The sequence below is a fragment of the Oncorhynchus gorbuscha genome, linkage group LG08, assembly GCF_021184085.1.
Source record: "Oncorhynchus gorbuscha isolate QuinsamMale2020 ecotype Even-year linkage group LG08, OgorEven_v1.0, whole genome shotgun sequence".
In the NCBI taxonomy this organism is placed as follows: Eukaryota; Metazoa; Chordata; class Actinopteri; order Salmoniformes; family Salmonidae; genus Oncorhynchus; species Oncorhynchus gorbuscha.
In genome coordinates, this window is record NC_060180.1 from 2,924,049 (window position 1) to 3,054,594 (window position 130,546).

The following is a 130,546-nucleotide window of genomic DNA, read 5'->3' on the forward strand; positions in this document are numbered from 1 at the left end:
TATTATCCCACATATCTAGAGTAGAGTCTTTATTATCCCACATATCTAGAGTAGAGTCTTTATTAACCCATATATCTAGAGTAGAGTAGAGTCTTTATTATCCCATATATCTAGAGTAGAGGAGAGTCTTTATTATCCCACATATCTAGAGTAGAGTAGTCTTTATTATCCCACATATCTAGAGTAGAGTAGAGTCTTTATTATCCCACATATCTAGAGTAGTGTCTTTATTATCCCACATATCTAGAGTAGAGTCTTTATTAACCCATATATCTAGAGTAGAGTCTTTATTAACCCACATATCTAGAGTAGAGTCTTTATTATCCCACATATCTAGAGTAGAGTCTTTATTAACCCACATATCTAGAGTAGAGTAGAGTCTTTATTAACCCACATATCTAGAGTAGAGTCTTTATTATCCCACATATCTAGAGTAGTGTCACACCCTGACCTTAGTCATCTTTGTTTTCTTTATTATTTAGTTAGGTCAGGGTGTGACAAGGGTGGTTTGTTTAATTTTTGTATTGTCTATGGGTTTTTGGATGTCTCAAGGTTTTTTCTAGTCTAGGTGTTTATATGTCTATGGTTGCCTAGATTGGTTCTCAATCAGAGGCAGCTGTTTCTCATTGTCTCTGATTGGGAACCATATTTAGGTAGCCATATTCCTTGGTTATTTTGTGGGTTGTTATTCTTTGTTTAGTTGCCTGTTCTGCACTAGCCATATTGCTTCACGGTTCGTTTTCTTGTTTTGTTTAGTTCTGTTCAGTGTTCTCTCTTTTATTAAAGAGTTATGTTCACTTACCACCCTGCACCTTGGTCTCCTCTTTATGACGACCGTGACAGAACAACCCACCAAGAAAGGACCAACCAGCGTGCTAAAAAGGAGTGGACATCTTGGTCCCGGGAGACAGAGGAGTGGAGGACATCCTGGACCTGGGAGGAGGTAATGGCAGGGGACAAGACCCTGCCATGGGGACAAGACCCTGCCATGGGGACAAGACCCTGCCATGGAAGCAGGTGGAGATAGCACAGGAGGAATGGTGTCGATATGAGGGTACACGACTGGCACAGAAGCCCGAGAGGCAGCCCCAAGATTTTTGGGGGGGCGGCAGACGAGGAGATTGCATGAGTCAGGTCGGAGACTCCTCGTGCTTGCTGTGGGTAGCGTGTTACTGGTCACGCACCGTGTTATGCGGTGGAGCGCATTCTAGCCCGGTGTGCTCTATTCCAGCTCCCCGCATTTGCTGGGCTAGAATGGGCATCCAGCCAGGATGGATGGTGCCGGCTCAGCGCTCCTGGTCTCCAGTACACCTCCTTGGACCAGGATATCCTGCGCCGGCTCTGCGTACTGTGTCTCCGGTGCATCTGCACAGCCCAGTGTGTCCTGTGCCAGTGCCCTGCATTTGCAGGGCGAAAATAAACATCCAGCCAGGACGGGTTGTGCCAGCTCTACGCTCCAGACCTCCAGTGCGCCTCCACAGTCCAGTACATCCTGTGCCTCATCCCCACACTCGCCCTGAGGTGCGTGTCTTCAGCCCGGTGCCACCTGTACCGGTCCCACGTATCAGGCCTCCAGTGCGCCTCCACAGGCCAGAGCTTCCGGCAACAGTTCCCAGTCCAGAGCTTCTGGTGACAGTTCCCAGTCCAGAGCTTCCATTGACGTTTCACAGTCCGGAACCTCCAACAACGGGCCACTGTCCAGAACCTCCAGCGGTGGTCCTCAGTCCGGAGTCGGTCCCCAGTCCGGGGCCTTCAGCGACGGTCCCCAGTCCGGGGCCTGCAGCGACGGTCCCCAGTCCGGGTCCTCCGTCGATGATCGGTGGTCTGGTTCCTCCAGTGAAGGTCCATGCACCAGGGCCGCCACCAAAGCGGAGGGATCTGCGGGCGGAGGGGGGTCTATGTCCCGCACCAGAGCTACCGCCGTGAAGGGATGCCCACCCGGAGCTTCCCTTTTGTGGCCCGAGTCCGCACCTTTGGGGGGGGGGGGTGTACTGTCACGCCCTGGCCATAGAGAGGTTTTTATTCTCTATTTTGGTTAGGCCAGGGTGTGACTAGGGTGGGCATTCTAGTTTCTTTATTTCTATGTTGATGTGGTTCCCAATCAGAGGCGTTGTCTCTGATTCGGGATCATATATAAGTTGTCCTTTTTCGTTTGGGTTTTGTTGGTAGTTGTTTTCTGTTTAGTGTCTGTACCTGACAGGACTATTTCAGTTTTCCCTTTTTGTTATTTTGTTCGAGTGTTTTGAGGATTAAATTTATCATGAGCTCTTACCACGCTACGTTTTGTTCCACTCCTTCATACGAGGATAGTTACACCTGCTGTATGTGATGTCACGAGGATGTTTTGATATAGAATAATGACCTGTTAGTTTTAGTCCTGCTGTATGTGATGTCACGGGGATGTTTTAATATAGAATAATGACCTATTAGTTTTAGTGCTGCTGTATGTGATGTCACGGGGATGTTTTAATATAGAATAATGACCTGTTAGTTTTAGTCCTGCTGTATGTGATGTCACGGGGATGTTTTAATATAGAATAATGACCTATTAGTTTTAGTCCTGCTGTATGTGATGTCACGGGGATGTTTTAATATAGAATAATGACCTATTAGTTTTAGTCCTGCTGTATGTGATGTCACGGGGATGTTTTAATATAGAATAATGACCTATTAGTTTTAGTCCTGCTGTATGTGATGTCACGAGGATGTTTTAATATAGAATAATGACCTATTAGTTTTAGTCCTGCTGTATGTGATGTCACGAGGATGTTTTAATATAGAATAATGACCTATTAGTTTTAGTCCTGCTGTATGTGATGTTACGAGGATGTTTTAATATAGAATAATGACCTATTAGTTTTAGTCCTGCTGTATGTGATGTCACGAGGATGTTTTAATATAGAATAATGACCTGTTCGTTTTAGTCCTGCTGTATGTGATGTCACGGGATGTTTAATATAGAATAATGACCTATTAGTTTTAGTCCTGCTGTATGTGATGTCACGGGGATGTTTTAATATAGAATAATGACCTATTAGTTTTAGTCCTGCTGTATGTGATGTCACGAGGATGTTTTAATATAGAATAATGACCCATTAGTTTTAGTCCTGCTGTATGTGATGTCACGGGGATGTTTTAATATAGAATAATGACCCATTAGTTTTAGTCATGCTGTATGTAATGTTACAGGGATATTTTTTAATATAAATAATGACCTTTGATTTCATTCAAGTCATGAATAATTTTATAATGATGTTTTAATTTAGAATATTGACCTATTAGTTTTAGTCCTGCTGTATGTGATGTCACGGGGATGTTTTAATATAGAATAATGACCCCCTTAGTTTTAGTCATGCTGCAGTCTCCTGGACCTGTTCGTTTTAGTCCTGCTGTATGGATGTTGTTCATATAGAATAATGACACCACTAGTTTTAGTCATGCTGTATGTAAAACAGGGATGTTTAATATAATGTTGTTTGATTTCATTCAAGTCAAGAATAATTTTATAATGTTTTTTGTTTTCAGATACCAATATTCATCCCCTCTTTCAACGGCACGTCGTACCTGGAGCTGCCTCCAACATGGCGCTCTGCTGCAAAACTCCTGAAACACAATGCATCCCTCTGCACCCTGCAAAGACACCACTGTTACCCTGTATCTGACAATGTTTTCCAGAGCTACTACAGGGCACCATTTCTGGAGCTACTACAAGATGTTTTCTGGATTCTACTTTTTTTTCCTTTGTTTAATCAGGAGCTTACGTTGAGATTTGAGATGTTTTCTGGAGAACTGAAAACAGATGATTTCTGGAGCAAAACCCAGAAACACAATGTTTTCAATGGAGCTACTAAGGGGATAGTTTTCTGGAGCTACTAGAGGAATGTTTTCTGGAGCTACTAGAGGGGATGTTTTCTGGAGCTACTAGAGGAGATGTTTTCTGGAGCTACTAGAGGAAATGTTTTCTGGAGCTACTAGAGGAGATGTTTTCTGGAGCTACTAGAGGAGATGTTTTCTGGAGCTACTAGAGGAGATGTTTTCTGGAGCTACTAGAGGAGATGTTTTCTGGAGCTACTAGAGGAGATGTTTTCTGGAGCTACTAGAGGAGATGTTTTCTGGAGCTACTAGAGGAGATGTTTTCTGGAGCTACTAGAGGAGATTAAGGTGCAACAAAGTAGCAAGGTGATGAAGCCTTTAGTCTTTCAGTGTATATGATTTTGAATGGTTCATTTGTCTTATCGTTTTCTCTAAATGAAGCTGCAAATCTGTTATGAACATTCATAATGTTAAATAAGCTATGTTCATGAGTTCCATTATCAGATAACATTGTTGTGAGAATACGGTTAAACTATATTAATTATTCAACAATGAGGCGATGAGAAGAATTAGGCTGACACAAGGAATATAAATAAAAGATTAATTGTTTGCAGCAACGTACTGGAGGAAAGACCAGAATGATCTTTCTTGGTTGCACTTTACTTGACACCCAGTGTCATAACATGTTATGACACGGTCCTAACCATGTCATAATATGTCATAACAGCTGACATAACCTGTCATAATATAGTCATAACAGCTGACATAACCTGTCATAATATGGTCATAACACTGTCATGACCCATATACTTACATCTGTTGTGACATATTGCGTTATTTTATGGCTGGTTAATGACACCTATAAGAGTGTCAAAACCCACATTTATTCACATGTATTTTTCCCTGCCAAGAAGTTCTCTTTCCTTTGAAAGTTTCCTAAGTCCTTTGTTGATGCTGTAAATAATTTTTTACAGACATTTTTTTTTCAACATATTTTAAATAAAATGAAGAAAATACACTTTGACACTGTCAAGAAGCATTATGACCCTCATAATCATATAATCCAGATAGGCCTGTCACGTACATGTCCTTATGTCTGTCATCAGTCTAAAAGAGGGTGTCTTGTCCTGCTCCTGAAATCTGTTCCTACATTCATCCCAGTCACCAGAAACAGAGAACTGGGATAGGTGCAATCTGTACGTAATTACAGTACAATTGTAATTTAATATGGGCAATTAAATATATAATATAAACATACTGTTGACACGTAGGCTATGGTGTAATGGAATGTTTTGTTTTGTGGGTTTTAACACTCTTATGTAGGTGTCATAACCAGCCATAAAATAACTCAATATATGTCGTAACAGGTCTAAATATATGTGTCATGACAGTGTTATGACCATATTATGACAGGTTATTACCAGTTATGTCAGCTGTTATGACATGTTATGACGCTGGCTGTCAAGTAAAGTGTTAGCTCTTTTTGAGTATCAAACTAAGGTCATGCTGTTTACAGTAAACAGTTAACACCAATTATTACTCTGAGATGTAGCTTTCAATGTATTTATTTTTCTGGAAAACACTTTGTTTGAAATATACATCCTATATTTAAACAGTTCAAATGAAGTGTTACCAATTCATCAAAGAAAAACAGTGTTTTAACGTGATTGTTGTATGTGGACAAAAGTATTTTTAGGTGGACCGTAAATGCAGCATAGTGGGTTTGATTCCCGTGACCACCCCTTTGTAAAATGTATTCATGCACGATGCACTATATACCATGTTCACAAAGATGTATTCATGCACGATGCACTATATACCATGTTCACAAAGATGTATTCATGCACTATGCACTATATACCATGTTCACAAAGATGTATTCATGCACGATGCACTATATACCATGTTCACAAAGATGTATTCATGCACTATGCACTATATACCATGTTCACAAAGATGTATTCATGCACTATGCACTATATACCATGTTCACAAAGATGTATTCATGCACTATGCACTATATACCATGTTCACAAAGATGTATTCATGCACTTTACTGTGAGTCGCTATGGAAACTTCAGAAGACAAGGAGAAGCTGCCGACTCCAAGAGCTCTGACGCAATCATGTATTATTCACCAACGTTTCAACAGCAAGCTGTCTTCAGGATTTCATTGGACTTGTGCAGGTGTTTGTAATCATGATATCATGGCATGTGGCATGCCATGTGGCATGATATCATTGGTCAATTTAGAAATATCCATAATACATATTAAAAAAAGCTTGAATGGATATCAGACGATCATAGATACATTTTCATCATAATTAAACACAATATTATTTACAAAAACACAATAATCCCAGGAATCGTTTCAGATCAAAGTCAATGTGTGGTTGTTTCTTGCAGGTTCTTTGATTCAACAGAATTGGTTATAACGGTGTTTCAAGGGAGGCGTGTGACAGCTATCAGTCCTCAACAAACTATTGCGATCAGTTGGTTTCCTGTAAAGATCTGTGCATAGGTCATAGTCCTCACAAATATCAAAAGATCAAGGAAACTGATTTGACGTGTGTCAGATTGCATCGTGAATCTCAGGTGCTCAGAACAAGAGTTAAGAAATGCATGAAACTCCTGGTCGCTTTGGATAAAAATGCTAAATGGCATTTGTTATATTATTATAATGATTGTATTCAGGAATTGCATTGGTTGGAAAGATGTAGAGTAGAGTTACCCCTCAGTGAAGTTGTAGCAACTTTTTAATATATACTGAGTTGTAGTCCTGAGCATATCAAACAATAGGAACACCTTCCTAATATTGAGTTGCAACCCCCCCCTTTTCCCCTCAGAACAGCCTCAATTCGTCAGGGCATGGACCCTCCAAGGTGTCAAAACCATTCCACAGGGATGCTGGCCCATGGTGACTCCAATGCTTCCCACAGTTGTGTCAAGTTGAATGGATGTCCTTTGGGTGGTGAACCATTCCTGATACAAACAGGAAACTGTTGAGCATGAAAAACCCAGCAGCATTGCATTTCTTGACACAAACCGTTGTGCTTGGCACCTACTACCATACCCCTTTCAAAGACCCAAACCGTTGTGCTTGGCACCTACTACCATACCCCTTTCAAAGACCCAAACCGTTGTGCTTGGCACCTACTACCATACCCCTTTCAAAGACCCAAACCGTTGTGCTTGGCACCTACTACCATACCCCTTTCAAAGACCCAAACCGTTGTGCTTGGCACCTACTACCATACCCCTTTCAAAGACCCAAACCGTTGTGCTTGGCACCTACTACCATACCCCTTACCATACCCCTTTCAAAGACCCAAACCGTTGTGCTTGGCACCTACTACCATACCCCTTTCAAAGACCCAAACTGTTGTGCTTGGCACCTACTACCATACCCCTTTCAAAGGCACTTAAACCTTTTGCCTTGCTGTAACGGCGTTCGTCTGTTGAAAGAAGAGAGTCGGACCGAAATGCAGCGTGTAGGTTACTCATGACTTTAATGAACTGAATCGCGGTACATGAAATAACTGAAATACTAAATACAAAAACAACAGAACGGAACGTGAAACTAATTACAGCCTATCTGGTGACTACAACACAGAGACAGGTACAAACACCCACGAAATACAAAGCGAACTCAGGCTACCTAAATACGGTTCCCAATCAGAGACAACGATAAGCACCTGACTCTAATTGAGAATCGCCTCAGGCAGCCAAGCCTATACCACACCCCTAATCAGCCGCGATCCCAAATACTACAAACCCCAATACGAAACACAACATATAAACCCATGTCACACCCTGGCCTACCCAAACATATAACAAAAACACAAAATACAATGACCAAGGCGTGACACTTGCCCATTCACCGTCTGAATGGCACACATATACCATCCGTTTCTCAATTGACTCATGGCTTAAAAATCCTTCTTTGTATTTGTATTTATTATGGATCCCCATGCAGCAGCTACTCTTCCTGGGGTCCACCAAAATTATAGCAGGTTATACCATTTTAAAAACATTACAATACATTCACAGATTTCACAACACACTGACTGTGTGTCCTCAGGCCCCTACTCCACCACTACCACATATCTACAGTACTAAATCCATGTGTGTGTATATAAATCAAATCAAATCAAATCAATTGTATTTGTCACATACACATGGTTAGCAGATGTTAAATGCGAGTGTAGCGAAATGCTTGTGCTTCTAGTTCCGACAATGCAGTGATAACCAACAAGTAATCTAACTAACAATTCCAAAACTACTGTCTTATACACAGTGTAAGGGGATAAGGAACATGTACATAAGGATATATGAATGAGTGATGGTACAGAGCAGCATACAGTAGATGGTATCGAGTACAGTATATACATATGAGATGAGTGTGTAGACAAAGTAAACAAAGTGGCATAGTTAAAGTTGCTAGTGATACATGTGTTACATAAGGATGCAGTCGATGATGTAGAGTACAGTATATACATATGCATATGAGATGAATAATGTAGGGTAAGTAACATTATATAAGGTAGCATTGTTTAAAGTGGCTAGTGATATATTTACATCATTTCCCATCAATTCCCATTATTAAAATGGCTGGAGTTGGGTCAGTGTCAATGACAGTGTGTTGGCAGCAGCCACTCAATGTTAGTGGTGGCTGTTTAACAGTCTGATGGCCTTGAGATAGAAGCTGTTTTTCAGTCTCTCGGTCCCAGCTTTGATGCACCTGTACTGACCTCGCCTTCTGGATGATAGCGGGGTGAACAGGCAGTGGTTCGGGTGGTTGATGTCCTTGATGATCTTTATGGCCTTCCTGTAACAACGGGTGGTGTAGGTGTCCTGGAGAGCAGGTAGTTTGCCCCCGGTGATGCGTTGTGCAGTCCTCACTACCCTCTGGAGAGCCTTACGGTTGAGGGCGGAGCAGTTGCCGTACCAGGCGGTGATACAGCCCGCCAGGATGCTCTCGAATGTGCATCTGTAGAAGTTTGTGAGTGCTTTTGGTGACAAGCCGAATTTCTTCAGCCTCCTGAGGTTGAATAGGCGCTGCTGCGCCTTCTTCACGACGCTGTCAGTGTGAGTGGACCAATTCAGTTTGTCTGTGATGTGTATGCCGAGGAACTTAAAACTAGCTACCCTCTCCACTACTGTTCCATCGATGTGGATAGGGGGGTGATCCCTCTGCTGTTTCCTGAAGTCCACAATCATCTCCTTAGTTTTGTTGACGTTGAGTGTGAGGTTATTTTCCTGACACCACACTCCGAGGGCCCTCACCTCCTCCCTGTAGGCCGTCTCGTCATTGTTGGTAATCAAGCCTACCACTGTTGTGTCGTCCGCAAACTTGATGATTGAGTTGGAGGCGTGCGTGGCCACGCAGTCGTGGGTGAACAGGGAGTACAGGAGAGGGCTCAGAACGCACCCTTGTGGGGCCCCCGTGTTGAGGATCAGCGGGGAGGAGATGTTGTTGCCTACCCTCACCACCTGGGGGCGGCCCGTCAGGAAGTCCAGTACCCAGTTGCACAGGGCGGGGTCGAGACCCAGGGTCTCGAGCTTGATGACGAGCTTGGAGGGTACTATGGTGTTGAATGCCGAGCTGTAGTCGATGAACAGCATTCTCACATAGGTATTCCTCTTGTCCAGGTGGGTTAGGGCAGTGTGCAGTGTGGTTGAGATTGCATCGTCTGTGGACCTATTTGGGCGGTAAGCAAATTGGAGTGGGTCTAGGGTGTCAGGTAGGGTGGAGGTGATATGGTCCTTGACTAGTCTCTCAAAGCACTTCATGATGACGGAAGTGAGTGCTACGGGGCGGTAGTCGTTTAACTCAGTTACCTTAGCTTTCTTGGGAACAGGAACAATGGTGGCCCTCTTGAAGCATGTGGGAACAGCAGACTGGTATAGGGATTGATTGAATATGTCCGTAAACACACCGGCCAGCTGGTCTGCGCATGCTCTGAGGGCGCGGCTGGGGATGCCGTCTGGGCCTGCAGCCTTGCGAGGGTTAACACGTTTAAATGTCTTACTCACCTCGGCTGCAGTGAAGGAGAGACCGCATGTTTCCGTTGCAGGCCGTGTCAGTGGCACTGTATTGTCCTCAAAGCGGGCAAAAAAGTTATTTAGTCTGCCTGGGAGCAAGACATCCTGGTCCACTTTTTTGTGGCACCTGACCACATGACTAAACAGTAGTCAAGGTGCGACAAAACTAGGGCCTGCAGGACCTGCCTTGTTGATAGTGTTGTTAAGAATGCAGAGCAACGCTTTATTATGGACAGACTTCTCCCCATCATAGATACTGTTGTATCAACATGTTTTGACCATGACAGTTTACAATCCAGGGTTACTCCAAGCAGTGTGTTACTTTAACCTGTCTCCTCCCCTTCATCTACATTGATTGAAGTGGATTTAACAAGGGATCATACAGTTGAAGTCGGAAGTTTGCATATATCACTAGCCACTTTAAACAATGCTACCTTATATAATGTTACTTACCCTACATTATTCATCTCATATGCATATGTATATACTGTACTCTACATCATCGACTGCATCCTTATGTAACACATGTATCACTAGCCACTTTAACTATGCCACTTTGTTTACTTTGTCTACACACTCATCTCATATGTATATACTGTACTCGATACCATCTACTGTATGCTGCTCTGTACCATCACTCATTCATATATCCTTATGTACATGTTCCTTATCCCCTTACACTGTGTATAAGACAGTAGTTTTGGAATTGTTAGTTAGATTACTTGTTGGTTATCACTGCATTGTCGGAACTAGAAGCACAAGCATTTCGCTACACTCGCATTAACATCTGCTAACCATGTGTATGTGACAAATCAAATTTGATTTGATTTGATTTGACCTTAGCCAAATACATTTAAACTCAGTTTTCCACAATTCCTGACATTTAATCCTTGTAAAAATTCCCTGTTTTAGGATCACCATTTTATTTTAAGAATGTGAAATGTCAGAATAATAGTAGAGCAAATGTTTTCTTTCAGGGTTTATTTCTTTCATCCATTCCCAGTGGGTCAGAAGTTTACATACACTCAATTATTATTTGGTAGCAATGCCTTTAAATTGTTTAACTTTGGTCAAACGTTTCAGGTAGCCTTCCACAAGCTTCCCACAATAAGTTGGGTGAATTTTGGCACATTCCTCCTGACAGAGCTGGTGTAACTGAGTCAGGTTTGTAGGCCTCCTTGCTCGCTTTGTGATGGCCACTACAATATAAGCCATTTTGTCACAACTTTGGAAGTATGCTTGGGGTCATTGTCCATTTGGAAGACCCATTTGCGACCAAGCTTTAACTTCCTGACTGATGTCTTGAGATGTTGCTTCAATATAATTTTCCTCCCTCATGAAGCCATCTATTTTGTGAAGTGCACCAGTCCCTCCTGCAGTAAAGCACCCCCACAACATGATGCTGCCACCCCAGTGCTTCACGGTTGGGATGGTGTTCCTCGGCTTACAAGCCTCCCCCATTTTCCTCCAAACATAAGAATGGTCATTATGGCCAAACAGTTCTATTTTTGTTTCATCAGACCAGAGAACATTTCTCCAAAAAGTATGATCTTGTCACGCCCTGACCTTAGTTATCTTTGTTTTCTTTATTATTTTGGTTGGGTCAGGGTGTGACAAGGGTGGTATGTGTATTTTTGACTTGTCTAGGGTTTTTTGTATATTTATGGGGTTTTGGTTTGTCTAGGTATATGTAGGTCTATGGTGGCTTGAATTGGTTCCCAATCAGAGGCAGTTGTTTATCGTTGTCTCTGATTGGGGATCCTATTTAGGTTGCCATTTTGGTTTTGTGGGTTGTTGTCTATGTGTAGTTGCATGTCAGCACTAGTTGTTTATAGAGGCACGTTTTGTTTGTTTAAGTGTTCTTCGTTAAATAAAGAAGAATGTATTCCAATCACGCTGCGCCTTGGTCTCCTCGTTATGACGAACGTGACAGATCTTTGTCCCCATGTGCAGTTGCAAACCGTAGTCTGGCTTTTTCATGAAGGTTTTGGAGCAGTTGGCACATTGTGCAGGAGGTATGCTGTCAACAATGCTTGACTCAAGGAGGATCGGTTGGTTTCCTGTAAAGATCTGTGCATAGGTCATAGTCCTCGCAAATATCAAAAGATCAGTTGTAAACCGTAGTCTGGATTTTTTTATGAAGGTTTTGGAGCAGTTGCTACTTCCTTGCTGAGCGCCCTTTCAGGTTATTGTCACGCCTTGGTCATTGTATTTTGTGTTTTTGTTATATGTTTGGGTAGGCCAGGGTGTGACATGGGTTTATATGTTGTATTCGTATTGGGGTTTGTAGTAATTGGGATTGTGTATGATTAGGGGTGTGTCTAGTTAGGCTTGGCTGCCTGAGGCGATTCTCAATCAGAGTCAGGTGCTTGTCGTTGTCTCTGATTGAGAACCGTATTTAGACAGCCTGACTTTCGCTTTGTATTTTGTGGGTGTTTGTTTCTGTCTCTGTGTTGTAGTCACCAGATAGGCTGTAATTAGTTTCACGTTTCGTTTGTTGTTTTCTTATATCAGTTATTTCATGTACCGTTTTCATTTATTAAAGTCATGAGTAACCTACACGCTGCATTTCGGTCTGACTCTCTTCTTACAACAGACGAACGTCGTTACAGTTATGTCGATATAGGACTCGTTTTACTGTGGATATAGATACTTTTGTACCTGTTTCCTCCAGCATCTTCATAAGGTCATTTGCTGTTGTTCTGGGATTGATTTGCACTTTTCTAGGAGACAGAAAGCGTCTCCTTCCTGAGAGGTATGACGGCTGCGTGGTCACATGGTGTTTATACTTGCGTACTATTGTTTGTACAGATGAACGTGGTACCTTCAGGTGTTTGGAAATTGCTCCCAAGGATGAACCAGACTTGTGGAGGTTTACAAATATTTTTCTGAGGTCTTGGCTGATTTCTTCTGATTTTCCCATGATGTCAAGTAAAGAGGCACTGAGTTTGAAGGTAGGCCTTGAAAAACATCCACAGGTACACCTCCAATTGACTCAAATGATGTCAATTAGCCTATCAGAAGCTTCTAAAGCCATGACATCATTTTCTGGAATTTACCAAGCTGTTTAAATGCACAGTCAACTTAGTGTATATAAACTTCTGACCCACTGGAATTGTGCTACAGTGAAATAATCTGCCTGTAAACAATTGTTGGAAAAATTACTTGTGTCAAACACAAAGTAGATGTCCTAACCGCCTTGCCAAAACTATAGTTTGTTAACAATAATTTTGTGGACTGGTTGAAAATTTAGTTTTAATGACTCTAACCTAAGTGTATGTAAACTTCCGATTTCATCTGGTCAGTCTGTCATGGAAAGAGCAGATGTTCTTAATGTTTTGTATACTCGCTGTAAATTTTATCAGATGCTTTTATACAAAGTGTCTCACAGTACAGTGAGTGCATACATTTGAGTGTAGCCTTTATGACCGCCAGCAGGAATCAAACCCGTGACCTTGGCGTTTCAAGCTTCACGCTCTTACCAGCTGAGCCACACTGGAGTTAATGGAACAGCTATTCTCAGCTGCAGATGAATCCCTTTGAAGCTGCACAACGCATCCATTCCAGTCATGACTTCTCAGAGAGATTGTATGAGTCCCAAATATAACACCCTATTCCCTATATAGTCCACCACTCTTGACCAGGCCCCATAGTGCACTACGTAGGGAATAGGGTGCCATTTGTGACATACAAAAAGCCACCTGTTGCTGTGAGTCAGCTTTCAGTTGGTCACAAATCTATTCTGTCTTTTCCATGGAAACCAATGAGGTTGTGTTTAAAAATGTCCTCTTGTTAAGGTTAACACGTTAGAGATATGCCATTCACTATCCACATCTGTCCCTGATATAAAGTCATACTTGGTATATACTGTTGGTCACCATGGTTTCCCAGGACCTTTTAATGATACATTCATTTGTATTTATTTTTAACTCTTTTATCCTTATGAGTTGTTAAGTCTTAAGAAACAAGATATTGTACCTTTCAAAACTTTTAGGAATATTTCAGTCATTTGTTAAAGTACAAAGAAGTGTCTTAACTCTGCAGCAATAAGAATACATCGTATTCCTCCTAGGAACAGTTAACCCACTGTTCCTAGGCTATCATTGAAAATAAGAATTTGTTCTTAACTGACTTGCCTAGTTAAATAAAGGTAAAATAAAATTGCTGCTGCTGTTATTGGATGGGTAGATTGTTTTAATTATCCCCATCCCATATATCTTCATGCATTGACTGTGTCCCAAATGGTACCCTATTCCCTATAGTGCACTACGTTCAACCAGAGACATGCAATATGGGCCCTGGTAAAACAAAGTACAGTAGTGCACTAGAAAGGAAGTGGGTGCCATTTGGACGCACTTTGTTTAGCGAGGGACGGATTTCTCACTTTATTTCTTAACCAATGCTGTTCTGACAGTGTTTTAGGTGAGTCTTAAATTACTATAGTCAGTGATAATGTATATCCATTAAATATATATCCACAATACATTATGCGATCAGTCACTTTACCAACTGGGTGGTTTGTCATATACCGTCATCACTGCATGGTTCACAATGTAAGCTGGGAGTTTATCAACAAACAGTCATTTGAAAAGTTCCAACAATTGAGTTGGAGTTGGGAGAGAAACACTGCAGGATATCGAGGCCTGACTTTCACTAATGGTTCCAGCAGTAGGGTTGGAGTTGGGAGAGAAACACTGCAGGATATCGAGGCCTGACTTTCACTAATGGTTCCAGCAGTAGGGTTGGAGTTGGGAGAGAAACACTGCAGGATATCGAGGCCTGACTTTCACTAATGGTTCCAGCAGTAGGGTTGGAGTTGGGAGAGAAACACTGCAGGATATCGAGGCCTGACTTTCACTAATGGTTCCAGCAGTAGGTTTGGAGTTGGGAGAGAAACACTGCAGGATATCGAGGCCTGACTTTCACTAATGGTTCCAGCAGTAGGTTTGGAGTTGGGAGAGAAACACTGCAGGATATCGAGGCCTGACTTTCACTAATGGTTCCAGCAGTAGGTTTGGAGTTGGGAGAGAAACACTGCAGGATATCGAGGCCTGACTTTCACTAATGGTTCCAGCAGTAGGGTTGGAGTTGTGAGAGAAACACTGCAGGATATCGAGGCCTGACTTTCACTAATGGTTCCAGCAGTAGGTTTGGAGTTGGGAGAGAAACACTGCAGGATATCGAGGCCTGACTTTCACTAATGGTTCCAGCAGTAGGGTTGGAGTTGTGAGAGAAACACTGCAGGATATCGAGGCCTGACTTTCACTAATGGTTCCAGCAGTAGGTTTGGAGTTGGGAGAGAAACACTGCAGGATATCGAGGCCTGACTTTCACTAATGGTTCCAGCAGTAGGTTTGGAGTTGGGAGAGAAACACTGCAGGATATCGAGGCCTGACTTTCACTAATGGTTCCAGCAGTAGGTTTGGAGTTGGGAGAGAAACACTGCAGGATATCGAGGCCTGACTTTCACTAATGGTTCCAACAGTAGAGTTGGAGTTGGGAGAGAAACACTGCAGGATATCGAGGCCTGACTTTCATGAATGGTTCCTTTGTCCCTATAGGAGCTGTGCGATATGGTCTCAGAGTCTCCTGCCTCTACAATTCACACACAAAATAAAGCTAAACCATTCTGTGCTCAGTAGTGATGTTTTCCAACCTCATTATTTGTTAGATTGGCTTTTTCCTTCCCAATCGTACACATTGTGTAGAATAGCACTAAGGAGACAGGCTTTATAAATCCTCCACATCCTTTAGGTATTGACAATAACAATGTGCTCTCCCTTTAGTAGATGTATAAACATGAAATACATTGCATTTCTTGTATTTTTACTGCAGGTTCATTCTCTTTTCTAATTATATTTCAGGAAAAATACTTTAGAGAAAACAACCAGACTAAATAATGCATTTTTGTTGTTCCATTTGTTCCATGAATGAGGAACTTTAATCACTAATAACATTGATCATTTCTAACTCACTGAGCAAGACAAAATCACCCTTTTGAGGATAAATATTTAGATATTGGAGGATAAATTATATACATATATTGGAGGATAAATTATATATGTATTGGAGGATAAATTATATAAATATATTGGAGGATAAATTATATATGTATTGGAGGATAAATTATATATATATATTGGAGGATAAATTATATATGTATTGGAGGATAAATTATATACATATATTGGAGGATAAATTATATATATTGGAGGATAAATTATATATGTATTGGAGGATAAATTATATATGTATTGGAGGATAAATTATATATGTATTGGAGGATAAATTATATATATATTGGAGGATAAATTATATAAATATATTTGTGGATAAATTATATAAATATATTGGAGGATAAAGTATATATGTATTGGAGGATAAAGTATATATGTATTGGAGGATAAAGTATATATGTATTGGAGGATAAAGTATATATGTATTGGAGGATAAAGTATATATGTATTGGAGGATAAAGATAAATTAGGATAAATTATATATGTATTGGAGGATAAATTATATATATATTGGAGGATAAATTATATATTTAGGATAAATTATATATGTATTGGAGGATAAATTATATATGTATTGGAGGATAAATTATATATGTATTGGAGGATAAATTATATATGTATTGGAGGATAAATTATATATGTATTGGAGGATAAATTATATATGTATTGGAGGATAAATTATATACATATATTGGAGGATAAATTATATATGTATTGGAGGATAAATTATATACATATATTGGAGGATAAATTATATATATCGTGGAGGATAAATTATATAAATATATTTGAGGATAAAGTATATATGTATTGGAGGATAAAGTATATATGTATTGGAGGATAAAGTATATATGTATTGGAGGATAAATTATATATGTATTGGAGGATAAATTATATATGTATTGGAGGATAAATTATATAAATATATTGGAGGATAAATTATATATGTATTGGAGGATAAATTATATATGTATTGGAGGATAAATTATATACATATATTGGAGGATAAATTATATATGTATTGGAGGATAAATTATATACATATATTGGAGGATAAATTATATATGTATTGGAGGATAAATTATATACATATATTGGAGGATAAATTATATATATCGTGGAGGATAAATTATATAAATATATTTGAGGATAAAGTATATATGTATTGGAGGATAAAGTATATATGTATTGGAGGATAAAGTATATATGTATTGGAGGATAAATTATATATATATTGGAGGATAAATTATATAAATATATTGGAGGATAAATTATAAATATATTGGAGGATAAAGTATATATTTACATTTACATTACATTTAAGTTATTTAGCAGACGCTCTTATCCAGAGCGACTTACAAATTGGTGCATTCACCTTATGACATCCAGTGGAACAGTCACTTTACAATAGTGCATCTAAATCTTAAAGGGGGGGGTGAGAGGGATTACTTATCCTATCCTAGGTATTCCTTAAAGAGGTGGGGTTTCAGGTGTCTCCGGAAGGTGGTGATTGACTCCGCTGTCCTGGCGTCCAATATATGTATTGGAGGATAAATTATATAAATATATTGGAGGATAAATTATATAAATATATTGGAGGATAAATTATAAATATATTGGAGGATAAATTATATAAATATATTGGAGGATAAATTATATATGTATTGGAGGATAAATTATATATGTATCGGAGGATAAATTATATAAATATATTGGAGGATAAATTATATATGTATTGGAGGATAAATTATATAAATATATTGGAGGATAAATTATATATGTATTGGAGAATAAATTATATATGTATTGGAGGATAAATTATATAAATATATTGGAGGATAAATTATATAAATATATTGGAGGATAAATTATATATGTATTGGAGGATAAATTATATATGTATCGGAGGATTTTAAAATAATGAGGAATAAATTATATAAATATATTGGAGGATAAATTATATATGTATTGGAGGATAAATTATATAAATATATTGGAGGATAAATTATATATGTATTGGAGAATAAATTATATATGTATTGGAGGATAAATTATATAAATATATTGGAGGATAAATTATATATGTATATATGTATAATATATACATATTTTGGGATAAATTATATAGATATTGGACAATAAATTATATAAATATGTTCATCTTCATACACATATTGGAGGGATGCCACAAGGACAGGAAGTTATCAGAGGTGAAAAGTTGATGGGATTGCTCTTGATTTCAAGTTAGCAAAGCCTTTTTACTTCTAACCTTGTCACGCACCAGTACACACACACACACACACACACACACACACACATACAGTACATGACATGATAACACACACACACACACACACACACACACACACACACACACATACATACAACTACAGTACAGTCATGATAACATGTCACACACACACACACACACACACACACACACACACCCTTCCCTGTCACATTATCTGCTTATGTATGGTTCACCTGCCACCGGCTTTCTGACAGCGTTTATCTCCTGTTGCTTCCCATCAAACGCCTCATAAATTCCCTCTATAGATTAGAACAGGATGACAACATCAGGTTTTCCCTGTCATCGTCTCCTTTCTCTTCTCTTTGCACACACACACACACACACACACACACACACACACACACACACACACACACACACACACACACACACACACACACATAACACACACACACACAGAGACACACACACACACACACACACACACACACACACACACACACACACACACAGAGACAGACACACACACACACACAGAGAGACACAGACACACACAACCCACCACAGTTTTAACTAATGAGGAATGTACATTAAACAGGTTGTGTTCACTGTTAAGTCTATAGCAAGAAGAAGGAACAAGTCAATGGACACATTTAAGTACATGTTATTTGTCACATGCTTTGTAAACAACAGGTGGACTAACAGTAAAATACATACAGGCCCTTCCCCACAATACAGAGATAAAGACAGGAGAGAAATAATAGAAAAGTTAAACACTTAATAATAAAAGTAATAATTGATACAGAATGAGTCATGATAACATGTCTATACTGTCTGCATGGGGTACCAGTACTGAGTCATGATAACATGTCTATACTGTCTGCAAGGGCTACCAGTACTGAGTCATGATAACGTGTCTATACTGTCTGCATGGGGTACCAGTACTGAGTCATGATAACATGTCTATACTGTCTGCAAGGGCTACCAGTACTGAGTCATGATAACATGTCTATACTGTCTGCAAGGGGTACTAGTACTGAGTCATGATAACATGTCTATACTGTCTGCAAGGGCTACCAGTACTGAGTCATGATAACATGGTTATATACAAGGGGTACCAGTACTGAGTCATGATAACATGGTTATATACAAGGGGTACCAGTACTGAGTCATGATAACATGTCTATACTGTCTGCAAGGGGTACCAGTACTGAGTCATGACAACATGTCTATACTGTCTGCAAGGGTACCAGTACTGAGTCATGATAACTTGGTTATATACAAGGGGTACCAGTACTGAGTCATGATAACATGTCTATACTGTCTGCAAGGGGTACCAGTACTGAGTCATGATAACATGTCTATACTGTCTGCAAGGGGTACCAGTACTGAGTCATGATAACATGTCTATACTGTCTGCAAGGGGTACCAGTACTGAGTCATGATAACGTGTCTATACTGTCTGCAAGGGGTACCAGTACTGAGTCATGATAACGTGGTTATATACAAGGGGTACCAGTACTGAGTCATGATAACGTGGTTATATACAAGGGGTACCAGTACTGAGTCATGATAACGTGGTTATATACAAGGGGTACCAGTAATGAGTCATGATAACGTGGTTATATACAAGGGGTACCAGTACTGAGTAATGATAACTTGGCTATATACACGGGGTACCAGTACTGAGTAATGATAACAACTTTTAACAACTTTTTCTTGGGTTATATACAAGGGGTACCAGTACTGAGTAATGATAACTTGGTTATATACAAGGGGTACCGGTACTGAGTAATGATAAATTGTCTATATACAAGTTGTACCAGTAATGAGTCATGATAACGTGGTTATATACAAGGGGTACCAGTACTGAGTCATGATAACTTGGCTATAAACAAGGGGTACCAGTAATGAGTCATGATAACGTGGTTATATACAAGGGGTACCAGTACTGAGTAATGATAACTTGGTTATATACAAGGGGTACCAGTACTGAGTCATGATAACATGGTTATATACACGGGGTACCAGTACTGAGTAATGCTAACGTGGTTATATACAAGGGGTACTAGTACTGAGTAATGATAATATGTCTACCAGTACTGTCATGATAACATAGGGGTACCATAACTGGTTATATACAAGGGGTACCAGTACTGAGTAATGATAATATGTCTATACTGTCTGCAAGGGGTACCAGTACTGAGTCATGATAACTTGGTTATATACAAGGGGTACTAGTACTGAATAATGATAATATGTCTATACTGTCTGCAAGGGGTACCAGTACTGAGTCATGATAACTTGGCTATATACACGGGGTACCAGTACTGAGTAATGATAACAAATTTTAACAACTTTTTCTTGGGTTATATACAAGGGGTACCGGTCTCTCCTGAGTCCGTACGGGAGTTGTAGCGATGAGACAAGATAGTAACTACTAAAAACAATTGCATACCACTAAAATTGGGGTGAAAAAAGGGGGTAAAATTAAAAAATATATATTTAAAAAACAAATTTTAAAAGTTTGTGCAACAAGGCTCACTGCATATAGTCCAGGTAACTATTTAACAAACTATTTAGCAGTCTCATGGTTTGGAGGTAGAAGCTGTTCATGGTCCTGTTGGTTCTAGACTTGGCGCTCCGCTGTTGGTTCTAGACTTGGTGCTCCGGTACCGCTGGCTGTGAGGTAGCAGAAAGAACTAGGGTGGCTGGAGTCTTTAACCATTTTTAGGACCTTCCTCTGACACCGTCTGGTATAGAGGTCCTGGATGACAGGGAGCTCGGCCTCAGTGATGTACGCAATACGCCCTGTATTGCCTTGCCAATCAGTTGCCATACCAAGCGGTGATGCAGCCAGTCAATATGCTCTTCATGGGGCAGCTGTAGAACTTTTTGTAGATCCTAGGGCCTGGATCCAGTTACAGAGGGAGGTGTTCAGTCCCAGGGTCCTGAATTTAGTGAAGAGCTTGGAGGGGACTATGGTGTTGAATGCTGAGCTGTAGTCTATGAACAGCATTCTCACATAGGTGTTCCTGTTATCCAGGTGGGAAAGGGCAGTGAGGACTGCGATAGAGATTGAACAAAGATAAGGAAGTGCCGATGGACTCTGCTGTTTAGAGGAATTAAACACAGATTTGTGTCCTAATATATTTATCACAATGTCAATACACAGGGTTTATGTCTGTGCGTACGTTCACTCTGATCTGCTCATTATCAAAGATGCTCTTGCAGCAGTCAAATGCACTAACCAGAATGCAGTGCAGGGTGCAAACCGGGGGTTAAAAAGACTGAATGTTCATGAAGCACAGGAAAGAACACAGCATCCCCTTTCATCTGTCTGGGTTTGTGCAGCCCACAGACAGAGAGGAGGCAGCCCTGCTCACATACATTAGAGGACAGGAACTGAAAGAGAAAACTCCTGAGATCAAACCGTTAATCAGAGGAGGAGAACCAGGAAGACGTAGCAGCATGCTACATCAAGATGCAGAGAATATTTCTTAGCCCAAATCCGCTTCTTTCCTTTCACTCATCCCCCTCTCCTCTCCTCCACGCCTCCCTCCCTCCCTGAAGCGCCGAGTGAGACTCCCTTTGGGCTTAACTTGTCAGCCAGAAGGAGAATGAGAGAGGGGAGGGGGACAAAGAGAGAGGGGAGGGGGATAGAGAAGGGGGGGACAGAAGGAGGTAAATGGAGGGAGAGCGAGGGGTGGGGGGGGAGTTAGAGAAGGGAGGGAGAGAGAGACAGCGAACAGGTGACAGGCAAGTGTTGACTAAAGGACAAACGCTCTGTTCCGCCTAGCGCAGAGTAACAGGGCCATGGGGACAGTAGAACAGTCATTTGTCATGTCCTCGACAATAGAAGAAAATAAAAACTACAGAAGAAAAAATGTAAGACTCTAATAGTGAACATAAACATCTATCCTATAGAAAGGCTGAAGGACCAACATAAACATCTATACTATAGAAAGGCTGAAGGGGTCAACATAAACATCTATCCTATAGAAAGGCTGAAGGCCCAACATAAACATCTATCCTATAGAAAGGCTGAAGGGGTCAACATAAACATCTATCCTATAGAAAGGCTGAAGGGGTCAACATAAACATCTATACTATAGAAAGGCTGAAGGCCCAACATAAACATCTATCCTATAGAAAGGCTGAAGGGGTCAACATAAACATCTATCCTATAAACATCTAAACATCTATACTATAGAAAGGCTGAAGGCCCAACATAAACATCTATACTATAGAAAGGCTGAAGGCCCAACATAAACATCTATACTATAGAAAGGCTGAAGGCCCCAACATAAACATCTATACTATAGAAAGGCTGAAGGCCCAACATAAACATCTATACTATAGAAAGGCTGAAGGCCCAACATAAACATCTATACTATAGAAAGACTGAAGGCCCAACATAAACATCTATACTATAGAAAGGCTGAAGGGGTCAACATAAACATCTATACTATAGATAGGCTGAAGGCCCAACATAAACATCTATACTATAGAAAGGCTGAAGGCCCAACATAAACATCTATACTATAGAAAGGCTGAAGGGGTCAACATAAACATCTATACTATAGAAAGGCTGAAGGGGTCAACATAAACATCTATACTATAGAAAGGCTGAAGGACCAACATAAACATCTATACTATAGAAAGGCTGAAGGGGTCAACATAAACATCTATACTATAGATAGGCTGAAGGCCCAACATAAACATCTATACTATAGATAGGCTGAAGGCCCAACATAAACATCTATACTATAGAAAGGCTGAAGGGGTCAACATAAACATCTATACTATAGAAAGGCTGAAGGGGTCAACATAAACATCTATACTATAGAAAGGCTGAAGGGGTCAACATAAACATCTATACATAAAAGGCTGAAGGCTGAAGGGGTCAACATAAACATCTATACTATAGAAAGGCTGAAGGGGTCAACATAAACATCTATACTATAGAAAGGCTGAAGGCCCAACATAAACATCTATACTATAGAAAGGCTGAAGGCCCAACATAAACATCTATACTATAGAAAGGCTGAAGGCCCAACATAAACATCTATACTATAGAAAGACTGAAGGGGTCAACATAAACATCTATACTATAGAAAGGCTGAAGGACCAACATAAACATCTATACTATAGAAAGACTGAAGGCCCAACATAAACATCTATACTATAGAAAGACTGAAGGCCCAACATAAACATCTATACTATAGAAAGGCTGAAGGCCCAACATAAACATCTATACTATAGAAAGGCTGAAGGCCCAACATAAACATCTATACTATAGAAAGACTGAAGGGGTCAACATAAACATCTATACTATAGAAAGGCTGAAGGACCAACATAAACATCTATACTATAGAAAGGCTGAAGGGGTCAACATAAACATCTATACTATAGAAAGGCTGAAGGCCCAACATAAACATCTATACTATAGAAAGGCTGAAGGGGTCAACATAAACATCTATACTATAGAAAGACTGAAGGGGTCAACATAAACATCTATACTATAGAAAGGCTGAAGGCCCAACATAAACATCTATACTATAGAAAGGCTGAAGGGGTCAACATAAACATCTATACTATAGATAGGCTGAAGGACCAACATAAACATCTATACTATAGAAAGACTGAAGGACCAACATAAACATCTATACTATAGAAAGGCTGAAGGGGTCAACATAAACATCTATACTATAGAAAGGCTGAAGGACCAACATAAACATCTATACTATAGAAAGACTGAAGGACCAACATAAACATCTATCCTATAGAAAGGCTGAAGGCCCAACATAAACATCTATACTATAGAAAGGCTGAAGGGGTCAACATAAACATCTATACTATAGATAGGCTGAAGGACCAACATAAACATCTATACTATAGAACTGATAAACATCTATACTATAGAAAGGCTGAAGGCAACATAAACATCTATACTATAGAAGGGGTCAAGGCCCAACATAAACATCTATACTATAGAAAGGCTGAAGGCCCAACATAAACATCTATCATAGGAGCGTCAAGCAGCATAATTCTTCCCCACATATATCACAGCACAATAGAAGACAGTTTTCTCTGGAATTAGAAAGGGAGTTTTAAATAGCTGAGCCAGTTTTATTCTGTGTGATGGTGCGTTCTCCCCCTGTCTCTTTTGTTGTTTAATAGAAAGGGAACCCACAGCAAAACAATGCTCCTCTAAAGTACTGGCATTAATTTGGTTTCAGTACTGAGAGGGGCTCTATCATTGAACTGGCCAGGATACAGTTTCATTCTGGCACTAGGCTAAATGAGACAGCTGTTACTTATGCTGTTATAGAAGATGTGGAGCTTATTCTTAGTGGGGCCACAGAATTCAATTGGTGTAAATGTTTTACACACAAGAATATACTCTAGGCCGGGGGTTGATTTCCTGGACACAGATTAAGACTAGGCCTGAACTAAAAAGCTCTAACTAGAATCTCTACTGAAATATATAATATATTGTTAGTCCAGGGCTGAATATAACCCTCCTACTCCAACCACTCCAGTCTGTGAGTGTTTGTGCTTATTTCGGGTGGGGTTGGAATCAAAGCAGAAGACACATTTCTGTGGACTGAAAGGAAAATGAATAGATTAAGTGTCTTATTCTCCCTATTGTAACGTTTGATAGAATGATTGAGATCATTTAACTTCCCTTGAAGTTCCCCTGCACTTCCCTTGAAGTTCCCCTGCACTTCCCTTGAAGTTCCCCTGCACTTCCCTTGAAGTTCCCTTGACGTTCCCCTGCACTTCCCTTGAAGTTCCCTTGAAGTTCCCCTGCACTTCCCTTGAAGTTCCCCTGCACTTCCCTTGAAGTTCCCTTGAAGTTCCCCTGCACTTCCCTTGAAGTTCCCTTGAAGTTCCCCTGCACTTCCCTTGAAGTTCCCCTGCACTTCCCTTGAAGTTCCCCTGCACTTCCCTTGAAGTTCCCTTGAAGTTCCCCTGCACTTCCCTTGAAGTTCCCCTGCACTTCCCTTGAAGTTCCCCTGCACTTCCCTTGAAGTTCCCCTGCACTTCCCTTGAAGTTCCCCTGCACTTCCCTTGAAGTTCCCCTGCACTTCCCTTGAAGTTCCCCCCCTGCACTTCCCTTGAAGTTCCCCTGCGCTTCCCTTGAAGTTCCCTTGAAGTTCCCCTGCACTTCCCTTGAAGTTCCCCTGCACTTCCCTTGAAGTTCCCCTGCATTCCTCCCAAGTTTGGCAGCACTTTACGTGAACTGAACATACGTCATAGCAGAATTATAACATCGAGATAACTTACTTTTTTTCTCAGATTAAATGAAGATATGCTCATTCATGTAAAAAAACTGCCACCCAATTAACATCCCTTACAAGAAAAGCACAACCACTTGCACCACTCAAGTCAAAACAGCTTCCAGTTGAAACAGCTTCCAGTTGAAACAGCTTCCAGTTGAAACATCTTCCAGTTGAAACATCTTCCAGTTGAAACAGCTTCCAGTTGAAACAGCTTCCAGTTGAAACATCCTCCAGTTTAAACATCGTCCAGTTGAAACAGCTTCCAGTTGAAACAGCTTCCAGTTGAAACATCCTCCAGTTGAAACAGCTTCCAGTTGAAACATCCTCCAGTTGAAACAGCTTCCAGTTGAAACATCTTCCAGTTGAAACAGCTTCCAGTTGAAACATCCTCCAGTTGAAACAGCTTCCAGTTGAAACATCTTCCAGTTGAAACAGCTTCCAGTTGAAACATCATCCAGTTTAAACATCGTCCAGTTGAAACATTCATTATCCACTCAGTCACAAGTTTCCAGATGATCATGGCTCATAACGTCTGATCAGTCAGTCATAGCGGCTGTTGTGTTCAACATGCTGACACTAGATTCCCCCCTCTGTATCATGTGTGGACTTGTATCTGTCAGACATAATTTATCTTAACGACATACAAGGGCCAGACTACTTGTCTGTGTTTAGACAGGAAGCTATTTTTTTCACTAGTTGATCTTTTGACCAATCAGATCAGCTCTGAAAAGGATCTGGTGTGAAAAGATCTGATCTGATGAGTCAAAAGACAAATTAGTGTGGGGAAAAAAATGTGAATTGTGCTGCTACCTGTCTAAATGCAGGCTTAGGCATGCACATAGCCCCCTGGCCTCATAGACATCATGCCTCAGCCTCCCTTTCAACATGTCCTCATGGTTTTCCTCATCAGAGTACTTTTCATTCTCTTTTATTCATATACATTAATGAACCCTAGATCATTTGATCATTTATCTGATCTGCACATACTGTGGAGTATACCTCATTTATATATGGTGCATTTGCAGACTTATACATTATCGTACTTGGTGTTTCGGTACGATAGTGTTGAAAATAATAGGCAATTAAGTGAGCTATTATGCTCCCGAAGACCTCTCATGCGTATACCAATTTATTCAATGTATTCATGGGTCATTCTAATGGGGAGAGTACATAGACAGCCATTAGTTAAGACACAGTGTGTACTGTCACACAGTGATGGCTAATCAGCCACATGCTTGGGGGGGCACAGCCACACAGCTTAAAACTACATGTCTTGTGTATTTCTACATGACATCTTTGTTTGGCGCTCCAAAGATGTTTTTAGCATCTCGATTGGGTAAGGTGATATACACTACCGTTCAAAGGTTTGGGGTCACTTAGAAATGTCCTTGTTTTTGAAAGAAAAACACATTTTTGGTCCGTTTAAAATAACATCAAATTGATCAGAAATACAGTGTAGACATTGTTAATGTTGTAAATTACCATTGTAGCTGGAAACGGCAGATTTTTTGTGGAACATCTACATTTATCAGCAACCATCACTCCTGTGTTCCAATGGCACGTTGTATTAGCTAATCCAAGTTTATCATTTTAAAAGACTAATTGATCATTAGAAACCCTTTTGCAATTATGTTAGCGCAGCTGAAAATAACTTTCTTCTGAAACTCGTCAGTCTATTCTTATTCTGAGAAATGAAGGCTATTCCATGCGAGAAATTGCCAATAAATTGAAATCTCGTACATTGCTGTTGACTACTCCCTTTGCAGAACAGCACAAACTGTCGCTAACCAGAATAGAAAGAGGAATGGGAGGCTTCGGTGCACAACTGAGCAAGAGGACAAGTGCATTATAGTGTCCTCAACTGGCAGCTTCATTAAACCTACCTACAAAACACCAGTCTCTTTTTTGTAAATGTATTGTCATTTTAATTTTACCCCTTTTTCTACCCATTTTCGTGGTATCCAATTGTTTTAGTAGCTACTATCTTGTCTCATCGCTACAACTCCCGTACGGGCTCGGGAGAGACAAAGGTTGATACACAACCCAACCAAGCCGCACGGCTTCTTAACACAGCGCCATCCAACCCGGAATACTTTGTAACAGGTTTCCAAAATTAAAATAACTTGGAGCTGATTTGCTCTTGTTTTTACAGTCTTGTATGTCCCTAACAATTTTGATGGGCCAAAAATAATAGCCCACGAGCCACCAACTGGGGAACCCTGCCCTCGGGGTTGGTTTCCCAGAGGCAGATGAAGCCCAGTTGGCCCCTCTGGGTTGGTTTCCCAGAGTCAGATTAAGCCAGTTGGTCCCTTGAGGTTGGTTTGAAGCTCAGTTGGTCCCTTGAGGTTGGTTTGAAGCCCAGTTGGTCCCTTGAGGTTGGTTTAAAGCCCAGTTGGTCCCTTGAGGTTGGTCTGAAGCCCAGTTGGTCCCTTGAGGTTGGTTTAAAGCCCAGTTGGTCCCTTGAGGTTGGTTTGAAGCCCAGTTGGTCCCTTGAGATTGGTTTGAAGCCCAGTTGGTCCCTTGAGGTTGGTTTGAAGCCCAGTTGATCCCTTGAGGTTGGTTTAAAGCCCAGTTGGTCCCTTGAGGTTGGTTTGAAGCCCAGTTGGTCCCTTGAGGTTGGTTTGAAGCCCAGTTGATCTCTGGTGATAAAAAGACCCAAAATATAGTGTGTCTGGATATTAGTACAATATTCAGAAATATTGACTCATTCTTTTAAGATACAAATAATGCATCTCTTTTCAATAGCGTGCATGTCAGGTACTGCTGTGAAAGAAATTCAGATTTGAACGTACTGGAAAATTGTTTTGTTATTTTCATTCAATCCAACATAATTTTTCTGTTTAATAGAAATGCATTGTTGGTGCTGAAAGGATGGAAATTGGTTTTAAATTAAATTCCAAACAATTCCTATTCACATATTGTATCTCCGTCAAATTGGTAGTTGAAGTCGGAGATTTCTTTGAGAAGATCAGAATTGTTAAAGAATAGCCTGAATAGACTACCCAAATATAGGCCACAAAATCCAAACCAAAATAGGCCACTTTTGAAATTATTTTGAACTGATCGTATTATCTCTGCTCTTTTCAGCTCGGGAAGAGAATTTAGGAGATCGGTTTCTCCACGTGTTTCTCCAGGATGGGATCCCTGTGGTAAAACTGGGATGTAGTGGTGTCCAGGTGTTGAATGCAAACGCAGGCCAAACCATCAACACTAACAGGCAGACATCCATCAGAATACGGTAAGAAGTGCTTATTTTATTTCTGTTTTGGATAAATACAGAGGTCAGTTGAAGAAGGAAGACAAATGTGGGAAGCATGGAAGGTCGCAGGGCGGTTTTAGAACCCATGACCAGAGAGGCCATGTGTTGTCCAGTTAGCAGGCCTTTCGCTGACCGGACTCTTTTACTTCATATACCTATGCCACTGAGCAGACTATTTTACCAAAGCTACTTACAGGACAGTAAGTCATACATTTTTCATACAGTATGTGATGATCCCTGCGGGAATTGAACCGATGACCTTGGTGCAGCTAGAGTCACAATCTCTAACTATTCCCTACTGTATCTTACCTCATCCTATTCCCCACTGTATTTTACCTCATCCTATTCCCCACTGTATCTTACCTCATCCTGTTCCCCACTGTATCTTACCTCATCCTATTCCCCACTGTATCTTACCTCATCCTATTCCCCACTGTATTTTACCTCATCCTACTCCCCACTGTATTTTACCTCATCCTATTCCCCACTGTATCTTACCTCATCCTATTCCCCACTGTATCTTACCTCATCCTACTCCCTACTGTATCTTACCTCATCCTATTCCCTACTGTATCTTACCTCATCCTATTCGCCACTGTATCTTACCTCATCCTATTCCCCACTGTATCTTACCTCATCCTATTCCCCACTGTATCTTACCTCATCCTATTCCCCACTGTATCTTACCTCATCCTATTCCCCACTGTATCTTACCTCATCCTATTCCCCACTGTATCTTACCTCATCCTATTCCCCACTGTATCTTACCTCATCCTATTCCCCACTGTATCTTACCTCATCCTATTCCCTACTGTATCTTACCTCATCCTATTCCCCACTGTATCTTACCTCATCCTATTCCCCACTGTATCTTACCTCATCCTACTCCCTACTGTATCTTACCTCATCCTATTCCCCACTGTATCTTACCTCATCCTATTCGCCACTGTATCTTACCTCATCCTATTCCCCACTGTATCTTACCTCATCCTATTCCCCACTGTATCTTACCTCATCCTATTCCCCACTGTATCTTACCTCATCCTATTCCCCACTGTATCTTACCTCATCCTATTCCCCACTGTATCTTACCTCATCCTATTCCCCACTGTATCTTACCTCATCCTATTCCCCACTGTATCTTACCTCATCCTATTCCCTACTGTATCTTACCTCATCCTATTCCCCACTGTATCTTACCTCATCCTATTCCCCACTGTATCTTACCTCATCCTATTCCCTACTGTATCTTACCTCATCCTATTCCCCACTGTATCTTACCTCATCCTATTCCCCACTGTATCTTACCTCATCCTATTCCCCACTGTATCTTACCTCATCCTATTCCCCACTGTATCTTACCTCATCCTATTCCCTACTGTATCTTACCTCATCCTATTCCCTACTGTATCTTACCTCATCCTATTCCCCACTGTATCTTACCTCATCCTATTCCCTACTGTATCTTACCTCATCCTATTCCCCACTGTATCTTACCTCATCCTATTCCCCACTGTATCTTACCTCATCCTATTCCCTACTGTATCTTACCTCATCCTATTCCCTACTGTATCTTACCTCATCCTATTCGCCACTGTATCTTACCTCATCCTATTCCCCACTGTATCTTACCTCATCCTATTCCCCACTGTATCTTACCTCATCCTATTCCCTACTGTATCTTACCTCATCCTATTCCCCACTGTATCTTACCTCATCCTATTCCCCACTGTATCTTACCTCATCCTATTCCCCACTGTATCTTACCTCATCCTATTCCCCACTGTATCTTACCTCATCCTATTCCCCACTGTATCTTACCTCATCCTATTCCCCACTGTATCTTACCTCATCCTATTCCCTACTGTATCTTACCTCATCCTATTCCCCACTGTATCTTACCTCATCCTATTCCCCACTGTATCTTACCTCATCCTATTCCCCACTGTATCTTACCTCATCCTATTCCCCACTGTATCTTACCTCATCCTAACGATGTCATAATATGTCATAACAGCTGACGTAACCTGTCATAACATGGTCATAACACTGTCGTGACCCATGTATTTACAGTTGTTGTGACATATATTGTGTTATTTTATCTCTGATTATGACACCTACATAGGCGTGTCAAAAGACACAAAACCAACCACACAAGGAAAAACATTCCATAGCCTACTTGTCAATAGCATGTTTATGTTACATGACATTTTCTGAACGTGACAGTGTCATAAAGTGTATTTTCTGCAAGTTATTTAAAATGTAATGAAAATTTAACATGACTGTAAAGAATTAATTACAAACTTTCAAAATGAAAGGAAACTTTTTTTGCTGGGGAAAAAAATCATTTGAAGAAATGTGGATTTTGACACTCTTATGTAGGTGTCATAGCCAGCCTTTAAAATAACACAATATATGTCACAACAGATGTAACTATATGGGTCATGACAGTGTTATGACCATATTATGACAAGTAATGACACATTATGACAGCTGTTGTGACATATTACGACATGGTTATGACTGTGTCATTACGTGTTATGACGCTGGGTGTCAAGTAGAGTGTTACCCCTCATCCTATTCCCCACTGCCTGCCAATTCACCATTATCTTGAGATCCTTTCATCATATACCCTATGTTCAACCGTGAAATCACTCCAATGGAAAGGGGATTGGAGAGCCCGTATTCACTAAGCTTCTCATAGTAAGACTGCTGATCTAGGACCAGTTTAGCCTTTTAGATCACAATGAATAAGATTACATGGACAGGAGGAACCTGATCCTAGACCAGCACTCCTATCATTCCCTTAGAGAGATGATACAACCTGAGGTGTTCCCTTAGAGATGATAATAAAACCTGAGGTGTTCCCTTAGAGAGATGATAAAACCTGAGGTGTTCCTTAGAGAGATGATAAAACCTGTGTTCCCTTAGAGAGATGATAAAACCTGAGGTGTTCCCTTAGAGAGATAAAACCTGATGATAAAACCTGAGGTGTTCTCTTAGTGATAAAACCTGAGGTGTTCTTAGAGAGATGATAAAACCTGAGGTGTTCCCTTAGAGAGATGATAAATTCTCTTAGGAGATGATGATAAAACCTGAGGTGTTCCTGAGGTGTTCCCTTAGAGAGATGATAAAACCTGAGGTGTTCTCTTAGAGAGATGATAAAACCTGAGGTGTTCCCTTAGAGAGATGATAAAACCTGAGGTGATGATAAACCTGAGGTGTTCTCTTAGAGAGATGATAAAACCTGAGGTGTTCCCTTAGAGAGAGATGATAAAACCTGAGGTGTTCCCTTAGAGAGAGATGATAAAACCTGAGGTGTTCCTGAGAGATGATAAAACCTGAGGTGTTCCCTTAGAAACCTGAGGTGTTCCCTTAGAGAGATGATAAAACCTGAGGTGATTCCCTTAGAGAGATGATAAAACCTGAGGTGTTCCCTTAGAGAGTGATAAAACCTGAGGTGTTCCCTTAGAGAGATGATAAAACCTGAGGTGTTCTCTTAGAAGATGATAAAACCTGAGGTGTTCCTTAAAGAGATGATAAAACCTGAGGTGTTCCCTTAGAGAGAGATGATAAAACCTGAGGTGTTCCCTTAGAGAGATAAAACCTGAGATGATAAACCTGAGGTGTTCCCCTGAGGTGTTCCTTAGAGAGATGATAAAACCTGAGGTGTTCCCTTAGAGAGATGATAAAACCTGAGGTGTTCCCTTAGTTCCTGAGGTGTTCCCTTAGAGAGATGATAAAAGGTGTTCCTGAGGTGTTCTCTTAGAGAGATGATAAAACCTGAGGTGTTCCCTTAGAGAGATGATAAAACCTGAGGTGTTCCCTTAGAGAGATGATAAAACCTGAGGTGTTCCCTTAGAGAGATGATAAACCTGAGAGGTGTTCCTTAGAGAGAGATGATAAAACCTGAGGTGTTCTCTTAGATGATAAAACCTGAGGTGTTCTCTTAGGTGTTCTCTTAGAGAGAGATGATAAAACCTGAGGATGTTCCCTTAGAGAGATGATAAAACCTGAGGTGTTCCCTGAGAGAGAGATGATAAAACCTGAGGTGTTCCCTTAGAGAGATAAAACCTGATGATAAAACCTGAGGTGTTCCCTTAGAGAGATGATAAAACCTGAGGTGTTCCCTTAGAGAGATGATAAAACCTGAGGTGTTCCTTAGAGAGATGATGATAAAACCTGAGGTGTTCTCTTAGAGAGAGATGATAAAACCTGAGGTGTTCCCTTAGAGAGATGATAAAACCTGAGGTGTTCTGAGATGATAAAACCTGAGGTGTTCCCTTAGAGAGATGATAAAACCTGAGGTTCCCTTAGAGAGAGATGATAAAACCTGATGTTCCCTTATGATAAACCTGAGGTGTTCCCTTAGAGAGATGATAAAACCTGAGGTGTTCCCTTAGAGAGATGATAAAACCTGAGGTGTTCCCTTAAAACCTGAGGTGTTCCCTTAGAGATGATGATAAAACCTGAGGTGTTCCCTTAGAGAGATAAAACCTGAGGTGTTCCTTTAGAGAGATGATAAAACCTGAGGTGTTCCTGAGGTGTTCTTATAAAACCTGAGGTGTTCCCTTAGAGAGATGATAAAACCTGAGGTGTTCCTTTAGAGAGATGATAAAACCTGATAAAACCTGAGGTGTGTTCTCTTAGAGAGAGATGATAAAACCTGAGGTGTTCTCTTAGAGAGATGATAAAACCTGAGGTGTTCCCTTAGAGAGATAAAACCTGAGGTGATAAAACCTGAGGTGTTCCCTTAGAGAGATGATGATAAAACCTGAGGTGTTCCCTTAGAGAGATGAGGTGTTCCCTTAGAGAGAGATGATAAAACCTGAGGTGTTCCCTTAGATGATAAAACCTGAGGTGTTCCCTTAGAGAGATGATAAAACCTGAGGTGTTCCCTTAGAGAGATGATAAAACCTGAGGTGTTCTCTTAGAGATGATAAAACCTGAGGTGTTCCCTTAGAGAGATGATAAAACCTGAGGTGTTCCCTTAGAGAGATGATAAAACCTGAGGTGTTCCCTTAGAGAGATGATAAAACCTGAGGTGTTCCCTTAGAGAGATGATAAAACCTGAGGTGTTCCCTTAGAGAGAGATGATAAAACCTGAGGTGTTCCCTTAGAGATGATAAAACCTGAGGTGTTCCCTTAGAGAGATGATAAAACCTGAGGTGTTCCCTTAGATAAAACCTGAGGTGTTCCCTTAGAGAGATGATGTTCCCTTAGAAGAGATGATAAAACCTGAGGTGTTCCTTAGAGAGATGATAAAACCTGAGGTGTTCTCTTAGAGAGATGATAAAACCTGAGGTGATGAAAACCTGAGGTGTTCTCCTTAGAGAGATGATAAAACCTGAGGTGTTCCCTTAGAGAGAGATGATAAAACCTGAGGTGTTCTCTTAGAGAGAGATGATAAAACCTGAGGTGTTCTCTTAGAGATGATAAAACCTGAGTTCTCTTAGAGATGATAAAACCTGAGGTGTTCTTAGAGAGATGATAAAAAAACCTGAGGTGTTCTCTTAGAGAGATGATAAAACCTGAGGTGTTCCCTTAGAGAGATGATAAAACCTGAGGTGTTCCCTTAGAGAGAGATGATAAAACCTGAGGTGTTCTCTTAGAGAGAGATGATAAAACCTGAGGTGTTCTCTTAGAGATGATAAAACCTGAGAGAGAGATGATAAAACCTGAGGTGTTCCCTCCTTGTTCCCTTAGAGAGATGATAAAACCTGAGGTTCTCTTAGTTCCTGAGGTGTTCTTTAGAGAGAGATAAAACCTGAGGTGTTCTCTTAGAGAGATGATAAAACCTGAGGTGATAAAACCTCTCTTAGAGAGATGATAAAACCTGATGTTCTCTTAAAACCTGAGGTGTTCCTTAGAGAGAGATGATAAAACCTGAGGTGTTCTCTTAGAGAGAGATGATAAAACCTGAGGTGTTCTCTTAGAGAGAGATGATAAAATAAAACCTGAGGTGTTCCCTTAGAGAGATGATAAAACCTGAGGTGTTCTCTTAGAGATGATAAAACCTGAGGTGTTCCTTAGAGAGATGATAAAACCTGAGGTGTTCCTGAGATGATAAAACCTGTGTTCCTTAGAGAGAGATGATAAAACCTGAGGTGTTCCCTTAGAGAGAGATGTTCCCTTAGAGAGATAAAAACCTGAGGTGTTCCCTTAGAGAGGTGTTCTCTTAGAGATGATAAAACCTGAGGTGTTCCCTTAGAGAGAGATGATAAAACCTGAGGTGTTCTCTTAGAGAGATGATAAAACCTGAGGTGTTCCCTTAGAGATGATAAAACCTGAGGTGTTCCCTTAGAGAGAGATGATAAAACCTGAGGTGTTCTCTTAGAGATGACGAAGGTGCAAACTGGCATGTTGGGGATAGCATCACACCTTCACTTAGCTTTGATTTGTTATATTTTTCTCCTTCATGTCATTTTTCATTTATGTGCAGTAATTACATAGAAAAGACAAGACCAAAAACATGGCTTCAAAACTATCTGTGTGTGTGTGTGTGTGTGTGTGTGTGTGTGTGTGTGTGTGTGTGTGTGTGTGTGTGTGTGTGTGTGTGTGTGTGTGTGTGTGTGTGTGTGTGTGTGTGTGTGTGTGTGTGTGTGTTCAATTTGTTACTGTACAGTAGCTGATCAGTAGCAGAATATGAGTCAGCATGATTGTGTTGAGAACATTGGGTAGAGAAATTTCAGTCATGAAAAGATGTAATAATACCAGCAACAATGACATCAGTCATCTCAGATCATCTGGGAATCTACAGCAGTGAAAGCACCACGGGAGTGAAACATATTGTCATTTTATTTTATTCAAGTTTGAGTCAGCACTGTTTTCTCTTCCTCTCCTTCCTTCTATCTTCCTCTCTCTCTCTACCTATCTCTCTACCTCTCTCTCTACCTATCTCTCTTCCTCTCTCTCTACCTATCTCTCTACCTATCTCTCTCTCTACCTCTCTCTCTACCTCTCTCTCTACCTCTCTCTCTTCCTCTCTCTCTACCTATCTCTCTTCTTCTCTCTCTACCTATCTCTCTTCTTCTCTCTCTACCTATCTCTCTTCTTCTCTCTCTACCTATCTCTCTTCTTCTCTCTCTACCTATCTCTCTCGCCATCTCTCTCAAGCCTTTAATAAATTACTTCAAAAGGCTTTTTGCACCATTTTACAACAAAATAACAGGGAGGGTTAAAAAACATGTGGTCTGCCTAGTCTACAGTGGCAGTCACTTTGAGCTAGAGCTATGTGGTCAGCCTATCTACAGTGGCAGTCACTTTGAGCTAGCATATTACATGTGGTCTACAGTGGCAGTCACTTTGAGCTACATGTGGTCTGCCTAGTCTACAGTGGCAGTCACTTTGAGCTAGCATATTACATGTGGTCTACAGTGGCAGTCACTTTGAGCTTGCATATTGCATGTGGTCTGCCACCTAGTCTACAGTGGCAGTCACCTTGAGCTAGCATATTGCATGTGGTCTACAGTGGCAGTCACCTTGAGCTAGCATATTGCATGTCTCTCAGTGGCAGTCACCTTGAGCTAGCATATTGCATGTTGTCTACAGTGGCAGTCACCTTGAGCTAGCATATTGCATGTTGTCTACAGTGGCAGTCACCTTGAGCTAGCATATTGCATGTTGTCTACAGTGGCAGTCACCTTGAGCTAGCATATTGCATGTTGTCTACAGTGGCAGTCACCTTGAGCTAGCATTTGCATGTTGTCTACAGTGGCAGTCACCTTGAGCTAGCATATTGCATGTTGTCTACAGTGGCAGTCACCTTGAGCTAGCATATTGCATGTGGTCTACAGTGGCAGTCACTTTGAGCTAGCATATTGCATCTACAGTGGCAGTCACTGAGCTAGCATATTGCATGTGGTCTGCCTAGTCAGTGGCAGTCACTTTGAGCTAGCATATTGCATGTGGTCTGCCTAGTCTACAGTGGCAGTCACTTTGAGCTAGCATATTGCATGTGGTCTGCCTAGTGTGGTCTACAGTGGCAGTCACTTTGAGCTAGCATATTGCATGTTGTCTACAGTGGCAGTCACCTTGAGCTAGCATATTGCATGTTGTCTACAGTGGCAGTCACCTTGAGCTAGCATATTGCATGTGGTCTACAGTGGCAGTCACCTTGAGCTAGCATATTGCATGTTGTCTACAGTGGCAGTCACCTTGAGCTCAGCATATTGCATGTTGTCTACAGTGGCAGTCACCTTGAGCTAGCATATTGCATGTTGTCTACAGTGGCAGTCACCTTGAGCTAGCATATTGCATGTTGTCTACAGTGGCAGTCACCTTGAGCTAGCATATTGCATGTTGTCTACAGTGGCAGTCACCTTGAGCTAGCATATTGCATGTGGTCTACAGTGGCAGTCACCTTGAGCTAGCATATTGCATGTGGTCTACAGTGGCAGTCACCTTGAGCTAGCATATTGCATGTTGTCTACAGTGGCAGTCACTTTGAGCTAGCATATTGCATGTGGTCTGTCTACAGTGGCAGTCACTTTGAGCTAGCATATTGCATGTCACTTGGCAGCATATTGCATGTGGTCTAGTGGCAGTCACTTTGAGCTAGCATATTGCATGTTGTCTACAGTGGCAGTCACTTTGAGCTAGCATATTGCATGTTGTCTACAGTGGCAGTCACCTTGAGCTAGCATATTGCATGTTGTCTACAGTGGCAGTCACTTTGAGCTAGCATATTGCATGTGGTCTACAGTGGCAGTCACCTTGAGCTAGCATATTGCATGTGGTCTACAGTGGCAGTCACCTTGAGCTAGCATATTGCATGTTGTCTACAGTGGCAGTCACCTTGAGCTAGCATATTGCATGTGGTCTACAGTGGCAGTCACTTTGAGCTAGCATATTGCATGTTGTCTACAGTGGCAGTCACCTTGAGCTAGCATATTGCATGTGGTCTACAGTGGCAGTCACCTTGAGCTAGCATATTGCATGTGGTCTACAGTGGCAGTCACTTTGAGCTAGCATATTGCATGTGGTCTACAGTGGCAGTCACTTTGAGCTAGCATATTGCATGTTGTCTACAGTGGCAGTCACTTTGAGCTAGCATATTGCATGTTGTCTACAGTGGCAGTCACTTTGAGCTAGCATATTGCATGTTGTCTACAGTGGCAGTCACCTTGAGCTAGCATATTGCATGTGGTCTACAGTGGCAGTCACCTTGAGCTAGCATATTGCATGTTGTCTACAGTGGCAGTCACCTTGAGCTAGCATATTGCATGTGGTCTACAGTGGCAGTCACTTTGAGCTAGCATATTGCATGTTGTCTATTGCATGTTGTCAGTGGCAGTCACTTTGAGCTAGCATATTGCATGTTGTCTACAGTGGCAGTCACCTTGAGCTAGCATATTGCATGTGGTCTACAGTGGCAGTCACTTTGAGCTAGCATATTGCATGTTGTCTACAGTGGCAGTCACCTTGAGCTAGCATATTGCATGTTGTCTACAGTGGCAGTCACCTTGAGCTAGCATATTACATGTGCATCCAAGACTGCTTTGTACATAAAAGCTCTGTATCTGTGTGATTCATCGGCACAATTGCCTGTTGTGTAGCTTTTTCTTTTTCTTCACATTGTTGAAGGTGCACACTCCAAATATATGATCAAACGTGCTTGATATGCTATTGTCCCCTATGCCTATAAAACACACCTCAGTGATGGGAAATCTGTGCATTTGAAAGCCTTGACTCTTCTGACTGGCATGCTGAGGGAGGGAGGGAGGGAGGGAGGGAGGGGGAGGGAGGGAGGGAGGGAGGGAGGGAGGGAGGAAGAGGGAGGGAGGGAGGGAGGGACGGGAGGGAGGGGGAGGCAGGGAGGGACGGGAGGGAGGGAGGGAGGGAGGAGGGAGGGAGGGAGGGAGGGGGAGGGAGGGGGAGGGAGGGAGGGAGGGAGGGAGGGAGGGAGGGAGGGAGGGAGGGAGGGAGGGGAGGGAGGGAGGGATATCAAACGGACATCTGTTCAGTCTTTTGTCTGAGTTGACCTACTCTTCCTATTCACATGTTGCTTACATTTGAATTCAAAGGGCTTTATTGGCATGGGTAACATATGTTTATATTGTCAAAACAAGTGAAATAGACAATAAGAAATAAACAGTAAGAAACAATAAGAAATAAGAAATAAACAGTAAGCATTACACTCACAAAACTAACTCTCTATTTCTCTCTCACTCCCATCACTCTCACTCAAATTGAAATAAAACATGTAAATTATATAAATGATGAAAGTACATTATATGGTCATTTATAAGGAACAGGTCACCATTTGTGATGCACTGTCAGTTTACTATTGAAAATATCAAATTGGATTCTCGTGGACTGAAAGTAAGAAAATAATTATATCAGAAAAATGTACATTGTTATTTTAGTGGCCATTTTATTTGAATAATGTGAAATGTCAGAATAATAGTAGAGCGAATGATTTCTTTCAGCTTTTATTTCTTTCATCACATTCAGAAGTGGGTCAGAAGTTATCATATACTCACTTAGTTTTTGGAAGCATTGCCTTTAAATTGTTTAACTTGGGTCAAACGTTTCAGGTAGCCTTCCACAAGCTTCCCACAAGAAGTTGGATGAATTTTGGCCTATTCCTCCTGACAGAGCTGGTGTAACTGAGTCAGGCTTGTAGGCCTCCTTGCTCACACAAGCTTTTTCAGTTCTGCCTACACATTTTTCATAGAATTGAGCTCATGGCTTTGTGATGGCCACTCTAATACCTTGCCTTTGTTGTCCTTAAGCCATTTTGCCACAACTTTGAAAGTATGCTTGGGGTCATTGTCCATTTGGAAGACCCATTTGCGACCAAGCTTTAACTTCCTGACTGATATTGAGATGTTGCTTCAATATATCCACATAATTATCTATCCTCATGATGCCCTCTATTTTGTGAAGTGCACCAGTCCCTCCTGCAGCAAAGCACCCCCACAACATGATGCTGCCACCCCCATGCTTCACGGTTGGGATGGTTTTCTTCGGCTTGCAAGCCTCCCCCTTTTTCCTCCAAACATAATGATGGTCATTATGGCCAAACGGTTCTATTTTTGTTTCATCGGACCAGAGGACATTTCTCCACTTTGTTCCAATGTGCAGTTGCAAACCGTAGTATGGCTTTTTTGGAGCAGTGGCTTCTTCCTTGCTCAGCGGCCTTTCAGGTTATGTCGATATAGGACTCGTTTTACTGTGGCTATAGATACTTTTGTGCCTCTTTCCTCCAGCATCTTCACAAGGTCCTTTGCTGTTGTTCTGGGATTGATTTGCACTTTTTGCACCAAAGTATGTTCATCTCTAGGAGACAGAATGCGTCTCTTTCCTGAGCTGTATGACGGCTGCGTGGTCCCATGGTGTTTATACTTGCGTGCTATTGTTTGTACAGATGAACATGGTACCTTCATCCTTGTTCCCAAGGATGATCCAGACTTGTGGAGGTCTACAAAAAAAATGTGGAGGTCTTGACTGGTGTCTTCTGATTTTCATATGATGTCAAGTAAAGAAGCACTGAGTTTGAAGGTCGGCCTTGAAATACATCCACAGGTACACCTCCAATTGACTCCAATGATGTCAATTAGCCTATCAGAAGCTTCTAAAGCCATGGGATTACATTCTGGAATTTTCCAAGCTGTTTAAAGGCACAGTCAACTTATTGTATGTACACTTCTGACCCACTGGAATTGGGATACAGTGAAATAATCTGTCTGTAAACAATTGTTGTAAAAATGACTTGGTGTCATACACAAAGTAGATGTCCTAACCAACTTGCCAAAACTATAATTTGTTAACAAGTGGAGTGTTGAGAAATGAGTTCTAATGACTCCAACCTAAGTGTATGTAAACCTCCGACTTCAACTGTATATATATTTTGTATTAGTATATTTTTTTATTCAGATTTTTCAGGGAGTTCTGCAGTACCCTCAGCACCCCTACTTCTAGTGGTTAGAGCGTAGGGCCAATAACCGAAAGGTTGCTCAATCAAATCCCAGAGCTGAGGTAAAAAGATAAACATCTCTCATTCTGCCCCTGAACAAGACAGTTAACCTACCGATCCCTGGGCGCCGAAGTTGAATACATTCAGTTGTACAACTAGCTAGGTATCCCCCTTTCCCTCTACCACGGCAATGCCCATGTACAGTATTGAAGACCAGACCCCCACACATTCATTTTGTGCAGTTGCAATGTTAATGATTACTTCCTTAATAACCTGGCCATTTGACATTGAAGATGATTGACTGAGAATCATTGTGACATAGTGCCATGTTGGTTACATATTTAGACTATGGCATCGTTTTACTGCACATTTTATACAGTAGTGCTGCCATATGGTGTTTTACTTAAACATGAGGCTGCCAGCTACAGAGGAGCTAATGTACAGTATATGAAATCAACTGTCTTCAACATGAGGCTGCCATCTACAGAGGAGCTAATGTACAGTATATGAAATCAACTGTTTTCAACATGAGGCTGCCAGCTACAGAGGAGCTAATGTACAGTATATGAAATCAACTGTTTTCAACATGAGGCTGCCATCTACAGAGGAGCTAATGTACAGTATATGAAATCAACTGTTTTCAACATGAGGCTGCCAGCTACAGAGGAGCTAATGTACAGTATATTAAATCAACTGTCTTCAACATGAGGCTGCCAGCTACAGAGGAGCTAATGTATCTGAATGTAGTACTGTAGTGCTTATTTAGAATCAGTTTTGTATTTTAGATCATAATGAATCATAGTGATTATTATGGACAGAGAGGACCTGATCCTAGATCAGCACTCCTACTCTGAAATGCTTGATAAATTGGGGCCCAGTTCAGTAGTGACAAGTCATCTGTCTCATCTGATTCCACTCCTCAACCTTGCTGATCACACACAAATCGAGGGAACATGGAGCATTGTGAATATTTAATCAAGAATATACTTTAGCTGACGTCTCGTGATAGTTAAGACACAGTGGATTATATTTGTATGTTAAACAGTGCTTGTAGTGGTGTGAAACATGGCTGATGTCAAAAACGATGTCTAATGGTTAATAATATAGACTAGAGGTCATCTGATAGAAAATACGTTTGAGATTCTAAAGTATAATTTTGTGATGTGAAATGGTCGATTAAAGGAGAGAGACCTGTGAACATCACTTCTCTTTAAAGCTGTTCCACAGGAACATAGCGAGATAGCATGGCTGTGTCCCAAATGCCACCCTATGCAGTGGACTCCTTCTGGCCCATAGGAAATATAGGAAATAGTGTGTTGTTTGGGACGCAACCCAGATCACCATTTTCTTTCAACTCTGATGTCTCATCAGTATTATCCAAACTCTGACTCATCATCATGTGTTTGAGTTCTAAACTCTGACTCATTGTTAGATGTTGGAGAACTAAACTCTGACTCATCGTTAGGTGTGGATGTCTAGACTGACTCACATCGTTAGGTGTTGGATGTCTAGACTCTGACTCTCATCAGTAGGTGTTGGATGTCTAGACTCTGACTCATCAGTAGGTGTTGGATGTCTAGACTCTGACTCATCAGTAGGTGTTAGATGTCTAGACTCTGACTCATCAGTAGGTGTTGGATCTCTAGACTCTGACTCATCAGTAGGTGTTGGATGTCTAGACTCTGACTCATCAGTAGGTGTTGGATGTCTAGACTCTGACTCTCATCAGTAGGTGTTGGATGTCTAGACTCTGACTCATCAGTAGGTGTTGGATGTCTAGACTCTGACTCTCATCAGTAGGTGTTGGATGTCTAGACTCTGACTCATCAGTAGGTGTTGGATGTCTAGACTCTGACTCTCATCAGTAGATGTTGGATGTCTAGACTCTGACTCTCATCAGTAGGTGTTGGATGTCTAGACTCATCAGAGGTGTTGGATCAGTAGGTGTTGGATGTCTAGACTCTGACTCATCAGTAGGTGTTGGATGTCTAGACTCTGACTCTCATCAGTAGGTGTTGGATGTCTAGACTCTGACTCTCATCAGTAGGTGTTGGATGTCTAGACTCTGACTCATCAGTAGGTGTTGGATGTCTAGACTCTGACTCTCATCAGTAGGTGTTGGATGTCTAGACTCTGACTCATCAGTAGGTGTTGGATGTCTAGACTCTGACTCTCATCAGTAGGTGTTGGATGTCTAGACTCTGACTCTCATCAGTAGGTGTTGGATGTCTAGACTCTGACTCATCAGTAGGTGTTGGATGTCTAGACTCTGACTCATCAGTAGGTGTTGGATGTCTAGACTCTGACTCATCAGTAGGTGTTGGATGTCTAGACTCTGACTCTCATCAGTAGGTGTTGGATGTCTAGACTCTGACTCATCAGTAGGTGTTGGATGTCTAGACTCTGACTCATCAGTAGGTGTTGGATGTCTAGACTCTGACTCATCAGTAGGTGTTGGATGTCTAGACTCTGACTCTCATCAGTAGGTGTTGGATGTCTAGACTCTGACTCTCATCAGTAGGTGTTGGATGTCTAGACTCTGACTCATCAGTAGGTGTTGGATGTCTAGACTCTGACTCTCATCAGTAGGTGTTGGATGTCTAGACTCTGACTCATCAGTAGGTGTTGGATGTCTAGACTCTGACTCTCATCAGTAGGTGTTGGATGTCTAGACTCTGACTCATCAGTAGGTGTTGGATGTCTAGACTCTGACTCATCAGTAGGTGTTGGATGTCTAGACTCTGACTCTCATCAGTAGGTGTTGGATGTCTAGACTCTGACTCTCATCAGTAGGTGTTGGATGTCTAGACTCTGACTCTCATCAGTAGGTGTTGGATGTCTAGACTCTGACTCTCATCAGTAGGTGTTGGATGTCTAGACTCTGACTCTCATCAGTAGGTGTTGGATGTCTAGACTCTGACTCATCAGTAGGTGTTGGATGTCTAGACTCTGACTCTCATCAGTAGGTGTTGGATGTCTAGACTCTGACTCATCAGTAGGTGTTGGATGTCTAGACTCTGACTCTCATCAGTAGGTGTTGGATGTCTAGACTCTGACTCTCATCAGTAGGTGTTGGATGTCTAGACTCTGACTCTCATCAGTAGGTGTTGGATGTCTAGACTCTGACTCTCATCAGTAGGTGTTGGATGTCTAGACTCTGACTCTCATCAGTAGGTGTTGGATGTCTATTCCATGGCATGACGGTTTGTGCTGTTTTTTCCATCATTCTGTGACCAAACTTTGTATCTGCACTGCTCTTCAAATAAATGTGTCTATGTAAAACTTTCAGTGGAAATTGTTAAAAGTAGTCCTTGTGCATAACGGTGATGATGCAATCTCTATTGCGCTTCACACGGCCCTTTCTCAACTGGATAAAAGGAACACCTATGTGAGAATGCTGTTCAACTAATAATACATGTACATATTACCTCAAATAGCCCAACTAACCGGTGCACCCGCACATTGACTCTGTACCGGTACATCCTCTATATAGCCTTGCTACTGTTTCTTTTATTTCTTTTCTCATCTATTGTTTACCTAATACCTATTTTTTTAAACTTAAAAATGGGTTAAGGACTTGTAAGTAAGCATTTCACTGTAAGGTGAATGTGACAAATAAACTTTGATTAGACTTAACTTTGTAATCATTGTTTGTTTTTTTACATACATTTTAAAGTGAAAATTCTGAGTCTCAGTGTCGCTCTGTTACTGTGGAATTGCCCATGTTGGACCAAACTGCTGTTTCATAGAGCTCTGTTTCTCCTGGCTGGCAGACAGAACAGTAACAGTTCATGTGGAATGGAATGCTGGACTCTTCTCTCTGTGTTTTTAGAACCCTCAGAGTTCTAAAGAGCTGGGCTCTTTCCTTCGTGTCATTTATGGATTCCATTTGGACTCTCGGCCATTTCCTGTTTTCTGTGGGGGGTTGAGATGAGCGGCCGCTGGGTCATGATATGTTTCAGTGGCTGCTCTCCTCTACTCTACTCTAATCTGCTTCACTCGGCTCTAATCTGCTCTACTCGCTGCGCTGCTCTACTCTGCTCTAATCTACTCTGATCCACTCTATTCTGCTCTGCTCTATTCTGCTCTGCTCTATTCTGCTCTGCTCTGCTCTATTCTACTCTGCTCTATTCTACTATGCTCTATTCTATTCTGCTCTATTCTACTCTGCTATATTCTACTCTGCTCTGTTCTACTCTGCTCTAATCTACTCTGCTCTATTCTACTATGCTCTATTCTATTCTGCTCTATTCTACTCTGTTCTATTCTACTATACTCTATTCTATTCTGCTCTATTCTACTCTGCTCTACTCTACTCTGCTCTATTCTACTATGCTCTATTCTATTCTGCTCTATTCTACTCTGCTCTATTCTACTCTGCTCTAATCTACTCTGCTCTAATCTACTCTGCTCTAATCTACTCTGCTCTATTCTATTCTGATCTATTCTACTCTGCTCTATTCTACTCTGCTCTAATCTACTCTGCTCTAAACTACTCTGCTCTACTCTACTCTGCTCTATTCTACTCTGCTCTAATCTACTCTGCTCTATTCTACTCTGCTCTATTCTACTATGCTCTATTCTATTCTGCTCTATTCTACTCTACTCTGCCCTAATCTACTCTGCCCTAATCTACTCTGCTCTAATCTAGTCTGCTCTAATCTACTCTGCTCTAATCTACTCTAATCTACTCTACTTACATTAGGGCATGAGTCCTAGTGGTGAAAAGATGTAGGAAGTCTTTTTTTACTCCTTTATTAAGCGTTGGGTAAGTGTTATGTTGTAGAGTGTGTATTGTAGGAAGTAAATAAATGTTTACTTCCAAGGTCTTAATGAAGTGTGTAGGTAATTCAGATACAATTTCAACATTTACTTTTGAAACGCAAGCAGAATAAAATATGGATGAAACAGTTGGTAAAACAGTCATTGGTCAACGGAAAAATATGGGGTCTTCGGTCATACTCTATTGGCCAACTGAGAGGTGGGCCATAATGAAACACACACACACACACACACACACACACACACACACACACACACACACACACACACACACACACACACACACACACACACACACACACACACACACACACACACACACACACACACACACACACACAGAAAGAAACACACATGTGCCCCTTTCAGACCCGTCCACACACACTGTTAGACACACTACCGTACGACAGCTGTGACAGAAACAAGAAGTTCTAGTACTATTTTATAAATGCCGACAGATCATTTGTCTGCCAACATGGTAGGATTTCTTTTGTGTCTATGAAATGGTGAAACACCTTAATGCGCAAATATTGATATAATAACCAGTCATATCGAAGTCAACTTGGAGTCACGCGATGTTGTGTTGTCCTCCCACTACGACTCAGGAAACCATGCAGTTTATTAGACTACAGATGAAATAAGTTATGATGATCTTCACAGGGTGGTGAAAGAGCACAGTGATGAGCTTGATGCTCCTTTCCAATCAATATCCAGGGTCTTATTCTGGTGACATGATGATCAATGATTATCCATAATAATCTCATCATGTAGACTAGCCTACCCACACCGCCTACCCACACAGCCTACCCACACAGCCTACTCACACAGCCTACTCACACAGCCTACCCACAGCCTACTCACACAGCCTACTCACACAGCCTGCTCACACAGCCTACTCACACAGCCTACCTCCCACACAGCCTACCCACACAGCCTACTCACACAGCCTACTCCACACAGCCTACCCACACAGCCTACCCACACAGCAGCCTACTCACACAGCCTACTCCCACACAGCCTACCACACACAGCCTACTCACACAGCCTATCCCACACAGCCTACTCCACAGCCTAGCCTATCCACACAGCCTACTCACACAGCCTACTCACACAGCCTACTCACACAGCCTACTTACACAGCCTACTCACACAGCCTGCTCACACAGCCTACCCACACAGCCTATACACACAGCCTACCCACACAGCCTACTCACACAGCCTACCCACACAGCCTACCCACACAGCCTACTCACACAGCCTGCTCACACAGCCTACCCACACAGCCTACACACACAGCCTACCCACACAGCCTACTCACACAGCCTACCCACACTGCCTACCCACACTGCCTACCCACACAGCCTACCCACACCGCCTACCCACACCGCCTACCCACACTGCCTACCCACACAGCCTACCCACACAGCCTACTCACACAGCCTACTCACACCGCCTACCCACACAGCCTACCCACACAGCCTACACACACAGCCTACCCACACAGCCTACACACACAGCCTACCCACACAGCCTACACACACAGCCTACCCACACCGCCTACCCACACAGCCTACTCACACCGCCTACCCACACAGCCTACCCACACAGCCTACTCACACAGCCTACCCACACAGCCTACCCACACAGCCTACTCACACAGCCTACTCACACAGCCTACTCACACAGCCTACCCACACAGCCTACCCACACAGCCTACTCCACACAGCCTAGCCTCACACTGTATCTGTGAGCTGTTGGCTAGAGCACAGGTGCCAAGACCAGATTAGACACATTTGCTATTCAATGCAGTAGTTTTTGTGACAAAACATTCGGCAGAGTTGAAAATACGATGGAAACACATTGAATATTATATTTTTTTAATTCGTTACATGAAAACCTAAGCGAGAAAGTACATTTTGTGTGCACTACGCATCAAACACAACTGGTGGGAAAATGCACATGTTTTATAATGCAGATTTTAGAATATTCACATGAAAATCTGTTGCCAAATGAGCTGATTTGTTGGAGCTGATTTCTTATCAGAAAGATTCCAGATTCTTCTCTTTAAGATGAAGACCTGTAGAACCTTTCCCACTGCATTAGGATTCCACTAAAGTGTCTCCTGTCTGACCTTGAGTTCCAACACACTGTGATGCCCATAGAAACACACACACACACACACACACACACACACACACACACACACACACACACACACACACACACACACACACACACACACACACACACACACACACACACACACACACACACACACACACACACACACACACACACACACACACACACATACACACACACACACACACACACCAAACACATACACACACACACCAAACACATACGCACACACACCAAACACACACACACACACACACACACACACACACACACACACACACACACACACACACACACACACACACACACACACACACACACACACACACACACACACACACACACACACACACACACTGCTCAATAGACACAGGGAGGTGACGTCTCCACTCTCCCTATGAAATCAACTGGCAGAATTATTGATATGTTTCCACTACAATGCAGGGTTTATTTATCCCTTCAACCAGACAGGAGAGAGAGATTAAAAGGCAAAGGAACATGTCAATGTTATAGGGGTCAGAGACAGATTTACAGCCTGCATCCCAAATGACACCCTGTCTACTCCCTATAAAGTGGACTACTTTTGACCAGGGCCAATAGGTTATAGCTCTGACTGAGTCATTTCCATTTGACAAGAAACAAAAGATCCCTGCTGGTCAAAAGTAGTGTACTATATAGGGAATAGGGTGCCATTTGGGACACTAGAGACTGCATATTCCATTTTTTTATTTTATTTTACCTTTATTTAACTAGGCAAGTCAGTTAAGAACAAATTATTATTTTCAATGACGGCCTAGGAACAGTGGGTGAACTGCCTGTTCAGGAGCAGAACGACAGATTTGTACCTTGTCAGCTCGGGGATTTCAACTTGCAACCTTCCGGTTACTAGTCCAACGCTCTAACCACTAGGCTACCCTGCCCCCCAAAGGGCCTGAACCATGAAAAACAGCCCCAGACCATTATTCTTCCTCTACTAGACTTTATCCATTTGGGTAGGTAGCGTCCACCTGGCATCTGCCAAATCCAGATTCTTCCTTCAGACTGCCAGATGGTGTGATTCATCACTCCAGAGAATAGGATTCCACTGCTCCAGAGTCCAATGTCGACAAGCTTTACACCACTCCAGCTGACGCTTGGCATTGCTCATGGTGATCTTAGGTTTTTGTGCGGCTGCTCGGCCATGGAAACCCATTTCATGAAGCTCCCGACGAACAGTTCTTGTGCTGGCGTTGCTTCCAGAGGAAGTTTGGAACTCGGTAGTGAATGTTGTAACCAAGGACAGACAATTTATCCAAACGATTCAGCACTCGGTGGCCCTGTTCTGTGTGGCCTACCACATTGCGACTGAGCCGTTGTTGTTCCTAGACGTTTCCACTTCACAAAAATGGTTCGTCGAGATTGGTGTGGAAGAACTTGACTGGCCTGCACAGAGCCCTGACCTCAACCCCATCAAACACCTTTGGGATGAATTGTAACTCCGACTGTGAGCCAGGCCTAATCGTCCAACATCAGTGCCCGACCTCACTAATGCTCTTGTGGCTGAATGGAAGCAAGTTGACCAGGGCAGTTCTAGCAGGACATTTTATGAACTGACTTGTTGGAAAGGTGGCATCCTATGACAGTTCCACGTTGAAAGTCACTGAGCTCTTCAGTAAGGCCATTATACTGCCAATGTTTGTCTATGGAGATTGCATGGCTGTGTGCTTGATTTTATAAACCTGTCAGCAACGGGTGGGGCTGAAATAGCCGAATCCACTCATTTGAAGGGGGTGTCCACATACTTTTTTAGTGTATATTAGTGTTTTATTTTTCATATATATACAGTATATATATATTTTTACAAATGTTAGGTTTCATCCGTGTTGACATTAGACTCTACGCTACTCTCTTCTACTCTGGACTGCCAGATGTTTCCACAGTGGTTTAAGTTAGAATGAGTCATTCCCATTCATTACCAGACAAAGTGCTATGTCCCAAATGGCATCATATTCCTGTGTCATTCACTACTTTTGACCAGGGCTCATAATAGGGCTCTGATAAAAAAGTAGTGCACTACATATGGAATAGGGTGCCATTTGGTTATAGCTCAGAGTGAGTCATTTACATTATCTAAGGATGCATCCTAATGGCACCCTATTCCCTATATAGGCCCTGGTCAAAAAGAAGGCACTATAAAGAGAATAGGGTGTCATTTGAGACACATCGTAAGAGAGTAAAGGTCAACAAGCGTGGGACATTGCTTTCCACAGCATCCCTTTCAGTCCTTTATTACACATCAACTGTCTTCTCCTGCTCGATAGGATTATTTAAATGTATGCCATATTTGCTGCTGGCGAGGCTCCCTGCTACAGCTGCTGCTGGTGGTGCTTTGTGGGTGTTTTATTCAAAGTAAAGTGGGAGAGAAAATAATACTGAAGTGTTTTTTGTGTTTTTTTCTGCATAATTTCTTTTTTTTATTTTGTTTTTTTTCCATGGATTCTTTTTTCCCCCACAGTTTGAATATTTATAATGATGTCCATGTTGACAGTTGAATGTTTATGATGGTATCCGTGTTGACAGTTGAATGTTTATGATGATGTCCGTGTTGACAGTTTGATTATCTATGATGATGTCCGTGTTGACAGTTTGATTATCTATGATGATGTCCGTGTTGACAGCTTGATTATCTATGATGATGTCCGTGTTGACAGTTTGATTATTTATGATGATGTCCGTGTTGACAGTTTGATTATTGATGGTGATGTCCGTGTTGACAGTTTGATTATTTATGATGATCTCCGTGTTGACAGTTTGATTATTGATGGTGATGTCCGTGTTGACAGTTTGATTATTGATGGTGATGTCCGTGTTGATAGTCAGAATACTTTTGATGATGTCCGTCTTGACAGTTTGAATGTTTAGAATGATGTCCGTCTTGACAGTTTGAATGTTTAGAATGATGTATGTCTTGACAGTTTGAATGTTTAGAATGATGTCCGTCTTGACAGTTTGAATGTTGAGAATGATGTCCGTCTTGACAGTTTGAATGTTTAGAATGATGTCCGTCTTGACAGTTTGAATGTTTGATGTCCGTCTTGAATGATGTCCGTCTTGACAGTTTGAATGTTTAGAATGATGTCCGTCTTGACAGTTTTAATATTTATGATGTTGTCCATGTTGACAGTTTTAATATTTATGATGTTGTCCATGTTGACAGTTTTAATATTTATGATGTTGTCCATGTTGACAGTTTGAATGTTTATAATGATCTCCATGTTAACAGTTTTAATATTTTTGATGATCCCCATGTTGACAGTTTGAATGTTTATAATGATCTCCATGTTGACAGTTTAAATATTTTTGATGATCTCCGTGTTGACAGTTTTAATATTTTTGATGATCTCCACATTGACAGTTTTAATATTTATGATGATGTCCATGTTGAGGCAGTTTTTGTGTGCTGACTGCTTGTCTTTCTGGTTCTAAAAGCACTATATATGCCGTTTCAATTGAAATAATTCATTAAATGGAACACAGAAACATTTATATATTTTTTCCAGTTTTTTTCTCAGCAACTTTTAACATGAATGTGCTGTTCAGATATTACTAGGTCAAACACCTCAGAACATTCAGAACATACAGCAAGATGGTGCCGATAGAGATGGCAGCTTCGCTTCAAGTCCTTAGGAAACTGTGCAGTATTTCGTTTTTTTATGTATTATTTCTTACATTGTTAGCCCAGAAAACCTTAAGTGTTATTACATACAGCTGGGAGGAACTATTGGATATCAGATAAACGTGAACTTACCAGCACAACCAGCACTACGACCAGGAATATGACTTTCCCAAAGTGGATCCTTTGTCTGCTCCTCACAGGGCATTTGAACTGATTCCAGAAGCCGACCCAAAACAATGCCGTTGGAGGGGAGGGTGCCGGAGCGGTCTTCTATTGAGGCTTCGGATGCGCGCACACCACCCACAGCTTCCAAGTATATTATTCGCTAATGTCCAGTCCCTAGTTAACAAAGTAGATGGAATTAGGGCAAGCGCTGCTTTCCAAAGAGATATCCGGGATTGTAACATACTCTGTTTCACGGCAACATGGCCAGCTAGGGGCATGCTGTCGGAGTCCGTACAGCCAATGGGATTTTCAGTGTGTTACACCGACAGGAACAAACATCTCTCTGGTGAGAAGGGCGGGGGTGTATGTTTCATGATTAACGACTCTTGTAACAACAATTACACCATGTTCACCTGACATAGAATTCCTCACAATCAAATGCCGACCGTATTATCTCCAAGAGAACTCTCCTCGGTTATCGTCATAGCCGTGCATATCCCCGCAAGCGGATACCAAGACAGCCATCAAGAAACTTCACTGGAATTTATGCAAACTGGAAACCATATATCCTGAGGCTGCATTTATTGTAGCTGGGGATTTTAACAAAGCTAATCTGAGAACAAGGCTACCTAAATTCTATCAGCATATAAATTGCAGTACACGAGCGAGTAACACACTTTACCACTGATACTCTAACGTCCGCGATGCATACAAGGCCCTTCCCCGCCCTCCTTTTGGCAAATCTGACCATGACTCCATCTTGTTGCTCCTCCTATAGGCAGAAACTAAAACAGGAAGCGCCCGTGCATAGGTTTATCGAACGCTGGTCAGACCAATCGGATTCCACGCGTCAAGATTGCTTCGATCACGTGGACTGGGATTTGTTCCGGGTAGCCTCAAACAATAACATTGACGTATACACTGACTCAGTGAGCGAGTTTATAAGGAAGTGTATAGGTGTCACGTTCTGACCTTTATTTCCTTTGTTTTGTCTTTATTTAGTATGATCAGGGCGTGAGTTGGGGTGGGCAGTCTATGTGTGTTTTTCTATGTTGGGGTTTTGAGTTCAGCCTAGTATGGTTCTCAATCAGAGGCAGGTGTCGTTAGTTGTCTCTGATTGAGAATCATACTTAGGTAGCCTGGGTTTCACTTTTTAGTTGTGGGTGTTTGTTTCCGTGTGAGTGTTTGTTGCCACACGGTACTGTTTTGGTTTCGTTCATGTTCACGTTTATTGTTTTGTATTTCATAGTGTTCAGTTTATGTCTTAAAATAAACGTTATGGACACTTAACACGCTGCGCTCTGGTCCTCCTCTCTATCTCCGGACGACATCCGTTACAATAGGAGATGTGACTATTAATACCTTCCCTAACCAGAAACCGTGGATTGATGGCAGCATTCGTGCAAAACTGAAAGCGCGAACCACCGCATTTAATCATGGCAAGGCGAATGGAAACATGACCGAATACAAACAGTGTAGTTATTCCTCCGTAAGGCAGGAGAAAAGCGTCAGTATAGAGACAAAGTGGAGTCGCAATTCAATCACGGATTACAAAAAGAAAACTAGCTCCGTCGCAGACATCGACGTCTTGCTCCCAGACAAATTAAACAACTTCTTTGCGCGCTTTGAGGACAATACAGTGCCACCGACACAGCCCGACATCCCAAACCTCAGAGCATGCGTAGACCAGCTGGCTGGTGTGTTTACGGACATATTCAATCAATCCCTATCCCAGTCTGCTGTCCCCACATGCTTCAAGATGGCCACCCTTGTTCCTGTTCCCAAGACAGCTAAGGTAACTGAGCAAAATCATTATCGCCCCGTATCACTCACTTCTGTCATCATGAAGTGCTTTGAGAGACTAGTCAAGGATCATGTCACCTCCACCCTACCTGTCACTCTAGACCCACTCCAATTTGCTTGCCGCTCCAATAGGTCCACAGACCATGCAATCGCCATCACACTGCATACTGCCCTAACCCATCTGGACAACAGGAATACCTATGTAAGAACTGACTACAGCTCAGCATTCAAAACCATAGTACCCTCCAAACTCAAAACAAAGCAAATGATCATGGACTTCAGGAAACAGCAAAGGGAGCACCCCCCCTATCCACATCGACGGGACAGTAGAGGAGAAGGTGGAAAGTTTTATGTTCCTCGATGTACATATCACCGACAAACTGAAATGGTCCAGACAGTGTGGTGAAGAAGGCACAACAACGCCTCTTCAACCTCAGGAGGCTGAAAAAATGTGGCTTGGCACCGAAAACCCTCACTAACTTTTACAGGTGCACACCTGAGAGCATCCTGTTGTGCTGTATCACCGCGTGGTACAGCAACTGCACAGCCCACAACCGCAGCTCTCTCCAGAGGGTAGTGAGGTCTGCACAATGCATCACCAGGGGCAAACTACCTGCCCTCCAAGACAACTACAACACCCGATGTCACAGGAAGGCAAAAAAGATAATCAAGGACAATAACCACCCGAGCCACGACCTGTTCACCCCACTTCCATCCAGAAGGCTGGGTCAGTACAGGTGCATCAAAGCTGAGACAGAGAGATTTAAAAACAACTTCTATCTCTGCCAACATCTGATAACCATGTGTATGTGACCAATAAAATTGGATTTGATTTGACCTCAGAACATACAGGACCTCAGAACATACAGCACCTCAGAACATACAGCACCTCAGAACATACAGCACCTCAGAACATACAGCACCTCAGAACATACAGCACCGCAGAACATACAGCACCTCAGAACATACAGCACCTCAGAACATACAGCACCTCAGAACGTACAGCACCTCAGAACGTACAGCACCTCAGAATATACAGCACCTCAGAATATACAGCACCTCAGAACATACAGCACCTCAGAACATACAGCACCTCAAAACATACAGCACCTCAGAACATACAGCACCGCAGAACATACAGCACCTCAGAATATACAGCTCCTCAGAATATACAGCTCCTCAGAACATACAGCACCTCAGAACATACAGCACCTCAGAACATACAGCACCGCAGAACATACAGCACAGCTCCTCAGAACATACAGCTCCTCAGAACATACAGCACCTCAGAACATACAGCACCTCAGAACATACAGCACCTCAGAACATACAGTAACTGTATACAGTGTATCTTAATGCTCTAGTCTGTACCATACAGAGATGTATCTTAATGCTCTAGTCTGTACCATACAGAGATGTATCTTAATGCTCTAGTCTGTACCATACAGAGATGTATCTTAATGCTCTAGTCTGTACCATACAGAGATGTATCTTAATGCTCTAGTCTGTACCATACAGAGATGTATCTTAATGCTCTAGTCTGTACCATACAGAGATGTATCTTAATGCTCTAGTCTGTACTGTGCCTGTAGCCAAGGGTGTACACTGCAAATTGAAACGAAACAAGCATATCTTTTGAAATAGGCCCTACAACTAAAATTCAACACTAATTGTCTTAATTAATAAAAAATCACATGCTTCATTTTGCAGTGTTATCTTTTTAACACTCTGCTCATACTCAACCAGGTGAGGCGGAACTGAACATGCAGTTATTTTAATCTGAGAAACATGTCTGTCAGCCTGTCTGACTGCTTGGTTCCTCACTGATCGTCTCTTGTGGAAGCCTCACAATGCCTGTCTTGTAATTTCACTAAAGTGGATCAGCTGGAGAGAGAGAAGAGTGTGTGTGGGTGGGGGGGTTAAGAGAGAGAGAGAGAGGGAAAGAGAGAGACAAAAAGAACAGAGAGAATTGAAGAGGAAGGGAGAGAGTGTTGGTCAAGAGAGAGAGAGAGTTAGTAGAATGAGAACACAGAGGGAGAGAGAGAGTTGGTAGAATGAGAACACAGAGGGATAGAGAAGGTTGGTAGAATGAGAACACAGAGGGATAGAGAAGGTTGGTAGAATGAGAACACAGAGGGATAGAGAATGTTGGTAGAATGAGAACACAGAGGGGTGCAGAAGGTTGGTAGAATGAGAACACAGAGGGATAGAGAAGGTTGGTAGAATGAGAACACAGAGGGATGGAGAAGGTTGGTAGAATGAGAACACAGAGTTGGTAGAATGAGAACACAGAGGATAGAGAAGGTTGGTAGAATGAGAACAGAGGGATGGAGAGCGAGTTGAGAGAGAATACAGAGAACACAGAGGGAGATAGAGAGTTAGTAGAATGAGAACACAGAGGGATGGAGAGAGAGTTGAGAGAGAATACAGAGAGAGAGAGACAGAGAGTTTAGAGATAACACAGATGGAGAGAGACGCGATACCCAAATGAATTGAGCGCTGCCAGTCACAATGCAAATTATGTAGTGAATACAGCGTCTCTTTAGTGTGAGGGGAGTCAGTGCACCAGAACAGCAGAACAAGACTGCATCCCAAATGGCACCCTATTCCCTATAAAGTGCATTAATTTCGAGCAGGGTCCTGGTCATGGTAGTGCACTATATAGGGAATAGGGTTCCATTTGGGACACAACCAAGAGTCAGAACAGGAGGTCACAGTCCGCTGATATTTGATACGCTTCGGGGTGGGGGGTGGGAACCATGTGCCACTGTGCAATAATGTAAGATAGACAGGGAGAAGCATCGTTAACACAGAACACGCCAGCAGTACAACTACAACAAGAGCCCTCTTCACATGCTCTTAGGTCCACACTGGGATACAGAAGACCGCAATGGTTATGGAACCCTTATATTTGGAATTGGAAACACTGAATAGAATACTACTATAGAACACTGAATTAGAACATTTGGAACCACTGAAAGCCATCAGCTATAATGCATTATGATGTGCATGTAATGCATGCTCTCTGGGACGTTGACAAAATATACTGTAGCATTGATGATGGAGCTGTTGAAATGTCATAATGCTATTCCTATGAATGTCCTTATAGATAGATGTTTATGAACTGCTGTTAGAACCAATGTTATGCTTTCTAATGCATTATGTAAATGTGCTTATGTGCATTATGAAGAGGGTGTTCATAGGAAGCATTATCATGTAGCTTTTCAGTAAGAATGCCTGTTGAGTGAAGGTGTAATGTGAGTAATTACATTATATTAAATCACAAGCTGAAACTCCCAAATCTAAAACATCCTGATGAAAGTCTATTAAGCTTAGGTCTATTTACTGTGCAAGACGCTGTGTCAGAATCAGGTTTATTTACTGTAATATTGGTATATAGATCATTAAAACCAGGTGTTGTGTCAGAATCAGGTCTATTAACTGTAATATTGGTATATATATCATTAAAACCAGGTGTTGTGTCAGAATCAGGTCTATTTACTGTAATATTGGTATATAGATCATTAAAACCAGACATTGTGCCAGAATCAGGTCTATTTACTGTAATATCGGTATTTAGATCATTAAAACCAGGCATTGTGCCAGAATCAGGTCTATTTACTGTAATATTGGTATATAGATCATTAAAACCAGGTGTTGTGTCAGAATCAGGTCTATTAACTGTAATATTGGTATATATATCATTAAAACCAGGCGTTGTGTCAGAATCAGGTCTATTTACTGTAATATTGGTATATAGATCATTAAAACCAGACATTGTGCCAGAATCAGGTCTATTTACTGTAATATTGGTATATAGATCATTATAGATCATATATAGATCATTAAAAGCGTTGGACTAGTAACCAGAAGGTTGCAAGTTCAAACCCCCGAGCTGACAAGGTACAAATCTGTCGTTCTGCCCCTGAACAGGCAGTTAACCCACTGTTCCTAGGCCGTCATTGAAAATATGAATTTGTTCTTAACTGACTTGCCTAGAGGTAAAGGTAAAAAAATGAATAAATAAAAAACAGGCGTTGTGTCAGAATCAGGTCTATTTACTGTAATATTGGTATATAGATCTGTCACGATCGTCGTAATAACACTCAGACCAAAGCGCAGCGTGAAATCAGTTCGACATTTTATTTGAAGTGAACCCACACAAAAAACAATAAAGAACAAACAAAATGTGACGTTCTGGAGTGCTCACAGGCAACAACACAGAAACAAGATCCCACAAAACACAGTAGGGAAATGGCTGCCTAAATATGATCCATGGCTGCCTAAATATGTCTTTCTATGTTGGCCTGGTATAGTTCCCAATCAGAGGCAGCTGTTTATCGTTGTCTGTGATTGGGAACCATACCAGGCCAACATAGAAATAGACACACTAGATCACCCACCCTAGTAGTCACTCCCGGACCTAACCAAATTAGAGAATAAAAGGCTCTCTATGGTCAAGGTGTGATATAGATCATTAAAACCAGGCGTTGTGTCAGAATCAGATCTATTTACTGTAATATTGGTAAAAACAGTTGAAGTCAGAAGTTTACATACACCTTAGCCAAATACATTTAACCTCAGTTTTTCACAATTTCTGACATTTAATCCTAGTAAGAAATTCCCTGTTTTAGGTCAGTTAGGATAACCACTTTATTTTAAGAATAATAAAGTGGTTATTCCCAGTGGGTCAGAAGTTTACATACACTCAATTAGTATTTGGTAGCGTTGCCTTTAAATGATTTAACTTGGGTCAAACGTTCCGGGTAGCCTTTCACAAGCTTCCCACAATAAGTTGGGTGAATTTTGGCCCATTCCTCCTGACAGAGCTGGTGTAACTGAGTCAGGTTTGTAGGCCTCCTTGCTCGCACATGATTTTTCAGTCCTGCCCACAAATGTTCTATAGGATTTAGGTCAGGGCTTTGTGATGGCCACTCCAATACCTTGACTTTGTTGTCCTTAAGCCATTTTGCCACAACTTTGGAAGTATGCTTGAGTCATTGTCCATTTGGAAGACCCATTTGTGACCAAGCTTTAACTTGGTCGCAACCCCGTGCTTCACTGATGTCTTGAGATGTTGCTTCAATATATCCACATAATTTCCCTACCTCATGATGCCATCTATTTTGTGAAGTGCACCAGTCGCTCCTGCAGCAAAGCACCCCCACAGCATGATGCTGCCACCCCCATGCTTCACAGTTCTATTTTTGTTTCAGCAGACAAGAGGACATCTCTGCAAAACATACGATCTTTGTCCACATGTGCAGTTGCAAACCGTAGTATGGCTTTTTTATGGCGGTTTTGGAACAGTGGCTTCTTCCTTGCTGAGCGGCCTTTCAGGTTGTGTCGATATAGGACTCGTTTTACTGTGGATATAGATACTTTGTACCTCTTTCCTCCAGCATCTTCACAAGGTCCTTTGCTGTTGTTCTGGGATTGATTTGCACTTTTCTCACCAAAGTACGTTAATCTCTAGGAGACAGAACGTGTCTCCTTCCTGAGCGGTATGACGGCTGCGTGGTCCCATGGTGTTTATACTTGTGTACTATTGTTTGTACAGATGAACGTGGTGCCTTCAGGCATTTGGAAATTGCTCCCAAGGATGAGCCAGACTTGTGGAGGTCTACATTTTTTTCTGATTTCTTTTGATTTTCCCATAATGCAAGAGGCACTTAGTTTGAAGGTAGGGCTTGAAATACATCCACAGGTACACCTCCAATTGACTCAAATGATGTCAATTAGCATATCAGAAGCTTCTAAAGCCATTTCGTCAATTTCTGGAACTTAGTGTATGTAAACTTCTGACCCACTGGAGTTGTGATACAGTGAATTATAAGTGAAATAATCTGTCTGTAAACAATTGTTGGAAATATTACTTGTGTCATGCACAAAGTAGCTGTCCTAACTGACTTATCAAAACTATAGTTTGTTAACAAGACATTTGTGGAGTGGTTGAAAAGTGAGTTTTAATCACTCCAACCTATGTGTATGTAGACTTCTGACTTCAAATGTATATCTATATCAGTAGTGTACAGTAGGATCAAGAGGCAGTATGATGATGTTTAGTACTATCTGTTTTCAACATTTCTAGACTGAACAAAAATATAAACGCAACATGTAAGGTGTTGGTCCCATGTTTCATGAGCTGAAATAAAACATCCCAGAAATGTTTGAGATGTTTACATCCCTGTTAGTGAGCATTTCTCCTTTTCCAAGATAATCCATCCACCTGACAGGTGTGGCATATCAAGAAGCTGATGAAACAGCATGATCATTACACAGGTGTACGTTTTGCTAGGGACAATAAAAGGCCACTCTAACATGTGCAGTTTTGTCACACAACACAATGCCACAGATGTCTTAAGTTGTCACGCCCTGACCTTAGAGAGCTTTTTATGTCTCTATTTTGGTTTGGTCAGTGTGTGATTTGGGTGGGCATTCTATGTTCATTGTTTTATGTTTTGTATTTCTTTGTTTTGGCCGGGTATGGTTCTCAGTCAGGGACAGCTGACTATCGTTGTCTCTGATTGGGAACCATACTTAGGTAGCTTTTTCCCACCTATGTTTTGTGGGTAGTTTTCTGTTTAGTGTTCTGCACCTGACAGGACTGTTTCGGTTGCGTGTATTCACTTTGTTATTTTTGTTTATGTGTTCAGATCAATAAAAGTCATGAACACTCACATTGTTTTAGAGAATTTGGTAGTACGTCTAACTGACCTCACAACTGCAGACCACGTGTAACCACACCAGCCCAGGACCCCCACATCCTGCTTCTTCACTTCAGACCACGTGTAACCACACCAGCCCAGGACCTCCACATCCTGCTTCTTCACTTCAGACCACGTGTAACCACGCCAGCCCAGGACCTCCACATCCTGCTTCTTCACCTCAGACCACGTGTTACCACGCCAGCCCAGGACCTCCACATCCTGCTTCTTCACCTTAGACCACGTGTAACCACGCCAACCCAGGACCTCCACATCCAGCTTCTTCACCTCAGACCACGTGTAACCACGCCAGCCCAGGACCTCCACATCCTGCTTCTTCACCTCAGACCACGTGTAACCACGCCAGCCCAGGACCTCCACATCCTGCTTCTTCACCTCAGACCACGTGTAACCACGCCAGCCCAGGACCTCCACATCCTGCTTCTTCACCTCAGACCACGTGTAACCACGCCAGCCCAGGACCTCCACATCCTGCTTCTTCACCTCAGACCACGTGTAACCACGCCAACCCAGGACCTCCACATCCGGCTTCTTCACCTCAGACCACGTGTAACCACGCCAACCCAGGACCTCCACATCTGGCTTCTTCACCTCAGCTGGATCGTCTGAGACCAGCCACCCAGAAAGCTGATGAAACTGAGGAGTATTTCTGTCTGTAATAAAGCCCTTTTGTGGAGAAAAACTAATTATGAGTGGCTGGGCCTGGCTCTCCAGTGGGTGGGCCTATGTCCGCCCAGGCCCACCCATGGTTGTGCCCCTGCCCAGCTATATGAAATCCATAGAATAGGGCCTAATGAATTCATTTCAATTGACTGATTTCCTTATATGAACTGTAACTCGGTAAAATGGTTGCAGTTGTTTAATGTTGTGTTTATATCTATTCACTATAGATGGTTTAATTAGTAGAGCTCCTGTCATGATCCTTTACATCCCTCCTCCTTGATTTCCCACCGTGTTTAATGGGTCGCATCCCAAATGGCACACTATTCCCTTTATAGTGCATAACTTTTGGTTAGGGCCTCGTCAAAAGTAGTGCACTATATCGGCAATAGTGTGCCATTTGGAACACAGAGGGACCCTACTCTGCCAGCATCATAAAACAAGATTGGTCCGATTAAACACATTGTATCTATCAGACTGAAAGCAATATTTTGGGGGGAAATTAGAAGATCGGAAAATTGAGCTCATTTATGTAGCAACTACTAATCAGAAACCGTTCAGTCCCTCTGTGATTGTAGGGGTGTGTCCCATTAATATCTCCTTTCTCCTGTTCACTCGTTCACTACTTCCCATGAATCTTAGAAAAAGTTAGATTGAGTTCCCACTATAGTTCTTATGTCAGTCCTTTCCTTGCAAACCAGTGCAGGGAACAAATCCACTTTGTGAGAAAGGAGAGATAATTGGGACGAAGTGTAGTTCTGAGACCTAAACTGTACTGTTATCAGCTCTGAGACACTTGAAACTGTTATTCTGACCATCTGTTATCCAGACCATCTGTTTAGGCATCTGTGTCTGAGGAGGTGTCTGAGTTATTCACTCTCCAGACCATCTGTAGGAGGTGTCTGAGATATTCACTCTCCAGACCATCTGTAGGAGGTGTCTGAGTTATTCACTCTCCAGACCATCTGTATTCACTCTCCAGACCATCTGTAGGAGGTGTCTGAGTTATTCACTCTCCAGACCATCTGTAGGAGGTGTCTGAGTTATTCACTCTCCAGACCATCTGTAGGAGGTGTCTGAGTTATTCACTCTCCAGACCATCTGTAGGAGGTGTCTGAGTTATTCACTCTCCAGACCATAATCACACACACACACACAATAAAAGTTGAAAGTTGAAGCCCACTCTCTGGGAGCCTGTAGCCATTAGTGATTCCGGCTACAGCCACAGCTGGGCTGATAATGATGAAGAAGGGATGATGATGAAGGGATGATGATGAATGAATTATGATGATGAAGGAATGCATGGTGATGATAATGAAGAGATGATGACGATGAAGGGATGAGAAAAGCAGAACCCGAAAGAAAGATTCCAGCAGTATTCTGTATTATTTATTGGGATGATTAAATATTGAATGAGTGTTGGTTTATCTCAAGTTGTGGAACTGTAAATGTTATGAGGGCCTGAGATACATTTGGACTGGATACCCACTGCTGAATGGTAGGGAGCTTTGCAATGAGCCAAATATATATTGAGCTATATATTAACAATGGTAGGGTAGTCTTCATTATTTAATGACAGTCACTCTCCTACGTACTGCCGTTGACAAACCACTAGGCAACTGTGTCCTCATTATTGAGTTAATCTCCTCCATTGATATACTGTTAGAAGGCCTTTGAGAAAATGAGTTATGTGTGTGTGCATACATGTGAATTTCTTTCAGCTAGTGTGGGTTGACAGGTATTGGAACACGTGCATATACACACACTCACACACACACACACACAAACTAACACACACACAGCTGATGCTGCACAATCAACTCATCCCAGCCTGAGGATATAGGAGCCATGTAAATGAGTCTGCATGGTGGACCATTCATATTCTGCGCCCCAAATGGCACCCTGTTCCATAGTTTGACCAGGGCTCATAGGAAAACCCATAGAGCTCTGGTCAAAAGTAGTGCACTTTTTAGGGAATAGGGTGCAGCTATGGGATGCATATGGGGCACTTGGTAGAGCATGAAGCTTGCAACACCAGGGTTGTGGGTTCGATTCCCATGGGGGACCAGTATGAAACAGTATTAAAATGTATGCACTCACTAGTGTAAGTGGCTCTGGATAAGAGCATCTGATAAATGTAATGCTGCTCCATAGGCCACTGATCACGAGACCTCATCAGGAAACAACATGCTTCTCCGTAGGCCACTGATCATGAGACCTCATCAGGAAACAACATACTGCTCCGTAGGCCACTGATCACGAGACCTCATCAGGAAACAACATACTGCTCCGTAGGCCACTGATCACGAAACCTCATCAGGAAACAACATACTGCTCCGTAGGCCACTGATCACGAGACCTCATCAGGAAACAACATACTGCTCCGTAGGCCACTGATCACAAGACCTCATCAGGAAACAACATACTGCTCCGTAGGCCACTGATCACAAGACCTCATCAGGAAACAACATACTGCTCCGTAGGCCACTGATCACAAGACCTCATCAGGAAACAACATACTTCTCCGTAGGCCACTGATCACAAGCCCTCATCAGGAAACAACATGCTGCTCCGTAGGCCACTGAACACAAGACCTCATCAGGAAACAACATACTGCTCCGTAGGCCACTGATCACAAGACCCTCATCAGGAAACAACATACTGCTCCGTAGGCCACTGATCACAAGCCCTCATCAGGAAACAACATACTGCTCCGTAGGCCACTGATCACAAGCCTCATCATCAGGAAACAACATCAACATGCTGCCGTAGGCCACTGATCACAGACCTCATCAGGAAACAAGACATACTGCTCCGTAGGCCACTGATCACAAGACCTCATCAGGAAACAACATGCTTCTCCGTAGGCCACTGATCACGAGACCTCATCAGGAAACAACATACTGCTCCGTTGGCCACGATCAGAGACCTCATCAGAACAACATGCTGCTCCATAGGCCACTGATCACAAGACCTCATCAGGAAACAACATACTGCTCCTTAGGCCACTGATCAGGAGACCTCATCAACATGCTGCTCCTTAGGTCACTGATCACAAGACCTCATCAGGAAACAACATGCTGCTCCATAGGCCACTGATCACAAGACCTCATCAGGAAACAACATGCTTCCACGGATCACGACCTCATCAGGAAACAACATACTGCACCGTTCCACGGATCACGAGACCTCATCAACATGCTGCGCCATAGGCCACTGATCACAAGACCTCATCAGGAAACAACATACTGCTCCTTGGCCACTGATCACGAGACCTCATCAACATGCTGCGGCCACTGATCAGGAGACCTCATCAACATGCTGCTCCTTAGGCCACTGATCAGGAGACCTCATCAACATGCTGCGCCATAGGTCACTTATCACGAGACCTCATCAGGAAACAACATGCTGCTCGTTCACTGCTCTCTCTCACCAGGAAATTCTTCGCTCCCATTATAAAGACAAAATAAAGACCTAAAGCTCCATCACATTCAAATGTCTGTAACAATATTATGAAGAGGAAGAGAAGCTCTGTACTGTAACAATATTATGAAGAGGAAGAGAAGCTCTGTAGCTCTGTACTGTAACAATATTATGAAGAGGAAGGGAAGCTCTGTAGCTCTGTACTGTAACAATATTATGAAGATGAAGAGAAGCTCTGTAGCTATGTAACAATATTATGAAGAGGAAGGGAAGCTCTGTAGCTCTGTACTGTAACAATATTATGAAGAGGAAGAGAAGCTCTGTAGCTCTGTACTGTAACAATATTATGAAGAGGAAGGGAAGCTCTGTAGCTCTGTACTGTAACAATATTATGAAGAGGAAGAGAGCTCTGTAGCTCTGTACTGTAACAATATTATGAAGAGGAAGAGAGCTCTGTAGCTCTGTACTGTAACAATATTATGAAGAGGAAGAGAGCTCTGTACTGTAACAATATTATGAAGAGGAAGAGAAGCTCTGTACTGTAACAATATTATGAAGAGGAAGAGAGCTCTGTAGCTCTGTACTGTAACAATATTATGAAGAGGAAGAGAGCTCTGTACTGTAACAATATTATGAAGAGGAAGAGAGCTCTGTAGCTCTGTACTGTAACAATATTATGAAAGGAAGAGAGCTCTGTAGCTCTGTACTGTAACAATATTATGAAGAGGAAAAGCTCTGTGCTCTGTACTGTAACAATATTATGAAGAGGAAGGGAAGCTGTAGCTCTGTACTGTAACAATATTATGAAGAGGAAGGCAGCTCTGTAGCTCTGAGCTGTAACATATTATGAAGAGGAAGGAAGCTCTGTAGCTCTGTACTGTAACAATATTATGAAGGGATGGAGCTCTGTAGCTCTGTACTGTAACAATATTATGAAGGGAAGGAGCTGGAGCATTGTACTGTAACAATATTATGAAGAGGAAGAGAGCTCTGTAGCTCTGTACTGTAACAATATTATGAAGAGGAAGGAGCTGGTACTGTAACATTTATGAAGGGAAGAGAGCTCTGAGCTCTGTACTGTAACAATATTATGAAGAGGAAGAGAGCTGGAGACATATTCTGAAGAGGAAGGAGCTCTGTACTGTAACAATATTGTGAAGAGGAAGGGAAGCTCTGTAGCTCTGTACTGTAACAATATTATGAAGAGGAAGGGAAGCTCTGTACTTAAAAATATTATGAAAAGGAAGGGAAGCTCTGTAGCTCTGTACTGTAACAATATTATGAAGAGGAAGAGAAGCTCTGTAGCTCTGTACTGTAACAATATTATGAAGAGGAAGGGAAGCTCTGTAGCTCTGTACTGTAACAATATTATGAAGAGGAAGGGAAGCTCTGTAGCTCTGTACTGTAACAATATTATGAAGAGGAAGAGAGCTCTGTAGCTCTGTACTGTAACAATATTATGAAGAGGAAGGGAAGCTCTGTACTGTAACAATATTATGAAGAGGGAGAGAGCTCTGTAGCTCTGTACTGTAACAATATTATGAAGAGGAAGAGAGCTCTGTACTGTAACAATATTGTGAAGAGGAAGGGAAGCTCTGTAGCTCTGTACTGTAACAATATTATGAAGAGGAAGGGAAGCTCTGTACTGTAACAATATTATGAAGAGGAAGGGAAGCTCTGTACTGTAACAATATTATGAAGAGGAAGAGAAGCTCTGTAGCTCTGTACTGTAACAATATTATGAAGAGGAAGGGAAGCTCTGTAGCTCTGTACTGTAACAATATTATGAAGAGGAAGGGAAGCTCTGTAGCTCTGTACTGTAACAATATTATGAAGAGGAAGAGAAGCTCTGTAGCTCTGTACTGTAACAATATTATGAAGAGGAAGGGAAGCTCTGTAGCTCTGTACTGTAACAATATTATGAAGAGGAAGAGAGCTCTGTAGCTCTGTACTGTAACAATATTATGAAGAGGAAGGGAAGCTCTGTACTGTAACAATATTATGAAGAGGAAGAGAGCTCTGTAGCTCTGTACTGTAACAATATTATGAAGAGGAAGAGAGCTCTGTACTGTAACAATATTATGAAGAGGAAGGGAGCTCTGTACTGTAACAATATTATGAAGAGGAAGGGAAGCTCTGTAGCTCTGTACTGTAACAATATTATGAAGAGGAAGGGAAGCTCTGTAGCTCTGTACTGTAACAATATTATGAAGAGGAAGAGAGCTCTGTACTGTAACAATATTATGAAGAGGAAGAGAGCTCTGTACTGTAACAATATTATGAAGAGGAAGAGAGCTCTGTACTGTAACAATATTATGAAGAGGAAGAGAGCTCTGTACTGTAACAATATTATGAAGAGGAAGAGAGCTCTGTACTGTAACAATATTATGAAGAGGAAGAGAGCTCTGTACTGTAACAATATTATGAAGAGGAAGGGAGCTCTGTACTGTAACAATATTATGAAGAGGAAGAGAGCTCTGTAGCTCTGTACTGTAACAATATTATGAAGAGGAAGAGAGCTCTGTAGCTCTGTACTGTAACAATATTATGAAGAGGAAGGGAAGCTCTGTAGCTCTGTACTGTAACAATATTATGAAGAGGAAGAGAGCTCTGTAGCTCTGTACTGTAACAATATTATGAAGAGGAAGGGAGCTCTGTACTGTAACAATATTATGAAGAGGAAGGGAAGCTCTGTAGCTCTGTACTGTAACAATATTATGAAAATACTTTACCTTCAACAAATTCTGCCATGAAAAGACTTGCCTGGCGCCGTTGGATCGCTGTATTCTGGTGGACATTTCTGCAGGCGGCAGCTGGGATGGAGCTGGAGACATGCTGGGAGGAGCTGGAGACATTTCTGCTGGGATGGAGCTGGAGACATTTCTGCTGGGATGGAGACATTTCTGCTGGGAGACATTTCTGCTGGGATGGAGCTGGAGACATTTCTGCTGGGATGGAGCTGGAGACATTTCAGCTGGGATGGAGCTGGAGACATTTCTGCTGGGATGGAGCTGGAGACATTTCTGCTGGGATGGAGCTGGAGACATTTCTGCTGGGATGGAGCTGGAGACATTTCTGCTGGGATGGAGCTGGAGACATTTCTGCTGGGATGGAGCTGGAGACATTTCTGCTGGGATGGAGCTGGAGACATTTCTGCTGGGATGGAGCTGGAGACATTTCTGCTGGGATGGAGCTGGAGACATTTCAGCTGGGATGGAGCTGGAGACATTTTTGCTGGGATGGAGCTGGAGACATTTCTGCTGGGATGGAGCTGGAGACATTTCTGCTGGGATGGAGCTAGAGACATTTCTGCTGGGATGGAGCTGGAGACATTTCTGCTGGGATGGAGCTGGAGACATTTCTGCTGGGATGGAGCTGGAGACATTTCTGCTGGGATGGAGTTGGAGACATTTCTGCTGGGATGGAGCTGGAGACATTTCTGCTGGGATGGAGCTGGAGACATTTCAGCTGGGATGGAGCTGGAGACATTTCTGCTGGGATGGAGCTGGAGACATTTCTGCAGGCGGCAGCTGGGATGGAGCTGGAGACATTTCTGCGCACACACACACACACACACACACACACACACACACACACACACACACACACACACACACACACACACACACACACACACACACACACACACAGCGGTGCTGTCAATACTGGAGGGCTTCAGGGAAAAATACGGTACTCGAAGCCTTATGGTGCTCTTTCATTGTTTCATTAGTCACACACACACACACCACACACACACACTTCACGCTGTCTAAACGTCAGTTTAATTTTCACGTTTTCGAGTCTTCGTAGGACATTAATTCATCAATCTGTATGCAGAACGGCCCCTTATAACTTCAATTCAATCTGTAATTATTCCTACCTGGGGATACGTCCCAAATAGAACCCTATTCCCTTTTTAGTGCACTACAATTGAAAGGAATTGCACTATGTAGGGAATAGGGTGCACTTTAGGATGTAGACTTCTTGGAGTCATATGGTTGGTGATTGGCTTCAGGTATCCTGCTGGAAGGCGTCTGCAAATTAGCACACACACACACGAGGGCACACACACACACACAGAGTGAGAGAGAGAGAGGCCCATTGCCCTGATTGCTCACATCTGGTCATTAAAGTTGTATGTGTTTTCTGCCAGAGAAGTGGTGCTGCAATCACAAGATGGACAGAGGAACAAGTGGCACCACCTGCATAGCAAACTACAATCTGATTGATCCCTGGGTTAATTACTGGGCTCTGATTGGCTCTATAGGGGTTATTAACGGTACTTTGTTATAGGCTGCTGTACAGGTGTTGGATCTTAATTTGACCAGTATTGTCACAGCAAAATAATCCTGCAAGCAACAGGATTTGAACACTGAAACTTTTCCGCCGATGTAATGTTGCTTGATCAGTAGTTAGGCTATTAGCTGGCCAACATCAGGGCCACATGAAAAGTGCAGTACTGATAATATAACCATGTGGTTTTTCAGTGAATTTATGTTAATCACGAGCTCATCTGCAGGAATTTTATCAGCGATCAAAGTAAGATCCTACATCTGTATTGACACCCTGCGGTCAAACAGCAAAGGACAGCAAAAGGAGAGTCAACTTGAGTTCCATACCAACAGACACTAATGATCGATCAGGAAATGTATGTTTATTATCACTCATAGGCCCCGTATACACTCAACCTGTACAACTGATGTCATTCTCATAGGCCCTGTACAACTGATGTCATTCTCATAGACCCTGTACACACTCGAGCTGTACAACTGATGTCATTCTCATAGACCCTGTACACACTCGAGCTGTACAACTGATGTCATTCTCATAGACCCTGTACACACTCGAGCTGTACAACTGATGTCATTCTCATAGACCCTGTACACACTCGAGCTGTACAACTGATGTCATTCTCATAGACCCTGTACACACTCTACAACTGATGTACAGTACAACGTATTTGGCACAACTGTTGTGATAGGACAGTTTTCCCCGCAGAAAAATAATTACACAAACGTTGTGTAACCACATAATGGTTGTATAAACATTTTAGCTCAAACTCTGTTGTGTCTCAGAAATATCAGTTGTATCAAATCAAATCCCATTTTATTTGTCACATGCTCTGAATACAACAGGTGTAGATCTTACAGTGAGTCCTTAACCAACAATGCAGTTTAAAGAAAAAACAAGTGTTAAACAAGTATTTACTAAATAAACTGAAGTAAACAATAAATAAATAAAACATTTAAGAAGAAAAAATAAATGTCCTACCATTGTCACAACCATTGTGTCAAATATGTTTGTGCATCAGTTGTATGACTTGAGTGTATATGGGGCCATAGACTGAATCAACCCGAGTTGGTAGAGGTAGCCTGACGCTAGTGGAGGTAGTCTGATAGAGGTAGTCTGATAGTGTTAGAGTGGATTGTAGTAGAGGTAGCCTGACGCTAGTGGAGGTAGTCTGATAGAGGTAGTCTGATAGTGTTAGAGTGGATTGTAGTAGAGGTAGCCTGACGCTGGTGGAGGTTGTCTGATAGAGGTAGTCTGATAGTGTTAGAGTGGATTGTAGTAGAGGTAGTCTGATAGTGTTAGAGTGGATTGTAGTAGAGGTAGTCTGATGCTATTGGTAGAGTGGATTGTAGTAGAGGTAGTCTGATGCTATTGGTAGAGTGGATTGTAGTAGAGGTAGTCTGATAGTGTTAGAGTGGATTGTAGTAGAGGTAGTCTGATAGAGGTAGTCTGATAGTGTTAGAGTGGATTGTAGTAGAGGTAGTCTGATGCTATTGGTAGAGTGGATTGTAGTAGAGGTAGTCTGATAGTGTTAGAGTGGATTGTAGTAGAGGTAGTCTGATAGAGGTAGCCTGATAGTGTTAGAGTGGATTGTAGTAGAGGTAGTCTGATAGTGGTAGAGTGGATTGTATTAGAGGTAGTCTGATAGTGTTAGAGTGGATTGTAGTAGAGGTAGCCTGATAGTGGTAGAGTGGATTGTAGTAGAGGTAGTCTGATAGTGTTAGAGTGGATTGAAGTAGAGGTAGTCTGATAGTGTTAGAGTGGATTGTAGTAGAGGTAGTCTGATAGTGGTAGAATGGATTGTAGTAGAGGTAGTCTGATGCTATTGGTAGAGTGGATTGTAGTAGAGGTAGTCTGATGCTAGTGTTAGAGTGGATTGTAGTAGAGGTAGCCTGATAGTGTTAGAGTGGATTGTAGTAGAGGTAGCCTGATAGTGTTAGAGTGGATTGTAGTAGAGGTAGTCTGATAGTGTTAGAGTGGATTGTAGTAGAGGTAGTCTGATAGTGTTAGAGTGGATTGTAGTAGAGGTAGTCTGATAGTGTTAGAGTGGATTGTAGTAGAGGTAGCCTGATAGTGGATTGTAGTAGAGGTAGCCTGATAGTGTTAGAGTGGATTGTAGTAGAGGTAGTCTGATAGTGTTAGAGTGGATTGTAGTAGAGGTAGCCTGATAGTGTTAGAGTGGATTGTAGTAGAGGTAGCCTGATAGTGTTAGAGTGGATTGTAGTAGAGGTAGTCTGATAGTGTTAGAGTGGATTGTAGTAGAGGTAGTCTGATAGTGGTAGAATGGATTGTAGTAGAGGTAGTCTGATAGTGTTAGAGTGGATTGTAGTAGAGGTAGCCTGATAGTGTTAGAGTGGATTGTAGTAGAGGTAGCCTGATAGTGTTAGAGTGGATTGTAGTAGAGGTAGTCTGATAGTGTTAGAGTGGATTGTAGTAGAGGTAGTCTGATAGTGTTAGAGTGGATTGTAGTAGAGGTAGCCTGATAGTGTTAGAGTGGATTGTAGTAGAGGTAGTCTGATAGTGTTAGAGTGGATTGAAGTAGAGGTAGCCTGATAGAGGTAGTCTGATAGTGTTAGAGTGGATTGTAGTGGAGGTAGTCTGATGCTACTGTTAGAGTGGATTGTAGTAGAGGTAGTCTGATAGTGTTAGAGTGGATTGTAGTAGAGGTAGCCTGATAGTGTTAGAGTGGATTGAAGTAGAGGTAGCCTGATAGTGTTAGAGTGGATTGAAGTAGAGGTAGCCTGATAGAGGTAGTCTGATAGTGTTAGAGTGGATTGTAGTAGAGGTAGCCTGATAGTGTTAGAGTGGATTGAAGTAGAGGTAGCCTGATAGTGGTAGAGTGGATTGTAGTAGAGGTAGCCTGATAGTGTTAGAGTGGATTGTAGTAGAGGTAGCCTGATAGAGGTAGCCTGATAGTGGTAGAGTGGATTGTAGTAGAGGTAGTCTGATAGTGTTAGAGTGGATTGTAGTAGAGGTAGCCTGATGCTAGTGTTAGAGTGGATTGAAGTAGAGGTAGCCTGATGCTTGTGTTAGAGTGGATTGAAGTAGAGGTAGTCTGATGCTATTGGTAGTGTGGATTGTAGTAGAGGTAGTCTGATAGTGTTAGAGTGGATTGTCGTAGAGGTAGCCTGATGCTACTGGTAGAGTGGATTGTAGTAGAGGTAGCCTGATGCTAGTGGTAGAGTGGATTGAAGTAGAGGTAGCCTGATAGTGTTAGAGTGGATTGAAGTAGAGGTAGCCTGATGCTACTGGTAGAGTGGATTGAAGTAGAGGTAGCCTGATGCTACTGGTAGAGTGGATTGTAGTAGAGGTAGTCTGATACTGGTAGAGTGGATTGTAGTAGAGGTAGCCTGATGCTACTGGTAGAGTGGATTGTAGTAGAGGTAGTCTGATACTGGTAGAGTGGATTGTAGTAGAGGTAGCCTGATGCTAGTGTTAGAGTGGATTGTAGTAGAGGTAGCCTGATAGTGTTAGAGTGGATTGTAGTAGAGGTAGCCTGATAGTGTTAGAGTGGATTGTAGTAGAGGTAGTCTGATAGTGTTAGAGTGGATTGTAGTAGAGGTAGTCTGATAGTGGTAGAATGGATTGTAGTAGAGGTAGTCTGATAGTGTTAGAGTGGATTGAGTAGAGGTAGCTGATAGTGTTAGAGTGGATTGTAGTAGAGGTAGCCTGATTTTTCAAATCAAATCAAATTTATTTATATAGCCCTTCGTATCAGCTGATATCTCAAAGTGCTGTACAGAAACCCCAGCCTAAAACCCCAAACAGCAAACAATGCAGGTGTAAAAGCACGGTGGGTTAAAAACTCCTAGAAAGGCCAAAACCTAGGAAGAAACCTAGAGAGGAACCGGGCTATTTGGGGTGGCCTTGTCCTCTTCTGGCTGTAAACTTATAACAGAACATGACCAAGATGTTCAAATGTTCATAAATGACCAGCATGGTCAAATAACCACTAAGGCAGAACAGTTGAAACTGGAGCAGCAGCACAGTCAGGTGGACTGGGGACAGCAAGGAGCCATCATGTTAGGTAGTCCTGGGGCATTGTCCTAGGGCTCAGGTCCTCCGAGAGAGTGTTAAGAAAGAGAGAATTAGAGAGAGCATATGTGGGGTGGCCAGTCCTCTTCTGGCTGTGCCGGTGGAGATTATAACAGAACGTAGCCAAGATGTTCAAATGTTCATAAATGACCAGCATGGTTGAATAATAGTAAGGCAGAACAGTTGAAACTGGAGCAGGAGCATGGCCAGGTGGACTGGGGACAGCAAGGAGTCCTCATGTCAGGTAGTCCTGGGACATGGTCCTAGGGCCCAGGCCAGTTGACACTGGAGCAGCAGCATGGCCAGGTGGATTGGGGACAGCAAGGAGTCATCATGTCAGGTAGTCCTGGGGCATGGTCCTAGGGCTCAGGTCCTCCTGAGAGAGAGAAAGAAAGTAGAAGGAGAGAATTAGAGAACGCACACTTAGATTCACACAGGACACCTGAATAGGACAGGAGAAGTACTCCAGATAAACAAACTGACCCTAGCCCCCCGACACATAAACTACTGCAGCATAAATACTGGAGGCTGAGTGTTAGAGACTGATGCTAGTGTTAGAGTGGATTGTAGTAGAGGTAGTCTGATACTGGTAGAGTGGATTGTAGTAGAGGTAGCCTGATGCTAGTGTTAGAGTGGATTGTAGTAGAGGTAGTCTGATACTGGTAGAGTGGATTGAAGTAGAGGTAGCCTGATGCTAGTGTTAGAGTGGATTGAAGTAGAGGTAGCCTGATGCGACTGGTAGAGTGGATTGAAGTAGAGGTAGCCTGATGCTAGTGTTAGAGTGGATTGTAGTAGAGGTAGTCTGATAGTGTTAGAGTGGATTGTAGTAGAGGTATTCTGATAGTGTTAGAGTGGATTGAAGTAGAGGTAGCTTGATAGTGTTAGAGTGGATTGAAGTAGAGGTATTCTGATAGTGTTAGAGTGGATTGAAGTAGAGGTAGCCTGATAGTGTTAGAGTGGATTGAAGTAGAGGTATTCTGATAGTGTTAGAGTGGATTGTAGTAGAGGTAGCCTGATGCTACTGGTAGAGTGGATTGTAGTAGAGGTAGTCTGATACTGGTAGAGTGGATTGAAGTAGAGGTAGCCTGATGCTTGTTAGAGTGGATTGTAGTAGAGGTAGTCTGATACTGGTAGAGTGGATTGAAGTAGAGGTAGCCTGATGCTAGTGTTAGAGTGGATTGTAGTAGAAGTAGCCTGATGCTACTGGTAGAGTGGATTGGGAAGCCATATACATCCATAATGGAATGGATCAACTAGGGCCGGCAGTCATTCCTCCCAGAGGCTGCAGGGGCTGCATGCATTGGATTCAGCGAAGCCAATGATGAATTGGAGAGAAAATCACTTGAGTGTGTATGTGTAGTAGGTACGTGTAGTTTATCATTCAACCCCTCTCCTCTACCTCTCCTCTGAGGACTCATAGACTTGCATTAGTCATTAACTCTCTGCTCCAACATGAATAGATGTCCTGTAATGCTAAGTAGTCGCTGTGTTGCTCCTCATATTCCGTGCCTTGGCAAAGTCAAGTGATTTCTCTGTCTCTCGCTCACACACACTGTACACACACTGTACACACACACATAGACACATACACACCACCATATGTTAATGATGTATGTACATCTCTGGCTTCCTGGATGCCCTCGTTTCCTTCATTCATTAATCCTGAGTGAATAAATACCTTAAATGATTATATAATCTAGTTCTTTGTATACCAGAGTTACAGTATAGACTACCCATTATTAAACCATAGTAATAGTAGATCATTATTACACTGTAGTAAGTACATATATACTGCGTGATAATAATAGTCATTTATAATCTAGTATATTTGACCATAATGTTACAATGCACACTGTTAAAATAAAGGTGCAGTTTGAACCCATCTATGGATTTCACATGACTGGGAATACAGATCTACATCTGTTGGTCACAGATACCTTTAAAAGAAAACGGAAGGAGTGTAGATCAGAAAACCAGTAACCACTGATCATAACGTTGACATCAGAGAACCTGGTATCTAGCTTATGCCTGCCCATACCGTTACCCCTCCTCCACCATGGGGCACTCTGTTCACAACGTTGACATCAGAGAACCTGGTATCTAGCTTATGCCTGCCCATACCGTTACCTTATGCCTGCCCATACCGTCCGCCACCATGGGGCACTCTGTTCACAACGTTGACATCAGAGAACCTGTTATCTAGCTTATGCCTGCCCATACCGTTACCGACCGCCACCATGGGGCACTCTGTTCACAACGTTGACATCAGAGAACCTGTTATCTAGCTTATGCCTGCCCATACCGTTACCCCTCCTCCACCATGGGGCACTCTGTTCACAACGTTGACATCAGAGAACCTGGTATCTAGCTTATGCCTGCCCATACCGTTACCCCTCCTCCACCATGGGGCACTCTGTTCACAACGTTGACATCAGAGAACCTGTTATCTAGCTTATGCCTGCCCATACCGTTACCCCTCCTCCACCATGGGGCACTCTGTTCACAACGTTGACATCAGAGAACCTGTTATCTAGCTTATGCCTGCCCATACCGTTACCCCTCCTCCACCATGGGGCACTCTGTTCACAACGTTGACATCAGAGAACCTGTTATCTAGCTTATGCCTGCCCATACCGTTACCCCTCCTCCACCATGGGGCACTCTGTTCACAACGTTGACATCAGAGAACCTGTTATCTAGCTTATGCCTGCCCATACCGTTACCCCTCCTCCACCATGGGGCACTCTGTTCACGTTGACATCAGAGAACCTGGTATCTAGCTTATGCCTGCCCATACCGTTACCCCTCCTCCACCATGGGGCACTCTGTTCACAACGTTGACATCAGAGAACCTGGTATCTAGCTTATGCCTGCCCATACCGTTACCCCTCCTCCACCATGGGGCACTCTGTTCACAACGTTGACATCAGAGAACCTGTTATCTAGCTTATGCCTGCCCATACCGTTACCCCTCCTCCACCATGGGGCACTCTGTTCACAACGTTGACATCAGAGAACCTGTTATCTAGCTTATGCCTGCCCATACCGTTACCCCTCCTCCACCATGGGGCACTCTGTTCACAACGTTGACATCAGAGAACCTGTTATCTAGCTTATGCCTGCCCATACCGTTACCCCTCCTCCACCATGGGGCACTCTGTTCACAACGTTGACATCAGAGAACCTGGTATCTTTTATTTCAGCTCATGAAACATGGGACCAACACTTTACCTTTTGCATTTATATATTTGTTCAGTGTAGATCGGTGATATAAGTGTTATGTTCAGATCAGATTACCGTGATTTGGTTAAGGGCAAGAAGGACAACTGCTTATTGCATGGCTGCATGTATATAACAAACACAGATTCAATGGAAAATACCCATTGATACGGGCACAGCATGCTCCTTCTGACACGACATTCAGTATAAACTGCTCTTCGTTCTCTGTTGACAAATCATTTTTAAATCAGCACAGGGACACAGCACTTTATATCACTTTAGTGTTGTGGAAGAACCTATTTCTGGACACATTATTCAGATCTCACAGCATGTGTCTCAAATGGCACCCTATTCACAACGTAGTGCACTACTTTAGACCAAGAACCACAGGGCTCTTCAAAAGTAGTGCACTATGTAGGGAATAGTGTGCCATTAGGACTGAACCCCAGTGTGTGGAGGGAGGTAGGAGAGGCTGCCTTCTATTTATTATGCTCTTCTTCTGTTTAGACTACTGCACTGGATACACATGTAGCAACACACACACATACACACACACACACACACACCTGCTTCCTCGTTTAAGGTGTTTATGTAGTAATGGCTAATCGCAGTACAGCTTAACAGTCTCAGTGGTTGTAATGGCAGTACAGCTTAACAGTCTCAGTGGTTGTAATGGCAGTACAGTTTAACAGTCTCAGTGGTTGTAATGGCAGTACATCTTAACAGTCTCAGTGGTTGTAATGGCAGTACAGCTTAACAGTCTCAGTGGTTGTAATGGCAGTACATCTTAACAGTCTCAGTGGTTGTAATGGCAGTACAGCTTAACAGTCTCAGTGGTTGTAATGGCAGTACATCTTAACAGTGTCAGTGGTTGTACAGCTCACATGTTAACAGTCTCAGTGGTTGTAATGGCAGTACATCTTAACAGTCTCAGTGGTTGTAATGGCAGTACATCTTAACAGTGTCAGTGGTTGTACAGCTCACATGTTAACAGTCTCAGTGGTTGTAATGGCAGTACATCTTAACAGTCTCAGTGGTTGTAATGGCAGTACAGCTTAACAGTCTCAGTGGTTGTAATGGCAGTACATGTTAACAGTCTCAGTGGTTGTAATGGCAGTACATCTTAACAGTCTCAGTGATTGTAATGGCAGTACATGTTAACAGTCTCAGTGGTTGTAATGGCAGTACATCTTAACAGTCTCAGTGGTTGTACTGGCAGTACATCTTAACAGTCTCAGTGGTTGTAATGGCAGTACATCTTAACAGTCTCAGTGGTTGTAATGGCAGTACATCTTAACAGTCTCAGTGATTGTAATGGCAGTACATCTTAACAGTCTCAGTGGTTGTAATGGCAGTACAGCTTAACAGTCTCAGTGGTTGTAATGGCAGTACATCTTAACAGTCTCAGTGGTTGTAATGGCAGTACATCTTAACAGTCTCAGTGGTTGTAATGGCAGTACAGCTTAACAGTCTCAGTGGTTGTAATGGCAGTACATCTTAACAGTCTCAGTGGTTGTAATGGCAGTACAGCTTAACAGTCTCAGTGGTTGTAATGGCAGTACATCTTAACAGTCTCAGTGGTTGTAATGGCAGGACATCTTAACAGTGTCAGTGGTTGTACAGCTCACATGTTAACTGGGGTGTTATTTTTAGGGCCCATTATGCTGTTTGTTCATTCACTGGTACCTGCCAATACCTCGAGTAGTGGTTCCCTCTTTTGACAGAGGATGAAGGAGAAATTATAATGCATTTCATTTTACCCTCATTTTCCATTGATGCCAGACTGACAGCAAACAACCCATTACTCTCCCTTATGTTGTGCTGGTTAAAAGAACCATGAAAATGACAGAGCTGTTCTCAAATGGCACCCTATTCCCCACGTAGTGCACTAGTTTTGACCAGGGCTCGTGTCCAGGCTCTCTGTTTATGGAATGGCAGCAGAGTGTTTTTGCAATACAGATACTGTCATGCTGGTGAAAGAGGACCCAAAAGCGACTTGGCGAAAACAGAGTCTTTAATCCAGTAAAGTAAATACAATCAAAAAAACACAACTTTCACTCGAAATGACGAGGACAAACTGGAGACTCGATCTTGAACAGCAGGTGAACAGCAGGTTGCCTCGGGAAGGCACTTGAACCAGACAGACTCAGACACCTGCTCACCACGCAGCATCTGAGGAAAACACGACACGACAGGGCGATACACAATCACAGCACGGTGAATTCTAAACAAGGAACCGACAGGACAGAAACGAATAACAAGGAGAGAAATAGGGACTCTAATCAGGGAAAAGGATCGGGAACAGGTGTGGGAAGACTAAATGATTGATTAGGGGAATAGGAACAGCTGGGAGCAGGAACGGAAGATAGAGAGAAGAGAGAGCGGGAGAGTGAGAGAGGGAGGGGGAGAGAGAGGGATAGAAAGAGGGAAAGAACCTAATAAGACCAGCAGAGGGAAACGAATAGAAGGAAGCACAGGGACAAGACAAGATAATAAATGACAAAACATGACAGATACTATGTCCCAAATGGCACCCTATTCCCTACAAGCCCTATAGGCCCTGGTCAGAAGTAGTGCGCTATGTACAGATGGAGAGTCTTAATTTGACCAGGATTCTCACAGCAAAATAATCCTGCAGAAACAGGATTTGAACGTTTAGTCCATAATGTTGCTTGATCGGTGGTTAGGCTAGTACTTGGCCAAACGTAGGCTACATAAAAGGTGTAATACTGTTAATATAACCGTGGGTTTTCAGTGAATTTATGTAAATGTATGTAAATCACAAAGCTTATCTGCGTTTTCCTGCTGTGCAGGAACATTCTCAGTAATAAAAGAGTGATCAAATCAAGATCCTGCATCTGTACAGAATAGGGTTGCCATTTGGAACACAATCACAGTGTATTTGGAACCAACAGACAGTTACACTAGCACCATTACTGAGCCCTCTCTCTCCTCTCAGCCTCCTCTTAGTCTGTTCTCTCCAAGTCTACATCATTTTCATGCTTAAATGGATTTATTGTGAATACCGCATATTCTTATGAGATTTCTCTTCCCTTGCTGTCCCTCTTTCTTCCTCTTGCTCTCTCTTCTGGTGTTTATTTCTCTCTCTTCCTCCTCCTCCCCCTCTCTCTCCTTTGTTTCTCCCAACCCTCTCTTTCCTTCTCCTCTCTCTTTTCTCTTTTTCTCTCTCTCCCCCTCTCTCGTTCTCCTGACCTCTCTCGCTCTCTCTCTCTCTCTCTCATCCCCTCTCTCTCTCTCTCTCTCTCTCTCTCTCTCTCTCTCTCTCTCTCTCTCTCTCTCTCTCTCTCATCCCTCTACCTCCTCTCTCTCTCTCTCTCTCTCTCTCTCTCTCTCTCTCTCTCTCTCTCTCTCTCTCTCTCTCTCTCTCTCTCCCTCCCTGTCTCCCTCCCTCTATCCCTCTACCTCCCTCCCTCCCTCCCTGTCTCCCTCCCTCTATCCCTCTACCTCCCTCCCTGTCTCCCTCCCTCCCTGTCTCCCTCCCTCTATCCCTCTACCTCCCTCCCTCCCTTCCTCCCTCTCTCCCTCCCTCTATCCCTCTACCTCCCTCCCTGTCTCCCTCCCTCCCTGTCTCCCTCCCTCTATCCCTCTACCTCCCTCCCTCCCTTCCTCCCTCTCTCCCTCCCTGTCTCCCTCCCTCTATCCCTCTACCTCCCTCCCTCCCTTCCTCCCTCTCTCCCTCTCTCTCCACAGATATGGGCTGCCTGTCGGTAGGAGTGGAGGGTCATGTATGATTGAAATAGCAGTAGATAATGGAACAGTGAAACGTCAGGAGGAATCCTTGTTCCAGCCCGTGTCCGAGGTAAACCCAGTTATCTGACTCAAGAGCTTCATGGCACCCTTTGTCCTATATAGTGGCCTCTATGGACCCTGGACTATACAAACATGAAGAACAGCTGCTCTTCCATGACTTAGACTGACCAGGTGAATCCAGGTGAAAGCTATGATCCCTTATTGATGTCACTTGTTAAATCCACTTCAATCAGTGTAAATGAAAGGAGGACAGGTTAAAGAAGGCTTTTTAAGCGTTGAGACAATTGAGACATGGATTGTGTGTGTGCCATTCAGAGGGTGAATGGACAAGACTAAATATTTAAGTGTCTTTGAACGGGGTATGGTAGTAGCAGCCAGGTGCACCGGTTTGTGTCAAGAACTGCAATGCTGCTGGGTTTTTCATGCTACACAGTTTCCTGTGTGTATCAAGAATGTTTGTGGCGGGGGGGGGGGGGTACAACTAACTATTAAGGCGTTCTTAATGTTTGTCTAGCATGAATGATTTCAAACAAACTTGAGTTGCAATATTATTTTTTGTAGCAAAACAATTATAGCTCACTTGTTATAGATGCATTATGCAGAAAGTGCTCCACCATTTCCTGGTTTGCTAAAATGTAAATAGTTTACCTAATTTGAGTTTATGTAACAAAACAAGCAAGTATAGTGTAGAGAATCATTGTACTAAACCACTTTGAAATATCTTTTCCATAACCAAAAATATTGTATTTTCAGCTGTTTTGAAGCTGGTGTAAAAAAAATGAAAGTAAAAGGCGCAAAAACTAAACTTAAGACCGGGATGCATAGAAATAGAGCACATAGAACAGATCTATCTTGCTTTCAATGAGAATGACATATCTATGAATTTGGTCGGGTTGCCCAGAAAATGTATTTATTGCAGCTTTAAATTGACCGTTAAGGAGGATAAATTGTCGGTTCACTGGTTTGACATCCAGAAAACACCTGATTTGCATCCTAAATGGCACCCTATTCCCAAAAGAATGTACTACTTCCCATAGGGCTCTGGTCAAAAGTAGTGCACTAAGAGTAGTGCACTAAAAGTAGTGCACTATGTAGAAAATAGGGTTCCATTTGTGACGTAGGTAGGCACACTTTACCTTACCTGAAGATTTGTTTTGTTGATTACCATAGCAGGTCTTGTCTACACTGAGTATACCAGACATTAGGAACACCTTCCTAATATTGAGTTGCACCCCCTCCCCCTTTTTGCCCTCAGAACAGCCTCAATTCGTCAGAGCCTGGAATCTACAAGGTATCAAAATCTTTCCACAGGGATGCTGGCCGGATGTTGTTTGACTGGTGTACCATTCTTGATACACACGGGAAATTGTTGAGTGTGAAAAACCCAGCAGCGCTTCGGTTCTTAACACAAACCGGTGCGCCTGGCCCCACCTACTATACCCCGTTCACTGGCACTTACATTTGTTGTCTCGCCCATTCACCCTCTGAATGACACACATACACAATCCATGTCTCAAGGCTTAAAAATCATTCTTTAACCTGTCTCCTCCCCTTTATCTACACTGATTGAAGTGGATTTAATAAGAGACATAATTAAGGGATCATAGCTTTCACCTGAATTCACCTGGTCAGTCTATGTTTTGTACAGTCAGTGTATATCATAACTGACTAAATATCTGTAGTAATTTACATGGAACTGTGATGTAATGAAGTATGAAGTGAAGCACATGGACTGTATATAGAAGATTAACCAGGTATTGCTGATAACGTGTGTGTGTGTGTGTGTGTGTGTGTGTGTGTGTGTGTGTGTGTGTGTGTGTGTGTGTGTGTGTGTGTGTGTGTGTGTGTGTGTGTGTGTGTGTGTGTGTGTGTGTGTGTGTGTGTGTGTGTGTGTGTGTGTGTGTGTGTGTGTGTGTGTGTGTGTGTGTGTGTGTGTGTGCACCCACATGTCCCCCTGCTACCTTCCTACCTGCCTTTGAACATGTGCATACATTTGTCTTTGTGACATCCTTCCAGGTAGCGCTGGGGCCTATATTCCTGGGGGACGTCCCCTCCCATAGGGATCAGCCTGCCAGCACCAGGGAGGTGACGGGTTTTGTAGGCTGTATCAGGGAGCTGCAGGTCAACAATAAGGACATCTACATAGCAGGAGAGGCACTGGGAGGGAGGAACATCCACAACTGTGACACACCTGTCTGTCAGCACCTGCCCTGCCGCAATGGAGGCACCTGTGTCAGGTAGGATATGACCATGTGGATATTTCAGTCGTCTTTAAAACAATATTAGTGTTTTGAAATACTGTCTTTGAGAGCTAAAAGTAAAAGACTGAATTAACCAGCTCTATTTAATGTCACCTAATGGTCTTAAAAAACGTAAATCTTCCTACATTGATTAGTAGTAATGGACTCTTAATGAGTGTCCAGGTACATCAAGGTTAATGGTAATGTGAGGCTAGAGGGCCGGCCATATCGCAGTGTATTGATTCATACCATTCATACTATCAGCCATGTTTCAGTCCACTATCTTAACAGTAATACCATTAATACTATCAGCCATGTTTCAGTCCACTATCTTAACAGTAATACCATTAATACTATCAGCCATGTTTCAGTCCACTATCTTAACAGTAATACCAGTAATACTATCAGCCATGTTTCAGTCCACTATCTTAACAGTAATACCATTAATACTATCAGCCATGTTTCAGTCCACTATCTTAACAGTAATACCATTAATACTATCAGCCATGTTTCAGTCCACTATCTTAACAGTAATACCATTCATACTATCAGCCATGTTTCAGTCCACTATCTTAACAGTAATACCATTAATACTATCAGCCATGTTTCAGTCCACTATCTTAACAGTAATACCATTAATACTATCAGCCATGTTTCAGTCCACTATCTTAACAGTAATACCATTAATACTATCAGCCATGTTTCAGTCCACTATCTTAACAGTAATACCATTAATACTATCAGGTATGTTTCAGTCCACTATCTTAACAGTAATACCATTAATACTATCAGCCATGTTTCAGTCCACTATCTTAACAGTAATACCATTAATACTATCAGCCATGTTTCAGTCCACTATCTTAACAGTAATACCATTAATACTATCAGCCATGTTTCAGTCCACTATCTTAACAGTAATACCATTAATACTATCAGCCATGTTTCAGTCCACTATCTTAACAGTCTTACCATGAATACTATCAGCCATGTTTCAGTCCACTATCTTAACAGTAATACCATTAATACTATCAGCCATGTTTCAGTCCACTATCTTAACAGTAATACCATTAATACTATCAGCCATGTTTCAGTCCACTATCTTAACAGTAATACCATTAATACTATCAGCCATGTTTCAGTCCACTATCTTAACAGTAATACCATTAATACTATCAGCCATGTTTCAGTCCACTATCTTAACAGTCTTACCATTAATACTATCAGCCATGTTTCAGTCCACTATCTTAACAGTAATACCATTAATACTATCAGCCATGTTTCAGTCCACTATCTTAACAGTAATACCATTAATACTATCAGCCATGTTTCAGTCCACTATCTTAACAGTAATACCATTAATACTATCAGCCATGTTTCAGTCCACTATCTTAACAGTAATACCATTAATACTATCAGCCATGTTTCAGTCCACTATCTTAACAGTCTTACCATTAATACTATCAGCCATGTTTCAGTCCACTATCTTAACAGTAATACCATTAATACTATCAGCCATGTTTCAGTCCACTATCTTAACAGTAATACTATCAGCCATGTTTCAGTCCACTATCTTAACAGTCTTACCATTAATACTATCAGCCATGTTTCAGTCCACTATCTTAACAGTCTTACCATTAATACTATCAGCCATGTTTCAGTCCACTATCTTAACAGTAATACCATTAATACTATCAGGTATGTTTCAGTCCACTATCTTAACAGTAATACCATTAATACTATCAGCCATGTTTCAGTCCACTATCTTAACAGTCTTACCATTAATACTATCAGCCATGTTTCAGTCCACTATCTTAACAGTAATACCATTAATACTATCAGCCATGTTTCAGTCCACTATCTTAACAGTAATACTATCAGCCATGTTTCAGTCCACTATCTTAACAGTCTTACCATTAATACTATCAGCCATGTTTCAGTCCACTATCTTAACAGTCTTACCATTAATACTATCAGCCATGTTTCAGTCCACTATCTTAACAGTAATACCATTAATACTATCAGGTATGTTTCAGTCCACTATCTTAACAGTAATACCATTAATACTATCAGCCATGTTTCAGTCCACTATCTTAACAGTCTTACCATTAATACTATCAGCCATGTTTCAGTCCACTATCTTAACAGTAATACCATTAATACTATCAGGTATGTTTCAGTACACTATCTTAACAGTAATACCATTAATACTATCAGCCATGTTTCAGTCCACTATCTTAACAGTAATACTATCAGCCATGTTTCAGTCCACTATCTTAACAGTCTTACCATTAATACTATCAGCCATGTTTCAGTCCACTATCTTAACAGTCTTACCATTAATACTATCAGCCATGTTTCAGTCCACTATCTTAACAGTAATACCATTAATACTATCAGGTATGTTTCAGTACACTATCTTAACAGTCTTACCATTAATACTATCAGCCATGTTTCAGTCCACTATCTTAACAGTAATACCATTAATACTATCAGCCATGTTTCAGTCCACTATCTTAACAGTAATACCATTAATACTATCAGACATGTTTCAGTCCACTATCTTAACAGTCTTACCATTAATACTATCAGCCATGTTTCAGTCCACTATCTTAACAGTAATACCATTAATACTATCAGCCATGTTTCAGTCCACTATCTTAACAGTAATACCATTAATACTATCAGCCATGTTTCAGTCCACTATCTTAACAGTAATACCATTAATACTATCAGCCATGTTTCAGTCCACTATCTTAACAGTAATACCATTAATACTATCAGCCATGTTTCAGTCCACTATCTTAACAGTAATACCATTAATACTATCAGCCATGTTTCAGTCCACTATCTTAACAGTAATACCATTAATACTATCAGGTATGTTTCAGTACACTATCTTAACAGTCTTACCATTAATACTATCAGCCATGTTTCAGTCCACTATCTTAACAGTAATACCATTAATACTATCAGCCATGTTTCAGTCCACTATCTTAACAGTAATACCATTAATACTATCAGCCATGTTTCAGTCCACTATCTTAACAGTCTTACCATTAATACTATCAGCCATGTTTCAGTCCACTATCTTAACAGTAATACCATTAATACTATCAGCCATGTTTCAGTCCACTATCTTAACAGTAATACTATCAGCCATGTTTCAGTCCACTATCTTAACAGTCTTACCATTAATACTATCAGCCATGTTTCAGTCCACTATCTTAACAGTAATACCATTAATACTATCAGCCATGTTTCAGTCCACTATCTTAACAGTAATACTATCAGCCATGTTTCAGTCCACTATCATAACAGTAATACCATTAATACTATCAGCCATGTTTCAGTCCACTATTTTAACAGTAATACCATTAATACTATCAGGCATGTTTCAGTCCACTATCTTAACAGTAATACCATTAATACTATCAGGCATGTTTCAGTCCACTATCTTAACAGTAATACCATTAATACTATCAGGTATGTTTCAGTCCACTATCTTAACAGTCTTTAATACCATTAACTATCTTAACAGTAATACTATCAGGTATGTTTCAGTCCACTATCTTAACAGTCTTACCATTAATACTATCAGGTATGTTTCAGTCCACTATCTTAACAGTCTTACCATTAATACTATCAGGTATGTTTCAGTCCACTATCTTAACAGTCTTACCATTCATACTATCAGCCATGTTTCAGTCTACTATCTTAACAGTAATACTATCAGCCATGTTTCAGTCCACTATCTTAACAGTCATGCCATTAATACTATCAGCCATGTTTCAGTCTACTATCTTAACAGTCTTACCATTCATACTATCAACCATGTTTCAGTCCACTATCTTAAGAGTCTTTGACCAGGATCCTACCCTGGTAATTCAGTAAATAGGTAAGGTTATATTGAGTCTCTACCCTCTACACGCTGACATCGTTAATCAATTTTTTAAATATATTTTTGCTAATTGAATACTTAACACAAATGAACAAAATCAGGTTAATAATATTTTGTGGTCAGATCATGAAGGCTGCCATACGCAAGGCTCTACCGTCAGTCAGCGTTGTTAATTATGAGTGTGAATTATATTCCATCACGGTGCCAAACCCTCTTTAACCCCATAGCTGGTGTAGGGTTATAGAGAGTTCACAGAGCAATCTTCATTCAGTCAATTGACCCGGGTGGCTCTGGCATAATACCAGATGGTTAAAGTATTGGCTGTGGGCATAATGGCTGGCGATTTGATTGCTTCCTGTCTTAATGTCATCGTTCTGTCTTCTACAGCCTGTCGACATTTACATATTACTGAGATCTAATGATTTGTGAATTGTGTTTTATCATAAATGTCTACGGCTCAGCATCTTTGGATTCTACTTGTAATAAAAAGCTCTATATAAAACATACATATATATAAATATATATATTCTTATAGAATTTGAAAACATACAATCTACCTGCAGTGAATAATAATTATTATTATTAAGACTGAACATTGCACATTGTCTGTAGTTTCTAAAAGAAACAACTCAAGGTCCTAGGAATAATCATTAGGCCGAATTCTCAATGAGGAACCAACAAAGACTATGTATACGTCCCAAATGGCACCCTATTCCCTACAAATGGCACCCTATTCCCTACAAATGGCACCCTATTCCCTACAAATGGCACCCTATGCACATAGGTCTTTGGTCCAAAGTAGTGCCCTATAAAGGGAAAAGGGTACTATTTGGAACTCAGGCCTATAATCAGACAATGCTGCAGCCTATAGTGATGATGTACAACGTTCCCCTAAGGATACTTCAGAAAGAAAATGACTCATTAAAGAGTTGGTTGCAGAAACGTCTTTGAATTCTGGAGGACATATACATTCAAAAGAAGTGTAGGAGTTGAATTCTAGATAAATTGGCTACTGTTTTAATAAGTTATTGTATGGGTATGTTCATTCTGTTTGTTGTGTTTTGAAATGTCCTAAATTCAAGGAATCCACACAAAAGATAAGGGACTTCGAATACATCCTTGAGGAACCTTGTTGTAAACTGTTACCTTCTTTAATAAAGCAGCAGAAGAAGTCTTGTTAAAACTCTGCTTTGCTGGTGACTGGTTGGCTGCCTGGCTGGCTGCCTGACTGGCTGGCTGGTTGGCTGCCTGCCTGCCTGACTGGCTGGCTGGCTGGCTGGTTGGCTGGTGGCTAGCTGGTGCCTGGCTGGTTTCTGGCTGGTTGGCTGGCTGGTGCCTCGCTGACTGACTGGCTGATGGATGGCTGGCTGTTGCCTGGCTGGCTGGTGGCTGGCTGGCTGGGGTGAAATGGCTACCAGATGTAGTGAAGGTGTGGATGGATAAGGGGATGTGGTAGGGTTGACACACACTTTAGTTCTTAATTGCTGTAATCAGAGGCCTGATTACATTAAATATGTATGGTAACAAAAGGGTTTTCCCATTTTTACCTTCACGCAATCATTTGATTACAAAGTGTGTTTATGTTTAGTGATTGTTGTGAATATGTAAATCACATATACACATATCATATTATCTGTGTGTGAACCCACACACATGCACGTACACAAACACACCGTTACAAACATGCACACACACAAACACACCCTGTTTCACATACACAAACACACCCTGTTTCACACACACAAACACACCCTGTTTCACACACACAAACACACCCTGTTTCACACACATACACACCCTGTTCCACACACACAAACACACCCTGTTTCACACACACAAACACACCCTGTTTCACACACACCCTGTTTCACACACACAAACACACCTTGTTTCACACACACAAACACACCGTTCCACACACACAAGCACATCGTTCCACACACTTAAACACACCCTGTTTCACACACACAAACACACCCTGTTTCACACACACAAACACACCCTGTTTCACACACACAAAAACACACCCTGTTTCACACACACAAACACATCCCCACACACACAAACACACCACACACACAAACACACCGTTCCACACACACAAACACATCGTTCCACACACACAAGCACATCGTTCCACACACTTAAACACACCCTGTTTCACACACACAAACACACCCTGTTTCACACACACAAACACACCCTGTTCCACACACACAAACACATCGTTCCACACACACAAACACATCGTTCCACACACACAAGCACATCGTTCCACACACACAAACACACCGTTCCACACACACAAACACACCCTGTTCCACACACACAAGCACATCATTCCACACACACAAACACACCGTTCCACACACACAAGCACACCGTTCCACACACACAAGCACATCGTTCCACACATAAAGGTCTCCTCTCCCATAGAAGGACAAGAACGTTACAGGAACCTCACAAACAAACACACTGCTATTCATTATTAAAGGCTACATATTTCATCTGTTGAGTAGCAGATTAACTACTGAATAATGGATTGGCCTGCACATGATATCTCTGTCAGATGAGCTCTCAGTAATCAAGCTGTGTGGTGCCCAATGTCATAACCTGAGTAAACCAATCATTAAAAACACCTTTCTAATATAGAGTTGCACCCCCCTACAGGGATGCTGACCCATGTTGACTCTGATGCTTCCCACAGTTGTATCAAGTTGGCTGGATGTCCTTTGGGTGGTGAACCATTCTTGATACACACAGGAAACTGTTGAGTGTAAAAAGCCCAGTAGCATTGCAGTTCTTGACACACACCGGTGCGCCTGTCACCTACTACAACACCCCGTTCAAAGGCACTTCAATATTTTGTCTTGCCCATTCCCCCTCTGAGTGACACACATACACAATCCCATGTCTCAGTTGTCTCAAGGCTTCAAAATACGTGCAAGTTGGTGTTTTAAATGCAGCTATTGATGGGATTTAGCTTTGTAGTCTATTGCCTTAGTCAGTTTGGCTTGATCACCTACTTATTGCAAACACTTTTCAGATAAAATGTACAAAGACAAATATCCGCCCAAAGGTTTTTACTTTGAATTCAGAATGGATTCAGAATGCAGTGTTCATTTCAATGATACATTCATTTTCCTCATGAAACACAAACTGCACCCAACATTATAAAACTATACCATACATTCACTCCCTGAAACTTGTAAAATGGAGTCACTGCGAGGCATAGCGACCGAGGTCATGATCAAACTGGGTTAAGTTGTTCTCCATATTTCACAGTGTTCTCCAACACACACACACATTTGACAAGTAAAAAAATAATAAGCTGTCAGTACCACGGGTGACTTTATAAAACATGTCAAATAACCCTGTTGAAACAAGCCCTGCTGAATCATAGCAGGGAACTGTAAAACGGAGGCGGACGGTTATAGCTGCTCATGAGGTTTTGTTCTCGGTTCAACAGAATCATGACCCATCCATCTAGCACGGTTTCCCGCTTCGGATTCTGCAGCTTTGACTCGCTGAAACTGCTACAGGGAAACTTTAGCTGCTTAGTTGGCCTTGGTCACCGTAACAGTGGTAACTTTACGTTTTGGCTGGGCATTGAGTCAAAAGATTAAGAACGCGTCTGTATGTAGTACTGCCCAGCTAAAGCTCCAGGATGTTTATCGCTGCCCTGCAGTGGTGGAATAAGACGCCAGTATACACAACGTCATTCTGAACTCTAACCACATACTGTAAATGTAATGCCTTCCAGACAATCATGTGTTGTACGATGCAGTTCAAGTAAATACTATTCAGTGCCATGCAGCACGTAAACAATATAAAGTTCATGCTGAAAGTAGTGCATGAAAACCACACAACACACATAACAGATATTAACAACATCCTATAGGAAAATACACAACATCCTATTAGGAAAATACACAACATCCTACTGGAAAATACACAACATCCTATTGGAAAATACACAACATCCTATAGGAAAATACACTACATCCTATAGGAAAATACACTACATCCTATAGGAAAATACACAACATCCTATAGGAAAATACACAACATCCTATAGGAAAATACACAACATCCTATAGGAAAATACAAAACATCCTATAAGAAAATAAACTACATCCTACTGAAAAATACACTACATCCTACTGAAAAATACACAACATCCTACTGAAAAATACACAACATCTTATTGAAAATACACAACATCCTATAGGAAAATACACTACATCCTACTGAAAAATACACAACATCCTACTGAAAAATACACAACATCTTATTGAAAATACACAACATCCTATAGGAAAATACACTACATCCTACTGAAAAATACACTACATCCTACTGAAAATACAAACATCTTATTGAAAATACACAACATCTTATTGGAAAATACACAACATCCTATAGGAAAATACACAACATCCTATAGGAAAATACACAACATCCTATAGGAAAATACACAACATACACTACATCCTATAGGAAAATACAAAACATCCTATAGGAAAATACACTACATCCTACTGAAAAATACACTACATCCTACTGAAAAATACACAACATCCTACTGAAAATACACAACATCCTATAGGAAAATACACAACATCCTATAGGAAAATACACTACATCCTACTGAAAAATACACAACATCTTATTGAAAATACACAACATCCTATAGGAAAATACACAACATCCTATAGGAAAATACACTACATCCTACTGAAAAATACACAACATCTTATTGGAAATACACAACATCCAATTGGAAAATACACAACCCCCATATATAGAAAAACGGCTTGGGTGAGGTCTACTACATTATCCTGTCTGTCTGTCTGTCTACATAATCAATCACCACAATCATTGTATTAATGACAAATAACGACCATGGCAGCTTTTCACAGAGTGTAGTGGACTACAGTCATCATCTGACATGTCTTTAGATCTGAGCCTTACAACTGCCACTTCATTAGTAGAGGCTGACTCCCTAATGGGACCCTATTCCCTGCCAGACCCCTGGTCAAAAGTAGTGCACTATAAATGTAATAGGGTGCCATTTGGGACGCAGACAGAGCCGAATGTCCGATATAATAAGGTCATCATGGTATTGAGGTTTGGCAGACATCTGCTTATCTTAGAGAGATACGCTATCTTTGTCTTCTTACAGACATTTTCCATGAAATAGCTGTGTGCTATAACAGTCTCCACTTTTCTGGGAAGGCTTTTCACTAGATGTTGGAACATTGCTGCGGGCACTTGCTTCCATTCAGCCCATTCAGAGCATTAGAGGGGGCGGGCACTGATGTTGGGCGATTAGGCCTCGCTCGCAGTCGGTGTTCCAATTCATCCCAAAGGTGTTTGGTGGGGTTGAGGTCAGGGCTCTGTGCAGGCCAGTCAAGTTCTTCCACACCTATCTCAACAAACCATTTCTTTATTGAACTTGCTTTGTGCATGGGGGCATTGTCATGCTGTAACAGGAAAGGTCCTTCCCCAAACATTTTTACGCGCTAATCATTTTAGCACTCGGTGATCCCGTTCTGTGAGCTTGTGTGGGCTACCACCTCACGGCTAAGCCGTTGTTGCTCCTAGACGTTTCCACTTACAATAACAGCACTTATAGGTGACTGAGGCAGCTATATCAGAGCAGAAATTTGACGAACTGACTTATTGGAAAGGTGGCATCTTATGACGGTGCCACATTGAAAGTGACTGAGCTCTTTGGTAAAGCCATTCTACTGCCAATGTTTGTCTATGGAGATTGCATGGCTTGATTTTATACACTTGTCAGCAACGGGTGTGACTGAAATAGCCAAATACATACATTCGAAGGGGTGTCCACTTACTTTTGTGTATACTATAGTGTATTTTGTATACAAATCCAACATGCCCCTGTTAAAGTAGACTATGTACTGTATATTACACTGAACACGTTTTAACACAGACATAAGTGTTCATCATGTGGCAGTTTTTAGATAACAGGTCAGACATACCATCATGTGGCAGTTTTTAGATAACAGGTCAGACACATTTAGTTGCCAGTGAAGAGAGTGGTGGTCACTTAATCCAGCAGGAGCCACATGAGTGGTTAACACTTAAAGCCTACCACCTGACTGAGCAGTGTGTTAAAGCTCAATCAGAATGGAATTGATGTTTAACAGAGGTCCATAAAGCAGGACACTGACCTTACAGCTGATGATCGTGTCATCATTAGTTCCTGCTGACCCTAAACGTCTGAAATGGCACCCCTTTCTCTATATAGTGCAGTAAGTTTGGCACCATATTCCCTATATAGTGCAGTAAGTTTGGCACCATATTCCCTATATAGTGCAGTAAGTTTGGCACCATATTCCCTATATAGTGCAGTGAGTTTGGCACCATATTCCCTATATAGTGCAGTTTTGGCACCATATTCCATATTGCAGTGAGTTTGGCACCATATATATAGTGCAGTGAGTTTGGCACCATATTCCCTATATAGTGCAGTGAGTTTGGCACCATATTCCCTATATAGTGCAGTGAGTTTGGGACCATATTCCCTATATAGTGCAGTGAGTTTGGCACCATATTCCCTATATAGTGCAGTGAGTTTGGCACCATATTCCCTATATAGTGCAGTGAGTTTGGCACCATATTCCCTATATAGTGCAGTGAGTTTGGCACCATATTCCCTATATAGTGCAGTGAGTTTGGCACCATATTCCCTATATAGTGCAGTGAGTTTGGGAGTGCAGTGAGTTTGGCACCATATTCCCTATATAGTGCAGTGAGTTTGGCACCATATTCCCTATATAGTGCAGTGAGTTTGGCACCATATTCCCTATATAGTGCAGTGAGTTTGGCACCATATTCCCTATATAGTGCAGTGAGTTTGGCACCATATTCCCTATATAGTGCAGTGAGTTTGGCACCATATTCCCTATATAGTGCAGTGAGTTTGGCACCATATTCCCTATATAGTGCAGTGAGTTTGGCACCATATTCCCTATATAGTGCAGTGAGTTTGGCACCATATTCCCTATATAGTGCAGTGAGTTTGGCACCATATTCCCTATATAGTGAGTGAGTTTTGGCACCATATTCCCTATATAGTGCAGTGAGTTTGGCACCATATTCCTATATAGTGCAGTGAGTTTGGCACCATGAGTTTTGGCACCATATTCCCTATATAGTGCAGTGAGTTTGGCACCATATTCCCTATATAGTGCAGTGCAGTTTGGCACCATATTCCCTATATAGTGCAGTTTGGCACCATATTCCATATTCCCTATATAGTGCAGTGAGTTTGGGACCATATTCCCTATATAGTGCAGTGAGTTTTGGACCATATTCCCTATATAGTGCAGTGAGTTTGGGACCATATTCCCTATGCAGTAGTGTGCAGTGAGTTTGGGACCATATTCCCTATATAGTGCAGTGAGTTTATAGGCACCATATTCCCTATATAGTGCAGTGAGTTTGGGACCATATTCCCTATATAGTGCAGTGAGTTTGGGACCATATTCCCTATATAGTGCAGTGAGTTTGTGCAGTGAGTTTGGCCCATATTCTCTATATAGTGCAGTGAGTTTGGGACCATATTCCCTATATAGTGCAGTGAGTTTGGCACCATATTCCCTATATAGTGCAGTGAGTTTGGGACCATATTCCCTATATAGTGCAGTGAGTTTGGGACCATATTCCCTATAGTGCAGTGAGTTTGGGACCATATTCCCTATATAGTGCAGTAAGTTTGGGACCATATTCCCTATATAGTGCAGTGCAGTAGGTTTGGGCACCATATTCCCTATATAGTTTTGGCACCATATTCCATATAGTGCAGTGAGTTTGGCACCATATTCCCTATATAGTGCAGTGAGTTTGGCACCATATTCCCTATATAGTGCAGTGAGTTTGGCAGGTTTTGGCACCATATTCCCATATTCCCTAGTGCAGTAGGTTTGGCACCATATTCCCTATATAGTGCAGTGAGTTTGGGAGTGCAGGTTTGGCACCATATTCCCTATATAGTGCAGTAGGTTTGGCACCATATTCCCTATATAGTGCAGTGAGTTTGGCACCATATTCCCTATATAGTTTTTGGCACCATATTCCCTCCAGTGCAGTTTTGGCACCATATTCCCTATATAGTGCAGTATAGTGCAGTGAGTTTGGCACCATATTCCATATTCACCATATTCCTATATAGTGCAGTGAGTTTGGCACCATATTCTCCTATATAGTGCAGTGAGTTTGGCACCATATTCCTATATAGTGCAGTAGTTTGGCACCATATTCCCTATATAGTTTGGCACCATATTCCCTATATAGTGCAGTAAGTTTGGGACCATATTCCCTATATAGTGCATATTCCCTATATAGTGCAGTAAGTTTGGCACCATATTCCTATATAGTGCAGTAAGTTTGGCACCATATTCCCTAGTTTTTGGCACCATATTCCCTACCATATTCCCTATATAGTGCAGTAAGTTTGGCACCATATTCCCTATATAGTGCAGTAAGTTTGGCACCATATTCCCTATATAGTGCAGTAAGTTTGGCATCATATTCCCTATATAGTGCAGTGAGTTTGGCACCATATTCCCTATATAGTGCAGTAAGTTTGGGACCATATTCTCTATATAGTGCAGTAAGTTTGGCACCATATTCCCTATATAGTGCACCATATTCCCTATATAGTGCAGTAGGTTTGGCACCATATTCCCTATATAGTGCAGTAGGTTTTGGCACCATATTCCCTATATAGCACCATATTCCCTATATAGTGCAGTAGGTTTGGCACCATATTCCCTATATAGTGCAGTAAGTTTGGCACCATATTCCCTATATAGTGCAGTAAGTTTGGCACCATATTCCCTATATAGTGCAGTGAGTTTGGCACCATATTCCCTATATAGTGCACTACATACAGTATTATGCATAATATCTATTTTAGGGTGGTGTTCCAGAAGCTTCCTGTGACCTGCCACTCCTGGAATGTACTTACTATTACCTGATGGAAATGAAATACAACCAGGTCTTAGATCTACAGTACATATGAGATTAACATGTTACTATGGTAACATTTACTATGTTAAATATTCACCTTTTAATGAAAATAGATTAAAACGTTTAGGAATGTCTACTATGTCATAATTTAGTTTAATATTCATTGTAACAAGTCATCAGCTGTTATTTAAATAAGTGTGTGAATTACATCTGTTCACATTGAGAAACATTACTGGGTCATTCATTCCCGCGTCCTAAGTGGCTCCTTATTCCCTATATATAGTGCACTTCCTTTGACCTGAAGCTGGGACGAGACCGTCATGATCACACTGACCACCACATGGAAGGAGATGAAGAAGATCATCAAAGAGGCCACTCGCTGTTTCAAGTTCTCAAGTAGTGACAGAAATAGTGCTCAGAAATAGTGCCAGAAGTAGGGCCACTATATTAGTGGTTATGTATATTAGGGGTTAGGTATATTAGGGGTTAGGTATATTAGGGGTTAGGTATATTAGGGGTTAGGTATATTAGGGGTTAGGTATATTAGGGGTGAGATATATTAGGGGTTAGGTATATTAGGGGTTAGGTATATTAGGGGTGAGGTATATTAGGGGTTAGGTATATTAGGGGTTAGGTATATTAGGGGTTAGGTATATTAGGGGTTAGGTATATTAGGGGTTAGGTATATTAGGGGTTAGGATGCTATTTGACTGATAATATTTACCACCATTAACAGTCAGTGTGACGTTTATGCTGAAAACAAGACTTGACTTTACAGTCTATTTCCCTTCCTTCTAAGCCGCGTTCCATACAGTCATTCTAACAGTTCTAAATTCCGGCGACAGAAGGTAAATATTTAATTTCTAGAAGCCAGTTTCTGGAGGAGAAAGTGAAGGAAAATACATCCCGCAGTGCTGGCTGCTCAAGGCCCATTATTAATTTATAGACGTGAAACCACACCAATGCCTTCTCTATCTGATATTATACCTTTGAAAAGTGTGTGCCTCTTACAGAGGAGCTTATGAAGTGTAAATAATATGACTAGCCTAGCCTCCACTTCCTCTCCAACCCAGAGATAAAGCCATGAATATGAATTGAGAAAAGGAGAAGAGGATAGGGTAGGAGAGTCATGTGTATACTTTTTGGGCCATATGTTTGCTCAACCACTCCCAATCATTGGTTTCCTGCAGGTTATTATGTGCATCCTAAATGGTGCCCTATTCCCTATATAGAGCACTACTTTTGACCAGGACTTATAGGGAATAGGGTGCCGTTTGGGACAGTGGTTATTATCTGCATTCACTGAAAGCACAGATGTGTTTACATTTTTGTAAGGAGCTGAAAGAGGCAGAACACACACACACACACATGCACACATGCACACATGCACACGCACACGCACACATGCACACGCACATGCACACATACGCACACACACACACACACACACACACACACACACACACACACACACACACACACACACACACACACACACACACACACACACACACACACACACACACACACACACACACACACACACACACACACACACACACACACACACACACACACACACACAGACACAGACACAGACACAGAAACACACACACACACAGACACAGACACAGACACACACACACACCTGCTGTTGAATCTGATGTGTTTTCTGAATTAAATCTATAACATAACACCTGTCCATCTCCTCAACCAGCCAGTCCATCCATCTAACGCGGCAGCTCCTTTCTGCAGAGCTCCAGTGTGTCATACTGGATGTATTCCGTCTGGGACTGATGGAGATATTGTTCATGTCTTAACTCGTCTATATTGATTCATCACAGAGTTTTATACAGTGTTTTCATTCATGAAGTTGTTGATTACTTGATCATCTCTCTTTCTCTTTCTCTTCTCTCTCTCTCTCTCTCTCTCTCTCTCTCTCTCTCTCTCTCTCTCTCTCTCTCTCTCTCTCTCTCTCTCTCTCTCTGTCTCTGTCTCTCTCTCTCTCTCTCTCTCTCTGTCTCTCTCTCTCTCTCTCTCTCTCTCTCTCTCTCTCTCTCTCTCTCTCTCTCTCTCTCTCTCTCTCTCTCTCTCTCTCTCTCTCTCTCTCTCTCTCTCTCTCTCTCTCTCTCTCTCTCTCTCTCTCTCTCTCTCTCTCTCTCTCTCTGTCTCTCTCTCTCTCTCTCTCTCTCTCTCTCTCTCTCTCTCTCTCTCTCTCTCTCTCTCTCTCTCTCTCTCTCTCTATTTCTCTCTCTATCTCTCACTCTCTCTCTCTCTCTAGAAACACATCACTAGAACTACCAGGGTCCATTTCCCCTTGGTCCTAATGATCTCTCCTCTCTGTGTGTGTCTGTCTCTATTTCTCCCTGTGTATAGTGATGCAGAGGACTGGTTCTGTGAGTGCCCTCCTCTCTACTCTGGTCGGCTCTGCCAGTTCACAGCCTGTGAGTGGAGCCCCTGTGGTCACGGAGCCACCTGTATCCCCAAGTCCCACCAGGAAGCTGTGTGTCTCTGCCCTTACGGAAGACAGGGCCTGCTGTGTGATGATGGTAAGATATAGACACAATATGTTATACATAATATATAACATTATAGTTATACATAATACATGCGTATCACAGGAGGCTGCTGAGGGGAGGACGGCTCATAATAATGACTGGAACGGACCTAATGGAATGGCATCAAACACAAGGAAACCATGGAAACCATGGAAACCATGTGTTTGATGTGTTTGATACCATTCCACTGATTGCCTAGCTGGCACTCCAGGAAGGTTCAAATCAAACACTCAAAGTATGTGAAAGAAAACACATACTAGTTGAACCCAGGTCTGCTCCACAGTCTCGGGGATCGGTTGAGAGGCAACAGTGGAGAGATGACAGATAGTGAAGAACAGCAAGGAAGTAAAAGGGAGAAGTTAATGAAATGGAAATCCTGCTGGGGGAAAAAGCTTGTGTCTTCCTTTGCGAATGGATTTTCACATTAGGATGATAATAATCAATAGCTTTACAAAGTGTATCTATCTACTCTGCTGGATGTTCCAGAGAGGCGGTGGAGCTCTGATAAGTTCTTAAAGGGATCTTTTCTAAGTAGCTGGCTGGTTTAGTGCATTGGTTTTCCAAGCAGTCACCTTTAATAAGGGTTAACCTACAGTCAAGAAATGCGTCCCAAATGGGACCCTATATAGTGCGCTACATTTTTATCCAGAGCAACTTATAGGAGCAACTAGAGTTAAGTGCCTTGCCCAAGGGCACATCGACAGATTTTTCACCTAGTCATCTCGGGGATTCGAGCCAGCAACCTTTCAGTTACTGGCCCAACCTCTTAACCGCTAGGCTACCTGCCTCCCTACTTGGGCTTTGGTCATAAGGAGTGCACTATAAAGGGAGTGCACTGTAAAGGGAGAAGGAGTGCACTATAAAGGGAAAAGGAGTGCACTATAAAGGGAGAAGGAGTGCACTATAAAGGGAAAAGGAGTGCACTATAAAGGGAGTGCACTATAAAGGGAAAAGGAGTGCACTATAAAGGGAAAAGGAGTGCACTATAAAGGGAAAAGGAGTGCACTATAAAGGGAAAAGGAGTGCACTATAAAGGGAAAAGGAGTGCACTATAAAGGAAAAGGAGTGCACTATAAAGGGAAAAGGAGTGCACTATAAAGGGAAAAGGAGTGCACTATAAAGGGAGAAAGGAGTGCACTATAAAGGGAAAAGGAGTGCACTATAAAGGGAAAAGGAGTGCACTATAAAGGGAAAGGAGTGCACTATAAAGGGAAAAGGAGTGTACTATAAAGGGAAAAGGAGTGCACTATAAAGGGAGAAGGAGTGCACTATAAAGGGAAAAGGAGTGCACTATAAAGGGAAAAGGAGTGCACTATAAAGGGAAAAGGAGTGTACTATAAAGGGAAAAGGAGTGCACTATAAAGGGAGAAGGAGTGCACTATAAAGGGAAAAGGAGTGCACTATAAAGGGAAAAGGAGTGCACTATAAAGGGAAAAGGAGTGTACTATAAAGGGAAAAGGAGTGCACTATAAAGGGAGAAGGAGTGCACTATAAAGGGAAAAGGAGTGCACTATAAAGGGAAAAAAAGGAGTGCACTATAAAGGGAAAAGGGAGTGCACTATAAAGGGAAAAGGAGTGCACTATAAAGGGAAAAGGAGTGCTATAAAGGGAAAAGGAGTATAAAAGGGAAAAGGAGTGCACTATAAAGGGAAAAGGAGTGCACTATAAAGGGAAAAGGAGTGTACTATAAAGGGAAAAGGAGTGCACTATAAAGGGAAAGGAACTATAAAGGAACTATAAAGGGAAAGGAGTGCACTATAAAGGGAAAAGGAGTGCACTATAAAGGGAAAAGGAGTGCACTATAAAGGGAAAGGAGGAGTGCACTATAAAGGGAAAAGGAGTGCACTATAAAGGGAAAAGGAGTGCACTATAAAGGGAAAAGGAGTGCACTATAAAGGGAAAAGGAGTGCACTATAAAGGGAAAAGGAGTGTATAAAGGGAAAAGGAGTGCTATAAAGGGAAAAGGAGTGTATAAAGGGAAAAGGAGTGTACTATAAAGGGAAAAGGAGTGCACTATAAAGGGAAAAGGGGAAAAGGAGTGCACTATAAAGGGAGAAGGAGTGCACTATAAAGGGAAAAGGAGTGCACTATAAAGGGAAAAGGAGTGCACTATAAAGGGAAAAAAAGGAGTGCACTATAAAGGGAAAAGGAGTGCACTATAAAGGGAAAAGGAACTATAAAGGGAAAAGGAGTGCACTATAAAGGGAAAAGGAGTACTATAAAGGGAGAAGGAGTTCTGTTCACTATAAAGGGAACCTTAAGGAGTGCACTATAAAGGGAAAATGGTCATGTAATAAACTGACAAAAGATGCAAACTATAAATTGAAAAGGATTGTGAAAAAGGGAAAAGGACATGTTCTATAAAGGGAAAATGAGTGCACTATGGTGGAAAGGGCCTAAAAGGAGGAGGCACTATAAAGGGAAAAGGAGCTCTACTATAAAGGGAAAAGGAGGCACTATAAAGAAACTATAATGAAAAGGAGGCTATAAAGGGAAAAGGAGTGCACTATAAAGGGAGGCAGGGTGGAGAGAGCTCTAATCTAATGAGGAGGCAGCTATAAAGGAGAAAGGAGTGCACTAAAAGGGAAATGAGGCGATAAGGGTGGAGTGACTATAAAGGGAGGAGTGCACTATAAAGTGGAGAAGAGAGTCTACTATAAAGGAAAAGGAGGCAGCTATAAAGGAAAAGAGGCTATAAAGGGAAAAGGAGTGCTCTATAAATGAGGAGGCACTATAAAGGGAAAAGAGAGTGCACTATAAATGAGGAGGCAGTATAAAGGGAGAGGAGTGCACTATAAAGGGAATGAGGAGGCACTATAAAGGGAGAAGGAGCTGCTAATCTATAAAGGAAAAGGAGGCACTATGGAGGAGCTCTAAAATGATGAGGCACTATAAAGGGAAAGGAGGCACTATAAAGGTGGAGAGAGCTGCTAATATAATGAAAAGGAGGCAGCTATAAAGGGAGAGAGCGCTAATCTAATGAGGAGGCAGCTTGGTGGAGAAGAGCGCTAATCTAATGAGGAGGCAGCTATGGTGGAGAAGAGCTCTAATCTAATGAAGAGGCAGCTATAAAGGAGAAGGAGCTGTAATATAAAGGGAGGAGGCACTATAAAGGGAGAGAGTGTAATATAATGAGGAGGCAGCTTAAAGGAGAAGAGCTTATAAAGGGAATGAGGAGGCAGCTATAAAGGGAGAAGGTATGGAAGGTATGTCACTATAAAGGTTGGAGTACTATAAAGGGAAAAGGGTAGGAAGGTACTATAAAGGGATAAGGATGCACTATAAAGATAAGGAGGAGAGGAGTATGATATCATGTTCTGTTCCTCCAGTGTTAGAACCTTAATGTCAACTGCCTTTCTGTCATTTATCTACGGAAAAATGGTCATGTTAATCAAACTGACATCCAACTAGATGCAAACATTCCATTGTCATAATATTGTGAAAATAGGAAGGAAAACAACATGTTCTTATTCTGGGTAGGAAGGTATGTCAACATAATCTAATACAGAGTGGGTAGGAATCAAACTGTATGTTGGTGGAGTAGGTCAATCATAATGAGGATAGATACAGAGTGGTGGAAGGTATGCTCAAATACTAATTGAGGAGGCAGCTTGGTGGAGAGAGCTCAATCTAATGAGGAGGCAGCTTGGTGGAGAAAGCTCTAATCTAATGAGGAGGATACAGCTGGTGGAAGGTAGCTCTAATCTAATGAGGAGGCAGCGTGGTGGAGAGAGCTCAATCTAATGAGGAGGCAGCTTGGTGGAGAGAGCTTGTAATCTAATGAGGAGGCAGCTTGGTGGAAGAGAGCTCAATCTAATGAGGAGGAGCTTGGTGGACAGAGCTGGTGGAGGCAGCATCAAGAGGCATAATCTTGATAGAGGCAGCTTGGTGGAGGAGCAACATAATCTAATGAGGAGGCAGCTTGGTGGAGAGAGGCCTAATCTAATGAGGAGGCAGTTTGGTGGAGAGAGTGGGTAGGCCTAATCTAATGATAGAGGCAGCTTGGTGGAGAGTAGCTCTAATCTAATGAGGAGGATACAGCTTGGTGGAAGAGCTCTAATCTAATGATAGGCAGCTTGGTGGAGGTAGCTCTAATCTAATGAGGAGGCAGCTTGGTGGAGAGAGCTCAACAATAATCTTGTGGAGGAAGGTAGCTATGAGGAGGCAGCTTGGTGGAAGAGTAGTCTAATCTAATGAGGAGGCAGCTTGGTGGAAGGTATGTCAACATACATGTTGATAGATACAGAGTGGGTAGGAAGGTATGTCAACATAATGATGATACAGAGTGGGTAGGAAGGCTATGTCAACATAATGTTGTTATAGATACAGAGTGGGTAGGAAGGTATGTCAACATAATGAGGATAGATACAGAGTGGGTAGGAAGGTATGTCAACATAATGATAGATACAGAGTGGAGAAGTAGGAAGGTATGTCAACATACATGTTGTTATAGATACAGAGTGGGTAGGAAGGTATGTCAACATACATGTTGTTATAGATACAGAGTGGGTAGGAAGGTATGTCAACATACATGTTGTTATAGATACAGAGTGGGTAGGAAGGTATGTCAACATACATGTTGTTATAGATACAGAGTGGGTAGGAAGGTATGTCAACATACATGTTATAGATACAGAGTGGGTAGGAAGGTATGTCAACATACATGTTGTTATAGATACAGAGTGGGTAGGAAGGTATGTCAACATACATGTTGTTATAGATACAGAGTGGGTAGGAAGGTATGTCAACATACATGTTGTTATAGATACAGAGTGGGTAGGAAGGTATGTCAACATACATGTTGTTATAGATACAGAGTGGGTAGGAAGGTATGTCAACATACATGTTGTTATAGATACAGAGTGGGTATTATAGATACAGAGTGGGTAGGAAGGTATGTCAACATACATGTTGTTATAGATACAGAGTGGGTAGGAAGGTATGTCAACATACATGTTGTTATAGATACAGAGTGGGTAGGAAGGTATGTCAACATACATGTTGTTATAGATACAGAGTGGGTAGGAAGGTATGTCAACATACATATTATAGATACAGAGTGGGTAGGAAGGTATGTCAACATACATGTTGTTATAGATACAGAGTGGGTAGGAAGGTATGTCAACATACATGTTGTTATAGATACAGAGTGGGTAGGAAGGTATGTCAACATACATGTTATAGATACAGAGTGGGTAGGAAGGTATGTCAACATACATGTTGTTATAGATACAGAGTGGGTAGGAAGGTATGTCAACATACATGTTGTTATAGATACAGAGTGGGTAGGAAGGTATGTCAACATACATGTTGTTATAGATACAGAGTGGGTAGGAAGGTATGTCAACATACATGTTGTTATAGATACAGAGTGGGTAGGAAGGTATGTCAACATACATGTTGTTATAGATACAGAGTGGGTAGGAAGGTATGTCAACATACATGTTGTTATAGATACAGAGTGGGTAGGAAGGTATGTCAACATACATGTTGTTATAGATACAGAGTGGGTAGGAAGGTATGTCAACATACATGTTGTTATAGATACAGAGTGGGTAGGAAGGTATGTCAACATACATGTTGTTATAGATACAGAGTGGGTAGGAAGGTATGTCAACATACATATTTTGCCATTTTAAGAAAACAAAAATGAAGGATTTTCAGTTCAGAAAGATCATTTTGAGAAAGTATGTTTTTGTTGTGTTTACTGTATTTGCTATTACAGTACCGTACTGTTCAGTCTGTTTGTTCACTCTGTGGAATATTGAAGGGTGTGTGGAGTTCAAGGTTAGCTTCTGAGAGAAGGGAAAACAGTAGGAAACTATATGGATGTGTGGTGGATGCTGTTAAGCCCAATATCCTTTAGAAAAACATAAACAATATGGATTTTCTACACTGAGTGTACAAAACATTAAGAATACCTTCCTAATATTGAGTTGCACCCAGTCCTTTTGACCTCAGAACAGCCTCAATTCGTTGGGGCATGGACTCACAAGGTGTCAAAAGCGTTCCACAGGGATGCTGGTCCATGTTGACTCTACAAGGTGTCAAAAGCGTTCCACAGGGATGCTGGTCCATGTTGACTCTACAAGGTGTCTAAAGCGTTCCACAGGGATGCTGGTCCATGTTGACTCTACAAGGTGTCTAAAGCGTTCCACAGGGATGCTGGTCCATGTTGACTCTACAAGGTGTCCAAAGCGTTCCACAGGAATGCTGGTCCATGTTGACTCTACAAGGTGTCTAAAGCGTTCCACAGGGATGCTGGTCCATGTTGACTCTACAAGGTGTCTAAAGCGTTCCACAGGGATGCTGGTCCATGTTGACTCTACAAGGTGTCTAAAGCGTTCCACAGGGATGCTGGTCCATGTTGACTCTACAAGGTGTCTAAAGCGTTCCACAGGGATGCTGGTCCATGTTGACTCTACAAGGTGTCTAAAGCGTTCCACAGGGATGCTGGTCCATGTTGACTCTACAAGGTGTCTAAAGCGCTCCACAGGGATGCTGGTCCATGTTGACTCCAATGCTTCCCACAGCTGTGTCAAGTTGACTGGATGTCCTTTGGGTGGTGGGCCATTCTTGATACACACAAGAATCTGTGTGAAAAACCCAGCAGCGTTGCAGTTCTTTACATGAACCAGTGCGCCTGACACCTGCTATTATACCCCGTTCAAAAGGCACTTCAATATGTTGTCTCGCCCATTCACCCTCTGAATGGCACAAATACACAATCCATGTGTTAACTGTCTCAAGGCTTCAAAATCATTCTTTAACCTGTCTCCTCCCCTTCATCTACACTGGTGGAAGTAGATTTAACAAGTGACATCAATAAGGGATCATAGCTTTCGCCTGGATTCAACTAGTCAGTCTATGTCATGGAAAGAGCCGGTGTTCTTAATGGTTTGTCCTCTCAGTGTCTTTTAAGCATCAGTGTCTTTTTCTCTTGGAAATATGGGTTTTATTTTCCCCAACTTGTATCATCGCCACCTGGGTGATAGAATGACCTTCATGCCCTCACCACCACCTGGGTGATAGAATGACCTTCATGTCCTCATCACCACCTGGGTGATAGAACATCCTTTATGCCCTCACCACCACCTGGGTGATAGAACGTTCTTTATGCCCTCACCACCACCTGGGTGATAGAACGTCCTTTATTCCCTCACCACCACCTGGGTGATAGAACGTCCTTTATTCCCTCACCACTACCTGGGAGATAGAACGCTTTTATTCCCTCAAACCTGTCAAAGAAGGTCCATGAAGGTCAATAAGCATCTCATGGTTAATTAACAGCAGGGTTGGGGTCAGTTCCTGAATCAACTTCATTGAAATGGAATTGATCCCAACCCAGATATACAGTGAGAATAATGTGGGTCCTAAACTCAAGAGTGTTCATTTAAACAGACTGATTATTCCCAAAATGGTTTGCATAACTGATGAAACCCAAAGAGCCCACCCTCTCTCTACTGTGTCTGTAACCCCTTATATCACTGAGTTGTGCCACAGCTGTTCTTGTGTTCTGTCCATGCTTAGAATGACGTACCTCTACACTACTACAGATCTAGTTATGCTGTCTTGCCAACTCTGATGGTCATTGTCATGTCTTGTCATTCAATAGGAGTTAGCAACACAGCTCAAACTGATCTGGGACCTGGCGATCATATTTATAACAGCAGAGATAATACTACACTTTCTCTCTTACAGCTCAAACTGATCTGGGACCTGGCTATCACATATATAACACCAGAGATACTTAACCTCCTGTCTATTCTCTTCATGATGCTGTGTTGTATGTCATTTCTGGAAGGATTAGATTGCAGTGTTATTTTTGGGCTTGTTGTAGGAAATATTTCCCCACAGTTGTGGGTGGATTCAATAGGCTACACACAGTTCAAATAAATCTGCAGGCCTCAATCTCAAATGAATGGGAATGATTATTCATTTATTTTATTTTCATTTGGGAATCCGACCTCTTCATTTACTTGAAATAGGCATCTGTTTTCTCTGCCTAGAAGCAATGTTGTGTATTTTCCCCATTGCAAGCTTTGATTGAATGTCAGCCAGCCATGTCAGCCAAGGTCTTCTAATGTGTTAGACATTCATTCCCACTGGGAGAGGAGAACACAATATAAACTTCTACTGTACTTGGTGGAAATAGTTGACGTTGTAGCTCACAGAGCTTCTGGTATGTGGTCTATTGAAGTGTATAATAATGCAGTACTCCTAGCTACAGGAGTTAGGACCAGACGACATGAGGTGAACTCACAAACTCAGAATAACAACAGCAGGCTTTATGGTGTCTATTGATTTGTGTTGTTCAAACCGTCGGTTCACAACAAATATAGTAACACAAGCTACTCCCAATAAGTCAGCCTTAAGGCTTCCTGTATATCAGAATAGACTGGGTGGGAGCAGGGGAAGGGTCGGTAGGTTATATTTTTAATGGTTGTGGATGCATCCCAAATGGCACCCTATTTCTTACGTAATGCACTTACTGGTGGATCTGGTCAAAAGTAGTGCACTATTTAGGAAATAGAGTGCCATTTGGCACCGCCGTGTTCAGTTCATACCGACGGAGCGTGAGGAAAGATGTGGAATGCTTGAGGCCATCTAGAGAGAAGAAACCAATCACTACTCTCAGTGCTATCACACAGATGCAACCTAACATAGCAGGCGTAAAAAGACGCCTGAGCGGAGTTCCCACATCCGGTTTCAGAAGAAAAATAAGCTACTGTAGGCTGAATTAGCTGTATTTCTGATAAACGGATGCATCCGGGTGCTGTAAAACCCCGCTTAGGGTACACTGGATGTCAGGGAATACACATAGAACACCAAGATCTCCCACAACCTCTGAACCTGTCGATACGGGGTCATGCCTGGGCTCCACCTAGTGCCGTTGATCCTGTCTATAGGAGGTGATGCCTGGGCTCCACCTACCGTTGATCCTATCGATAGGGGTTAACGCCTGGGCTCCACCTAGTGCCGTTGATCCTGTCTATAGGAGGTTATGCCTGGGCTCCACCTACCATCGTTGATCCTGTCTATAGGAGGTTATGCCTGGGCTCCACCTACCATCGTTGATCCTGTCTATAGGAGGTTATGCCTGGGCTCCACCTACCATCGTTGATCCTGTCTATAGGAGGTTATGCCTGGGCTCCACCTAGTGCTGTTGATCCTGTCTATAGGAGGTTATGCCTGGGCTCCACCTACCATCGTTGATCCTGTCTATAGGAGGTTATGCCTGGGCTCCACCTACCATCGTTGATCCTGTCTATAGGAGGTTATGCCTGGGCTCCACCTACCATCGTTGATCCTGTCTATAGGAGGTTATGCCTGGGCTCCACCTACCATCGTTGATCCTGTCTATAGGAGGATATGCCTGGGCTCCACCTACCATCGTTGATCCTGTCTATAGGAGGTTATGCCTGGGCTCCACCTACCATCGTTGATCCTGTCTATAGGAGGTTATGCCTGGGCTCCACCTACCATCGTTGATCCTGTCTATAGGAGGTTATGCCTGGGCTCCACCTACCATCGTTGATCCTATCTATAGGAGGTTGTTCCTGGGCTCCACCTACCATCGTTGATCCTGTCTATAGGAGGTTATGCCTGGGCTCCACCTACCATCGTTGATCCTGTCTATAGGAGGTTATGCCTGGGCTCCACCTACCATCGTTGATCCTGTCTATAGGAGGTTATGCCTGGGCTCCACCTACCATCGTTGATCCTGTCTATAGGGGGTCACGCCTGGGCTCCACCTACCATCCTTTTGTTGTTTATGATGTTTGATGGAGGAGGTTTGCCTGGGCTCCACCTCACTATCCTGTCAAAGGAGGTTATGCCTGATCCACCTACCATCGTTGATCCTGTCTATAGGAGGTTATGACCTGGGCTCCACCTACCATCAGTTGATCCTGTCTATAGGAGGTTATGCCTGGGCTCCACCTACCATCGTTGATCCTGTCTATAGGAGGTTATGCCTGGGCTCCACCTACCATCGTTGTACCTGTCTATAGGGAGTCACGCCTGGGCTCCACTTACAGTACAACCTTTTGTGCTTGTTTATGATATTTGATGGAGGAGGGGATTTGTACCCTGTGGATACCTCACTATCCTTTGTCAAATGTAGTGTATAGTGCCCTGATCCCCAATACTATTTTGTCCTACAAATAGCAATGTATATGACCCTTGACAAGAAGCTCAACAGGAATTCATGCTCATATCAGCTCTCCCTGCAAATAACCACAAAGAAGGGGAGGAGGAGGGGGAACAGGAAGAGAGGGAAGCTGCATTGCACTCAGAGAGCAGAGGTAAAAACATGCTGCATGCCACTGAGGGAGCAGAGGTAAAAACATGCTGCATGCCACTGAGGGAGCAGAGGTAAAAACATGCTGCATGCCACTGAGGGAGCAGAGGTAAAAACATGCTGCATGCCACTGAGGGAGCAGAGGTAAAAACATGCTGCATGCCACTGAGGGAGCAGAGGTAAAAACATGCTGCATGCCACTGAGGGAAAAACATGCAGAGGGAGCAGAGGTAAAAACATGCTGCATGCCACTGACTGGGAGCAGGTAGGTAAAAACATGCTGCCACTGAGGGAGCAGAGGTAAAAACATGCTGCATGCCACTGAGGGAGCAGAGGTAAAAACATGCTGCATGCCACTGAGGGAGCAGAGGTAAAAACATGCTGCATGCCACTGAGGGAGCAGAGGTAAAAACATGCTGCATGCCACTGAGGGAGCAGAGGTAAAAACATGCTGCATGCCACTGAGGGAGCAGAGGTAAAAACATGCTGCATGCCACTGAGGGAGCAGAGGTAAAAACATGCTGCATGCCACTGAGGGAGCAGAGGTAAAAACATGCTGCATGCCACTGAGGGAGCAGAGGTAAAAACATGCTGCATGCCACTGCAGGGGAGCAGAGGCTACTGAGGGAGCAGAGGTAAAAACATGCTGCATGCCACTGAGGGAGCAGAGGTAAAAACATGCTGCCACTGAGGGAGCAGAGGTAAAAACATGCTGCATGCCACTGAGGAGGTAAAAACATGCTGCATGCCACTGAGGGAGCAGAGGTAAAAACATGCTGCATGCCACTGAGGGAGCAGAGGTAAAAACATGCTGCATGCCACTGAGGGAGCAGAGGTAAAAACATGCTGCATGCCAAACATGCTGCCACTGAGGGAGCCACTGCCCAGGAGGGAGCAGAGGTAAAAACATGCTGCATGCCACTGAGGGAGCAGAGGTAAAAACATGCTGCATGCCACTGAGGGAGCAGAGGTAAAAACATGCTGCATGCCAAAAACATGCTGCATGCCACTGAGGGAGCAGAGGTAAAAACATGCTGCCGCTGAGGGAGCGTCCACAGACAATCAGTTCAGACTGACTATAGAAACTCAGATTGAGCTGTTGCTATAAAGCCGTGAAGCAGCCGTTCAATAAACACTGTGGAAATACAAAAACAATATTGAAACCAAATACAAACCAGACTTAACAATAACAGCAGAATTATTTTCCTGCATAACAGGCATCAATAATTCACTAGCCAAACAGAGGAGCACCGACCAGTCACAGAGGGGAGCTCTGTAAAGGACGTCACACTGCTCCATTAGCCATTACAGCTTCCTCCTGAAGCGTCTTACCAGTTGGCGCCAAGTGAAAAAGCTAACTATTCACTGACGTAAGTGGAGACACCTCAGACTGAGGAATACGTTTCACAAATCCCCATGTTAGAACAGCTGTAGTGCAGAGTTAAGGGAAAAGACTACCATGTGGGATGCAGACATTGTATGTAGACATGGAGGGCTAGAAGGACTGAGGGGAAGGAAGGAGACAATGACACAGAGAAGGAAATCACGAGAAAGAGACAATATGCAAGTTATAATATATTTGCTAAGATGTAGAGCCTAATGTTGTGTGCACGACCAGGGTCTGATTGGTGTGCCGAGATATGCCACAGATGTTTAATTGATTCTGGGGAGGGAGGGAGAGATGGGGAGAGAGAGAGAGGATATTCCCATGAAGTCCTTCCCTGGTGTAAAATCCAGTGAATCAGTGGTCAGTGCTAAAATGGGAAGAGAACAAGGGAGAAAGAGGCAGGCAGCATTATTGAATCAACTATGCGTTTAGAACTAGTAAGCTGTTGATTGTAATTGATAATCACTGGAATTAGTTATTGTCCCCCTAGCTACCAGCAGTGAACATTATGTAGGGTATTTGAAATGTTGCTCGCCTGCCAAGAACCTTTGTTAGCAGCGACTAATGAAAAGAAAATGGGGATGGGGAAAAGGCAGTATTCTAAAACAGGCCATCATTCCTTATATCATTGTGAGGTGGTGGTACGGCATGGTGTCTCTGTGGTACGGCATGGTGAATCAACAGTGCTGTCTTGTGGCAGCTGCTAGTACTGCTGATGCTGGTGACGTGTTGGAAACAAAATAATCAAAGACATTTATGTAATAGTGATGTTAAGATTGAAGTAGTAAGAGCTGTATATAGATATATAGTGATATAGAGATACATTGGTTCTGGGTGTAACAGGCAGTTCGGTGTGTAATATTTCAGGTACTGTACACTTCTATTCCATCCAGGTCTATAATGTTTCATGTCCATATATATGCCATTTAGCAGACGCTTTTATCCAAAGCGACTTACAGTCATGTGTGCATACATTCTACGTATGGATGTCCATAGGACCAAGATATGTAGGCTACTGTCAGTTATCCTCACTGGGGATTCTAGTTTATTCTATTCTATACTGTAAATTATCCTCACTGGGGCTTCTAGTCTATTCTATTCTATACTGTCAGTTATCCTCACTGGAGCTTCTAGTCTATTCTATACTGTAAATTATCCTCACTGGGGATTCTAGTTTATTCTATTCTATACTGTCAGTTATCTTCACTGGGGGCTTCTAGTCTATTTTATACTGTCAATTATCCTCACTGGGGATTCTAGTTTATTCTATTCTATACTGTCAATTATCCTCACTGGGGCTTCTAGTCTATTCTATACTGTCAATTATCCTCACTGTGGCTTCTAGTCTATTCTTTGCTATACTGTCAGTTATCCTTACTGGGGCTTCTAGTCTATTCTATAATATATTGTCAATTATCCTCACTGGGGCTTCTAGTCTATTCTATTCTATACTGTCAATTATCCTCACTGGGGCTTCTAGTCTATTCTATACTGTCAATTATCCTCACTGAGGCTTCTAGTCTATTCTATACTGTCAATTATCCTCACTGTGGCTTCTAATCTATTCCATTCTATACTGTCAGTTATCATTATTGGGGTTTCCTAATCTATTATATTGTATACTGTCAGTTATCCCCACCAGGTTTTCCTAGTCTGTTCTATTCTATACTGTCAGTTATCCTCACTGGGGGTTCCTAGTCTAGTCTATTCTTGTCTATTCTATTCTTATACCCTGTGCCATTATGTTAGATTACTCTTTATCGGTGAGCAATTGTAATGTTGTCGCATTTATGCCTCATATTTGTTGGTGAGTAACAGAACTATATGTCCCTTGATGGTGAGTAACATAACTATATGTCCCTTGATGATGAGTAACAGAACTATATTTGTCTTGATGGTGAGTAACAGAACTATATTTGTCTTGATGGTGAGTAACAGAACTATATGTCCCTTGATGGTGAGTAACAGAACTATATGTTTGTTGATGGTGAGTAACAGAACTATATGTCCCTTGATGGTGAGTAACAGAACTATATGTTTGTTGATGGTGAGTAACAGAACTATATGTCCCTTGATGGTGAGTAACAGAACTATATGTCCCTTGATGGTGAGTAACAGAACTATATTTGTCTTGATGGTGAGTAACAGGACTCTATGTCCTATGATGGTGAGTAACAGAACTATATTTGTCTTGATGGTGAGTAACAGAACTATATTTGTCTTGATGGTGAGTAACAGGACTCTATGTCCTATGATGGTGAGCAGCATAACTACGTGTTTGTTGATGGTGAGTAACATAACTATATGTCCCTTGATGGTGAGTAACAGAACTATATGTTTGTTGATGGTGAGTAACAGAACTATATGTCCCTTGATGGTGAGTAACAGAACTATATGTCCCTTGATGGTGAGTAACAGGACTATATGTTTGTTGATGGTTAGTGACATAACTATATGTCCCTTGATGGTGAGTAACAGAACTATATTTGTCTTGATGGTGAGTAACAGGACTCTATGTCCTATGATGGTGAGTAACAGAACTATATTTGTCTTGATGGTGAGTAACAGAACTATATTTGTCTTGATGGTGAGTAACAGAACTATATTTGTCTTGATGGTGAGTAACAGGACCCTATGTCCTATGATGGTGAGTAACATAACTATATGTCCCTTGATGGTGAGTAACAGAACTCTATTTGTCTTGATGGTGAGTAACAGGACTCTATGTTCCTTGATGGTGAGTGACAGAACTATATGTTTGTTGATGGTGAGTAACAGAACTATATGTCCCTTGATGGTGAGTAACAGAACTATATGTTTGTTGATGGTGAGTAACAGAACAATATGTTTGTTGATGGCGAGTAACAGAACTATATGTTTGTTGATGGTGAGTAACAGAACTATATGTTTGTTGATGGTGAGTAACAGAACTATATGTCCCTTGATGGTGAGTAACAGAACTATATGTTTGTTGATGGTGAGTAACAGAACTATATGTTTGTTGATGGTGAGTAACAGAACTATATGTCCCTTGATGGTGAGTAACCCTTGATGGTGAGTAACAGAACTATATGTTGATGGTGAGTAACAGAACTATATGTTTGTTGATGGTGAGTAACAGAACTATATGTCCCTTGATGGTGAGTAACAGAACTATATGTCCCTTGATGGTGAGTAACAGAACTATATGTTTGTTGATGGTGAGTAACAGGACTATATGTTTGTTGATGGTGAGTAACAGGACTATATGTTTGTTGATGGTGAGTAACATAACTATATGTCCCTTGATGGTGAGTAACAGAACTATATGTTTGTTGATGGTGAGAAACAGAACTATATGTTCCTTGATGATGAGCAACATAACTATATTTATCTTGATTATGAGTAACAAAACTATATGTTCCTTGATGGTGAGTAACAGAACTATATGTCCCTTGATGGTGAGTAACAGAACTATATGTCCCTTGATGGTGAGTAACAGAACTATATGTTTGTTGATGGTGAGTAACAGAAGTATATGTTTGTTGATGGTGAGTAACAGAACAATATGTTTGTTGATGGCGAGTAACAGAACTATATGTTTGTTGATGGTGAGTAACAGAACTATATGTTTGTTGATGGTGAGTAACAGAACTATATGTCCCTTGATGGTGAGTAACAGAACTATATGTTTGTTGATGGTGAGTAACAGAACTATATGTTTGTTGATGGTGAGTAACAGAACTATATGTCCCTTGATGGTGAGTAACAGAACTATATGTTGATGGTGAGTAACAGAACTATATGTTTGTTGATGGTGAGTAACAGAACTATATGTCCCTTGATGGTGAGTAACAGAACTATATGTCCCTTGATGGTGAGTAACAGAACTATATGTTTGTTGATGGTGAGTAACAGGACTATATGTTTGTTGATGGTGAGTAACAGGACTATATGTTTGTTGATGGTGAGTAACATAACTATATGTCCCTTGATGGTGAGTAACAGAACTATATGTTTGTTGATGGTGAGAAACAGAACTATATGTTCCTTGATGATGAGCAACATAACTATATTTATCTTGATTATGAGTAACAAAACTATATGTTCCTTGATGGTGAGTAACAGAACTATATGTCCCTTGATGGTGAGTAACAGAACTATATGTCCCTTGATGGTGAGTAACAGAACTATATGTTTGTTGATGGTGAGTAACAGAACTATATGTCCCTTGATGGTGAGTAACAGAACTATATGTCCCTTGATGGTGAGTAACAGAACTATATGTTTGTTGATGGTGAGTAACAGAACAATATGTTTGTTGATGGCGAGTAACAGAACTATATGTTTGTTGATGGTGAGTAACAGAACTATATGTTTGTTGATGGTGAGTAACAGAACTATATGTTTGTTGATGGTGAGTAACAGAACTATATGTCCCTTGATGGTGAGTAACAGAACTATATGTTGATGGTGAGTAACAGAACTATATGTTTGTTGATGGTGAGTAACAGAACTATATGTCCCTTGATGGTGAGTAACAGAACTATATGTCCCTTGATGGTGAGTAACAGAACTATATGTTTGTTGATGGTGAGTAACAGGACTATATGTTTGTTGATGGTGAGTAACAGGACTATATGTTTGTTGATGGTGAGTAACATAACTATATGTCCCTTGATGGTGAGTAACAGAACTATATGTTTGTTGATGGTGAGAAACAGAACTGTATGTTCCTTGATGATGAGCAACAGAACTATATTTATCTTGATTATGAGTAACAAAACTATATGTTCCTTGATGGTGAGTAACAGAACTATATGTTTGTTGATGGTGAGAAACAGAACTGTATGTTCCTTGATGATGAGCAACAGAACTATATTTATCTTGATTATGAGTAACAAAACTATATGTTCCTTGATGGTGAGTAACAGAACTATATTTATCTTGATTATGAGTAACAAAACTGTATGTTTGTTGATGGTGAGTAACAAAACTATATGTTTGTTGATGGTGAGCAACGAACTGTAACAGAGTTTGTATATTGCTTTTTATTTTCCTCTGCAGCCATCAACATCACCCGGGCCAGGTTCAGTGGGAATGATGAGTTTGGGTACACCTCATTCATAGCGTACTCCTCCATCCCCAGTCTCAGTGTCTACTACGAGTTCCAACTGAAACTAACGTTCGCCGACAGAGCATCAGCTCTGAAGGACAACCTCATCCTCTTCTCTGGACAGAAAGGACAGGGTGAGGATGGAGCAGTCTATTTTTCTTTTGTTAAAGGAGAGTTTAATTCCATTCAACCTTTAGGATTTTTCATTCATTTGTTTTCAAAAGGAGTGGGGCAGTCCCAATGTGTGGCTCCTAATCGATTTTTCAGGGCGATAGATTACACTCGCGCACGCAGGCACACACACACATGCACACACACACACACACAAACACACACAAACACACACACACACACAAACACACTCTCTCTCCCAGACACACACACAGACACACACAAACACACACAAACACACACACAAACACACACACACACAGACACACACAAACACACACACACAGACACACACAAACACACACACACACACAGACACACACACAAACACACACACACACACAAACACATACACACAGACACACACAAACACACACACACACAGACACACACAAACACACACACACACAGACACACACAAACACACACACACACAGACACACACACACACACACACACACACACACACACACACACACACACACACACACACACACACACACACACACACACACACACACACACACACACACACACACACACACACACACACACACACACACACTTTCCACTCCCTTTCCCACACAAAGATCTCTTTCCCAGACACACTCTCTCTCCAGACACACTCTCCTCCCAGACACACTCTCTCTCCCAGACAGACATCTCTCTCCCAGACACACTCTCTCTCCCAGTTTCGACACACTTTCTCTCCCAGACACACTCTCTCTCCCAGAAACTCTGTCTCCCAGACACACTCTCTCTCCCAGACACAGACTTTCCACTCCCTTTCCCACTAATAAAGATATGTTTGCCAAGGGACTCCACTTTTTGGCAGAGTACGAGACTGTTTCAACCTGTTTTCTACTGATGAGTGTTCCAGACATCTCCCTGCAATTAATTCAACTCTCATCTAAACTATTGTTTTCGACTTCAAGAGTTTTTTTATTTTCTTTCAGAGAGGGTAATAAAATAAAGGCTGTAGCTGGCAGCCAATGGATGAAGAGGTGATACAAGCAAGCAAATGACTCCCATTTATGTTCATTTATGTTAATAGCTTTCCTTGTTCTTTGATTCAGGCAGATGAGACATAAATTGGATTCACTTCCTTAATAAGGGACAGATGTTCCTCTATCCTTCCTTCCTTCCTTCCTTCCTTCCTTCCTTCCTTCCTTCATTCATTCATTCCTTCCTTCCTTCCTTCCTTTCCTTTCCTTTCCTTTCCTTCCTTCCTTCCTTCCCTTCCCTTTCCTTTCCTTTCCTTCCTTACTTGTAAATGTTTCCTTTCTCTCAGGTCAACTTTAATAGCTGCTTAACTTAATGCCATGTCATCAGTGCACAGTATGTTTAATCAAAAGACAGAGAGTGCATCCCAAATTGCACCCTATTTCCTATATAGTGCATATGTAGCCCACAGGGCTCTGGTCAAAACTAGCACTATGTAGGGAATAGGGTGCCATTTGGGACAGCTGAATAGGAAACACAAGGGTTGGGTTGTGGATCTTCTGCACTTGGCTGGTTCCCTCTAGAGATGACTATTTAGGGTGATTCATAGAGGGAGAGGAGGAAGGAGACAGCCAACTTGAATAATGATGCAGTCGTCAGGGGAAGGAACCGAACAGAAAGACTAGCACTGTACAAAGAAAGAAAGAGGACAAAATAAAAAGAGGGAAATGAAAAAGGAAGGATGACGAACAACGAACAACTATAATTGGTCTGATAAATTGACATTAAACCTCCATGGGAAATCCAGTAGAATGATTTGCTTTATATTCAACATTTTGGATTGTATGACAACAATTACAAAATGTCTCATCAAGTTAGACATTTTTGAACTTTAGAAGCAATTATACCAAACATAGATATACAAACTATTGAATAAATAGAAAAGTAGGAAGTATATAAAACCAAAAGTAGTCCTCCGTGACGCTGATCCCTCCACCCATATAATGTTCCATGAAGCACAACCATCCTTCACTAGATGGTGTGACAAAGACTTCCTCACCCCAAAAAACATCAAGATTATTGACATACTCATTGTTTTAGCTTAGTTTTGAGGCAGAAATGGGGTTCAGCAATGTCACATAGGTCATATTTTGAAATGTTATGCAGCACATAGTAGTCGGACTACTTGATGATCCCATTACACTTTGTGAGATACGAGTCCATGTCATATGGTCCAGATATATAATACATATAATACCTTCAAACTCAGTGCCCTTTTTGCTTGACATCATGGGAAAAAATTGTAGACCTCCACAAGTCTGGTTCATCCTTGGGAGCAATTTCCAAATGCCTGAAGGTACCACGTTCACCTGTACAAACAATAGTACGCAAGTATAAGCACCATGGATCCACGCAGCCGTCATACCGCTCAGGAAGGAGATGTGCTCTGTCTCCTAGAGATGAACGCACTTTGGTGCGAAAAGTGCAAATCAATCCCAGAACAACAGCAAAGGACCTTGTGAAGATGCTGGAGGAAACAGGTACAAAAGTATCTATACCCACAGTAAAACGAATCCTATATCGACATAACCTGAAAGGCCACTCAGCAAGGAAGAAGCCACTGCTCAAAAACCACTATAAAAAAGCCAGACTACGGTTTGCTACTGCACATGGGGACAAAGAAGGTACTTTTTGGAGAAATGTCCTCTGGTCTGATGAAACAAAAATAGAACTGTTTGGCCATAATGACCATCATTATGTTTGGAGGAAAAGGGGAGGCTTGCAAGCCAAAGAACACCATCCCAACCGTGAAGCACGGGGTGGCAGCATCATGTTGTTAGGGGTGCTTTGCTGCAGGAGGGACTGGTGCACTTCACAACATAGATGGCATCATGAGGGAGGAAAATTATGTGGATGTATTGAAGCAACATCTCAAGACATCAGTCAGGAAGTTAAAGCTTGGTTGCAAATGGGTCTTCCAAATGGACAATGACCCCAAGCATACTTTCAAAGTTGTGGCAAAATGGCTGAAGGACAACAGAGTCAAGGTATTGGAGTGGCCATCACAAAGCCCTGACCTCAATCCCATAGAACATTTGTGGGCAGAACTGAAAAGTGTGTGCGAGCACGGAGGCCTACAAACCTGACTCAGTTACACCAGCTCTGTCAGGAGGAATGGGCCAAAATTCACCCAACTTATTGTGGGAAGCTTGTGGAAGGCTACCCAAAATGTTTGACCAAAGTTAAACAATTTAATGGCAATGCTACCAAATACTAATTAAGTGTATGTGAACTTCTGACCCACTGGGAATGTGATGAAAGAAATAAAAGCTGAAATAAATCATTCTCTCTACTATTATTTCCACCCTAATTTGCAAATAAATTCATTAAAAATCCTACAATGTGATTTTCTGGATTTTTTTCCCTCATTTTGTCTGTCATAGTTGAAGTGTACCTATGATGAAAATTACAGGCCTCTCTCATCTTTTTAAGTGGGAGAACTTGCACAATTGGTGGCTGACTAAATACTTTTTTGCCCCACTGTATATGTGTAAGTTCCATATTTTAATTATATGGTTACAGGCATTGATGGAGATGACTTCCTAGTTCTGGGGGTTCGGAATGGCAGAATTGTTCACAAGTTCAACCTTGGATCTGGTGTGGGAACCATGGTCAGCGACCGGCTGAACCGTGAGATCGATATCCACACTGTGAACTTTGGCAGATCTAAGAGAACAGGATGGTTAAAGGTGCTTTGCTTTTTCAGTATCTTTCTACCCCTGAAAATAATGTGTAATCGATAGTGTGAGTCTCTTGGATGTTTTAGGATATGTTTCATTTTGTAAAAAGGTTCCTTAATGCACTGTCATCTGAAAACATGACTGTTCCCATTCTGAGGTCAGAGGCCTGTGACTGGAATCTAAGCTCATATGTCCATTGACAGACTGTTATAATAGGAGTCTTCTCTTTGCTGATCCATTGACAGACTGCTATATTAGGAGTCTTCTCTTTACTGATCCATTGACAGACTGTTATATTAGGAGTCTTCTCTTTGCTGATCCATTGACAGACTGTTATATTAGGAGTCTTCTCTTTGCTGATCCATTGACAGACTGTTATATTAGGAGTCTTCTCTTTGCTGATCCATTGACAGACTGTTATATTAGGAGTCTTCTCTTTGCTGATCCATTGACAGACTGCTATAATAGGAGTCTTCTCTTTACTGATCCATTGACAGACTGTTATATTAGGAGTCTTCTCTTTGCTGATCCATTGACAGACTGTTATATTAGGAGTCTTCTCTTTGCTGATCCATTGACAGACTGTTATATTAGGAGTCTTCTCTTTGCTGATCCATTGACAGCCTGCTATAATAGGAGTGTTGTCTTTGTGGATCCATCAAGGCAGAGCCTGAGTATGGTGTACTGAATCATTTCTGTATCCTTTCAGGTGGACGGACAGAGAAACAGGACAGGCTCTTCTCCAGGCCACCTGGCAGGTCTCAACGCGCAAAGCCAAGTCTTTGTAGGAGGATATAATGAATATACTCCTGAACTACTGCCCCTCGGATCCAGGTTTCGCAATGGCTTTCAAGGTAAGACATCACAGGTACTCAAACAGCTTTCACGGCAAGACATTACAGTGACTATAGTATTGCCACTATAAGTAACTACTACCACCACTACTGACTATAGTGAGTATAAAATTTAACTGATAAAATGAATATAAACACCTTTTTACAACAACATTTTTCACAGTGTTTGTAACATGGCCTCGACGTCTGTAGAGTAGCAGCAGCAGGCTAGTTGCAGACAGTCAGACAGTCAGACAGTCAGAGGGGGGAGATCAGTGGCAGCAGCATAGTGACAGGCTAGTTGCAGACAGTCAGACAGTCAGAGGGGGGAGATCAGTGGCAGCAGCATAGTGACAGGCTAGTTGCAGACAGTCAGACAGTCAGAGGGGGGAGATCAGTGGCAGCAGCATAGTGGCAGGCTAGTTGCAGACAGTCAGACAGTCAGAGGGGGAGATCAGTGGCAGAGCAGTGGCAGGCTAGTTGCAGACAGTCAGACAGTCAGAGGGGGAGATCAGTGGCAGCAGCATCAGGCTGGCAGACAGACAGACAGTCAGACAGTCAGAGGGGGAGATCAGGCTAGTGACAGGCTACTTGCAGACAGACAGACAGTCAGACAGTCAGAGGGGGGAGATCAGTGGCAGCAGCATAGTGACAGGCTAGTTGCAGACAGACAGACAGTCAGAGGGGGGAGATCAGTGGCAGCAGCATAGTGGCAGGCTAGTTGCAGACAGTCAGACAGTCAGACAGTCAGAGGGGGAGATCAGTGGCAGCAGCATAGTGGCAGGCTAGTTGCAGACAGACAGACAGTCAGAGGGGGAGATCAGTGGCAGCAGCATAGTGACAGGCTAGTTGCAGACAGTCAGACAGTCAGAGGGGGAGATCAGTGGCAGCAGCATAGTGACTAGGTCAGACAGTCAGAGGGGGAGATGCAGACAGTCAGAGACAGTCAGACAGTCAGAGGGGGAGATCAGTGGCAGCAGCATAGTGACAGGCTAGTTGCAGACAGACAGACAGTCAGACAGTCAGAGGGGGGAGATCAGTGGCAGCAGCATAGTGACAGGCTAGTTGCAGACAGACAGACAGTCAGACAGTCAGAGGGGGGAGATCAGTGGCAGCAGCATAGTGACAGGCTACAGACAGACAGACAGTCAGACAGTCAGAGGGGGAGATCAGTGGCAGCAGCAGTGACAGGCTAGTTGCAGACAGACAGACAGTCAGAGGGGGGAGATCAGTGGCAGCAGCATAGTGGCAGGCTAGTTGCAGACAGTCAGACAGTCAGACAGTCAGAGGGGGGAGATCAGTGGCAGCAGCATAGTGACAGGCTAGTTGCAGACAGACAGACAGTCAGAGGGGGGAGATCAGTGGCAGCAGCATAGTGGCAGGCTAGTTGCAGACAGTCAGACAGTCAGACAGTCAGAGGGGGGAGATCAGTGGCAGCAGCATAGTGACAGGCTAGTTGCAGACAGACAGACAGACAGTCAGAGGGGGGAGATCAGTGGCAGCAGCATAGTGACAGGCTAGTTGCAGACAGACAGACAGTCAGACAGTCAGAGGGGGGAGATCAGTGGCAGCAGCATAGTGACAGGCTAGTTGCAGACAGACAGACAGTCAGAGGGGGGAGATCAGTGGCAGCAGCATAGTGGCAGGCTAGTTGCAGACAGTCAGACAGTCAGACAGTCAGACAGTCAGAGGGGGGAGATCAGTGGCAGCAGCATAGTGACAGGCTAGTTGCAGACAGACAGACAGACAGTCAGAGGGGGGAGATCAGTGGCAGCAGCATAGTGGCAGGCTAGTTGCAGACAGTCAGACAGTCAGACAGTCAGAGGGGGGAGATCAGTGGCAGCAGCATAGTGACAGGCTAGTTGCAGACAGACAGACAGACAGTCAGAGGGGGGAGATCAGTGGCAGCAGCATAGTGACAGGCTAGTTGCAGACAGACAGACAGTCAGACAGTCAGAGGGGGGAGATCAGTGGCAGCAGCATAGTGACAGGCTAGTTACAGACAGACAGACAGACAGTCAGAGGGGGGAGATCAGTGGCAGCAGCATAGTGACAGGCTAGTTGCAGACAGTCAGACAGTTAGAGGGAGTGCAATACCATTCAGAGGGGGAGACGAGGTTAGAATAGAGCTCCAATGTTGATTGTGCCTGCATCCTTTAAAGGGGCAATCGGGGATTGGTACGTTTATTTTTTAAGCTTTTAAATTGATCATATATAGCCATTGAGTGTTGAGGAATATAACTTATAAATGCCTCATGAGCTTAGTTCAACTGCCGTACCCCACCAGAACCCCCAAATATAAGCTTGTTTTTAATGCATTGTTTGTAAATGCTGTAATTGTAAACAAAACTCTGTATAGCTTCAAAACATGATTCAAACTTCACTTTGATCTCATGGATGGTCAGTCCTTGCATCCATAGCTTCGTCTATGAATTTTACATTTCTCCAGCCCCATCCCACAGCTGTTTACCAAAAACAGTGGCTGGTTAACAGTTTAGCTGTTTTTGAATCATAGATTGTCCCTTTAATCACTTCACGCCTGTAAAGTTATGCATTCTCTGCAAATCCCATTTGGCTCATAAGTCAGTCAGACAAGGGCACCATCCAGATTACGGTTGTCATAATCAGAATCAATTCTATTGGCTCCCAGCTGACCCTTAATGAAGCCTATGATTACATTCCAAATGGCAACCTATTCCCTATATATTGCACTACTTTTGACCAGAGCCCTATTAGCGTCCTGGTTTAAAAGTAGTGCAGTGTATAGGCAACAGGGTGGCATTTGGGACCGAGCACCCTGAGTATAGTGTTGATTGTGATTGCTAATGCGAGTGGAGCAGCGTGGTGGGGATATCACCTCCATAACTAACAGTAATGATAATAACAGATATGAATATCATCACAAGTTGTTAAGGCACACGATGCTGCTGCCTCCACCGTGGTTATTGTCATGATGATGATGACGATGATGCCTTGTTATTGTGAAAGATCACTGTACTTTAAATGAAGGTGAACAAGTATTTTTCCTTTTGGTGGTTATATATGCAGACAGGAGCAATCTCCCATGCTGCGTCCCAAATATAGTGCACTACCTTTTGACCAGAGCTGAATGGGGGTCAAAAGTAGTGCACTAAGTAGGGAATATGGTACTGTTTGGGACGTAACCCGTCTGTCTGTTTGGTTCTATTGAACAAACATCCCAATGATTCATTCATCTCCGGATAAACATACACACTTTGGAATGAAAATCAGCCTCACACACACACACACACACACACACACACACACACACACACACACACACACACACACACACACACACACACACACACACACACACACACACACACACACACACACACACACACACACACACACACACACGTATGCACAGTAGTTGTGCTGTACTGTGGTCCAACCATGCAGGTAACCAGAAAGCAGCCAGAGCCCAGGGCCTGGTAGATCACATGTTGCTTTAGCCTTTTTGTTAGACACATAATGACAACTAATCAGACGTGTGTGTGTGTGTGTGTGTGTGTGTGTGTGTGTGTGTGTGTGTGTGTGTGTGTGTGTGTGTGTGTGTGTGTGTGTGTGTGTGTGTGTGTGTGTGTGTGTGTGTGTGTGTGTGTGTGTGTGTGTGTGTGTGTGTGTGTGTGTGTGTGTGTGTGTGTGATCATCCTGCAGTCCTAATGGCTGGCAGTGAACACTTGTCTACCAGTTATCGGTACATCCTCTCACCCCTGTGGACAGACTAGGTGGCTATGGGAAGGAAGACACTACAGCTGGCACACAAATGTCTCCCTATTCCCTACATAGTGCACTACTTTTGACCAGAGTCCAGCTTAAATGAAGTAACACAGAACATGATTAGGGTTACAGCATTAGCAGTAGTTTGCATCCAAAATGGCATCCTATTCCCTACATAGTGCACTACCCAATGGACCCTGGTCGAAAGTGGTGCACTTTACAGGGAATAGGGTGCAGTTTGGGATATACACAAAGACACTTCTGCTACTGCTGTATCCCTAAACAAGTCCTGGGTCAATTCATTTACACCTGCTAATCAAATAATGACAAACTAACCAGAGAGAAAGACACCAGCGCAGAGTGGGTGTGTTTGTTATGGCCACATGGAGATGTGTTTGTTATGGCCATGTTGAGATGTGTTTGTTATGGCCATGTTGAGATGTGTTTGTTATGGCCACATGGAGATGTGTTTGTTATGGCCATGTTGAGATGTGTTTGTTATGGCCACATGGAGATGTGTTTGTTATGGCCATGTTGAGATGTGTTTGTTATGGCCACATGGAGATGTGTTTGTTATGGCCATGTTGAGATGTGTTTGTTATGGCCACGTTGAGATGTGTTTGTTGCCATGTTGAGATGTGTTTGTTGTTGAGATGTGTTTGTTATGGCCATGTTGAGATGTGTTTGTTGTTGAGATGTGTTTGTTATGGCCATGTTGAGATGTGTTTGTTATGACCATGTTGAGATGTGTTTGTTATGGCCATGTTGAGATGTGTTTGTTGTTGAGATGTGTTTGTTATGGCCATGTTGAGATGTGTTTGTTGTTGAGATGTGTTTGTTGTTGAGATGTGTTTGTTATGGCCACGTTGAGATGTGTTTGTTGCCACGTTGAGATGTGTTTGTTATGGCCATGTTGAGATGTGTTTGTTGCCACGTTGAGATGTGTTTGTTGCCATGTTGAGATGTGTTTGTTGTTGAGATGTGTTTGTTATGGCCATGTTGAGATGTGTTTGTTATGGCCACGTTGAGATGTGTTTGTTGCCATGTTGAGATGTGTTTGTTATGGCCACGTTGAGATGTGTTTGTTGCCATGTTGAGATGTGTTTGTTATGGCCACGTTGAGATGTGTTTGTTGCCATGTTGAGATGTGTTTGTTGTTGAGATGTGTTTGTTGCCATGTTGAGATGTGTTTGTTATGGCCATATTGAGATGTGTTTGTTATGGCCACGTTGAGATGTGTTTGTTTGTTGCCATGTTGAGATGTGTTTGTTATGGCCATGTTGAGATGTGTTTGTTATGGCCACGTTGAGATGTGTTTGTTTGTTGCCATGTTGAGATGTGTTTGTTGTTGAGATGTGTTTGTTATGGCCACGTTGAGATGTGTTTGTTATGGCCATGTTGAGATGTGTTTGTTATGGCCACGTTGAGATGTGTTTGTTGCCACGTTGAGATGTGTTTGTTATGGCCATGTTGAGATGTGTTTGTTGTTGAGATGTGTTTGTTATGGCCATGTTGAGATGTGTTTGTTGTTGAGATGTGTTTGTTATGGCCATGTTGAGATGTGTTTGTTATGGCCATGTTGAGATGTGTTTGTTATGGCCATGTTGAGATGTGTTTGTTATGGCCATGTTGAGATGTGTTTGTTATGGCCATGTTGAGATGTGTTTGTTATGGCCATGTTGAGATGTGTTTGTTATGGCCACGTTGAGATGTGTTTGTTGCCACGTTGAGATGTGTTTGTTGCCATGTTGAGATGTGTTTGTTATGGCCATGTTGAGATGTGTTTGTTGCCACGTTGAGATGTGTTTGTTGCCATGTTGAGATGTGCTTGTTATGGCCATGTTGAGATGTGTTTGTTATGGCCATGTTGAGATGTGTTTGTTATGGCCATGTTGAGATGTGTTTTTTATGGCCACGTTGAGATGTGTTTGTTGCCACGTTGAGATGTGTTTGTTGCCATGTTGAGATGTGTTTGTTATGGCCATGTTGAGATGTGTTTGTTGCCATGTTGAGATGTGCTTGTTATGGCCACGTTGAGATGTGTTTGTTGCCATATTGAGATGTGTTTGTTGTTGAGATGTGTTTGTTATGACCATGTTGAGATGTGTTTGTTATGGCCACGTTGAGATGTGTTTGTTATGGCCATGTTGAGATGTGTTTGTTATGGCCATGTTGAGATGTGTTTGTTATGGCCACGTTGAGATGTGTTTGTTATGGCCACGTTGAGATGTGTTTGTTGCCATGTTGAGATGTGTTTGTTGCCATGTTGAGATGTGTTTGTTATGGCCATGTTGAGATGTGTTTGTTATGGCCATGTTGAGATGTGTTTGTTGCCATGTTGAGATGTGTTTGTTATGACCATGTTGAGATGTGTTTGTTATGGCCATGTTGGGATGTGTTTGTTGAGATGTGTTTGTTATGAGACACGTTGAGATGTGTTTGTTGTTGAGATGTGTTTGTTATGGCCATGTTGAGATGTGTTTGTTTGTTGTTACGTTGAGCTAAGTTTGTTGTTGAGATGTGTTTGTTATGGCCATGTTGAGATGTGTTTGTTTGTTGTTACGTTGAGCTAAGTTTGTTGTTGAGATGTGTTTGTTATGGCCATGTTGAGATGTGTTTGTTATGGCCATGTTGAGATGTGTTTGTTTGTTGTTACGTTGAGCTAAGTTTGTTGTTGAGATGTGTTTGTTATGGCCATGTTGTTTCTTACTGGATCACAGGATAATGAAGTAGCCTTGTCCCAGACAGAATGGCCCTAGGGCATGATAACTATTTCCTGTTTCTCTAGCGTGAGTAGCCTCGTCCAGATACAATGGCCCATAGGGCAGGAGATATATTGCCTTTTTCTGTAGCATAAGGCAGTTTGATGTACAAGTCCAACCCCTGGAGAGAACGCTAGTAAAATGAGTTGGGGAAAGGGGTTGAATGCATAGACAAGTAATTCATATTCTGTTGTTGACTTGTTGTTCTCCATCAGCTGTGTTGAGGTGTTGTTCTCCATCAGCTGTGTTGAGGTGTTGTTCTCCATCAGCTGTGTTGAGGTGTTGTTCTCCATCAGCTGTGTTGAGGTGTTGTTCTCCATCAGCTGTGTTGAGGTGTTGTTCTCCATCAGCTGTGTTGAGGTGTTGTTCTCCATCAGCTGTGTTGAGGTGTTGTTCTCCATCAGCTGTGTTGAGGTGTTGTTCTCCATCAGCTGTGTTGAGGTGTTGTTCTCCATCAGCTGTGTTGATGTGTTGTTCTCCATCAGCTGTGTTGAGGTGTTGTTCTCCATCAGCTGTGTTGAGGTGTTGTTCTCCATCAGCTGTGTTGACTTGTTGTTCTTCATCAGCTGTGTTGAGGTGTTGTTCTCCATCAGCTGTGTTGACTTGTTGTTCTCCATCAGCTGTGTTGAGGTGTTGTTCTCCATCAGCTGTGTTGACTTGTTGTTCTCCATCAGCTGTGTTGAGGTGTTGTTCTCCATCAGCTGTGTTGAGGTGTTGTTCTCCATCAGCTGTGTTGAGGTGTTGTTCTCCATCAGCTGTGTTGAGGTGTTGTTCTCCATCAGCTGTGTTGAGGTGTTGTTCTCCATCAGCTGTGTTGACTGTTGTTCTCCATCAGCTGTGTTGACTTGTTGTTCTCCATCAGCTGTGTTGACTTGTTGTTCTCCATCAGATGTGTTGAGGTGTTGTTCTCCATCAGCTGTGTTGAGGTGTTGTTCTCCATCAGCTGTGTTGACTTGTTGTTCTCCATCAGCTGTGTTGAGGTTGTTGTTCTTCATCAGCTGTGTTGACTTGTTGTTCAGCTGCCTCAGCTGTGTTGATTTGTTGTTCTCCATCAGCTGTGTTGATAATAATAATAATAATAATAATAATAATAATAATAAATACATCTCCATCAGCTGTGTAATAAATACATAGAGGTGTTGTTCTCCATCAGATACATTTAAGTGTGAAATATCAGCTGTGTTTTTTGATTTTCAAAATAGAACTGTTATGTCCAATTTCTGATGGCAAGATGTTTAATGAGATTTTAACAAGATATTACTGTAATGTTGTTCTTTCAGCTGTGTTGATGGCTTTTCATAATAACTAAAGGTCATATCTTACAGACTCTTCATCAAACTGTGACACATTAAGATAATACAGCTGCCTGGTTTTGTATTTGTTAAACACAATAATAAAATAAAATAATAATAATAATAATAATAATAATAATAATAATAATAATAATAATAATAAATAAATACATAGCATGCCAACAGCTTGCCCTAAACCAGATGGTAATAAAAGATACATTTAAGTGTGAAATATATGCATGTTTTTTTTTTAAGATTTTAAAAATAGAACAATTATGTCCAATTTCATGATGGCAAGATGTTTAATGAGATTTTAACAAGATATTACTGTAATGTTTTTCTTTAGACTTCGACAATGGCTTTATCATAATAACTAAAGGTCATATCTTACAGACTCTCGTTTCATCAAACTGTGACACATTAAGATAATACACACACTGGTTGGTTTTTACCTTTGTTAAATGTTTGCGCTTTAGCATCCGTTTGTATTTTGATTAGATTTCTATATGCCTCAGGCATTCAGAGCTGCCTGGTGTTGATTCCCTTCCATCAGACTGTCAGAAATAACTTTTCATCTTCTTATAGGTGGGATTTACTTATCGAAAACAAATTATAAACAAAGTTTGCACCGAGAGTTTTGTAATTTATTGATGTTTAAGTGGTTGAAGGGACTGGCATTAATTTTAGCTTTAACACCAGTGATAAGAAGTTACTTCAGATGGTCAAAGGTTACTGTTATATTAACTCATTGGTTTTGACATGAATAGTCCATGACGAAAATAATGCCTTTAAAACAATGCTAGTCTATTCATTGAAATATTAGGCCTTTAAAACAATGCTCGTCTATTCATTGCATATGCTGTTCTAACAGTATGTGAGGTGTTGATACTCTGGATCTGACTGATTGGACATCAATATGGGTTGAATCTCAAATGGCAACATATTCCCTATATAGTTCACTACCTTTGACCAGAAATTAGTGCCCTGTATAGGGAATGTGGTGCCATTTAGGACACAACCTGAACTCTGTTAGCTCAAACATAATTTTCTCAGTGTAATCTACAGTATCCTCTTATCTAATACCAAACATCACCCTCCTCATCCTCTTATCTAATACCAAACGTCACCCTCCTCATCCTCTTATCTAATACCAAACGTCACCCTCCTCATCCTCTTATCTAATACCAAACATTACCCTCCTCATCCTCTTATCTAATACCAAACGTCACCCTCCTCATCCTCTTATCTAATACCAAACGTCACCCTCCTCATCCTCTTATCTAATACCAAACATTACCCTCCTCATCTTCTTATCTAATACCAAACATTACCCTCCTCATCTTCTTATCTAATACCAAACATCACCCTCCTCATCCTCTTATCGAATACCAAACATCACCCTCCTCATCCTCTTATCTAATACCAAACATCACCCTCCTCATCCTCTTATCTAATAACAAACATCACCCTCCTCATCCTCTTATCTAATACCAAACATCACCCTCCTCATCCTCTTATCTAATACCAAACATCACCCTCCTCATCCTCTTATCTAATACCAAACATCACCCTCCTCATCCTCCTATCTAATACCAAACATCACCCTCCTCATCCTCTTATCTAATACCAAACACCACCCTCCTCATCCTCTTATCTAATACCAAACATTACCCTCCTCATCCTCTTACCTAATTCCAGACTTCACCCACATCGTCCTCTTATGTCATACCAAACGTCACTCACATCGTCCTCTTATCTAATACCAAACGTCACCCACATCGTCCTCTTATGTCATACCAAACGTCACCCACATCGTCCTCTTATGTCATACCAAACGTCACTCACATAGTCCTCTCATCTAATACCAAACGTCACTCACATCGTCCTCTTATCGAATACCAGACATCACCCACATCGTCCTCTTATGTCATACCAAACGTCACCCACATCGTCCTCTCTTAGCGAATGGCAAACATAACCCTCATAATCCTCTTCAACCATCTGAAATTGTTGACGGCAGTATATACTTGCAGTTTGGCCACTCACACACACATGCATGCGCACACAAAAGTCTTTCATTGTAGACGACAGTGATCTGATGGGATGACAGTTTGAAGATTAAAAATGAATGCTGCTGTTGTTTCCCTGAAGCAATGAGAATCGAAGGTAACAGGCCTGGAAACACGCACACACGCACGCACACACACACACACACACACACACACACACACACACACACACACACACACACACACACACACACACACACACACACACACACACACACACACACACACACACACACACACACACACACACACACACACACACACACACACACACACACACACACGGCAGTACTAGAGACGGCATCATGTCATGATAATTCCTGCGTGAACATGACATTTCCACAGCGTCCTGTTTATTCCAATGACTAATGCTGTGGATAGAGCGAGAACGGGGTCTGCGCACAGTGCAGAGATGGTGTGTGTCTAGCCAAGTTGCAATAGACAGAATATTTCCCTTGTTGCAGTAGACAGAATATTTCCCCTGTTGCAGTAGACAGAATATTTCCCCTGTTGTAGTAGACAGAATATTTCCCCTGTTGTAGTAGACAGAATATTTCCCCTGTTGCAGTAGACAGAATATTTCCCCTGTTGTAGTAGACAGAATATTTCCCCTGTTGTAGTAGACAGAATATTTCCCCTGTTGTAGTAGACAGAATATTTCCCCTGTTGTAGTAGACAGAATATTTCCCCTGTTGCAGTAGACAGAATATTTCCCCTGTTGTAGTAGACAGAATATTTCCCCTGTTGTAGTAGACAGAATATTTCCCCTGTTGTAGTAGACAGAATATTTCCCCTGTTGTAGTAGACAGAATATTTCCCCTGTTGCAGTAGACAGAATATTTCCCCTGTTGTAGTAGACATAATATTTCCCCTGTTGTAGTAGACAGAATATTTCCCCTGTTGTAGTAGACAGAATATTTCCCCTGTTGCAGTAGATATAATATTTCCCCTGTTGTAGTAGACATAATATTTCCCCTATTGCAGTAGATAGAATATTTCCCCTGTTGCAGTAGACAAAATATTTCCCCTGTTGTAGTAGACATAATATTTCCCCTGTTGCAGTAAAGAATATAAATCACAGGAAGGAGAGAGTGAATTCGGGTGAATGTGCTTTCGTGTGAAAATAATTCAGAATCCTCGTATTATGTTGGATATAACCTAACTGCTAGTCTATGCAGAGATTTCATCCTTGCAAATTATGTAAAATGACCATTTAATGGAGAGAGATATGCAGAGAGTGAATTACAGCAAATCCTTTATTTCCAACCCTTAATATAAATATTCAATGACTGGCTCAAACTTTCAGTGACCCATTTTCTTTGTGTTTTTGTTAATACACATTACAATAAACCTTACCCTAACTATACACAAACATGAACATGAAGTCATTATCACGAAGGCATCACCATGGAGTCATTATCACGAAGGCATCACCATGAAGTCATTATCTCGAAGTCATTATCATGAAGTCGTTATCACGATGTCATTATCGTGAAGGCATTATCATGAGGTCATTATCGCAGGGTTGTTAGCGTGAAGTCATTATCATGAAATCATTAACGTGGAGTCATTATCACAAAGTCATCACCATGAAGTCATTATCTCAAGTCATTATCGCATGAAGTCATTATCGCGGCGTCATTATCGTGAAGACATTAACATGAGGCCATTATCATGAAGTCAGTATTGTGAGGTCATTAACATTAAGTCATTATCGCGAAATCATTAACATGAAGTCATTATCATGAAATCATTAACATGAAGTCATTATCGTTGTTAAGTCGTTAACATGAAGTCATTAACATGAAGTCATTATCATGAAGTCATTATCGTGAAGTCATTATCGTGAAGTCATTATCGTGAAGTCATTATCGTGAAGTCATTATCATGAAGTCATTATCGTGAAATCATTAACATGAAGTCATTATCATGAAGCCATTACCGTGAAGTCATTATCGTGAAGTCATTATCGTGAAGTCATTATCACAAAGTCGTTAACATGAAGTCATTAACATGAAGTCATTATCGGGGAGTCATTACCATGAAGTCATTATCATGACACCATGATCATTTCCCCAACACAACGGGAAATAGTACTCTTCATTTTTTCTGGCTTTGTAAAAAAATATGAAAAGTATGTGTGTGTGCACAGCGCCATCAGAAAGTATTCATACCCTTGACTTATTCCACATTTTGTTGTTACAGCCTGAATTCAACATTTATTAAATAGATTATTTTC

At 42.0% G+C, this 130,546-nt stretch overlaps 1 protein-coding gene across 1 annotated transcript; it reads left to right on the forward strand.

The window, feature by feature from the left end:
• The first annotated feature begins 28,507 nt into the window (after positions 1–28,507).
• On the forward strand, positions 28,508–118,655 carry LOC124042231 (protein eyes shut homolog). The gene is made up of 8 exons (XM_046360648.1): positions 28,508–28,652; positions 79,207–79,315; positions 81,283–81,503; positions 96,784–96,956; positions 113,702–113,884; positions 117,447–117,613; positions 118,314–118,458; positions 118,651–118,655. The coding sequence occupies exons 2-8, from the start codon at positions 79,244–79,246 to the stop codon at positions 118,653–118,655; spliced, it is 966 nt and encodes a 321-aa protein (XP_046216604.1). The 5' UTR covers positions 28,508–28,652; positions 79,207–79,243.
• Positions 118,656–130,546: the final 11,891 nt, after the last annotated feature.

Excerpts from the sequence above, each read along its gene's own strand:
- LOC124042231 (XM_046360648.1), top strand. The coding sequence starts at position 79,244 with ATGATTGAAATAGCAGTAGATAATGGAACAGTGAAACGTCAGGAGGAA. Across the intron at positions 81,504-96,783 it reads AATGGAGGCACCTGTGTCAG|TGATGCAGAGGACTGGTTCT; the intron begins GTAGGATATGAC and ends CCCTGTGTATAG. Across the intron at positions 117,614-118,313 it reads AGAGAACAGGATGGTTAAAG|GTGGACGGACAGAGAAACAG; the intron begins GTGCTTTGCTTT and ends GTATCCTTTCAG.